The sequence below is a fragment of the Leucopleurus acutus genome, assembly GCF_964270905.1.
Source record: "Leucopleurus acutus genome assembly, chromosome: X".
Classification (NCBI taxonomy): Eukaryota; Metazoa; Chordata; class Mammalia; order Artiodactyla; family Delphinidae; genus Leucopleurus; species Leucopleurus acutus.
This window is the reverse complement of record NC_139148.1, coordinates 63,597,212-63,741,390: the sequence shown is the minus strand read 5'-3', so window position 1 is coordinate 63,741,390 and position 144,179 is coordinate 63,597,212. Positions and strand designations below refer to the sequence as shown.

The window sequence follows — 144,179 nt, the reverse complement described above, 5'->3', positions numbered from 1 at the left end:
CAGGGTACAGACACAGTTTTTCTAGAATAAGATGGGACCTGTCCATTATGAGACAGCAAGAAAAAAAAACCCAAAAAGCCCATGTAATAGGCACCTGCTTTACCAGGTAAACTAGGATTACACCTAATTGCCTGTGAAGCAACAAATCAATGGCTAAAGATTTGTTGCTATGGCAACTTTTTTTTTTTTTTTTTTTTTTGCTTATTCAGCATCTAGCCGCTATTTAGAGGCTACAGCAGGGCCTGGATAGGCTAGTAACTAGATCTACCAGGTGCAAAACAAATGAAAAAAAACCCCACATTCTAGAAAACAACCCTCCAGGGAATTCCCTGGTGGTCCAGTGGTTAAGACTCTGCACTTTCATTGCCATGGGCGTGGGTTCAATCCCTGATCAGGGAACCAAGATTCTGCAAGTCGTGGAGAGCAGCCAAAACAAAAACAAAAACAAAACAAGAAAACCCCCAAAATCTGCTGGTAAAATAGGATAAGTGGCAAAACTTGCATGCTTCTTTTAAAACTTGCATGTGGCTCAACAAAGATTCCACATATGCTGAGTGACGCTTAAAAAAGAAATCTTTGCTACAGTTGAAAAAGTTTGAAAAAGAAAAGAAATGTGGAAAGTGTGAATTGCTAAGGGCCCAGCAAAAGCTTTTGTCAGAAACCAGTGACTCCCAAAATCTTACCTAGAATTTCTTCTGTTTCCCCTCTCCTATAATTTAGGGGTCCTTTTCACTAGGAGCAGCAGCCCTCAGGTATATTTTAGCAACATTTTAGACACTGTATTTAGCAGCTTTATGTTTGTAATCAGCATGCCCAGGTCTGAGATGAACTGCGATTTTCCTTTGTTCTTCTAAAAGGAGTGAAGGTACTTCTAGGTCAGAGACAACCAGCAAAAAAACAAAAACAGGGCTTCCCTGGTGGCACAGTGGTTGAGAGTCCACCTGCCGATGCAGGGGACGCGGGTTCGTACCCCGGTCTGGGAGGATCCCGCATGCTGTGGAGCGGCTGGGCCCATGAGCCATGGCTGCTGGGCCTGTGCATCCGGAGCCTGTGCTCTGCAACCGGAGGGGCCACAGCAGTGAGAGACCCGTGTTCCGCAAAAAAAACCCAAAAAAACGAAAAAAACAAAAATACAAAAACAAACGAAACAAAACAAAAACAAAAAAATGCTGAAACAATTCATCCAGAGGGAACCCCTCCTCGCATTACCGCCCCATCACACAAAGGCCTGCTACTTTTCCTCAACGTGCTTGGGAACAGTTCAAGGCTTCAACCATCAGAGATCATAGTTCAAAGAAAAAAGCACTGTTAGACCCTTTGTTCTTCTCTAGTTAACACTGTTTGACTTTACTAACCCCCGTGGTATTTTTCCTTTATGTAAGAATTGTTTATCTTATTACAGAAGAAATTTCCCCATGGTTTTAACTATTCTCCATACCCTGATGACTCATCAACCTATATCTCTAAGGTCTGATCTCACCTTAGAAATTTAGACACTCTTTCCCCCTCCCCCCACCCCAGTTGTTTGTGGGGCATCTCAATCTGAATATTTTATAGGCACTTGTTTTACGTGGAATATCCTCCTTTATTTCTTTAGGTGGTACCATATAGTGATCAACAGTGGATTTGAACTACTAGGCCCAGTTAATGAGTGGGCCATTTCTCAACAGAGGAGATCGTAAAATAGGCAAGAAGCTTCTAAGAAATCTTGAACATGACTAAGCCGGATCCTAAGGCTTAGTGTGAAGAGTTAGGAGTAAGGGTTAAAAAATCCACCTTAGCAATAAATATTTAAGTATATGGCTGCTAAAAAAGGTTAAGCCATCTAGAGGGGGGAAAGCCAGTAAGGAGGAACACTCTTAAGGAAAATCTGACCTGCAAGAAAAACTAGAACTTTGATATAAGAGAATGCAATGGAACTGTGGGCGTTGGAAGTCAACGTTGGAAAGTACACTGGTGAAAGTTGAGTTTTGAGAGTCCCAAAGAAAGATAGATCTCAGGACAGTAATAAAGGTTGCAAGGTCTCAGTGCTGCACCAACTAATTGTGAAACATTGGGCAGTCACCCGCCCTTTTGGCATCTTAGTTTCCCTATTTGTAAAACAAGGGATTTGGATAAGTTTTTTCCAGCTAACTCAAGTTTTAAATTTTTTACTTTTGAAATAATTATAAATTCACAGGAAATTGGAAAGATAGTAGAGAGAGGTAATATATGCCCTTCACCCAGTTTCCCTCATTAACTGCATCTTAGGTAACTGTAGCACAAAACCAGGTATCAGAACCAGGAAATTGATACTGGTACAATGTACATGTGTAATTTTAAGCCATTTTATCACATATGTAGATTCATATAACCAACACAACTATCAAGATATAGAACTATTCTATCACCCCAAAGATCTCCCTTGTACTACCAATTTATATTCAGAATCACACCTGCTTCCCACCACCACCTTTAAACCCCTGGCAATCACTAATCTCTTTTCCATCTCTAATTTTGTCATTCCAAGAATGTTATATAAATGGAATCATACAGCATGTGACCTTTTAATTGGCTTTTTGTCATTCACCATAATACCCTTGAGATCCATCCAAGTTGTTGCATGTATCAGTAATTTGTTCCTTTTTATTACTGAGTAGTATTTCATTGTGTAGATGTACTACCCTTTAAATACTCATCTATTTTAGGACATTTTGGTTGTGTCCAGATTTTGGCTATTACAAATAATACTGTGAACAATTGTGTAGAGGTTTTATGTGGACCTTTATAAGTTGTATGTAGAAACTTTATAAGTTTTCATTTCTCAGGAGTGCAATTGCTGAGTCTCATGGTAAATGTATAATTAGCTTTTTAAGAAAGTGCCAACTTATTTTCTAGAGTGGCTGTAACATTTTACATTCCCACAGCAATATGAGAGATTCAGTTTCTCCACATCCCAGCCAGCATTTGGTATTGTCACCATTTATTATTTTAGCTGTTCTAATAAATATATAATGGTATCTCATCATAATCTTAGTTTGTATTTCCCTAATGCAAGAAATGTTAAACATCTTTTCATGTGACTATTTACCAAACATATATCCACTTTGGTAAAATGTCTCTTCATATCTTTTGCCTATTTCCTAACAGAATTGTTTGTGGGGTTTTTTTTCTGTTGAGTTTTATTTATATATTCTGGATATGAGTCTTTGTTAGCTACACAGTTTGTAAATATTTTCTCCCAGTGTGTAGCTTGTCTTTTCATCCTCTTAACAGAATCTTCTGCAGAGCAAGATTTTACTTTTCATGAAGTCCAATTTATCAATTTTTTTTCCTATGGATTGTACTCTCCTTTTTTTCTTTGTACCTGATATTTGTTTTTTTGGTTTTTTAAAAACATTTTTATTGGAGTATAATTGCTGTACAATGGTGTGTTACTTTCTGCTTTATAACAAAGTGAATCAGTTATACATATACATATATCCCCATATCTCTTCCCTCTTGCGTCTCCTTCCCTCCCACCCTCCCTATCCCACCCTTTTAGCTGGTCACAAAGCACCGAGATGATCTCCCTGTGCTATGCGGCTGCTTCCCACTAGCTATCTATTTTACATTTGGTAGTGTATATATGTACAGATATACACTACGACTCTCACTTTGTCCCAGCTTACACTTCCCCCTCCCCATGTCCTCAAGTCCATTCTCTAGTAGGTCTGCATCTTTATTCCCGTCTTGCCCCTAGGTTCTTCTGACCTTTTTTTTTCTTTTTTTCTTTTAGATTCCATATATATGTGTTAGCATACGGTATTTGTTTTTCTCTTTCTGACTTACTTCACGATGTATGACAGACTCTAGGTCCATCCACCTCATTACAAATAACTCAGTTTCATTCATTTTTATGGCTAAGTAATATTCCATTGTATATATGTGCCACATCTTCTTTATCCATTCATCTGTTGATAGAAACTTAGGTTGCTTCCATGTCCTGGCTATTGTAAATAGAGCTGCAATTAACATTTTGGTACATGACTCTTTTTGAATTACGGTTTTCTCAGGGTATATGCTCAGTAGGGGGATTGCTGAGTTGTATGGTAATGCTTTTGCACAGCAAAGGAAACCATAAACAAGATGAAAAGACAACCCTCGGAATGGATTGTACTTTTGATGTCATGTCTAAAACACTCCTCTCCAAGCCCTAGGTCCTGAAGATTTTCTCCTATGTTTTCTTCTAAAAGTGTTATAGTTTTGCATTTTACATTTAAATCTATGATCCATTTTGAGTTTATGTTTGTATAAGGCATGATATTTAGTAGGTTGAGATTCTTTTTGCCTATGGATATCCAATTGCTCTGGCATCATTTGTTAAAAAGGTTATAAATTTCTTTTGTACCTTTGTCAAAAATCAGTTGATCATACTTGTGTGGGGCTATGTCAAGGTTTTCTATTCTGTTGCATTGCTTTATTGGGTTGGCCAAAAATTTCATTCTTTTATTCCCATAAGATCTTATCTGAACAAACTTTTTGGCCAACCCAATATATATCTAGCCCTCTACCAATACCACACAGTCATGATTACTATAGCTATATAATGTCTTGAAATCAGATGGAGTGATTCTTCTCACTTTATTATTGCTTTTCAAAGAAGTTATTCTATTCCTTTATCTTTCCATATAAATTTTAGAATAATCTTGTCCATTTTTACAAAAAAAATCTTGCTAGGATTTTGAAAGGAATTGAGTTAAAACCATCAGTTTGGGGAAAATTGACATCTTTACTATGTTGAGTCTTCCAATCCATGAGCAGAGTATGCCTTTTGATTTATTTAGCTCTTCTTTGACTTCTTTCATTAGCATTTTGAAATTTTTAGCATACAGATTCAACACATGTTTTGTTAAGTGTATACCTAAGTATTTCATTTTCTCTCTAATGATTGTAAATATTACTGTGCTTTCAACTTCAGTGTCTGCATGTTCATTGATAGTATATAGAAATGTGATTGATTTTTGTATGTTGATGTTGTCTACTGTGATGTTGCTAAACTTATTAGTTCTGTAAGGTTTTTGTAGATTCCTTGGGATTTTCTATATAGACAATCCTGTTATCTGCAAATACAGTTTTATTTCTTCCTTTCCAATCTGTATACATTTTAGGTATTTTTCCTTGTCTTATTGCAGTGGCTAGAATTTCCAGTACTATGTTAAATAACAGTGGTGAGAACGGGCATCTTTGTCTTGTTCCTGGTATTAGCAGGAAAGGATAGAATATTTCCTAATAAGTATGATGTTGGCTGTAGATGCTCTTCATCAAATTGAAGTAGTTTCCTTCCATTCTCAACTTTCTGAGAGCTCGTAATCATAAATTAGTGTTGTATTTTGTCAAATGCTTTTTCTGCACCAATTGATAGTATCATATGATTTTTCATCTTTAATTTATTGATATGGTACATTATATTGATTGAATTTCAAATATGGAAACAGCATTATATACATGGAATAAATCCCATTTAGGCATGGTGCACAATTCTTTATATTATTGGATTTGGCTTGATAATATTTTGTGGAGGAATTTTGCATCTATATTCATAAGGGATATTGGTGTATAGTTTTCATTTTTTTGTATTGTCTGGTTTTAATATCAGGGTAATGCTGTCCTCATAAAATCAGTTGGGAAGTTTTTTTTAAAATTTTAATTTATTTATTTATTTATTTTGGCTGCATTGGGTCTTCATTGCTGCATGCGGGATTTCTAGTTGCAGCGAGCAGGGGCTACTCTTCATTGTGGTGCACAGGCTTCTCATTAGGTGGCTTCTCTTTTGGCAGAGCATGGGCCCTAGTTGCGTGGGCTTCAGTAGTTGTGGCTCGTGGGCTCTAGAGTGCAGGCTCAGTAGTTGTGGTGCACGGGCTTAGTTGCTCCACGGCATGCGGCACCTTCCTGGCCCAGGGCTCGAACCCTTGTCCCCTGCATTGGCAGGCGGATTCTTAACCACTGTGCCACCAGGGAAGCCCGGGAAGTGTTTTTTTGTCTTAAGTTTTCTAGAATAGAATGTGTAAAATTGCTGTTAATTCTTCTTCGGATGTTTGGTAAAATTTTCCAATGAATCCATATAGGCTTTTCTTTTAGAGGAGATTTTAAATTACAAATTCTATTTCTTTAATGGTTATAGGATTATTCAGGTAATCTATTTCCTTTTGGTTGAGTTCTTGTGGGGTTTGAGGAGTTTGTCCAATTTTCTAGTTATTGAAGTTTTAAGTGAAAAGTTGTTCATAGTATTCTCTTATTATCTTTTTAATAGCTACAGGATCTGTAATATAATCCTGTTTCATTTCAGATATTGGTGATTTGGATCTTCTCTCTGTATTCACTCTTACTAGAGGTTTATAAATATTATTGATTTTTTTCAAAGAGCTAAATTTTGTTTTATTGATTTCCTCTATTGCTTTCCTATTTTCAATTTTATTGATTTCTGCCTTTTATTTCCTTCCTTCTTCTTGCTTTGAGTTTATTTTGCACTTCCTTTTCTAGTTTCTTGAGGTAGGAACTTAGATTATTGATTTGAAACCATTCCTAATTTGTACAATAAGCAATCAGTGCTATAAACTTCCCTCTCAGTACTGCTTTAGCTCTGTCCCATGTATTGTGATATGTTGTATTTTAATTTTCATTCAGTTGTCTATATTTTTAAAAATTTCCTTTGAGAGTTCCTCTTTGATCTATGCATTGTTAAGAAGTATATTGCTTAATATCTACTTGTTTAGAGATTTTCCTGTTGTCTTTCTGATTTTGATTTCTACTTTGATTCCGTTATTCTGAGAAAACAGATTATGTATGATTTCAATTATTTTAAATTTGTTGAAGTTGGTTTTAGGCTCGGGATATGGTCTATTTTGGTATATATATGTTGCATGGGTGCTTGAAAAGAATGTGTATTCTGCTGTTGTGAGGCAGAGTGCTTCTTTTTTAAAATTAAATACATTGTTTATTTAGTTATCTATTTTTTACATATTAGTGTATATATGTCAATCCCAGTCTCCCAATTCATCCCACCACCCCCTCCCCTGCTTCCCCACTTGGTGTCCATATGTTTGTTCTCTACATCTGTGTCTCTATTTCAGGCAGAATGCTTCTTAAATTTGGTTAGATCTCCCTGGTTGATAGTGTTTTTAGTTCTTCTATGTCCTTACTGATTTTTCTGTCTAGTTTTTCTATCAGTTTTTGAGACACAGTGTAGGAGTTACCAACTATATTATCTATTTCCCTTTTATTTTCTCAGTTTTTGCTTCAACTGTTTTGTAACACTGTTTAGGATTGCTATATCTTTTGGTAGTCTAACCCTTTTATCACTATGTTTTGTCTTTTTCTCTCTTGGTAATTTTATTTGCTCTGACATCTACTGGCATACCTTTTCCCATCCTTTTACTTTCAACCTACCTATCATTATATAATTGAGGTGAATTTCCTGCATACAACATATAGTTGTGTCATTTAAAAAATCCCCTCTGGGGTTTTCAAGATGGTGGAGGAGTAGGAGGACATGGAGTTCATCTCTCTACACAAATGCATCTACAGATGGAACAATTCTCACAGAACACCAGCTGAACAATAGCAGAAGACCTTGGACACCGGAAAGGACAATAAAGGACCTTGCATAACCAGGTAGGACAAAAGAAAGAAGGGAGAAAGAAGAGGAGAGGAAGTGGGATGGGACGTGCACCCCTGGGGGGGGAACTGAAGCAGAGGAGAGGGTCCCGCATCTGGGGAAACCCCTCACTGATGGGGAAATTGGTTGGGACAGAAAGGAAGCATCTGATGCTGTCAGAGGAGGGTGAAACAGCTGGTCTGTGGCAGACAGGATAGAGTGAGAGCTACACAGATGGTCCGTGCCACGGCCCTGCATGCCCCGGACTGGGACATGTGTCCACTGGTGCACATGGGGGCTGGGAGCTGGAATGTGGGGATTGGAGAGCAAAACCCAGGGGGAGGACTGCTGTTGGCTGTGAGGAGACAACTTGAGGGGACAGGAGGGAGGAAATCCACAACTGGGAATGCCTGTGGAGGAAACCCAGACTGCCATGGAAGAAAGGCGCCACTGTTGAGTGATGCACAGAGGGTGGAGCCACCATTGCAGCCTCTCTCTCCCCATGTGCTGGCCCCTGCCCCACCCCCAGCACTAGGAAAGGGCCCTGCTAGTGCTGGCCCTCATGAGCCTGCCTCCAGGCACTAGAAAATACTCCCACTAGGGCCGAATCTCTCTCACCCATGGCTGCTGTGCACCTGTTGCCACTGGGGCTTCTATGACCCAGACAGCTGTGTCACATCCGTGGCCTGTTCTCACCAAGGCGGACCCAAGTGCTCTAGGACAGCCTTGGGAGCAGACTCCTGTGGGTAGCCCACACCCAGAGGTAGGGCTAAAACCACGGCTGAGCCCCAGGGGAGGGACAACTAAGGAAGAGGAAGAAAAATCTTTCTGTCACCCACACAAGCTGCAGATTAAATCCCCGTAATTGGCTTAGTAGACCCTGAGTCTGTGGAATATCTGAATGGATGAGTGTTCCCACAAATGAAACCAGTCTAACTCTGACAGCTCTGGACTCTGGGGGCAAGAACACGTGGGAGTTGGGCCAGATCACAATCTGAGCTGTCCCCAAAGAGCCCACAGCAGGTCCAGAGACCAACCTAGAGACATTGGAGGGCCTCCTGGGGAGGTGGAGGTGGGCTGTGGCTCACAGCAGGGGCAAGGACACTGACAGCTGAGACCCCATGAAAATGTTATTATTACTATTATTTTTCTTATGTTTTGATTAGTTCTGTTGTTTGGTTTTTTAAATTATTATTTGTATTCATTTTTATATATTTTGGGGGGGTTGTTTGTTTTTTAATTTTTAAAATTCTTTTTAATATATTTTTTATTTTTATATTTCTATTTTTACTTTGCTTCTTCATTGTTCTGTGTTTTTTCCTTTTTTAAAATCGTTTTTGTCTATTTGTTTACTTTTCTTTGCTTTATTCTTCAGTTTGCATTCTGCTTTGTTTTGGTTTGTGTTTTTGTTAGTTTTGTTTTTAATTGTTTGATTTCATTTTTGGTTCTTTTGTTTGGTTGTTCTCCTGTTTTCTTTGTTTTTGATTTTGTGTGTGTGTGTTTGTTTTTCTTTGGTTTTGCTTTTACTGTTAGTCTGGTTTTTTTTATTATTGCTGTTGTTGCTGTTTGTTTTTTGGTCTTTGCTATTTTCTTGGATTTTGTTTCTCTTTTTATTTTTGTTTGTTTTCTTCCCCCACTTCTTTTCCCTTTATTGCCATGACATGCGGCTTGCAGGGGTCGAGCCTGAGCCTCCAGGGTGGGCACGCTAAGTACAGGATGCTGGACCACCAGAGAATTCCCGACCTCAGGGAATATTAATCAGCGAGAGCTCTCCCAGAGCTCTCCATCTCAAATCCAAGACCAGCTACACCCAACTGCCTGCAGGCTCCAGTGCTGGATGCCTCATGCCAGACAACAAGCAAGACAGGAACACAAACCCACCCATTAACAGACAGGCTGCCTAAAGTTGTACTAAGCTCACAGACATCCCCAAACACACCACCTGAAATGGCCCTGCCCATCAGAGGGACAAGGTCCAGCTCCACCCACCAGAACGCAGGCACCAGTCCCTCCCACCAGGAAGCCTACACAAGCCACTGGACCAACCTCACTCACCAGGGGCAGACAAAACCAAGAGGAACTATGACCCTGCAGCCTGTGGAAAGGAGACCTCAAACACAGTAAGTTAGACAACATGAGAAGATGGAGAAATATGTTGCAAATGAAGGAGCAAGGTAAAAACTCACAAGATCAAATAAATGGAGAGGAAATAGGCAGTCTACCTAAAAAAGAATTCAGAGTAATTATAGGAAAGATAATCCAAGATCTCGGAAGTAGAATGGAGGCACTGATCGAGAAAATAGAAGAAATGTTTAACAAGGACTTGGAAGAACTAAAGAACAAACAAACAGTGATGAACAACACAATAACTGAAATTAAAAATACTCTAGAAGGAATCAATAGCAGAATAACTGAGCCAGAAGAACGGATAAGTGACCTGGAAGATAGAATGGTGGAATTCACTGCTGTGGAGCAGAATAAAGAAAAAAGAATGAAAAGAAATGAAAATAGTCTCAGAGACCTCTGAGACAACATTAAATGCATCAACATATGAATTATAGTGGTCCCAGAAGAAGGAAAGAAAGAGAAAGGGTCTGAGAATATATCTGAAGAAATTATAGTTGAAAATTTCCCTAACATGGGAAAGGAAATAGTCAAACAAGTCCAGGAAGCACAGAGAGTCCCATACAGGATAAACCCAAGGAGAAACACAGTGAGACACATATTAATCAGACAAACAACAATTAAATACAAAGAAAAAATATTAAAAGCAGAAAGGGAAAAGCAACAAATAACATACAAGGGAATCCTCATAACATTATCAGCTGACTTTTCAGCAGAAATTCTGCAGGCCAGAAGGGAGTGGCAAAATATATTTAAAATGATGAAAGGGAAAAACCTACAACCAAGATTACTCTACCAAGCAAGGATCTCATTCAGATTCAACAGAGAAATGAAAAGCCTTAGAGACAAGCAAAAGCTAAGAGAATTCAGCACCACCAAACCAGCTTTGCCGCAAATGCTAAAGGAAATTCTCTAGGCAGGAAACACAAGAAAAGAAAGAGACCTACAAGAACAAACCCAAAACAATTAAGAAAATGGTAATAGGAACCTTAAATGTAAATAGATTAAATGTTCCAACAAAAAGACTCAGACTGGCTGAATGAATACAAAAGCAAGACCCATATATACACTGTCGACAAGAGACCTACTTCAGACCTAGGGACACATACAGACTGAAAGTGAGGGGATGGAAAAAGAGATTCCATGCAAATGGAAATCAAGAGAAAACTGGAGTAGCAATACTCATATCAGACAAAATAGACTTTAAAATAAAGACAGTTACAAGAGACAAGGAAGGCCACTACCTAATGATCAAAGGATCAATACAAGAAGAAGAAATAACAATAGTAAATATTTATGCACCCAGTATAGGAGCACTTCAGTACTTAAGGCAAATGCCAACAGACATAAAAGGGGAAATTGACAGTAACACAATAACAGTGGGGGACTTAAATATTCCACTTACACCAATGGATAGATCATCCAGACAGAAAATTAATAAGAAAACAAAAGTCTTAAATGACACATTAGATGAGATAGACTTAATTGATATTTATAGGACATTCCATCCCAAAGCAGAAGAATACACTTTCTTCTCAGGTGCACACGGAACATTCTCCAGGATAGATCACATCTTGGGTCACAAATCAAGCCTCAGTAAATTTAAGAAAGTCGAAATTGTATTGAGCATCTTTTCCAACTACAACACTATGCGATTAGAAATCAATTACAGGGGAAAAAAACCTGTAAAAACAAAAACACATGGAAGCTAAACAGTATGCTACTAAATAACCAAGAGATCACTGAAAAAAATCAAAGAGGAAATCGAAAAATACCTAGAAACAAATGACAACGAAAACACAACCCGAAACCTATGGGATGCAGCAAACAGTTCTAAAAGGGAAGTTTATAGCAATACAATCTTACATCAAGAAACAAGAAAAATCTCAAATAAACAGCTTAACCTTACACCTAAAGCAACTAGAGAAAGAACAAACAAAACCCAAAGTTATTAGAAGGAAAGAAATCATAAAGACCAGAGCAGAAATAAATGAAATAGAGATGAAGAAAACAATTCAAAAGATCAATGACACTAAAAGTTGGTTCTCTGAGAAGATAAATAAAATTGATAAACCTTTAGCCAGACTCACCAAGAAAAAAAGGGAGAGGACTCAAATCAATAAAATTAGAAACAAAAAAGAAGAAGTTTCAACTGACACCACAGAAATACAAAGGATCATAAGAGACTCTTACAGGCAACTATATGCCAATAAAATGGACAACCTGGGAGAAATGGAGAAATTCTTAGAAAAGTACAACCTTCCAACACTGAACCAGGAATAAATAGAAAATATGAACAGACCAATCACAAGTACTGAAGTTGAAACTGTGATTAAAACTCTTCCAGCAAACAAAAGTCCAGGACCAGATGGCTTCACCAGCAGATTTTATCAAACGTTTAGAGAAGAGCTAACACCTATCCTTCTCAAACTCTTCCAAAAAATTGCAGAGAGAGAAACACTCCCAAACTCATTCTACAAGGCCACCATCACCCTGATAACAAAAACAGACAAAGATATTGCAAAAAAAGAAAATTACAGGCCAATTTCACTGATGAATGTAGACGCAAAAATCCTCAACATAACACTACCCAAGAGAATCCAACAACACATTAAAAGGATCATACACCATGGTCAAGTAGTATTTATCCCAGGGATGCAAGATATTTTCAATATTTTCAAATCAATCAGTGTGATACACCACATCAACAAATTGAAGAACAAAAACCATATGATCATCTCAATAGATGCAGAAAAGGCTTTCGACAAAATTCAACACCCATTCATGATAAAAAAAAAAAAAAAAAAAACCTCTCCAGAAAGTGGGCATAGAGGGAACCTACCTCAACATAATAAAGGCCATATATGACAAACCAACAGCCAACATCATCCTCAATGGTGAAAAACTGAAAGCATTTCCTCTAAGATCTGGAAAAAGACAAGGGTGCCCACTCTCACCACTCTTATTCAACATAGTTTTGGAAGTCCTAGCCATGGCAATCAGAGAAAGAAAAGAAATAAAAGGAATCCAAATTGGAAAAGAAGTAAAACTGTCACTGTTTGCAGATGACATGACACTCTACATAGAAAATGCTAAAGATGCCACCAGAAAACAGCTAGAACTTATCAATGAATTTAGTCGAGTCGCAGGATACAAAATTAATGCACAGAAATCTCTTGCATTCCTATACACTAACAATGAAAGACCAGAAAGAGAAATTAAGGAAACAATCCCATTCACCATTGCAACAAAAAGAATAAGATACCTAGGAATAAATCTGCCTAAGGAGAAAAAGTCCTGTATGCAGAAAACTGTAAGACACTGATGAAGAATATCAAAAATGGCACAAACAGATGGAGAGATATACCATTTTCCTGGATTGGAAAAATCAATATTTTGAAAATGACTATACTACCCAAAGCAAGCTACAGATTCAATGCAATACCTATTAAATTACCAGTAGCATTTTTCACAGAACTAGAACAAAAAATTTTACAATTTGTATAGAAACTCAAAAGACCATGAATAGCCAAAGTGATCTTGAGAAAGAAAAATGGAGCTGGAGGAATCGGGCTCCCTGACTTCAGACTATACTACAAAGCTACAGTCATCAAACCAGTATGGTACTGGTACAAAAATAGAAATACAGATCAATGGAACAGAATAGAAAGCCCAGTGATAAACCCACTCACCTCTGGTCACCTAATCTATGACACAGGAGGCAAGAATATGCAATGGAGAAAAGACAGCCTATTTAATAAGTAGTGCTGGGAAAAGTGGACAACTACATGTAAAAGAATGAAATTAGAACACTCCCTAACACCATACACAAAAATAAACTCAAAATGGATTAAAGACCTAAATGTAAAGCCAGATACAATAAAACTCTTAGAAGAAAACATAGGCAGAACACTCTTTGACATAAATTGCAGCAAGATCTTTTTTGACCTACCTCCTAGAATAATGAGATTAAAAACAAAAGTAAACAAATGGCACCTAATTAAACTTAAAAGCTTTTGCACAGCAAATGAAACCATAAACAAGATGAAAAGACAACCCTCAGAATGGGAGAAAATATTTGTAAACAAAGCAACTGACAAAGGATTAATCTCCAAAATATACAAGCAGCTCATGCAGCTCAATTGCAAAAAAAACAAACAACCCAATCCAAAAATGGGCTGAAGACCTAAATAGACATTTTTCCAAAGAGACATACAGATGGCCAAGAGGCTCATGAAAAGATGTTCAACATCACTAATTATTAGAGAAATGAAAATCAAAACTACAATGAGGTATCACCTCACACCAATCAGAATGGTCATCATCAAAAAATCTACAAACAATAAATGCTAGAGAGGGTATGGAGAAAAGGGAGCCTTCTTGCACTGTTGGCGGGAATGTAAGTTGATACAACCACTATGGAGAACAGTATGGAGGTTCCTTAAAATACTAAAATTAGAACTGCCATATGACCTGGCAATCCCACTACTGGGCATATACCCAACAAAAACCGTAATTCAAAAAGGTACATGCACCCCAATGTTCATTGCAGCGCTATTTACAATAGCCAGGATATGGAAGCAACCTAAATGTCCAACAACAGAGCAATGGATAAAGAAGATATGGTACATATATACAATGGAATATTACTCAGCCATAAAATGGAAAATAATTGAGTCATTTGTAGAGACGTGTATCGACCTATAAAGTGTCATACAGAGTGAAGTAAGTCAGAAAGAGAAAAACAAATATCATATATTAACGCATATATATGGAATCTAAAAAAATGGTATAGTTGATCTTATTTGCAAAACAGAAGTAGAGACACATATGTAGAAAACCAATGTATGGATTCCAAGGGGGAAGCAGGGTTGGGATGAATTGGGAGATGGGGATTGACATATATACACTATTGATACTATGTATAAAATAGATAACTAATGAGAACTTACTGTATAACACAGGGAACTCTACTCAGTGCTCTACGGTGATCTAGATGGGAAGGAAGTCCAAAAAAGTGGGGGTATATGTGTACGTATAGCTGAATCACGTTGCTGTACAGTAGAAACTAACACAACATTGCAAAGCAACTATACTCCAATAAAAATAAATTTTAAAAGGAATGTAGCTGATGAAAGAAATTAAAGATGATACAAATAGATGGAGAGATATACCATGTTCTTGGATTGGAAGAATCAACATTGTGAAAATGACTCTACTACCGAAAGCAATCTATAGATTCAATGCAATCCCTATCAAACTACCACTGGCATTTTTCACAGAACTAGAACAAAAAATTTTGCAATTTGTATGGAAACACAAAAGACCCAGAATAGCCAAAGCAATCTTGAGAACGAAAGAAGGAACTGGAGGAATCAGGCTCCCAGACTTCAGACTATACTACAAAGCTACAGTTATCAAGACGGTATGGTACTGGCACAAAAACAGAAAGATAGATCAATGGAACAGGATAGAAAGCCCAGAGATAAACCCACGCACATATGGTCACCTTATCTTTGACAAAGGAGGCAGAAATGTACAGTGGAGAAAGGACAGCCTATTCAATAAGTGGTGCTGGGAAAACTGGACAGCTACATGTAAAAGTATGAAATTAGATCACTCCTTAACACCGTACACAAAAATAAGCTCAAAATGGATTAAAGACCTAAATGTAAGGCCAGAAACTATCAAACTCTTAGAGGAAAACATAGGCAGAACACTCTATGACATAAATCACAGCAAGGTCCTTTTTGACCCACCTCCTAGAGAAATGGAAATAAAAAGAAGAGTAAACAAATGGGACCTAATGAAACTTAAAAGCTTTTGCGCAGCAAAGGAAACCATAAAGAAGACCAAAAGACAACCCTCAGAATGGGAGAAAATATTTGCAAATGAAGCAACTGACAAAGGATTGATCTCCAAAATTTATAAGCAGCTCATGCAGCTTAATAACAAAAAAACAAACAACCCAATCCAAAAATGGGCAGAAGACCTAAATAGACATTTCTCCAAAGAAGATATACAGAGTGCCAACAAACACATGAAAGAATGCTCAACATCACTAATCATGAGAGAAATGCAAATCAAAACTACAATGAGATATCATCTCACACCAGTCAGAATGGCCATCATCAAAAAATCTAGAAACAATAAATGCTGGAGAGGGTGTGGAGAAAAGGGAACCCTCTTACACTGTTGGTGGGAATGTAAATTGATACAGCCACTGTGGAGAACAGTATGGAGGTTCCTTAAAAAGCTACAAATAGAACTACCATATGACCCAGCAATCCCACTACTGGGCATATACCCTGAGAAAACCATAATTCAAAAAGAGTCATGTACCAAAATGTTCATTGCAGCTCTATTTACAATAGCCCAGAGATGGAAACAACCTAAGTGTCCATCATCGGATGAATGGATACAGAAGATGTGGCACATATATACAATGGAATATTACTCAGCCATAAAAAGAGACGAAATTGAGCTATTTGTAATGAGGTGGATAGACCTAGAGTCTGTCATACAGAGTGAAGTAAGTCAGAAAGAGAGAGACAAATACCGTATGCTAACACATATATATGGAATTAAAAAAAAAATGTCATGAAGAACCTAGGGGTGAAACAGGAATAAAGACACAGACTTACTAGAGAATGGACTTGAGGCTATGGGGAGGGGGAAGGGTAAACGGTGACAAAGCGATAAAGAGGCATGGACATATATACACTACCAAACGTAAGGTAGATAGCTAGTGGGAAGCAGCCGCATAGCACAGGGAGATCAGCTCGGTGCTTTGTGACCGCCTGGAGGGGTGGGATGGGGAGGGTGGGAGGGAGGGAGACGCAGGCGGGGGGAGATATGGGAATATATGTATATATATGACTGATTCATTTTGTTGTGAAGCTGAAACTAACATACCACTGTAAAGCAATTATACTCCAATAAAAAGGTTAAAAAAAAAAAAAGGAATGTAGGATTAAGTAGATGACCAGGAAAGTTTAAGTATTTAGGGTTAATTATTAGGTTTATTAAATAACCATATTTCTTTCAAAAAAAGTCCACTCTGCAAATCTCTATAGTTGATGTATTTACACCATTTATACTTAATGTAATTATTGATATATTATGGTCTAGTTCTGACATTTATTGTTTGTTTTCTGTTTGTTCCCTCTGTCTTTCATTTATGAATTTTATTCCTGCCTTCCTGTGGGTTAGAATTCTATTTGATTTTCGAGGGTATCTATTTGCATGGCTTCTTTAGTGGTTGATCTAAGTATTACATTATATGTACATAACTTATCACAGTCTATCAGAGTCGGTATTTTACCAGTTTTAGTGAAGTGTAGAAACCTTACCTCCTTTTTTGTCTTTTCACCGTCCCCCATTTATAGTATTGTCTTAGTTTCTCTACATACATTGAGAGCTACATCAGATATTGTTATAGTTTTTGCTTCAATTGTTAAACATAATTTAGAAAGCTCAAGATGATAAGAAAAACCTGTTGTATTTTTGCTCTTTTCATTGTACTTTCTTCCTTCCTGATATTTCAAGATTTCTTCTTTTGTCACTTCTTTTCTGTTGGAAGAGCTTCCTTTAGCCATTCTTTTAGGGTAATTCTGCTGGTAACAAATTTTCTTAGTTCTCTGTCATCTGAGAATTTCTTGATTTCCTCTTAATTCCTCAAGGATTTTTTGCTGGATATACAATTCTGGGTTGATAGTTCTTTTCTTTTAGTACTTGAAAAACTTACGACTTCTTCTAGCTCCCGTCCATGGTTTCTGATGAGAAATCTACTGTCATTCTAATTGTTTTTTCTCCTATAAATAAGGTGTCATTTTTCTCTCACTGCTTTCAAGATCTTTGTTTGTTTGTGTTTAGTTTTCACATTTGACATGATGAGTTTTTGCATAGATTTCTTTGAGTTCCTCCTGTTTGGGTTTTGCTCAGTTTTTTGAACATACAAGAATATGTCTTTTACCCAGTTTGAGGAGTTTTCTGCCATTAAATAATGACTTTGAATACTTTTTCAGCCCAACTTACTTTCTCCTCTCTTTCTGGGACTCTGATGACATGAATATTAGATCTTTGTTGTAGTTTCAGCAGGCCTCCTCTAACAGTGTGCCACTGAGAGAAAGTGTGCACTACCTCATTACTGTCAAGTTGAGGTAGAAGTCTGGGATTCCCACTGGGCCTTCATTGACACCCAGGTGTTGAGGGGCTCCTCATTACTGCTTTGCAGGGGTTGGAGTTCAGGTACCCACTAGGCTTCCTCTGATACCCACAAGGATGCAAGGGACTGGGATGCCTCATTACTATTTCCTACATTTTTCTGCATGGCTGGGATGAAACTCTGGGCTCCATATTTGGCTTTCTGTGACACCACCATGGTGATGGCGGGGAAAGGTGCTTTGTTATAGCATGATGAAGGTGGAATCTAGGCTCTCCACTTTGCCTTTGCTGCTTGGGGTGGGGGTGGGGCCACAATTTGTCCATGGTGTTTGGAGTAGAACTGTAATTGTGTAAAAGTTTTCTGTTTTTCTAGACTGTCCCTTTCCTGATTCTTTGACTAGAGAGAAAAAAATTTCCTTGGGCTTTTTATGTCAGTGCCCATTGCCATTTCTGGGTTTCTGGCTTCTCCATCACCAAGTCTGGGATATGTAAGGCAAAAAGGAAACCTACAGCACTCACCTCAAGTGAATCACTCCTCAGGTTCTGCCTCAGGTCTTCACTCCTACCTGGTCTGCCTTCTTCTCTCCAACTTTCAGAGTCATCTTAGGTTTGTTTTATATATAATATCCAGCATTAAACTGTTCTTCATTGGAGGAATAAGGAAAACCAGTCCCAGAAATTTTAGCCGTCTTTGAGGTACCTCTGTGAATCCCCCAAAGAGTCACAGAGTACAGTATGAAAATTACTGGATCTGAAGCTCTCCACCATTTCACCTCTGACCTCCTTTGGGTCTTTGATTTCCTCCTGGTAGAGAACAGCCCTTAACTGTGTTGACCAAGGATTGTGAAGAAAGTACTTAGTTAACCAGAAAAACTGAATTAAGGTAAGTTTCTTTGTAGCCCCTGTGTTCTATCATTATAATGTTTAAAGTGCTCCTGAAGTTCACTAGTCACAACTATGTACACAGCTACTGAACTGGAACTAGCTTTGCCTAGAACTTGACTTTTCTTGAAACTTGCCTCTTCCTGCTTTCCGGGCCCAGCCATTGTGGTTGACAGGTGAGTCCTAACCTTGGAGGGACCTGGCTTGGATGCTTGAAGCTATTTACCCTGAAGGAGAGGCTTAGGCTAGGATTTACTGGGATCTGGGAATTTAGAGCCCACCAAAAAAATGTGGTACTGAAGGGTGGGGGCTGCTAGATGACAACAAGCTCCCCTGCAGATATAGGGAATCTCTCAGCTGGGGGCAGGGTAGATGAGGAGGAGGGTAATGGCCACAGTTGCTGAGAGGCATATACAGGACAAGTCCACCTCAGTGAGGTGTGTGGTCAGGGGTTTAGGCATGTTCTCCACTTTTCCTTTCCCCAGGTGCTATCTTGGGAACTCCCCTACCCTTAATTGCATGATATTTGCTACTCCCCCCTCCCCACTGAATCCCCTCTCCGTAGCTTGGCAAAGTGCTAGAAGTCTAGATGAGAGGGAGCCTCTGAGCTAGCTGTGTTGACCACTTAGACACACGAATCCTTTCCCAAGAAAGCAAGGCCTCCCAGGAACTGTTCCTCATGTCCTCTCCCCTCATAAATAGACCAGACAAAGTGTCCTTTGGGGGATCTATGGGCAGTTAGCAAGGCCCTGGAAATTAGCCCTCAGTGCTGATAGTTTTATTGAATAATAAGAGAAGGACTGAGGGAGTAAGGAATAGGAGAGCTCAGTTTGGAGTTTTATACCCATTTTGAGGCAGAGAGGAACCCAGAAAACAGTGTTGTATACCCCCAGGGAAAGGCAGATCAGAGACTCCTAATTCCTCTTCCACATTCCCCTCCCTGTCCCATTCCCTCCAAGAGAGAGGCTGGGGTGGGTGGGTAGGGGGTGCACAAGGACTCTGGCTCAGCTTTTTCTCCTTTCCATGCCTCCATCTTGGGGCTGTGGTGCCACTCACTACCCAGAGCCTTCCTTGGCTGGGCCTGGGGAACCGCAGGTACTATCTCCAGGAGGAGCAAGCAGGCTTTCTGAGAAGTCAAGGGAAAAGAGAGATTTGCTTACTTCCCTACTTTCTGTGAGGTGGGGTGGAAACAGCCTTGGAGAAGGAGTTTGAAAACTAGCATTCAGTTCCCCTCTGGGGCTTACTTTCCCTATCTGTAAAATAGGCACAGGAACAGCTGCCTTCCAGGGTTGGGGAGAGGGTCAAGCATGATGAGAGATATGTGAGCACCTATGAACTGTAAATTGAGCGCCCTCCTCCCCCACAGATGAAGGTGTCCTGTTATCATTGAAGGGGGTCTCTGTGTCCAAATATGCTGGGGGAAGGCCCTTGTGTTCTTGGAGCTGAAGGATGATGGGAGCGTGTCTGTGCACGTGTATGGGGGAGGGGAGGCAAATGAGGAGGCAAGGTAGCTGGAAGGTCTTGGACTGACAGGAGGAAACTCTGGCCTTTGCAGGCTTTAAGGCAGAAGGATCTGCAAGGCTGGGATCCTCAGAAGACTCCATCTTGTGGGAGGAAGGATGTATGTGGATGAGTGTGGGAGGGCAGTGGAGGTGGTTACCCTGGCTCCCTCCTACACCACCACTTAGGCAAGTGGCTGAAGGAAGCAGGTTGATGGAGAGTAAGGTGGAAGAGTGTTCAGTGGGGAGCAAATTGAGGAGGGCAGGTCTTAGAGTTAATCTGGTCCATTCCTGGGGCTCTGTCCAGGTTTGGAGGAGGGTTCTCAAGCCTAGGAAATCCCACTAGTTCACCTCTGTGAACATAGGGCAGCTGGTGGGGGCTCACCTTCACCTTGGGTAGGATCTGGGGACCTTGTAGTGGGAGAGCAGGCCTGAGCTGAGAGCTCCCACCAGCAAGCATGGTTGCCCCCGGGAGTTCTGGGACAGATTTTATGGGGACAGCCGGCCCGGGGTTGGAGGATGGAGAGGAGGGTGAGGAGGATGGCTGCTCAGGACCAGAGCGGAGCGTTTCCTGGAGGCGGTTCTCACTCCTAGCCCCCTCATCCTGGCAGGCCTCCTGCCTGGAATCACTTAGGTCCTTGGTAGTTGCAGGTCGACCCCGCCCTCGGGACCTCGGGGACAGATCTGGTAGGGGGCCGCTGGTGGGAGGGGGTTGTTGGACTGCGCAGCCCGAATCACCTCCAGGGCTCTGGACCCAACGCTCGATGGGGGCGGCGATGCTGCAATCCCTGGTGGCGGTGGCCTGGGCAGGGTAGTGGGGGTGGGGGAATTGAGGAGGAGCTGAGCTCAGGACACGCGCAGCTGCTGTCTATCCATCTGGCTCCCCAGACAGTTGGCAGGGCCCGAAGCTGCGCCCTCCCGCCTTCCTTCCCATTCACTTCCCCTGGGAGGGAAGGTTTGCTTGTTCTGGGTGGGCTTGATTCCCGTTCGAGTAGCAGGGGCAGATGAGTCTCGGCGCGTCTCCAGGGTTCTTACCCCTCCCAGGCGGGGAAATGGATGGAGAGCCACGGAGGGGCAGGAACCGCCCACCACTCTGCTTAAAGTGACCGGAAGCCAGCGGCAGGACCAGGAGAGCAGCCAGGGCCACTGGGGCCCCCCAGGCCCATCTCCATCCCTAGGCATTCCCCAAGTGTGGGGTGGACATGGGGATACAGTGGGAAACGGTACCGGTTAGCAACCACAACCCCGGATCCCAGGGCCCAGTAGTTGCGAGGGCTGTGTAGGGTGGGTGTGTGGTGGGAAAGGAGGGTAGCTGTAGCCCCGCCCCTTTCTAGTTTCCCATCCCTGGAGCGGGTAGAGCAGGGTGAACGAGTATGCCCTGGGCCGGGGGCGCTGTACCGGTGCTGTTAGTCCCCATGTTGACTGGCCCAGCAGGAGAGCCCATGGGTTACCTTCCCTCCCCCTAACTGGACACGGGTTGACACTTGTTAGTCGTGAGCAATGGGCTAATTTTATCTCGCTCCAGCTCAGCAGGAAACCAACGCTGAAGAGCGCGTAGTTCTTCCGGGAGGCTGTGGCCGGGGTAGGCCAGTCGCAGGGCGATGGGGAGGGGGGAAATGCTGAGGCCTCCATCCCGGAAGGGGCGTGGTGGCCCCTGTCCTGCCCCAAAGGCTTTAAGGTCCGTAAGCTCCGGGCCGCTGGGGTCCAGAAGAAGAAAAGGTATCTTGGAAAGAAGACAGTTCAGATTCCTTCTTGTGTTTCTTCTCTTTGTCTTCTCCACCTCTGTTTCTTTCATTTCTGAAATCCCTGGGTTCTAGCAAAGTGCCTGACACAGAGCAGGTCCCTAGAAAATATTGCTGAAATGACTTGAAAACCAGGCATGGAACTTTGTTTCTGGTGACCACTAGAGAGAGCTGAAAGGCAGGATTTGAAAGACCTTCTAAAGTAAAGCCTCCTCAACCCCTGCAGGAGTTGCATATCTAATCCCTTTCCTTGTGCCTCTGGAGTCTCCTCTACATTTCAGCTTATTAGAATTCAGAACTTGCTTCAAAGGCTCTGGTTCAAACCAGCACCCACCCTATCTACGCACCAGCTGTCAGATACCAGGGATTTACTGGGGGCACCTGTAATTCCCGTCAGCTGGCCTGCTCTGCTGCTGTGAAGTGGCAGGGAACTGCTGGCTGCCTCTTCAGACATGAAAAGGCCCTGGGGGAGAGCATATGCTCATAAAAATTATGGGATTCCACAGCTTTAAAATCTAATGATCCTGAGTAACCAAACACAGACTAGGGCCTTGGGGCTACTGGGGGAGTGACTGAGGGGGCAGCAGACCTTGGGTGGGAGAGCCTGGGGCCAGGCAGCAGGACAGAGTAAGTAGTCTCAGTGGAAAGTGATGAGGAGGCTGGCAGCTTGAGGATGTCTGCACTGAGTCAGGGGAGAAACAATAGCCAAGAGCTGGGTGGTAAACCACCCTCTTGCAAAGGAAACCAGTCTCCTCCACCCCTCTCCTGTTCAGTGTATGGCCATAGGGAGATGGACTTTATTTGTACCTTTCGGGTTGCTGAGGGTGGAAGGGCAGTAGGTGGGACCAGCTGTCCATGGCCAAGGCCACGTGGTCTGGAGTGCTTGGGAAGAGAGAACCCCAGAAGTATGTGTTGGTTGGGAGTGAGAGTAATTGTGAAAAGATGGGCTATGCTAAAATTCAGACATGGCTCAGATTTCTTTTTGCTTGGAGCTGGTTCTGCCAACACCCTTTTGGAAATGGGTTCACTATATAGTTGTTGAATGAAGTGTGCAAGTCATGTTCCCCTGCTTGTGTTGGTTTCTTCATCTGCAAAATAAGGAGTTTGGACTGGACTGGAAGTCGACCTGAGTTCAAGGTTTCAGCCTGCTCTGTCACTGACAAACTGTGTGAGCCTGCTGCAGTGCCTTATATACAGGCCTCAGTGTCCTCACTTAAATTCAATGCAGAGTATGGACAAGGGAGACTCTAAGGTTACTCCCAGCTTTGTCATTGTTATAGGTCTCTCTTCTGTATCACCCTCAATTCCAGGCTGCTGCCTGGCTGTATAACCCAGCTATACTAGCCCATTCAAGTTCCCCCATCAATTACAAGGGAGAAGAAAAGGAGTACAGACCCTGGCATAAATTTGATTTGAAATGAGATTTCAGTTCTGAAACTAAACTTCCTGCCGTTAACCAGGTTAAGACTATTTCACCCATGTAGGCAACATAACACACCAAAGCTGGATTTTTAGATCTGTTTATTTTGTTCCAAACCTTCTGAGGATTTAAATGTCCCAGATCTCAAGCTCCCAAATTTTGTTCGTTCTCCTTGATTTAACTGTGGTGCATAAGAGGCTGCATCTTACCCTAAATATTAATACTGTGCTGCTTTCGCCAACCAACGTTCTCTCCAAAAGTGCACAAGCACGCACATGCACGTGTACATGTGTGGAAGAAGTAAACTGACACCCTGCCACGTTATGTGACACCTGATAGGGCAGATTTGGGACCTGTGAATGTCTTTCCTTCATCTGGAGAGAAGTGGGTAGCACCCTGATTGTTAAGAGCTATCCATACCATGAGCAACAAAGGAGGCCCCTGCAGAACTGCCCTCAGGTGACTTGGTGGGAGTGGGCAGGGAGCAATGGAAGCAGGGGCTTTGTTGCTCCAACATTTTCAATGGCCTCTTCTGGGACTTAAAGAGCTCCTGGGGCCCAGCTCCTCCTGTTCCACTGCTGTTTGGGATAACAGGATCATAATTAGGCAGGCCCCTTCCTATTCACAGAGCCAAGAACCAGTGGGTTTTCCTTTGGGGACTTGATAAGAGCTGGACTGGGACCAAGGGAGGGGGCTTCAGACTTTGGCCTTGAATGAAGCCATCAGAGGCCAACCATGCCCCAGCTGCCTGTTCGTAACGGAAAAACTCATGGGTGGGGACCACTGTCTTCTTTGGAGCTCCTCAGGGGCAATCTCATCCTCCTGGCCCTGGCTCGGGGTGGCAAGTCACTGTTAGCTCTGGGTGACAGCCAGGGATGCCTGGTAAGAAGATGACGAAAGGTTAGGGTAATAGGAACACAGCAGAAAAAGACACAGAATAGGGAGAAATACAAAGAGGCTGAGTGAGGGAGGCTGAGCTCCTAATATGGTGAGTTGTGATGGCCGGACACGGCGTGGCTGGAAATGATCTTCAGCAAGGGTGCTTCCCAGAGCTTAGGCATAGGGAAACATCTGGTACCTACTTCAGAGGGATGAAGATGGTCCAGAGTCTACCTTTCCTGGCACCTTTAATGCCCACTAAGTAGAGTGGTCCAGGATGCCCAGCATGAGGGACACATTAGGTAATAAAGGTTAGGATGGTTTCCTCTTCCTAGAAGTTTTCCAACCCTATGTGCAGCTGCTGCCTCTACCTTTGGGGGATCCAGGTTGGGAATGGGATTTTCCCTCAAACAGTTCCTTTTCTGGCCTGGCCCAGGTGGAAATGTTGACCCGTCATGAATAATGAGAGATGGAGTTGGTCCTTCCCCAGGTCCATAACTATTGCTCCTCCCCCCACCATGCCATTCCCCCTGTCATCAGTCTTCCTCTGCCTGCTGAGAATGAAAGGAATTTCTTCACATTTTGACAGGTGGATATAAGGATTGGGAGCTGGGACAGCCTGCAGGTTAATGCATTGTCCTGGAAAATCTGTAAAAAATCAGTGAGTGGAATTTTACGGTGTTTAAGGTCCCTTTCCTATGTGATATTCTATTATTCCACTATAGGATTATAGCAGCTTGGGCCAAAAAATGAGATGTGGCTCAGCCTGAGATGAGTGGAATTGATGCTAGTGTTAGGGGTGGGCTGGGCCAAGGTGAGGCTGATTGGCCCAAGCTCTGGGTCCCTCCTTTCTTCAAGCACCCACGAGTCTATATGACAGTCATAAAAAGAAATAGAGGGGGATGAGAAGGGAGAAGAGGCAGTAGAGGAAAAAAAGGAGGAAGGAAAGAAGAAAGCAGACTGTTAACCAACCATATGATGGGGAGACTCTCTGTACACTTGTAAAATGATGTCACCCATACCTCTTGGGAAGCCATAGCCCTCAGAGACTCTGAGGCTAAACAAGGCTCCTCATCTCATTTTACCTCTATGCCCTTTCCCTTGCACCCCCCGATGGTTCCTAAGGACAGATGGCAAGGAACTCCTCAGCACACAGGCTTGGATCTTCCCACCAGGCTCCTGGGGACACAGTAGCACCTTTGGCAGTTGCTTTTAGTGGGTGACTAACAAGCTGGACCAGGAGTTCCCATCCTCCTCCTCCCCCAAGAGTTAGAAAGTATATGGAGAGGGTCCAAAGGCGAGGGGGTGATCCCAAGCTTTCCTAGATCCTGGGAGGAGAGGACCCTGGCAAGTTTAAAGGCATTCACAGGGAGAATTTGGTTAATGAGTTTGGAACACCTGGAGCTTTGGCTCCAGGGGGATGGTCAGGTGGCTGAAATGCTGCATGTGCAGGTTTGGGAACAAGTGTGCTGGTGGCAAAAATGTAAATGCTGAGCAGGGCAGGGTGAAGGGAAAGGTTTGGGGAGGAGCACACGATGGCAAATATGAGGCATTAGATTGGTTCCTCAGGGGTGGGGGAGCCTGGCAGCAGCTCTCCATTGGGGTCTGGGTCAGGGGTCAACATCTTATCCTTGCTGGAATCCCTTTGCTCTTTCTTGAACATCCTTTGATGCATCAGAGGGACAAACAAGAGGATTACAGCTCCGACGATCGGGGGCACACCGGCAAAGTAGAAGGCCACATGATAGTCCCCAAAACAGTTGCGGAGGAGGCCTGAAAAGTCAACAGAGACAAGTCAAGCCCAGCTTTGCCCTCTTGTACAAAGGTGCTCTCTGCCTCTTCTAGGGGCCATCACAATGCCTATCCAGAGACTCTTGGCCTGTACTGCCTTGACCCGAGAGCCCCCTCAGTTTAAACACTCCTAGATGGAAGAAACAAAACCTCTATTACAAAGACAGGCTGCTCCTCTCTGAGGCACTGGGGTTGCAGGCTCTTGAGGTTATGAAAGAAGCAAATGAAGCTTCTCAATTTCTCTATTTCTGACTTTCATGAAGCTACAGCTAACTTCTAGTCACTCCAAGGTATGGAGTTAGGAGGGAAGCTACTCTAAAAGAACTCCACAGAAGATGACCAAGACTTGTTTTGGTTCACAGTGATATACCCTTCCACCCCCAGCTTGGGCTAGAGTGTTCTTGTGGAACAATTCAGCCAAGTTCCTATTTTCCCTTTCTTTGAAGTGCCCATTTGCCCTAAGAGGAGGCTGTATGTGTATCCTTCCTTCTAGTTACAGATATGGTTGGCCCCTCTGGGTTCCTCTAGGTTGCCAATACGGTAAATGTGTTTGGCATGGGATACAGGGCCTTCCCTGCTCACCTCCAGAAGCTAATGTGGGACACCTCATGGGAGGATGAGCCCAGAAGCACTACCGAAGAAAGGCAAGTAGGCCCTGAGGCTGCTTAGGAGGTAAGCAAAATGGAAAGAGATATGGATTCTGGGATCCACCTTTGGGATCAGGAGTTGGGTAGAGGCTCCCCTCCCCCAGTGGACAGTGTGGCTGTTGAACAAGGGCCTGAGTAGAAGGTTTTGTCACTGTAACACAGCATGACCAGTGCCCTCACAACACCTTGCACAGAATTGGTATTCAAGGAATACTTGTTGAGCTAGCCCAGTTGGCCAGCCTAGGAGACTCTAGCCTATGAATCAATATTTGCAATAAATCCTAAAGAAAGGAAATGATGTTCTCTTCTTATTAGTTTTCCTTGTTTCCTAAGTTCTCTGGGGTACCAACAATGTCCTTCTTGGAAGTGGACAGAGAATTTGGGAGTGCTGAAAGATGGCAAGCCAACACTTTGCCTGTTGCCTGCAGGAAGTGAGCCTCATTGGTCCAGTCCTGGGTTGTGTTCTTAATCAAATCTTTTCTACAGGCTCAGTTGAGAAGCTGGTAGAGGAGGAGGGGGTATCTCTAAGTCTTAATAAAACCAGGGCCCACTTTCTCTTCTCTTCCTGCTCAACTACCTTCCAAATAATTACTTGCCTGTAAAGAGAGAGAGAGAAGATTCTGGATCAATAGAATGGTCAGGAAGGCCAAACCCATTTCTCTCTCTACCGTCCCAGAATCAGCCATGCTGTCTACAATAAAACCCCACAGCAACAGATATACAGCCATGAAAAGCCCATCCCCCCCAAATGAATCCATGCACATATACTGTCCTTAGTCTCTTTCACCAGTGGTGGTAAGGGGTTTCATGCACTCTGACGAGGCTGCTTAAATAGAAAAGAAGGAGAAAAGGGACTTTAAGCAGAGGTGCGTAGGAGATCTAGGTCCCAAGGAAGACAGGACTCCCCCACTCATGCCCTCCCTGCAATATTAACCTCACCTGCAATGGGGGGTCCGGCAATCATCGGCAGGGCCATCATGCCCAGGAGGTAGCCAATGGCCTGTGAGGCCTGCATTGGGCCCACCAGCTCAAATGCGATGGGGGCCATGATGGTGATGAAGAAGCCATCACACAGGCCCAAGAAGAGGCAGACAACGATGAGGCCCCCGAAGCCCCGGCAGAGGGGAATCATCATGGACATCAGGCCCAGGAGCAGGAAGGAGATGACCTAAAGGAGCAACAGCCTGAGGTCATGTTGTGCTTGCCTGCCAAGACCACAGAGTAAATCACATCTCCTTTCTCAGGGCCTCGTTTCTACGTCTGTAAAATGGGGCAAGGGGATATCAACAGAGAGCCCAGTAGACTAGTTACTTAGGCCCCTTCTAAGTCCTGCTTAGAAGGACTTAGGATTTAAAGATTTTTAAGAGAGCCCCTATTTAACTTTGATTCTGTCTAGACTTTTAAAAGAGGAGGCATTGCTCCTGTCCTCAAAAAGTTGTCTTTTAATTGGATTCTGAGATAAAGGGAATTGCTGTTGCTGCTTTCTGATCCTGTGTTTGTCTGCCCCAGGCAACAGGGTCTGGGATCAGACCATGCTGGTATTTTCAGATCCATGTTAGATATGGGAAGAGGAAGGGGAGGAAGTGAGGATGACTTGAATAATTGAATAATGATTAGATGGGGGCATGAATGAAAGGCACAGCTTCCTGAAATGAGGAGGGAGCCAGTCCCCATTTTTGTGGGAGACTGATTTTAGAAAACACCTTGGTATGAAGGAGGCCATTGGGAGGTTCACCCAGGTTCCTTAGGCTTTAGGACATGGGACACACCACCCATCTCAGACACTCAGACGTTATGGCTCTGGGGGCTTCTGGGCTTGTCTGGGCACCCTGCGAAGGCAACAAAGGGGGCTCTAAGGAGAATCAAGACACTAGGAAGAGGTCTAGGGTGCCTGAAGCCAGTCCAGGGGGCACTGACTAGCCACTGGGCTTTCTTTGGGCTGAGCAAAATGACTCTGAAGTAAAGAAGCTGCCTTTCCAGAGGCTGGTTTTTCCCTCTCAATAGAGATAAGGGCCACTGGACACACAGCTGGCCTTTTGATGAAAGTCATCTGCAACCTGTGTCCGTGAGCCAGACTGAAGACCTGGGCTCCACCCACTGTAGCCAGCAGAGCCAGGTTGTCCCAGGGTCAGGGCTAAGGCCTGATCTGTTAACCAAGGCCTTGACAGGATCCAGGATTTTCTAATAGTTCACACAAGCAGGTTGACTTACCCAGGAAGCGTAAGTCACCACATGGTAAGGGTATGTCACCACATCACCACATGGAAGGCAGGTAGGAGGGTCAAGGCTGTTTCAAGCACTAAAGATTTTCTGTGTTGTTGCTGCCAATGGGTTTGTTAGGCTAATTGGTTGGATTTTGCAGAGGATAAGAAATGTCCTGGTCATGCCATCTGAGGAAATCTCTTTGTTGAGGGACTTTTGAAATTTGCCCAAGATGTTTTGGGATAGCTAGGCAGAATCTAGGAATAAGAACCCAGATATCCCAGTTTCTCCTCTAGGAGATTCATGTACAACTGTAAGATAAAACCAGACCCACTTATCAACCAAGTCATAATGGTATGGCAATTAAGGAGTTAATACCATTATATAATACAAAGGACCCCATTAACTGATTTCAATTGGCTGTAATTACTACCTACTGTATCTAACTGCCTCTTAACACCCTCCACAAGGCCTTGCCAAGGTTCAGAAATTAAAAATCCCTCTTGGAACTGAGAATCAGGCCTCAAGAACTGGCCCAAAGTGAGGTTGTCCTGCAGGTTGTCACCACTTCCTTACCAACAGACTGTCCAGGGCCTTGATACCAGACACGTGCCTGTCTTTGTCAGTAGTAGGAACCACAAAGTCTAGTGGATGGCTCTTCAGAACCTGAAGCTGTGTACACTCCTTTTCTCTCCCAGACCAGTACTCCTGCATCTGACCCAGGGAGAAAGGGAGGCAAATTCTTGTGATGGAGTATCTTGAGTAGCTCAAGAGAGAGAAGTTCATTCATTGTTTTGTGCTTTCAGCCTGAGACACTTACCAGCACAATGAGTTTGAACAAATCACTTTCCCTCTCTGGGCCTCAGTTCTTCAGTTTGTAAAATGGAGAATTTGGACTACAAGTTGATGAAGATACGTTTCAGCTAAAAAGTTCCAAGATTATTTTATATTATTCTAAGTGGTAAAACTGGGTCAAGTAAGAGTGGAAAAGGGGAGAGATTGTTGGGTGGGTAGGGGAAATGTTCAGCAGAAGCACTGGGCCATAAGCCTAGTTCTTCTTCTGACTAGCTAATGCTAGCCTCTCTTGGAACTCCCTCTGCACAATACAAAGCAAAAACTGCTTGGGCCCTACCTTTCTCCTAGGGACTACAGTGAGAAATGAGCTATATGGCTAGGCAAGGGCTTCTGCCTTTCCTTAAGATAAAGCCCTGGCCCAATACTAGCTTACCCTGATCTCCAGCACTCTTTGGCATCTTGGAGTTGCTGATATTGACAGGGAAGACCCACAGGGGTGCCATGTGGAAGAGGCTGGGAAAGCCACACACAGTCCTATGCAAAAAGCCACCCAGGTAAGGTCTTGCTGATATTGGCACAGGAATTTAAAATTTTATAATTGGTTTATCTCAATCACAGCCTTTTGGTTTGACCTTGGTCTAGTCACTTATGTCTGGGACTTGGTTCTGCCATCCATCGCTTAGTGTAAAGTGGAATATGAGAAGAGTGCTACATAGGAGTTCAGTTCTGCCATGACTGTCTGAGTCTTTCCCTCAGTTTCTCCATCAGTGTAATGAGAGGTTGGACTGGATGGACCATAATGGCACCCTGAGCTCTGACAAAGCAGATTCACTAGCTCTTGCAAATCTAACACAAAGTTAAACACAACAGGAAACCTTAATCATATCCTCATCCAAGACATACGAGGGTATTTAGGAAAACACTTGGGGCTATCAGAAGACAGAGAAATCCCTGCTGTGTGTATAGTCAGGGCCCCTTGGAAGTTCTTTTAGGACTTCTCCAGGATAGTCAGAACTCAACCACATTCCTGATGGACTGTGACCCACATGTTTTCTGGGGCTGCTGTTATCCCTTCACAGGGTTCCACACTTGGGCACCTTCTGGTAAACCCAACTGCTGTTGGCTCAAGCAAAAAGCATGAGCCAGGTCAGAAAGACAATATTGTTGCCCAGTAGACAAAGACAGACAGCTTGAGCAGTAGTCTGTATTAAAGCCAAACCAGAGCCCAGATCACACAAAAAGTGGCCTCTTGAGCATCCACATGGCTACTGCCCACAATATGAGGCTACCTGTGTCACTGTGAGAAGGATTAAAACTTCGCATGGCTATAACACTTTTTACTTCTCAAAGCCTGGTCACACCTGTATTCCTTTTGATCCTCACCTGCAAGGTGAGATAGGAAAGGCAAGGATTATTCTCATTGCACGAAAGAGGAAAGTGAGGTGTAGAGAGGGCAAGTGAGGTCTGGCCTTTTCTGGCAATTATTTTGTGTCTGTCAAGAGGATGGCATTTGAGAGCCAGTGTTTGGTGCCAAGTAGCTCTGGAGGTATAAGAAGTGATGGGTCTGGGCCTAGAGGAGAGAGACACTGGGCCACAGAGTACTGCAGATGCTCAAGACCCTCCAAGAGAGTATAAGGTAGCAATGAGTTCAGTCTTCAATGGGGGCAGCATCTAACTCCTGGCTTCAGTTTCCCTCTTTCAGATGGGAGAGCCTTTATTAATAAACATTTTCTTTGAAAGTGTTCTTAGAGGTTCTATTTACATTGACAGCTTTCACTACATCCTCACTCCATTTTGATGAAGGAGGCAGAACAAGGATGATGATCTTCACTTGAAAGCAAGGGAAACGGAGGCTTAGAGAATTTGATTGACTTTCCCATGTCACATAGCAAGCTGGTGTCAGAGCTGGGGCCCAGGCCACAGCAGTTATACATCCTACCATTGTATCCCAAAGGCTGGATAACCTAGCATCTGTGGCAGGCTGTTTTCCCCACAGTAGACAGGGTGGTCACACTCACCTGCAAGTAGATCTTCTTAAGTCCAGGAATGGAGTCACTGACACGGCCTGACACAAGGCGCCCAAGGCCTGAGGTAGCTCCAATACACACCAAGAGCACCCAGGTCTGCTTGATTTCCAAGAATTCCTCTTCCACATACTTCATCTGAAAAGCATAGCATCAGGCCCACGGGATAAGAGGAAGAAGAAGAGCTGGCTGGTTAATTGTTGGCATACCCAGAACCCTCTACTGCTTACTTCCCTGGACCATGGCAAGAGTTCCTTCTCTTGCAGCTCCCTCCTTTATAGCCTTAGCTCCAGAACAAGCTCTCTGGCTGTTTCTAACAGTTTAAAAGGCTGCATATCCCTTGGCTCTCTGGATTCTGGGTTTCTGAGCAACAGCTGAGGGCAGTGGGTGTCTCTAAGCCCCTTCCAAGCCTTGGCAGGACAGAATACAGCCTTAACAACTGAAAAAAGTCCAAGGGTTCCCCTATTATCTCCTCATTCCCTGACCCAGAACTGACAGCCTAGGGTAACAGCAGGTCACCAAGGGAGAATGATCCACTAACTTCCGGATAATATTCCAAAAGTGTGCTTTAAGAAACACAAGGTCTGTGGAAGATAACAGTTGGACCACAACCAACAAATCTTTGGTCATGTAAGTTGGGTGTATGGTGGTTAAACAAAGCTTAATTGATTTCTTTACAGCAGGATTTTTGGTACCTTTAAAAGATTGCTACACATTATGAAGCTAGAGAAATCTAGTATATGTTATTTCTTAAACAAAATTACTTGACCCCAAAGACTAGCATTCCATAAGACACACTCTTAGAAAACTCTATCATTGAGGGACTTCCCTGGTGGTCAGTGGTTAAGACTCCATGCTCCCAATGCAGGGGCCTGGTGATCCCTGGCTGGGGAACTAAGATCCTACATACCACAACTAAGCCAGCGTGCTGCAACTACTGAGCCCATATGCTCTAGAGCCTGCATGCTGCAACTAGAGAGCCCAAGCACTGCAACCACTGAGCCAACATGCTGCGACTACTGAGCCCATGTGCTGCAACTAGAGAAGCCCACACGCCACAACGAAGAGACAAGGCACTGCAACGAAGACCCAGCACTGCCAAATAAATATAAAAAAAAAAGAAAGAAAAGAAAACCCTATCATTGGGTCATCTGAGGCAGCCTCCTGTATCCCGGTGATGCTTATCTTCTCCTGAAAATCCATCTAGATTTTTCAGTGGGGGAAACCATAGGCATGGGCCTCCCCGTGAGGAACTTCCCCCATTTCCCATTGAGGTCATCCCTCAGCCTGTGCTCTTTCCTACTCTGGGTCTCTCCAACCACTGTTTTGTCTTTCTCCAAAGGTTCCAGGTCTGCCCTTTCAATGTCTTCTGCTCCTACCCTCTGGACTTCAGGCAGGTTAAGGGCAACTTCTTGGGGTCAGGTAGGGTGGACCCACCCTGGTATTCCTCACCAAGTGTACATAGGGAACGAAGTAGCCAAGGGCAGCAGCAGCGATCCCGAAGGCCCAGATGCGGTAGGTACGTTGGCGGAACACTCGCATGTTGAAGTACTTCCTGAGCTGAGCCAGAAAGCGTTGGCACAGGGTGTGGACACCTCTCTTGCTTGGGGTGTCCTGCGAGCTGGGCAGGAGGGGTCGGTAGGTGAGTGAAAGCAGCGTAAGAATAAACATAAAGGTACTCAGCACCTGGAAGGTTTGGGCGAGCTTGATCTTAGCCCCCAGCGTTTTGATGAGGAGGGGGAAGGATATGGAGAAGATGCTACTCCCAGCAGACACCACACCATTGGCCAGACCCAGACGGCGTTGGAAGTAATGGCCCAGGATGACGAGAGATGGCTGAAAGGCGAAGGAACAGCCACAACCAAAGAGAATCCCGTAGGTGAAGTAACGCAGGCTTAGTGAGCTGTGGGAGAGACACCAAGAGCTATCCTCAGAAGCCTGACCAACAATTCACCTGCCCTTCCCCCCTCACCCTCCTGAGATCTGCATACCCCCACCCTTAACCCATGGCCCCAGTTACTACTGACCCTCAGAATAGACAAGGAATAGGACCTTCTGATCCCCATTTTGTAGATGGGGAGACAGAGGCTCAGAGAAGTAAAGTAATTTACCCAAGGTAGCATAACTGGGAATCAGCAAAGCTTGGACTTGAATCTAAGTCTGTGTGACTCTAGTTTGAATCATAGTACCCCATCAGAGAGTACTGTTCAAAAGAAAGCCAAAACTAGCCTATGCAAAGTCTGGATGAGGGGCTACAAAGAGTAAGTCAGTGCCTTAGAGAGAATAGTTACACCTACTGCTCACCTAGACACCATGGTTGGGCGGGTAACCAAAGCTTTATCCCAAGTAACAGGAAAGTTCTGCAAGGAGCCAAGATTCTAGAAGGTTGAGACCCTCCATAGGACTCTTCAGTGTCTTTCTTCATGCTCAGGGCCCTTAATATTTCACAGAATGGTTGATGGTATTCTGAGAGATGCCCCCTCTCCAACCATGCCCATGGTCTGGATGTCCCAAGACCCTTTACTCCAGGCCCTAGATAATTTCCATGGGGATCCTAAAGTAAGGAGTTTCTATAACTTCCAAAGCCTGGCTCCTGTTGCTGGACATGATATGGACTAGCTTCCCAGAGTAGCTTGGCTGCTTGATGGGAACTGGAAACTCAAAGAAGTTGTGGGCCTGGCCAAGTAAGAGAGGCTCTGGCTTAAAACCCTTAGGCCCTGCTTTGACTATAAACTTCTATAACAGAAGGCAAAGTATCAGAAGGGAAAAGGCCATGGGAAGGTCAGCTTGGCTGGCCATTTGCCCTCAGATGATATTGGCACAAACTAGTGAAAAACTTTGTTTTCTTTTTGATGCCTCCACATATTTTGCAATACTTCTTATCTGACCATGTAATAACCTAATACTTTCCATGGTTGGGCAGTTCCTCTCCATAGATAGATCCAGTCCTCATACTAAAGGACTGGACCTATGCTGCAGAGACGAAGTGGTGCTAGTACTCATGATTCCAAGACAGCTATCATCATCATTTCTTTCTATCTGCTTGCATTCATTGGATATGAGCAAGGGCTTTGGTTTCAAAAGGGTTGCCTCTACTTAGAACACATAGCTAAGCCAAGTGTTCCTCTTCTGTCAGATTCCTTGGGGCTTCCTCCCATTAGAATCTAAGTACATTTGGGATTGACCTGGGCTGGGGGCCTTGTCTAAGGGAGAGGAGTTATGAAGGTCTGAGGGAGACCCTCAGGGAGGGGGCCAGTGGGAGCAAAGCATGGGATTCAGTTCAGGGAGCTGTGTGGTGGATCTATTTCTAGCTGGGCCCAAAGGCAGGAGGCCCCTGAGCAGGCTTGCCAAGGCCTCCCCACCCCTGCCTGAACTTTGCCCCACCTCACACCATCCAAAGGAACTCAGAGCCCTGATTCAAGCAACAGGAAAGATGACTTGGAGTTCTAGCCACAAGCAGAACCATTTTTCCACTGGATGTGAAGCCATCCAGAAAGTTTCTTGGCTTTGAAGATGTTCTTGCAGAAAGGGCAAAGGGGGTGGGGGAGGAGCTTAGGGGCTGGAGAACAGAACGCCTACTCCAATGTGCCTAAAGAAGAATGCCAGGAGAAAGCACATCTGAGCTCCTTCCCCTCCTGTAACTGAGCTCATGTGGATTGGAAGGAAAATGGGATCCGTATGTTGCTAATTTGTTTACACTTTGCTCTGCTTGGCCTTAAAAAACAGGCCTCTGATGTGTAGCTCTGAGACTGGAGCCGCTTCTGAGGCCTAGCTCCTTCCCACAAGGAGCCAGACACGAGCTTGCTGAGGGCAAATGAGGCCGACCACCAGAGGGGTCCTGAAAGGGTTTGGAGCTGCTGCCCTGGGAAGACTGAGCAGATTACAGACAGGATATGGTTTTCCCTGCCTCTGTCCCAGTTGGATGGGACCAAGCCAAGAAACCATTGCAGGCCAGATCCAAGCTCTGTTGGAGGGTGGGCTGGGCAGCCGGAAATGCTCAAGTCATAAAGAAAGCTGGCTCAACCTCACAAGGCCCAGTTGTAGCAGAACACAATTATCATCCTCTGCTGTGAGTGGAACCTTAGGCCTGGAGAGCATAACCATGGTCCTTCTCTGGGGAGCCAAGCTCAGAAAGCAAGTCTCTGATAAGCTAGCCATGTCTCCAGGCTGGCATTCTCCTACACCAGCCCAGGCAGATTGGAAGTAGGAGGTACCATAACTCCCAAAGTGTCTTTGGCAGAAAGTCATTGGAGTTCTTTAGGAATCCCATATTCCTCAGGCTGTGGTGGAGGGTTTTTACTTCTCTCCTCCCCTACAGACATGCTTCTGGAGAGCTGGCAGAAAGAAAGCAGAAAATGAACTTGTAGCCTGCTCCTTGCCTGACACTACCAGTTTCTGCCAGTGGGACCTATGGGACCAGAGTTTGAGTTTACCTAGCTTAGGCCTAGTTGGGTAGCTGGGTGCTGGGTCTGTATCTCAGTGAGGGAGGCTGCTAAACATCCCTTCTCACACCCAAGACATGAATCTTTATCTGTTCCAAATCATCCATGCATTGCTATCCAGAAATGGAAAAGGACCAGAAATGCTAAACAGCCTTGGGCTCAGCTGACCTCTTTTTCAGCATAAGATTACCTTAGGAATCCTGTAATGGTAGGTGTTCACATGGGCTTACTCCAGAAGTTCATTTCCAGGAGGGCAGTTGAGGTCATGAGATGTGTGGCATATTGAAGGGAAATAGAATGGCAGAGCTGGAAGACACCTGAAAAGACCTGATCTAATCTCCTCATGTTACAGTATAAAAATTGAGGCCCAAAGAGGGGAATGGTACTCATGAATTGTTCCATTGCCATTCAGTGGCCAAAACCTGACTTGGGCCCAGCAGTATGAATGCCCAAGCTTTGGCTCCTCCCACCACTTTGGAACTCTTGGATCCTCTTTGGGTATATTCCCTACCAATGTGTCCTGGGGACCCTACCAAGATGAGTCCCATTGGACAATAATTCCTGGGAGCAGGGTCTTGAGGACCCTACATGTAAAGGGCCACAGGGGATTCTACAATGAGAAGAGTGTCTAGTTGAGGCCCAGAAAGAAGCCAACCCTCAGCCTTGGGCAAATGGTCGGCAACTCCTAGCCTTACCTGGTGAAGGAGCTGGTATGGAGGCCAATGAAAGCGACGGCAGCCCCTGCAGTTGCTGTGATTCGGCAGCCCAATCGATCAGTGAATATACTCACAATGGGAGAACAGAAGAAGATCATGCCCATTGAGAGGGCTCCTACCCATGCTGCAGAGAAAAGAAGCACAAAGACACCTTAGTTTAATGTGTTACCTGGTGGTGCGGCTGGTATCTCAGATCTTCTCTGGCCTTTCACTGGGGGCATTGCCTTGGTCTGCACTGCCAGCCTGCTAGTCCCTGATGGTCAGTGAGGTTAGGCAATTTTCAAAGTGCCTGTAACAAAGCAATGTGAGAACCAGGAGTCTAGTTCATAAGTATACCCAGAACTTCAAAGCTGGGGCAGGGAGCCTTTAGAGATCAAGTCTGTGATGGAGACTTCTAGCTAGCTACCACACAGCTACACTACATTTCTTAGCCTGTTCAGCTGTTTGGCTTGACCATGTGACTGAATTCTGACCAATAGCATGTGGGTAAAAACGACTAATACCACTTCCAGGCCTGGACCATAAAAAGACTACCATGATGTTTTTGCTTACTTGGGAGCTATAACGGCAGAGTGACCTTGGAAGCCATGTATTAAGACTGGCAGAACTGCCATCAGTTCTGTCTGGGTCTGTGAATGGAGTGAAGTTTCCCCTCTCTCTCCAATCTGGAACCCCTGCCCTGAATGTTACATAAGAAGTAAAGAAATGTCTTGTCCTTTAAGCTACTGAATTTTCTAGGGCTATTTGTTATAGCAGTTAAACAAACAAACTAAAACAAAGAGATTCCTCTACAACCATTTTACTGATAAAGAAACAGCTCCAGAAATGTGAAGGGACTTGCCAAAGATCACACAGCAAGTTAAGTGGAAGAGCTGGGACTCAAACCTAACTCTCCTTATTTCTAGTCCAATGTTCATTGTATTATATCTCTTACTGGGATGAATGAAGCTTCCCATCATTGGAGGTGTATAAGCAGAGGTAGATATAAAACCGGAGATTCAAGCACTGTGGTCAGATTTGGACCAGCCAACAATTCAAGCTTCCTTCCAGGGATGCTAAGCCAGATTTATAGCCTTCGGCATTGGGCTACTTGGCTTCAGTGCCAAGGAACATGAGAATTAATTAAGCCTTCAGGAGCTTAGGTAAGACTTCTCTTGGTCATTGGAACAGTCCTGTGAAGATGCTAAGACTAAGGAGTAGGGAAGGCCACAGACAAAGGGCTCCTGGAATTGTACAGGGACACAGGGCAGGTTCAGGAGATACTCAAAGATTTATAAGGACACTATGCAAGAGGGTCATGTAACTCTCATGCTGAAATCCTTCATCAGAGCCAATGTTTGGCAAATCTCTGACTCCAAACTCAAATAAGAAGAGTTTATTCTGTTTATAAAGGCTCTTAAGTGTCTGTAACAATCCTCAACAGGGAGGAAGAAATTTTCCCTTTTCCTTGGATTCTTCCAGCCCATTTCCCCTTGCTCAGCCCTCAGAAAGAAAGCCCAAGCTTTTTTTGTTTGAAGGCTGTATCAAGTTTCATCATGGGCCTCTGTTTTCTAGGCTAAACAATTCTTAGTTTCATTAATATTTCTTCTTAGCTTTAATTTCTAAATCTGTATTACTTTGAGAGCTCTCCTGTTAACACGTTCCTAGCCTTCATCATCATCATCAAAAAGTATTCATTGAGTGTCACCTGAACAGGATGCCAGGCCAGCTTCTGGCTCTCTTCAATTGTGGAGCCCCAAATGGGCCAGAGGAGTGCAGTCTGAGGTTAGACTAGTCCACTGTCTGAGTCTCTTTCCTCAGTGCCTAATAGGTTGCTCAGATCTCCACTGGTAATCTTTTCTTTGCTGTGGGTGCCATCTTGAGTCTTAGCTGGCTGGCTCCAACAGTACTGGCCTGAGACCGCAGGAGACCCTAACTCTCATCACAATTTTACCTTATACCTTTCAATTTCACCTCTTATCAGCTATGGGACCTTGAGCAAATTACACAGCACTTCTCTAATCCTCCGACTTCTCATCTGTAAAATGGGGATTAAAATTCTCCATGTGCCTTCCCCAAAGTTTTTTTTAATCTAAAGATTATCAGATGTGATCATATGTATGAGAGCTTTATAAATACCAATAGTCACACCGTACATAAAAATTAATACAAATGGATCATAGACTCAAATGTAAAACTTAAAACTTCTAGAAGAAAGTATAGGAGAAAATCTTTTTGAACTTTAGTTAGGCAAAGATTTCATAGATAATTACCAAAAGTGTGATCCATTAAAAAATTGATACATTAGACTTCATCAAAGTGTAAAACTTCTGTTCTTTGAAAAATACTGTTATGAAAATGAAAGGGCAAACCACAGATTGGGAAAAGTGTTTACAATACACACATTGATAAAAGACTGGTATCCAGAGTACAAGTGTGAGTTGACTCTCATAACTCAATAAGACAGCAAACAATCCAATTTAAAATACGGGCAAAAGATTTGAACAGACATTTTACAAACACAGGACGTGAATGGCAATTGAACACATGAAAAGATGCTCAATATCATTAATCATTCAAGAAATCCTTATTAAAACCACAATGAGATACCCCTATACAACCACTAAAAAGGCTTTTTTTTAAAAAAAATGACAATACCTAGTACTGGTGAGGATATAGAGGAACTGGAAATCTCATACACTGTTGATGGGAATGTAAAATGGTATACCTGCTTTGGAAAACAGTTTGGCAGCTTCTTAAAAGTTAAACATACAGGGGGACTTCCCTGGTGGTCCAGTGGTAAAGAATCCATCTTACAATGCAGGAGACGCAGGTTCTATCCCTGGTTAGGGAACTAAGATCCCACATGCTGAGGAGCAACTAAGCCTGCACGCCACAACTACTGAGCTCACACGCCTCAACTAGAGCCTGTGTGCCGCAAACTACAGAGCCCACATGCTCTGGAACCCGTGCGCCACAACTACAGAGCCCATGCACCCTGGAGTCTGAGCGCCACAACTAGAGAAGAGAAAACCCGCACGCCACAACTAGAGAGAAGCCCACACGCCACAATGAAGAGCCCGTCTGCCTCAACGAAGATCCCACGTGCCAGAACTAAGACCCAATGCAGCCAAAAATAAATTAAAAAAAAAGTTAAACATACAATTACCATATGACCCTAAAATCATTCTCCTGGGTATTTACCCAAGATAAATGAAAAATTATATTCATACAAAAACCTGTACCTAGATGTTTTTACAGATTTTTCATAACTGCCAAAACGTGGCAATAACTCAAATTGTACTTCAACTGGTGAATGAATAAATACGTGGATATACATTAAGACAATGGGATACAACTCTGCAATAAACAGGAATGAACTATTGATACAGGCAACAACTTGGACAATTCTCAAAGGCATTATGCTAAGTGAAAAGAAGCCAGACACAAATGATTACATTTATATGTAATTCTGGAAAGGCAAAACTGTGGGGTCAAACAGATCAGTGCATGCCAAGAGGAAGGGTGAGGGGAAATGACTCATTGTAGATGATCATGAGGGAACTTTTTGGAGTAATGAAATGTTATATATTTTGACTGTAAGTGGTGATATTCTTTTGTCAAAATTCATAGAACTGAGCATATAAAAAGGGTGAATATTACCATATGTAAATTATGCCTCAATAAATCTGTTATAAAAAAAGAAGAGGGGGCAGGGAAGAAGGAAGTGCCAGTGTGAGATCTCATTTATGATGTATGTATTTTTATTCTGGCTGGATTTTCAAAAAAACTAGTTCAAGAGTATTATCAAAAATGAAAAAATACTTAAATTCAGTAAATTATCTTACTGTCATGTTATCAACTACAACTCACCATTATTTGGCCCTTCTGAATTTCTAAAATACAATGAAAGCTGATGATTGGGCTTGAAAGTATCTTTTGCACAGTCAAAGAAAAATTAAATTATATTGGATATAGCTTTTTATGTTAATTACATGTATTCATCATTATGGTATTATACAGAACATTTTCACTGCCTTAAAAATACCATGCTCCACCTATTCATTCCTCCTCCCCTCCCAACCTCTGGCAACCACTGATCTTTTTACTGTCTCCATAGTTTTGCCTTTTCCACAATGTTATATAGTTGGAATCATACAGTATGTAGTCTTTTCAGATTAGCTTCTTTCACTTAGTAATATGCATTTAAGCTTCCCCCATGTATTTTCATGACTTGAAAGCTCTTATTTTTCAGCACTGAAAAATATTCCATTGTCTGGATGTACAACAGTTTATTTACTAACTCACCTACTGATGGACATCTTGTTTGCTTCCACATTTTGGCAATTATGAATAAAGCTGCTATAAATATCTGTGTGCAAATTTTTGTGTGGACGTAAGTTCTTGATTCATTTGGTTAAACACTAAGGAGCATGATTGCTAAATTGTATGTTTAGTTTTGTAAGAAATTGCCAAACTTTCTTCCAATGTGGCTGTACCATTTTGCATTCCCAACAGTAGTGAGTGAGAGTTCTTGTTGCTCTACGTCCTTGCCAGCATTTGGTGGTGTTGGTGTTCCAGATTTTGGTCATTCTAATAAGTATGTAGTGGTATCTCACTGTTGTTTTCATTTGTATTTCCCTGATGGCATATGGTGTTGTGTATCTTTTCATATGCTTATTTGTCATCTGTATATTTTCTTTGATGAGGTCTCTGTTAAGGTCTTTGGCCCATTTTTCAACTGGGTTGTTCATTTTCTCATTGTTGAGTTTAAGGAATTCTTTGTACATTTTGGATAACAGTCCTTTATCAGATATGTCTTTTGTGAATATTTTCTCCCAGTCTGTGGCTTATCTTCTCATTCTCTTGATATTGTCTTCTGCAGAGCAGAAGTTTTTAATTTTAATGAAATCCAACTTATCAATTAGTTCTTTCTTGGATCGTGACTTTGGTCTTGTACCTAAAATGTCATAATCATACCCAAGTTTTCCTAAGTTATTTTCTAGGAGTTTTAGAGTTTCATGTTTTATATTTAGGTCTGTGATCCATTCTGAGTTAATTTTTGATAAGGATGTAAGGTCTGTGTCTAGATTAATTTTTTTGCATGTGGATGTCCAGTCGTTCCAGCACCATTTGTTGAAAAGACTATCTTTGTTCCATTGTATGGTCTTTGCTTCTTGTCAAAGATCAGTTGGCTATATTTATGTGGATCTATTTCTGGGCTTTCTATTCTGTTCCCTTGATCTATTTGTCTATTCTTTCACCAATACCACACTGTCTTGAATATTGTAGCTTCATGGTAAGTCTTGAGGTCAAGTAGTGACAGTTCTCCAACTTTGTTCATCTCTTCCAATACTGTGTTGGCTATTTGGGGTCTTTTGCTTCTCCATGTAAACTTTAGAATCAGTTTATCGATATCCACAAAATAAATTGCTGAGATTTTGATTGGGATTGCATTGAATCTATACATCAAGTTGGGAAGAACTGACATCCTGACAATATTGAGTCTTCCTGTGCATGAACATAGAATATCTCCATTTATTTAGTTCTTTGAATTTTAGTTCATCAAAATTTTGTAGTTTTCCTCATATAAATTTGTACATATTTTGTTAGGTTTATACATAAGTATTTCATTTTTGGGTGTGCTAATGTAAATGGCATTCATTTTTAAAGTTTCAAATTCCTCTTGTTCATTGCTGGTTTATAGGAAAGCGATTCACTTTTGTATATTAACCTTGTATCCTGCAACTTTGCTGTAATTGCTTTTAAGTTCCAGAGTTTTTTGTCATTTTTTTCAGATTGCCTACATAGATGATCATGTCATCTGTGAACACAGACAGTTTTATGTCTTCCTTCCCAGCCTGTATACTTATTTCTTTTTCTTGTATTATTATATTAGCTAGAACTTCCACTACAGTGTTGAAAAGGAGTGGTGAGAAGGGACAGCCTTGTCTTGAACCTGATCTTAGTGGGAAAGCTGCAATTTTCTCACCATTTAGTATGATATTATTAGTAGTTTTTAAAATATGTTTTTAAAATATTAATCTGAGTTTTTTTCAACTTTTGAAACAATTATAGATTTATAGGAAATAGCTAAGATAATCCAGAGAAGTCCCATGAACACTTCACCCAATTTCCCCCAATGGTTACATCATATATAACTATACTATAATATCAAAACCAGAAAATTGACATTGGTACAATATGTGTGTATAGTTCTATATCATTTTATCACATGTATAGATTTGTGTAACCACCACTGCAATCAAGATACAGGATTATTCCATCACCATAAAGATCTCCTTCGTGCTACTCTTTCATAATCACACCCAGTCCACTCCCCCACTGTCCCTAACTCTTGGCAACCACTAATTTTTTTTCCATCTCTATAATATTATTTTAAGAAAGTTATAGAAATTGAGTCATATAGTGTGTGACTTGTTGAAATTGGCTTTTTTTCACCCAGCATAATTCCCTGAAGATATATATTTGAAGTAAGTTTCTTGTAGACAGCTTATAGTTGGGGTATTTTTTTTTTCCTGCCAATCTCTGTCTTTTAATTGATGTATTTAGATCATTTGCAAGGAAGTAATCATTGACATGTTAGGGTCATTTTATTTTTGTTTTCTGTTTGTTCCCTCTGTTTTTCCTTTCTCTACTTTCTTTTTCTCTGCTTGCCTGTAGGCTCCCTTAACAATTTTTAGAATTCCAATTTGATTTATTTATAGCGCTTTGAGTGTATCCCTTTGTATACCTTTTTAAGTAGTTGCTCTAGCTATTACATCATAGTTTACTGATGTTGACATTTCACTAGTTTGAGTGGAGTGTAAAAACCTAAACTCCCTCATGTCCTTTCACTATCCTCCATTTATAATATAATTTTCTTAAATATTTCCTCTATATACATTGAAACCACATCAGGAATCATTATAATTTTTGCTTCAACTGTTAAACATAATTTAGAAAATCCAAGAGAAGAAGGAAACTCTATTCTATTTACCCATAATTTTACTCTTTTAATTGTTCTTCCTTCTTGATGATCCAATATTCCTTTTTCTATTGTTTCCTTTTTGTTTAGAGAATTCCTTTGGCCACTCCTTTAGGGTAGGTCTGCTGGTGACAGATTCTCCTATTTTTCCTTCATTTGAAAATGCCTTGATTTCCCCCTTTGTTCCTGAAGGATATTTTCACCAGATATGCAATTCTGGATTGACAGTTTATTCTTTCAGCACTTGAAGAATGTTTTGTGACTTCTTCCTCTACCCTCCATGGTTTTTGATGAGAAATCCACTATCATTTGAATGTTTTTCCCCTTAATTAAGGCGTCATTTCTCTCAATTTTTTCAAGATGTGTGTGTGTGTGTGTTTATATTTCAGAAGTCTGTGATGTGTTTTGGCATAGATTTCTTTGAGTTCACCCTCTTTGGGATTCACTCAGCTTCTTAATACTGTAGATTTTTCTTTTGCCAAATTTGGGAATTTTTCAACCGTTATTTCTCTGAGTAATTTTTCAGCCCCACCTTCTTTCTCCTCTCCATTCAGGACTCCTCTGATGACAGGAATATTACCTCTTCTGTTATAGCACCACAGTTCTCTGAGGCTCTGTTCAGTTTTTAAAAATTTATTTTCCCCCTGTTGTTCAGATTGTATAATTTCTATTGTTGTCTTCAAGCTTACTACTTCTTTCCTCTGCCCTCTCCATTATTTAATGGAACCCATCCAGTGAGGTTTTAAAAATTATTATTATATCAGTTTTTGTATTTTTCAGTTCTAAAATTTCCATTGTTTCTTCTTTGTATTTTCTATTTATTTGTTGAGACTCTATTTTTTCATTTGTCTCAAGTATGATTGTAATTGCTCATTGAAGCATTTTTATAGTGGCTGCTTTAAAATCCTTGTCAAATAATTTCAATATCTGTGTCATCTTGGTGTTTTCTCATTGAAAACAACATGTAGTCTTTTCTCGTTGAAGTTGAGATTTTCCTAGTCTTTGGTGTGAAAAGTGGTTTTTCTATTTTACCTGGGAAATGTTGGATATTATGTTATGAGACTCGGTATCGTATTTAAATCTTGTGTTTTAGTAGGCCTACTATGACACTGTGCCAGCAAGGTACCACCACATTATTTCTAGATGGGGTGGAAGAGATGGGGATGGAAGTCCAGGTTCCCTGCTTAGCCTCCATGGACACCCTGGGGAGGATCGGTGCCTTGTTATGCTGAGCAGGGGTTGGTGTTCAAGATCCCCACTGGTCTTCCTCTGATCCTTAACTGGTTGGGAGAGGTCTTCCTCTGATACTTAACTGGTTGGGAGAGGTAAGAGTCTCTCGTTACTATTCTCCACGTTGCTTCAACTGATACTGTACTGAATGATGCTAAAAGTCCTAGTTTCCTACTTGGCCTTCACTGACACCACCTTGGCACCTCTTCAGGAATGGGAGGAGAGCCAGAAGTTACAGACTGGCAAGGGTGAACGTCCAGGTTCCCTGCATGGTCTCCACTGAAACAATGGACGGAGAATAGGCCTTGCTACAACTGAGAGGATGACATTCCTGGCTCCCTACTCAGTTCTCTCTACTACTACCTTGGAATGGTAGGCGGACAGATTGGGGCACCTTGTTATAACTGGGTGAGTATATAAGTCAAGGTTCCTTATTAGGCCTTTGTTGGTAAAGGTCAGAAGGTATGCATTTTTCCCCATGGTGTTTGGCTGGAGTAGAGTGGTTATTGTCTAAAAGTTTTCTGTCTTGATAGGCTCCTCCTTTCTTGGTCTTTTGGTTAGAGAAATCAGGCTTTTCTCAATGCTCATTTTATTTGTTTCTGTTGGCATTTCTGGGTTGCAAGCTTCTTCAGCTCCAGGTGTAAGATATATGAGGCAAAAAGAAAACCCAGGTAATTCACCACTGTGTTGTTCCTTGAGTCCTGAGATACCTAGTCCATCAACTTTCTTCTCTCTACCTTTTAGTCTTCTTATATTTGCTTTACATAATGGCCAGTGTTTTTAGCCATACTTCATGGGAGGAATAGGGAAAAGTACCTTGATATAGTTTTTGACGCTAAATGTACATTTAAAAAAAATGAAGCCATCTATATATGATATTCATTTATTTAAAAGTTATTTAACATCCTTTCTGGCCCAAATACACAGCTATCCCACAGATACTGAGGATGCTAAATGAGTGACATATGGTCTTTGCCTTCAAGGATCTCACAGTAGAATAAGGAACACTTTTTTGAACAGGACAGTAAAATGTATAAACCCCATGGTTCAAGACCACAGTAAAATTTTCTATTTAAAGGTTTTCAGAGAGGTCAGACATTCCAAGGGAAAGAAAATTTGCTACGTTAAGGAAAAGAAAGGTAATTTAATAGCTAGATCAATGACTGAAGAAGAATAGAACAATTGTTAGCAGGAAAGGTTATCAGAGGAAATTTTGTAAGAGAAAAATAATCAGCTATAACTATATTTAAAAAAAGAAGAACCAATAGTGATAATAATAATGATAATTATAACCATGTTGATGGTAGAATGAGTGTTGTTGGTTATTCTTTATCTTTCTTGCACTCAATTTCCTTTTTTGGAAAATACAAGGCATGGGTAGAGGTTTTCTAGAACTCTTGACAGTCCTTGGACTCAAAGCTGGGGAATTTTTGTTGTTCCCCATATTACCCTTGCTCTCATATGAGGAAGACAAAGTGATTTTTTTTTAATTCCCTACTGCTGATGACAAAGTGATTTTGATGAAACAGCTGAATGTGGGAGAGTTCAAAGGGTGAAAAGTAGACTTTAACAGGAGGTATAGAAGGCTACCTTTATAAACAGTCTTGGCAAAATCAGAGATGGCACCCCACAACTTTCCATCAGGCAGAGAGCATTATTTTCAATGCACAACTGTGCTAAGTGCCAAGCGTCTAATTTCTGACTAATAAACTTTCTGTCCAGCAGAGTCCTAGGACTTTAAGGATTAACTATGTATAAACCCACCATCCACAACTTTCATCCAATGATATCCAGAATTCTCTTCAGCCTCAACCACTACCCTCAGGTGAGTTAAGTACTCCCAAAGAGTTGGCCCCCAAATACCTGTGCCTGAAGTGAACACAATGTCTATATTCACTGGACACCACTTCCTTTCCTCCTCTAAGCACCCATAGCCAGCTGGGCTTCTGTTGAGCCTGAGCAGTGCAAAAGCAGAACCCCAGCCTTTCCAGCTCCATCCTGGACCTATTGGCCCTCAAATTTCCTTATATTCAAAGTCTTTTTCACTCAAGTGCCCAATTAGTGCCCTGGCTCCTTACCCAGGCTCACAGTCTAATGTCTTTGAAGTACAGGGAGTCTGCTCAGAAAAGAACTCAAATGCGAGACCAGATTCCCCATTCCTTGGTTTCCAAAAGCCAACTTCTCTGAGCTCTCCCCCTGAGTTGGAAAGTGGGGAGAGAGTACTCTAAGAGCCAAACTCTCTAAATAAATTATAGGCTTTCACAAATTCCTGTTGTTGTGGGGAACTAACAAAAGCTCAAATGAGGGAATGATGGAGCAAAGCCAAAGAAAGGGCAAAGCTGGGGAAGGGTAAAGGAGAGAGAGAGGTGAAAGGGGGTGACACGAGGGCAGAGATATCTCTATTCAGGAGCCCCTGCTTCATGACAAGGTGAACAGTATGATGAAAGACTAGCAAATAGGATTAGGAGCCATGTTCTGAAGCTTGCTATGCAACGCTAAGTGGAGGAAATGTCACTATTAACCAGAGTCCCTGTTGCCAGAAATATTCCCATTTCTGCCCCATCTCCACCCTTCTTCAGAGTCCCCAGAACACAGTAAAGAGACTAAACCTAGATGGGATAAGTGAGCATGGTCAGAATGGCATAGGTAGGGCATGGGGACCATGTGGGGTTGGTGGCAGGTAGCTCAGGACTGTGCTGATGGTATGCTGGCACATCTAGCCAGTTGATCAGCACACATTAGTAAGATGACTGAAAGCATTGGTGGAATACATTTAAAAGGAGGCAAGTAAAAGCACTTCAGGGGTCAGCTGGGGCGCTCCAGAGGAGAAAAATGCAACACTCTGGTCTTCCTTGGGGACTGAGATGGCAGGAGCCCTGCCTTTCATTCTCTCTGTGGCTGACTGGAGAGTGACCTCCAGCTGAGCTTCATTTATTAACTATTTCTCTAGCCTTGTGCTAGGAGTTAAGTGCTAGGTAGTTATTTTTCTGGTGAATAAATGTAACAATCTTGTTCAGGGAAGCTGATTCCAAAACTTTTTCTATGGTTTGATAAACATTATGTTGAGAAACTCTTTCTTCCAGCTCTCAGCCTATCGAAGTCCATTTACTTTGGTAGCTACTCACAACCACCGTGTCTAGAACACTACTCCAGATCTGTAGCAAGCCTTTATTTTAAAATTCCAAAAATGTTTTCATATTTGTCCTGGCAGTGTTTTATTTTTTCTCTTCATTAGAATGTGGTGGCGTTTTTCTGGGTTGGCACAGAAATACTGGAAAACATTCTTTTCCAAGCATTCAACATCTAAACAAACCCCATTTTTAACCTTCTACACTTTGTCTCAAAACATGCCAACTTTAATGGGCTACCTACTTTTGAGTGTCAAAACTTGTAAAGTCAAATAATCACTGAAAACATAAGTTGTCTTATTACCCCCCTTATTATTTTATTTGACCTCATTCTCTGTGCTGCTATTGTTTATTTACTTCCATTTTTTGGAGTTGGAAGATCTAGACATCCAGTTCCTAATTTTACAGATAGTCAGACCGAGGCCCAGAGAGACTCACTTAGAAGTACCCATGTCAAGTCTGAAAATGCAGTCCTTCTAACTCCTGCCTCAGTCCTTCAGGGATGATGGGCTTTACTTAATGTCTTATGGCCACTGATTTGGCAACCACTGGTTTAGGACAATGGTCAGTTATCTATTCTAATGGCTAAGGTATATTAGAGGTGGTTCTTGAACCCAAACCATCAGTGCTTTGGAAGAACTACGATTTGAAACAGTTTCCTCAGTTTTCTCTGAGGGGGCTGGCTAGCACCTAGAGACTCTGATTGTCAGACACTCACCTGATAAAGAGTATGGAAAAGAGGCAGGAGACAGAGACAGAAAAGAAATAAGGAGACAGAGAGAGAGATGCATATATCTAAAATAGAAAGATTGATGATGAGCATATTATTAGAACTGCAAAGTGTTAAAAATGAAAGGGTCCTCAAGAATCATAGAGGGGGTAACCAAGATGGCTTCACTGGTGAATTACAACCATTTAAGGAAGAAATAATAACAAGGTTACACAAACTGTTGCAAAAAATAAAATAGGAGGCAATACTTTCCAACTCATTCTACGAGTCCAGTGTTACCTTAATACCATAACCACCATAAAGACAGCACGAGAAAAGAAAATTACAAATGAATGTCCCTCATAAACACAGTTGCAAAACGCTTAACAACATTTTAGCAAATTGAATCAAACAATATGTAAAAAGGATAAAACATCATGACCGAGTAATATTTATCCCAGAAATACAAGGTTAGTTCAACATCTAAAAATCAACCAATGCAGTATGTGATTATTAACGACTACAAAATTTTAAAATCCCATATAATTACCTCAGTAGATACAGAAAAACACTTGACAAAATTCAATACCCATTCAAGATAAAAACTCTCAGAAAACCAGTAATAGGTGGGGACTTTCTCAACCTGATAAAGGGCAACTAGTGAAAACCTATAGCTAACATCATACTTAATAATGAAAGACTAAAATCTTTCATCCTAAGACTAAGAACAAGGCAAGGATGTCTGTACTTGCTATTTCTATTTAATATTGCATTGGAGGTTCTCACCAGTGCAATAAGACAAGAAGAAGAAATAGAAGACATACAGATTATAAATAAGAGTTACTTATAGTTTTACAACTATCTCTGTTTACAGACAACATGATTGTCTATCTAGAAAACATTAAAGACTACAAAAAAGCAACTAGAAGTAATAAGTGAGTTAAATAAGCTCACAAGGTACAAATCAACATACAAAAACCAAATGTATTTCTATATATTAGCAATGAATAATTAAAAACTGAGATAAAAATACCATTTACAATACCATCCGAAATCTGAAATATTTATGGATAAATTTGATGAAAATATGTACAAGATCTCTACATTGAAAATTACAAAATGTTGATGAGATAAATTAAAAAAGACCTAAATAGGGCTTCCCTGGTGGCACAGTGGTTGAGAGTCCGCCTGCCGATGCAGGGGACACAGGTTCGTGCCCCGGTCTGGGAAGATCCCACATGCCGTGGAAAGACTAGGCCCGTGACCCATGGCCGCTGAGCCTGCGCGTCCGGAGCCTGTGCTCCGCAACGGGAGAGGAGAGGCCACAACAGTGAGAAGCCCACCTACCACAAAAAAAAAAAAAAGAAGACCTAAATAAATGAAGGATATATCTTGTTCACAGGTCAGAAGACTCAATATTGTTAACATATCAATTCTCCCCCAAGTTGTTTTACACATACAATGCAATCCCAATCAAAACCCCAGCAAGGTTTTTTTTTTTGATAAAATTTGGCAAACCAATTCTCAAATTTATGTGTAAATGTACAGGATATAGAATACAAAAATAATTTTTACATTGAAGAACAAAGTTGGAAGGCTTATAATGACTTGATTTTAAGACTTACTATAAAATTACACCAATCAAGACATTATGGTATTGGGGCTTCTCTGGTGGTACAGAGGTTAAGAATCCGCCTGCCAATACAGGGGACACAGGTTTGATCCCTGATCCAGGAAGATCCCACATGACGTGGAACAACTAAGCCTGTGTGCCACAACTACTGAGCCTGCGCTCTAGAGCCTGCGAGCCACAACTACTGAGCCCACGTGCCACAACTACTGAAGCTCGCGTGTCTAGAGCCCGTGCTCAGCAACAAGAGAAGACACCGCAATGAGAAGCCCGCACACCACAATGAAGAGTAGCCCCCACTCGCCACAACTAGAGAACGCCTGCACTCAGCAACGAAGACCCAATGCAACCAAAAATAAAATAAATAAAATAAACAACAACGAAAAAAGGTATTATGGCATTGGCATAAAGATAGACATATAGATCAATGGAACATAACATAGTCCAGAAATGGGCCCACACATATATGGCTAGTTGATTTTCAATTTAAAAAATGTTAAAAAAATTCAATAGGGAAGGATAATATTTTTCAACAAATGGTGCCGGGTCAACTGGATATCCACATAAAAAAGAATGAAGTTGAACTAATATCTCACACTATACTCAAAAATTAACTCAAAATGGATGGTAGACCTAAATGTAAGAGCTAAAACTATAAAACTTCTAGAAAACATAGGATAAAATAATAGTGAACCTGGGTTAGGCAAAGATTTCTTAAATAGAGCACAAAGAGCACAAAGTATAAAAATACATAAAATTAACTTCATCAAAATTTTAAAATTTATTCTTCAAATATACTTTTAAGAGAATTAAAAGACAAGCTACAGACTGGGAGAAAATATTTGCCAATTATATATCTGATAAAGGAGGACTCATATCCAGAGTGTTTAAGAATAATTTCTTATTTACAAAAACAAGAAAATAAAGAACCCAACTGAAAACAGGCAAAAGATTTGAACTGATACTTTACCAAAGATATATGAGTGGTAACCAAATACATGAAAGAATACTCAACATCATTAGCCATTAGGGAAATGAAAGTTAAAACCTAATGAGATGCCAATACACACCCATTAAAACATCTAGTATTTTTAAAACTGACCATACCAAGTGTTAGTGAGGATTTGGAACAACTGAAACTCTGAATTGCAGTTGCATAGTTGCTGGGACTGTAAAATGGTGTAATCACTTTGGAAAACAGTTTGGAAGTTCAACTGGTTACATATAAAGTTACAATGACCCAGCAACCCCCCAAAATTAAAGCATATGTCCACATCAAGACCTGTACATGAATATTTATAGCAACTATATTTGTAGTAGTAAAAAACTAGAAACAACCCATGTCCATCAATATGTAAATGGACAAACACATTGTGGTATATCCATACCAAGAAATGGTACTCAGCAACAAAAAGGAATGAACTATTGATATATGCAACAACTTGGATGAATCTCAAAACAATTGCAGTAAGTAAAAGAAGTCAAATTTTTTAAATACCTACTTTTTATTCCATTTATATAAAAAGTCTAGAAAATACAAACTAATCTGTAGTGACAGAAAGAAGAGCAATGGTTGCCTGTGGATAGGAAGAGGACTTTGGAGGATGATAGATATGCTCATTATCCTGAATATGGTAATGGCTTCATGATGTATACATACGTATATCAAAACTTCTTGTACTGTGCAATTTAAATATGAGCGTGTTTATCGTATGTCAATTATAGCTCAATAAAGCTGTTTAAAAATAAAGCAACATTTTCCTACTTTTAAAAAGAGCTGTATATTTTCACAATTGAAAAATTAGAAAAACAAAGAAGCAAGGCAAAAAAAAAATCTCCACAATTCCAATCACTTGGAGACAAGTATTTTTACCTTGATATGTAACCCTCCAGATTTTTCTATACATTTATATCTATATAGTTTTTTCAAATACAGTATATATAGTATACATCACTTATAAGCTGCTTTTAAAATTTTCTCATGTTTTAGAGACCTTTCCATGTTAATAAAATTCAACACCATCTCCCCAAAAGAAATACTGGAAGAATGGAAAGAAGGTAGAAAGGGAGGGAACGAACAATTGATACATGTAACAACATGGATGAATCTCAAAATAATTATGTTGAGTGAAAGAAGCCAGAGCCTACCAAAAAATACATACCCTATGACTCCAGCTATATAAAACTCAAGAAAAATACAGATTAATCTATAGTGAGAGAAAGCATATTAGTGGTTGCCTGGGAGTGGGGAGGGGCCAGAAGTGGGCTGGGAGAGAAGAATTATAAAAAGACATAAGAAACCTTTTGGAGGTGATGGACATGTCCATTACTTTGATCACAGTGATGGTGTCATGAGTGTGCACATATGTCAAAACTTGTCAAATTGTATACTTGAAATATATGCAGTTTATTGTATGTTAATTATTCCTCAATAAAACTTTAAAAAACCATAGATGGGGAAATCGAGGCTCAGAGAGGACACAAACTACTCAGGGAGACACAGCAGGTCCATTGCTGAACCAGAACTAAAACCCCATCTTTGGACTCCTAATCTAGTGCTCCTTCCACTGTACCACAATGCCTGACAGGCCTCCAATGATCTGCCCAACCACCAGGGAAGAGCAGCAGGGTCAGATGGCTGATTTTCTAAGCTCTGCTTTCAGCAGAACAAGAACAGAAAACAAATGCTGAAATGAGCCCCTTCCTTCCCTGAGACTGAAACTAGATAGGGCTCTGCCCTCAGCTTTGAGAACACTCCTGAGCTAAGGAGGAAGCCAGTTTGGGTAGTTCCTTCAAGTAGGCAGGTGACAGCTCTGTCTCCAGAAATAGCTCTCTCCACACTTGCAGTCCAGCAATTAGGAAAGAAACCTTGGATGGTCAGCCTGAGACAGGTGACAAGGTAATCAATCCAGGGAAGACTGGCTGCCAGGATCAATAGGGCTTTGATTCTCAGAGCTGAGATAAACACTAATGTTAGCTACACAGTTAGGGACCTCCTGCTATGGCTTCAGGATGTATCAAAGCCAGAGGAAATCTCACTTCTGATATTAGGCCATGTTCCTGCCTCTGAGCAGGAATCTGCTGACAATCCCTAGCACCACTGGATTCCTTATTAGAGCGGAGGGATGGAGGTAGGGAAAAGATGGCAGAGGGAAGGACTGGGGAAACATGGGCAGAACCCATTTTTTCAATGTAAAGTGCTTTTTCTAGGGATACTGACCCTTTCTGTTGAGTGTTTTATGAGAGAGATGGGGAAAATGAGGAAAAGAACAGAGGAAGAAAATCAAATCCCTGCAGACCAGAGAATATTACAGTGGTTGGCAACCTGCTTCCCAACAGAGAAATTTCCTTGAGCCTCAGCTTGGCTATCTTGGAACCAGGCTGTTGGGACCCGTACCACTACAAGGAAGGTTCTGGGATGGATTAGTCTTTCTATAATGTATAGATTAAGAGCACAGTCTCTGAAGTCAGAGAGACATGGGTTTAAGAAAAGATCTACTTACCTGCTGTTTGACTTTGAGCAAATTACTTCATATCTCTAAGCCTCAGTTTCCTCATCTGAAAAATGGATATTATAAAAGTGCCACTAAGTGTTTGTTTTGTGAAGATTAAGTGAGGTAATATAAGAGACCTGGCATGTAGAAATTAAATAATGTCCTGGAGAGAGCAGATGAAGACAGTCACTTCTCTCAGCTGTTACTGAAGGGAATCCCATCACCCAGACACATACACCCCTCATTTAACTAGCCCAGATTTGTTGGATGGTCATTATGTAACTGTGTCTTTGTGTGCAGAAGTCAATGACTGTTCAGAGCAGTAAGTCTTCATGGCACCCCATGGGTTCCAGCACACCCCCAAACTTGAAAAGCAGCAACAGCAGCAACTAAGAGCCAGACCCTCAGCAGAGCAAATGCAAAGTGCAGTCTGGGCGGGCGGGGCACAGGCTACTTATCTGAGAGGTGACTCTGCAGTAACGGTGGGAGTGGAAGTTGGCAGAGGGATGGAGGTCAAGATTTCAAATCTCTTCTTCCAATTCAATCTGCCAGGAGGAGTAAATCATCATGATGGCAAGGATAGGTAGGTGGACAAGGAAGGAAATAGCCAGCACTGAGCAAGTCAGAGATCATAGACTCAAGATAAACCTCTTGGCAGCAAGGAGGAAGGTCCCAACACCTTTATGTTTTAATTTCAATACCATCTCACGTTTGAAAAGTGCTTTTATCTTCCAAATGCTTTTCCAGCACTTACCTCATTACATCCTCATGGCAACTGTATAATAACCTAACATAGATAGGCCAGCAAATGTCCTCCTGCATGTCTTCCTTTTCTTCATAGTGGTAGTAGTAATAGCTGAGACTTGTATAGTACTTACTATGTGGCAGGCACTATGTTAAATTCCTTATGCATATTAGCTATGTCATCTCATTTAATCCTCATAACAACCTGATAAAGTAAATACTGTAAGTGACCCCACTTACTTTCCGTCAACTAAGTAAACAGACTAAGAGGGATTTGGTGACTAGACTAGGGCACATGGCTAGTAAGCAGTAGAGCTGAGACACCAGCCCAGGTCTGTCTGATTTTAAAGCCCTTGCTCTTAGCTACTATGCTAAGGTATATAACCCTATTTTGCAAAGGAAGAAAATGGAGCCAGAGAGCTTGAATGGCTTGCCCAAGGACACAAAGCAAGCTAGTACCAGAAGGAGGCCTAACTTTGGGCCTTCTGACCCTCAGCCTAGTGTTTACTCCCTTATTCACTTCCCAGCCATTGGTACTACACTCCAGGCGCCCTGTGGTCAACATGCACTTGGAATGCCAGAGATCAGGTAAACATGCCATCTACCAACAAGGTCACAGTTTAATCTTTCATTATTTTATGATACCTGCTCTATAGATGAAGTAACCAAGGTGCAAAGGAGGCAAACAGCTTACCCCAGATTTTCCACTGTACCAGGAGCAGAGGAATTCCTCAAAGTTCTTAACTTTCAAGTCTGGGCTTGTTTCACTCGAATACCTCTGTGTGCCCACAAGGCAGCAAAGAAAGCAGTGTGGATCAAAAGACAATCAGACAAAAGAAACCCAGTATACTCCTTGTCTCCTTTTAATTGGATCTGTGGAGCCCTTAGGGCTGGGACAAAGAGAGCTGACACAGAAGTGAGGTAGCTGAAGAGAATGTCAGGGGTCTGCAGGGATAGGACAAGAGAGGTTTGAAAAAGCATATAATTTGGGTAGAGGTAGAGGGTAATGTTAGGGTCTTGAAGCCTTGGAGTACCTTTTTGTAGAGGCTCTGTGGTATCCCTTAAGAGGGTATGGAGAAGGCAGGAACACAAGCAGAGCTGTAAACCCATTTCTATCCTGGTCTTCAGCCATGAAAACAACACTGACTAAGAACCTGCCAGGATTTTGGCCTGGTACCAGAGACTGAGGTGGCTATGATGCATTGCAAGCCAAAGGTCTAGCCAGTCCAAGCAGGAAGCTAACATACATGTAAAGGGAACTTGTCCAGTGATCCCAAATGCCAGGCTTGGGACCATACTTACCTGGTTGCATCTGCACTACCTAGGTAATTCAAGGGCATTGTCAAGTTTGGGAAGCTCTGTATTGGCTCAACTAGTATTTTTCAGTGTCAGTGACCATTGTGGGGAGTGGTCAGAAGGACCATTTGGTTGGAGCTCTCATTCAGAAAAGGTCTCCAATGTAGACCTTATTAATCTTGTAATTATCTTGTGAATGACATATACATATATATATGTTAACATCTTTATTGGAGTATAATTGCTTTACAATGGTGTGTTAGTTTCTGCTTTATAACAAAGTGAATCAGCTATACATATACATATATTCCCATATCTCCTCCCTCTTGCATCTCCCTCCCACCCTCTTGTGAATGACATATATTAATTACCTTGTATTTATGTGATGTGTGTTAAAAGCATATTTTGGCAATTCCTTGTTTAAAAGTACCCAGAGAGCCTCACAAAATGGATGTGTCTTGAGCCTTTCCCCTGCTCTGCATGTGGAGAGCTATGAATGACAGGGTCAGGGAAAGGACCTGGATCTTTACATACTGGAGACCACACACACACACACACACACACACACACACACACACACACACACACGGTTCAAGTGGAATGTTAAAAAGATAACTGTGGTCATTGTGTCCGTAAAGGTGTGGAGGCAGGATTGGAAACCACCACTGAGGAGGCCAGTGTCAGAATTTTTTAGGGATGGTAGGAAGAAGCCTGGACTGGAGATCTGCCAATGAGAACAGGCTTAAGACTGAACCACATAAACAAGAGTTTGGAAGAACAACTTTTAGTGTTTATCTAAACCCACCTCCTCACTTTATGCATGGACAAACTGTGGCCCAGAGAGATTAAACATATCACCCAAAGTCACTAATTTGTTACAGCCTAAAGTAACATGTTACATATTTCTAGTACACAAATACTTAAGATATTAAAAAGGGACAGGACTCTTTCTGGAGAGGAGGGAGGAGAGAGCTGAGGAGGACTCCAAGGTTTCAAGTATGTACCTGCATCCCAGATAGTGCCAGAACCCAGGACCCTCCCACCCTGTGGAAGATGAACAGGATTTCAGGGAACACTTCAAAGAAAGTTACTGAGGGCCTACCTCCAGGGGCTCTTTCCATGCAGTGGGCCAGGGGTTGGTCGGGTCCCTGGGTAAGGCTCCCCACCTGATGGGTTTTGGTGGAGAATCAGGTATCAGTAAAAGCCAGGCTACCCAGCTCCCATTGCAGCCTGTTCTACTCTTCTATGTGGGTGGCATTCCCCAAGGGCCAGGGTGGGGGCAGGGTGAACAAGCTAGCAAACACCAAGGTGAAGAGGAGCAGGAGCTATTTGTTAAGACATGTGCTCTTTGGAGGGGGTGGCCTCCATGCCAAGACAAACTCTTTCAGAAATAAATATGGCACATAAAAGACTAATTATGGGTTTGGTCTTTGGGATTTAGTAGGAGAGAACTGGCTCTCTTCAGGATAAAGTTTTGCAGTCTGCAGTACCAGTCTGCAGCAGGGGAACATGAAAGGGCAGGGTGGGAAGGGGTGTCTCCAGTACCCCTCAGCAGGCTCCTCTGGCTAGGAAGTGATGTTTACCTAGGGGGAGACAGTTTTACAAAGTTGGTTTTACTAGGAACTGAAACAAAAGGGAGCCAGAGCAGAGATGCAGCCCACCATAAATGGCAGCAGCTGCATTGGATTTTTCCCTCTTGTGCTACTTGCCCAAGGGGCTTCAACTATACCCTCTCCAATCTTCCTCCTCAACTGGCTTATGCTGTTATCATCAGTTGCCACGAAAAAGCCTCTTCACCACCAGGCCTGGGGATAATAGCACTCTATCCCCTCCCACCCCGAGTTGCTTGCACTCTGTCTTGTCTGCCCAGCCAGGTAAATACTGTGTCCAACATGGCACAAGTGGAAGCCAGGCAGCTGTTCTGTATGCAGCCCAGGCCACGCTGGTGAGAGACACTAAAGAATACTTTGACAATTGAAGGCCCAGCTCTAGCTTCATTCTTTACCTTCTATATAACTTCAGACAATTAACACCTTCAAATTAATTTTCCTACTCTGTAACATGAGGGTAATAGTAGTCATCTTATAAGGTTAGTATAAGGACTATATAAAATAATGCATATGACTCTCAACCTGTCTCCTGTAATGAAGATAGAAGAAAATTTATTTAAGGGAAAGCAGAATTGCAACCTTTTTCTTTGGATGTAAAGTACCTTGAAAAGCTGTTGCCAGGCCTCTGGACCCAACAGGACCCTATAACTCTTACCTGAATTGGATTGAGCTGAAATAAAGAGGTAAAATCCTAAATCATCCATTGAAATCTTCTTGAAAGGGTTCCTGGACACAAGATGGCAGAGCAGAAGGACATGAACTCACCTTTTCTTATGGAAACCCCAAAATCACAACTAACACTGAACAACCACCAACAAAAAATGCTGGAACCTACCAAATAAGATACTCTATATTGAAAGACAAAGAAGAAGCCACAAAGAGATGGTAGGAGAGGCACAATTGTGATAAAATCAAATCCCATACACACTGGGTGGGCGAGTCACAAAAAGGAAAATAATTATACCACAGAAGTACTCCCACAGGAGTGAAAGTTCTGAACCCACGTCAGGCTCCCCAGTCTGAGGGTCTGGCAATGGGAGGAGGAGACCCCAGAGAATCTAGCTTTGAAATCCAGTGGGGTTTGATTGCGGGAATTCCAAAAGACTGGAGGAAACAGAAACTCCACTCTCAGAGGTCACACAGAGGGTCCCATGCACAGCAGGACACAGGGAAAAAAAGCAGTGACCTCATAAGAGACTGAGCCAGACTTACATGCTAGTATTGGAGGGTAACCTGTGGAGGCAAGGGGCAGCTGTGGCTCACTGTGGGGACAAGGACACTGGTGACTGTAGTTCTGGGGAGTACTCATTGGTATAAGCCCCCTTGAAGGTCGTCATTTTCTGACCAAGACATGGCCCCACACAACAGCCTATAGGCTCCAGTGCTGGGATGCCTCAGGTAAAAAAACCCAACAGGGCAGGAACACAGCTCCACACATCAGCAGAGGGGCTGCTTAACGACTTCCTGAGCACATATCTGCCAAATAAACACACCCCCTAACACGGCTCTGCCCACCAGAGAGACAAGACCCAGCTCCACCCACCAGAGGGCAGGCATCATTCCCTCCCACCAGGAAACCTACACAAGCCCCTGGTGCAACCTCACCCACCAGGGTGCAGGAACCAGAAGCAAGAGGAACTACAAGCCTGCAGCTTGTAGAAAGAGGACCACAAACATAGAAAGTTAGACAAACTGAGACAACAAAGAAATATGTTGCAGGTAAAGGAACAAGATAAAAACCCACAAGAAAACTAAATGAATAGGAGATAGGCAATCTACCTGAAAAACAATTCAGAGTAATGAATCCTATGCATCCTATGGGATGCAGTGAAAACAGTTCAAAGAGGGAAGTTTATAGCAATACAATCTCACCTCAAGAAATAAGAAAACCTGTAGGAACCAAGATGGCGGTGTAGAAGGACGTGCTCTGACTCCCTCTTGTGAAAACACCAGAATCACAACTAGCTGCTGGACAATCATCAACAGCAAGACACTGGAACTCACCAAAAAAAAAAAATACCCCACATCCAAAGACAAGGGAGAAGCCACAATGAGATAGTAGGAGGGGTGCAATCACAGGAAAATCAAATCCCATAACTTCTGGGTGGGTGACTCACAGACTGGAGAACACTTATACCACAGAAGTCTACCCACTGGAGTGAAGGTTCTGAGCCCCATGTCAGGCTTCCCATCCTGGGGTCCTGGCAACTGGAGGAGGAATTCCTAGAGAATCAGACTTTGAAGACTAGTGGGATTTGATTGCAGGACTTTGACAGGACTGGGGGAAACAGAGACTCCACTCTTGGAGGGCACACACAAAGTAGTGTGCGCATCAGGACCCAGAGGAAGGAGCAGTGACCCCAGGGGAGATTGAACCAGACCTACCTGCTAGTGTTGCAGGGTCTCCTGCAGAGGCGGGGAGTGGGGGGCTGTGGCTCACCGTGGGGATAAGGACACTGGCAGCAGAAGTTCTGGGAAGTACTCCCTGGCATGAGCCCTCCCAGAGTCTGCCATTAGCCCCACCACAGAGCCCAGATAGGCTCCACTGTTGGGTTGCTTCAGGCCAAACAACCAACAGGGAGGGAACCCAGCCCGACCCATCAGCAGTCAAGCAGATTAAAGTTTTACTGAGCTCTGCCCACCAGAGCAACAGTCAGCTCTACCCACCACCAGTCCCTCCCATCAGGAAATTTACACAAGCCTCTTAGATAGCCTCATCCACCAGAGGGCAGACAGTAGAAGCAACAAGAACTACAGTCCTGCAGCCTGTGGAACAGAAACCACATTCACAGAAAGATAGACAAGATGAAAAGGCAGAGGGTTATGTACAAGATGAAGGAACAAGATAAAACCTCAGAAAAACAACTAAATGAAGTGGAGAGAGGCAACCTTCCAGAAAAAGAATTCAGAATGATAGTGAAGATGATACAGGACCTAGGGAAAAAAACGGAGGCAAAGATTGAGAAGATGCAAGAAATGTTTAACAAAGACCTAGAAGAATTAAAGAACAAACAGAGATGAACAATACAATAACTGAAATGAAAACTACACTAGAAGGAATCAGTAGCAGAATAACTGAGGCAGAAGAACGGATAAGTGACCTGGAAGACAGAATGGTGGAATTCACTGCTGCGGAACAGAATAAAGAAAAAAGAATGAAAAGAAATGAAGACAGCCTGACAGACCTCTGGGACAACATTAAACGCAACAACATTTGCATTATAGGGGTCCCAGAAGAAGAAGAGAGAGAGAAAGGACCTGAGAAAATATTTGAAGAGATTATAGTTGAAAACTTCCCTAACATGGGAAAGGAAATAGCCACTCAAGTCCAGGAAGCGCAGCGAGTCCCATACAGGATAAACCCAAGGAGAAACACGCTGAGACACATAGTAATCAATTGGCAAAAATTAAAGACAAAGAAAAATTATTGAAAGCAGCAAGGGAAAAATGACAAATAACATACAAGGGAACTCCCATAAGGTTAACAGCTGATTTCTCAGCAGAAACTCTACAAGCCAGAAGGGAGTGTCATAATATACTTAAAGTGATGAAAGGGAAGAACCTACAACCAAGATTACTCTACCCGGCAAGAATCTCATAAAGATTCGAAGGAGAAATCAAACACTTTACAGACAAATAAAACCTAAGAGAATTCAGAACCACCAAAACAGCTCTACAACAAATGCTAAAGAAACTTCTCTAAGTGGGAAACACAAGAGAAGAAAAGGACCTACAAAAACATACCCAAAGCAATTAACAAAATGGTCACAGAAACATACATATTGATAATTACCTTAAACGTGAATGGATTAAATGCTCCAACCAAAAGACACAGGCTTGCTGAATGGATACAAAAACAAGACCCGTCTATATGCTGTCTACAAGAGACCCACTTCAGACCTAGGGACACATACAGACTGAAAGTGAGGGGATGGAAAAAGATATTCCATAAAACTGGAAATCAAAAGAAAGCTGGGGTAGCAATACTCATATCAGATAAAATAGACTTTAAAACACAGAATGCTGGGTTTCCCTGGGGGCGCAGTGGTTGAGAGTCTGCCTGCCAATGCAGGGGACATGGGTTCGTGCCCCGGTCCGGGAAAATCCCACATGCCACAAAGCGGCTAGGCCTGTGAGCCATAGCTGCTAAGCCTGCGCATCCGGAGCCTGTGCTCCACTACGGGAGAGGCCACAACAGTGAGAGGCCCGCGTACTGCAAAAAAAAAAAAAAAAAATACAGAATGTTACAAGAGACAAGAAAGGAAAATACATGATGATCAAGGTATCAATCCAATAAAAAGATATAACAATTAGAAATTTATATGCACCCAACATAGGAGCACCTCAATACATAAGGCAACTGCTAACAGCTATAAAAGAGGAAATTGACAGTAACACAATAACAGTAGAGGAATTTATCACCCCAATTACACCAATGGGCAGATCATCCAAACAGAAAATAAATAAGGAAAGAGAAGCTTTAAATGAAACAACAGATCAGACAGATTTAATTGATATTTATAGGACATTCCATCTAAAAACAGCAGAATACACGTTCTTCTCAAGTGTGCATGGAACATTCTCCAGGATAGATCACATCTTGGATCACAAATCAAGCCTCAGTAAATTTAAGAAAATTGAAATCATATCAAGCATCTTTTCTGACCACAATGCTATGAGATTAGAAATGAATTACAGGGAAAAAAACTTAAAAAACACAAACACATGGAGGCTAAACAATACGTTACAAAATAACCAAGGGATCACTGAAGAAATCAAAGAGGAAATCAAAAAATACCTAGAGACAAATGACAATGGAAACACGACGATCCAAAACCTATGGGATGCAGCAAAAGCAGTTCTAAGAGGGAAGTTTATAGCTATACAAGCCTACCTCAAGAAACAAGAAAATCTCAAATAAACAATCTAACCCTATACCTAAAGGACCTAGAGAAAGAAGAAGAAACAAAACCGAAAGTTAGCAGAAGGAAAGAAATCATAAAGGTCACAGCAGAAATAAATGAAATAGAAACAAAGAAAACAATACCAAAGATCAATAAAACTAAAAGCTGGTTCTTTGAGAAGATAAACAAAATTAATAAACCATTAGCCAGACTCATCAAGAAAAAGGGGGAGAGGACTCAAATCAATAAAATTAGAAATGAAAAAGGAGAAGTTACAACAGACACTGCAGAAATACAAAGCATCCTAAGAGACTACTACAAGAAACTCTATGCCAATAAAATGGACAACCTAGAAGAAATGTACAAATTCTTAGAAAAGTATAACCTTCCAAGACTGAACCAGGAAGCAATAGAAAATATGAACAGACCAATCACAAGCAATGAACTTCAAACTGTGATTAAAAATCTTCCAACAAACAGAAGTCCAGGACCAGATGGCTTCACAGGTAAATTCTATAAAACGCTTAGAGAAGAGCTAACACCTATCCTTCTCAAACTCTTCCAAAAAGTTGCACAGGAAGAAACACTCCCAAACGCATTCTATGAGGCCACCATCACCCTGATACCAAAACCAGACAAGGATACTACAAAAAAAAGAAAATTACAGACCAATATCACTGATGAATATAGATGCAAAAATCCTCAACAAAATACTAGCAAACAGAATCCAACAGCACATTAAAAGGATCATACACCATGATCAAGTGGGATTTATTCCAGGGATGCAAGAATTCTTCAATATATGCAAATCAATCAATGTGACACACCATATTAACAAATTGAAGAATAAAAACCATATGATCATCTCAATAGATGCAGAAAAAGCTTTTTACAAAATTCAACACCAATTTATGATAAAAACTCTCCAGAAAGTGGGCATAGAGGGAACCTACCTCAACATAATAAAGGCCATATATGACAAACCACAGCAAACATCATTCTCAATGGTGAAAAACTGAAAGCATTTCCTCTAAGATCAGGAACAAGACAAGGATGTCCACTCTCACCACTATTATTCAACATAGTTTTGGAAGTCCTACCCATGGCAATCAGAGAAGAAAAAGAAATAAAAGGAATCCAAACAGGAAAAGAAGAAGTAAAACTGTCACTGTTTGCAGATGCAATGATACTATACATAGAAAATCCTAAAAATGCCACCAGAAAACTGCTAGAGCTAATCAATGAATTTTGTAAAGTTGCAGGATACAAAATTAATGCACATAAATCTCTTGCATTCCTAATAATAATGATGAAAAATCTGAAAGAGAAATTAAGGAAACACTTCCATTTACCATTACAACAAAAAGAATAAAATACCTAGGAAGAAACCTACCTAGGGAGACAAAAGACCTGTATGCAGAAAACTATAAGACACTGATGAAAGAAATTAAAGATGATACCAACAGATGGAGAGATATACCATGCTCCTGGATTGGAAGAATCAATATTGTGAAAATGACTATACTACACAAAGCAATCTACAGATTCAGTGCAATCCCTATCAAGTTACCAATGGCATTTTTTATGGAACTAGAACAAAAATCTTAAAATTTGTATGGAGACACAAAAGATCCCGAATAGCCAAAGCACTCTTGAGGGAAAAAAACAGAGCTGGAGGAATCAGACTCCCTGACTTCAGACTATACTACAAAGGTGCAGTAATCCAAACAATATGGTACTGGCACAAAGACAGAAACATAGATCAATGGAACAAGATAGAAAACCCAAAGATAAACCCACACACCTATGTTCAACTAATCTATGACAAAGGAGGCAAGGATATACAATGGAGAAAAGACAGTCTCTTCAATAAGTGGTGCTGGGAAAACTGGACAGCTATATGTAAAAGAATGAAATTAGAACAATCCCTAATACCATACACAAAAATAAACTCAAAATGAATTAGAGACCTAAATGTAAGACCAGACACTATAAACTTCTTAGAGGAAAACATAGGAAGAACACTCTTTGACATAAATCACAGCAAGATCTTTTTTGACCCACCTCGTAGAGTGATGGAGATAAATACAAAAATAAACAAATGGGACCTAATGAAACTTAAAAGCTTTTGCAAAACAAAGGAAACCATAAACAAGACAAAAAGACAACCCTCAGAATGGGAGAAAATATTTGCAAACGAATCAACGGACAAAGGATTAATCTCCAAAATATATAAACAGCCCATACAGCTCAATATTAGAGAAACAAACAACCCACTCCAAAAATGGGTAGAAGACCTAAATAGACATTTCTCCAAAGAAGGCCTACAGATGGCCAAGAAGCACATGAAAAGCTGCTCAACATCACTAATTATCGGAGAAATGCAAATCAAAACTACAATGAGGTATCACCTCACACCAGTTAGAATGGGCATCATCATAAAATCTACAAACAACAAAGGCTGGAGAGGGTGTGGAGAAATGGGAACCCCCCTGAACTGTTGGTGGGAATGTAAACTGATACAGCCACTATGAAGAACAGTATGGAGGTTCCTTAAAAATCTAAAAGTAGAATTACCACATGATCCAGTAATCCAACTACTGGGTATATACCCAGAGAAAACCATAATTCAAAAAGACACATGCACCCCCATGTTCATTTCAGCACTATTTACAATAGCCCGGTCATGGAAGCAACCTAACTGCCCATCGACAGATGAATGGATAGAGTAGTTGTGATACATATATACAATGGAATATTACTCAGCCATGAAAAGGAACGAAATTGAGTCATTTATTGAGACGTGGATGGATCTAGAGGCTGTCATACAGAGTGAAGTATGTCAGAAAGAGGAAAACAAATATCGTATATTAACGCATGTATGTGGAACATAGAAAAATGGTACAGATGAACCGGTTTGCAGGGCAGAAGGTGAGACACAGATGTAGAGAACAAATGTATGGGCACAAAGGGGGAAAGCTGCGGGGCGGTGGGGATGATGGTGTGATGAATTCGGTGATTGGGATTGACATGTATACACTTGATGTGTATAAAATTGATGACTAATAAGAACCTGCTGTATAAAAAAATAAATTAAATTTAAAAATTAAAAAAGGAAAAACCTCAAATAAAGAACATAACCTTACATCTAAAGCAACTAGAGAAAGAATAACAAACAAAACCCCAAGTTACTAGAAGGAAAGAAACCATAAAGATCAGAGATGAAATAGAAATGAAGAAAACAATTCAAAAGATCAATGAAACTAAAAGCTGGTTCTTTGAGAGGATAAACAAAATTGATAAACCATTAGCCAGACTCATCCAGAAAAAAAGGGAGAGGATTCAAATCAATAAAATTAGAAATGAAAAAGGAAAAGTTACAACTGACACCGCAGAAATACAAAGGATCATAAGAGACTACTACAAGCAACTATATGCCAAAAAAATCGACAACCTGTAAGAAATGGACAAATTCTTAGAAAGGTACAACCTTCCAAGACTGAACAAGGGAGAAATAGAAAACATGAATAGACCAATCACAAGTAATGAAATTGAAACTGTGATTAAAAACCTTCCAACAGACAAAAATCCAGGAGCAGATGGCTTCACAGGCAAATTCTGTCAAACATTTAGAGAAGTGCTAACAGCTATCCTTCTCAAAATCGTCCAAAAAATTGCAGAGGGAGGAACACTCTCAAACTCATTCTACGAGGCCACCATCACCCTGATACCAAAACGAGACAAAGACATCACAAAAAAAGAAAACTACAGGCCAATTTCACTGATGAACATAGATGCAAAAATCCTCAACATAATGCTAGCAAACAGAACCCAACAACACATTAAAAGGATCATAGAGCATGATCAAGAGGGATTTATCCCAGGGATGCAAGGATTCTTCAATAATAGCAAATCAATCAATGTGATACACCATATTAACAAATTGAAGAATAAGACCATATGATCATACCAACAGGTGCAGAAAAACCTTTCGACAAAATTCGACACCCATTTATGATAAAAATAACTCTCCAGAAAGTGGTCTTAGTGGGAACCTACCTCAATATACTAAAGGCCACATATGACAAACTCACAGCAAATATCATTTTCAATGGTGAAAAACTGAAAGCATTTCCTCTAAGATGAGAAATGAGACAAAGATGTCCACACTTGCCACTTTTATTCAACACAATTTTGGAAGTCCTAGCCATGGCAATCAGAGAAGAAAAAGAAATAAAAGGAATCCAAACTGGAAAAAAAAAAGTAAAACTGTCACTGTTTGCAGATGACATGATACTATACATAGAAAATCCTAAAGATGCCACCAGGAAACTACTAAAGCTCTTCAATGAATTTAGTGAAGTTGCAGGATACAAAATTAATGCACAGAAATCTCTTGCATTCCTATACACTAACAATGAAAGATCAGAAACAGAAATTAAGAAAACAATCTCAGACTTCCCTGGTGGCACAGTTGTTAAGAATCTGCCTGCCAGTGCAGGGGACATGGGTTCAAGACCTGGTCCCGGAAGATCCCACATGCCATGGAGCAACTGAGCCTGTGTGCCACAACTACTGAGCCTGCACTCTAGAGTCCGTGAGCCACAACTGTTGAGCCTGCATGCTGCAACTACTGAAGCCCGTGCACCTAGAGTCTGTGCTCCACAACAAGAAAGCCACTGTAATGAGAAACACGTGCACCGCAACGAAGAGTAGCCCCCGTCGCCGCAACTAGAGAAAGCCAGCATGCAGCAATGGAGACACAATGCAGCCAAAAATAAATAAATAAATAATTTTTTTTAAAAAAAGAAAACAATCTCATTTACTATCACATCAAAAAGAATAAAATACCTAGGAATAAACCTACCTAAGGAGGCAAAAGACCTGTACTCTGAAAAATATAAGACGTTGATGAAAGAAATCGAAGATGACACAAACAGATAGAAAGATATACCATGTTCTTGGGTTGGAAGAATCAATACTGTCAAAACGACTATACTACCCATGGCAATCTACAGACTCAATGCAATCCCTATCAAATTACCAATGGCATTTTTCACAGAACCACAACAAAAAAATCTTAAAATTTGTATGGAGACACAAAAGGTCCCAAACAGCCAAAGCAATCTTGAGAAAGAAAAAGGGAGCTGGGAGAATCAGACTCCCTGACAGAAGACTATCCTACAAAGCTACAGTCATCAAAACAGTATGGTACTGGCACAAGAACAGAAATATAGCACAGTGGAACAGGATAGAAAGTCCAGAAATAAACCCATGCACCTATGGTCAGTTAATATATGACAAAGGAGGCAAGACTATACAATGGAGAAGAGACATCTCTTCAATAAATGGTGCTGTGAAAGCTGGACAACTACATGTAAAAAAATGAAATTAGAACATTCTTTAACATCATACACAAAAATAAGCTCAAAATGGATTAAAAACCTAAATGTAAGACTGAATACTATAAAACTCTTAGAGGAAAACATAGGCAGAACACTCTTTGACATAAACCACAGCAATATCTTCTTCAATCCATCTCCTAGAGTAATGGAAATACAAACAAAAATAAACAAATGGGACCTAATTAAACTTAAAAGCTTTAGCATAGCAAAGGAAACCATAAGCAAAACAAAAAGACAACCCACAGAATGGGAGAAAATATTTGCAAACAATGTGACTGAAAAGGGATTAGACTCCAAAATTTACAAACAGCTCATGTGGCTCAATATTGAAAAAACAAACAACCCAATCAAAAAATGGGCAGAAGACCTAAATACACATTTCTCCAAAGAAGACATACACATGGCCAAGAGGCCCATGAAAAGATGATCAACGTCACTAATTATTAGAGAACTGCAAATCAAAACTACAATGAGATCTCACCTCACACCAGTCAGGATGGCCATCATGAAAAAGTCTACAAACAGTAGATGCTGGAGAGGGTGTGGAGTAAAGGGGACCCTTCTACACTGTTGGTGGGAATGTAAATTGGTGCAGCCACTATGGAGAATGGTATGGAGGTTACTTAAAAAAACTAAAAATAGAGCAACCATATGATCCAGCAATCCCACTCCTGGGCATATATCTGGAGAAAACCATACTTTGAAAGAGACATACACCACAATGTTCACTGCAGCACTATTTACAATAGCAAAGACATGGAAGCAATCTAAATGTCCATCAACAGAGGAATGGATAAAGAAGATGTGTTTTTTACATATATACAATGGAATATTACTCAGCCATAAAAAAGAAGGAAATAGTGTCAGTTGCAGCAACATGGATGGACCTGGAGATTGTCATACTAAGTGAAGTAAGTCAGCCAGAGAAAGACAAATATCATATGATATCACATATATGCAGAATCTTAAAAAATGATACAAAAGATCTTACAAAACAGAAACAGACTCACAGAAATAGAGAATGCACTTATGGTTACCAGGGGGGAAGGTTGGGGTGGAGGGATAGATTGGGAATTTGGGATTGACATGTACACACGGCTAAAAAAAAAGAGATAAAAAATTTCAAATTTAAACAACAAAATAAAATACTGCATATGAATTAAAATGAATGGTATGTAAAGAAGGGGAGCACTTAATTTATCATGCAAATCATGCCAATTTTGAGAGGAAATTTTAATTTCAATAATTAGAATGTGACAATATACATAAACGGGGACATCCAGTTATTCTATTTATAGAGGTTGCCTATTATTAAGAAACCTGACTTTCATTTCTGCAAATGATCGCTGTGGAACATTGAGCAAATGACCTTCATTATCTGGAACTCAGACTGTCTATACGTGAAATAGAGTAAACAGGGTACAGTGGTAGTCTCAGAATTACACTGATGTTTATAATTGTTTCTTTGAGACCAGTCAGGATTGTGCATTTTACTTCAGAAATTTAAAGCACTGCTTTAAATTGCTAACAACTGAGTGAAATAGAGATTTTCAGCTTTCTGACCACTGTAATAAGTGTAAGAGCCCTGTGTTCCCTGGGTCTCAGTTCCCAGCTCTGAGAAAGAAGGGGCTGAACGCCACTACACCTATGCTTCCTCTCTCATCCAAAGTCTGACAGGGGTGGGTATGGCATGGGGGCGAGAAGGGAAGTGTGTCCCCCAAAGGACTGGAGGCCCACTGGGATCATTGTTTTTCATGGGCACAGGCCCCACCCCCCAGGGCCAGTGGCAAAGAGAGACCATATGGACAGAGTCTGTGGGTGGGGGCCCCAGGGACCAGAGGGCCCTTCACTTTCTGTTCCAAGGACACATACAGCTTCTCAATGCGTCAGTACTTATGAAACAGCCTGGAAACCAGAAGTCTCAGAAGCCAAACAACAGGAGTGACCAGGCGGGTAAAATAAGGCATTTCCTTATTTTTTCCCTGAAAGTTTCACTTAAACATCCCTGTGTGTCACTGAGCTCAGTAAGTAAAGGATCCACAGGACATTGTCCCATGCTTTCCCCCCTTCTTTCCTGTGTCACTCCTCCACCCCCACCCCCACATACATAGGAGAAGAGTAGCAGGGATGGAGAAAAGGGGCAGCCTTGCTCCCTGCCCTTTATGTTAATTGTCAAGGTCAATGGAAGCTAAATCACAAACACAGGTTTGAAGAAGGCAATATCTTGGCCCTCTGCATGAGTGGGGGAAAAAGAAAACGGTTTCTCAGAACAATTGAACTGTTGCCATTTTTGGAGGCCTTGCAACCCACACTTTGCATCACAAGAGCCAGCAAGAGAAAGGGCACCCAGTTCATATTCAACTTCTGCTCAGAACAGCCACTGAAGACTCAACAGTGAGCTTTGGGGTCCCTAACCACTACTTTGAGAACCCCTGGTGTGATGAAGGGGAGCCTCACCTCTTCTCCAGGCCCCAGAAGTTGCCCAGTTATCAGTGACGTGACAAAAAGTTCCGGAGGGTAATCCGCACCCTTGACCACGTCTGCCTGGCCTGAAGAGGGGAGACCGATGGCTCCCCAAGGATACCTTCCCAACCAGCTAGAACCGACTCCTCCAGAAATGGGCACGGACAGCCAGGAAAGTGCCTGCAGCACAGGATGGTTCCTGAGCCCCTGAGACGGGCTCCGCTGGGTTCCCACAGCCCCTGGCTTCCTTTAGCCTGGGGGTAGCTCCCTGGGTTGGACTCACCTCTCGAGCGCTTGCCTGCCTAGCTAGGCTGCAAGCTCTGAGAGGGCAGGGACCACGTCCCACTTGTTCACTGTTCGGTTCCCAGTCACTCGGTCACTAGTTGTTGAATAAAAGAAGTAGCTAGGATACTCAGTGGCTCGTGGTGGGTGGTCAAGTTAAGCGTCCCAGCTCAGGCACTTGGTAGTCAGACATGCTTGTGACCTTTCTCCCTGTGGCGTGCATGCATGTGCGCCTGTGTGCCTGTGTGTGTGTGCATGTGTGTGCGTGTGTCCTGTATTTGCCCAGGAGAACCCAGGAGCTCCCTGAGGGTGGGTTTCATAAACTGGTTTTAGTTCATGCCACAACTCTGCTCCTTAGGGGACTGGCTCTCCACTTCACCATCACCCGCCCTGCCCAGGCAAGATCCCTCCTGAGGAGGTCTCCAGCTCTTTCCTACCCCAAGCTCCTCCCTGTCCCAGCTCTGTGTAACCTTGGACAAGTCCCTGTTTCCTTGTCTGGAAAGTGAGGATGTTGGGCTACATGGAGGGCAAGGAGCCAATCGGTGCCACAGTTGCTCATCTGCATGATGTCTCAACACTGCTGCCTCCTGAACGCCTCGGGGATTGGGAGCAGGGACTTGAGGGCTCTAGAGCCCACTCTGCCACCATTGTGACTTGAGTTGTGGTGATGAAAATGGCTGTCACCCACCCAGGCACTTCTGGGTCAGCCAAGAAGCTTAGACAGACCCAGGCCTCGGCCAGAGGAAATGAGGCTCAGAGACAGTGGGACACAGGCAGGAAGACCCTCCTGACTGTAAAGGTAAATAAAACCAGCAATCATTTACCAAGGAATGTTGTGGGTCTCCCTTTCCTGGAGATCACAGAAACGTGGAAGCTAACGGGCCCCTGGAGATCGGCTGGTGCAGCCCCCTCATTGTATAGATGAGGAAACCGAGACCCACAGGGAGGAAGTAGCCCACCCAGGGTCACAGAGCAGCGTAATGAAAGAGCAGAGACCCAGACCTGCCACCAGGGCTCTCGGGCCAGAGCTGATTCCATTACTCCAAGCTGAGAGGCCTCCTTCAACCACAGGGCAGCCCAGGCGATTCTCTGGAGTGTCTTCGCTGCACGGATGAAGACTCCCTGAGGCTCTCAGAGGGTAAATGACCTATGGGAGGGAGGGCTGAGGCCAGAGGCCAGAGGCCCCTGTCCTCAGGATGCCCAAGCCCAGGCTGCTCCCTGGGCAATCCCTTGCCTTCTCTGGGGGCAAGAGAGACCCCTATCACTCTGGAGTGTCTGATGGCTGTTCCTGCCTGGGGTCCGGGATCTCTCCTCAAAGCCTTGCCCGTACATTGAGCCCACTCACCCTCCAGAAGGCCCCTCACTCGGGCAGTCAGTCAGTTAGTCAGCTGCCCTTTGGGGAGTACCTTCCAAGTGACTCTGGGTGAGGCTCAGCTGGGGCAGGTCACAGATATCCAGAAATAAGTTCCCCGCACTTGGGGTGCTTCTGGGTGAGGGAGAGACTGAGGTATATGCACCCAAGGGCAGACACTTGGGAATAGAGAGTAATGGGCCAGGGTGGTCAGAGGAGGTGGGAACGCATGGGTCTTTGACAAGACGCTAGGCAGGACCTGGACTAGGAGGCGGGGACAGGGTGGAGGCCTTCCCTGCCTCCTTCCTAAAGCCTTCCCCCGCCTTTCTGGAGGCAGGACAGGTGGAGGTGGCAGAGTGTGTTTATTAGGAGTTTAGGCTCCTGACATGAGTTCCCGGCCTGGCCCCCCGTGCCTCAGTAGCTGGGTACCTTGAGCTCTTCATTTCATTGCTCTGAATCTCAGTCTCCTCATCCCAAGATTTGGGAATTAATAATGCCTCACATAACTCAAGGCAGGGCTCACAGGAGGCCTCAGGAAGAGCCCGGGGGTTAGTAGTTTGCAGGGTAATTTCGGTTTCTTGGGATTTCAGTATATTGTAGGGACATACTCGGGACCCAGAGTTGGTATAAAGATTATTTTAGCTGAAGACATTTGAGCTTTGATAGACAACAGGGAAAAAAAGCCTTTTCTGTAGCTTCCCTTATCTGACTAAAAACAGCAACTTCTAGGAAATGAGGCTGCCAAAAATTCCTTCTCAGGGCGGATCTACTCCCGGAAGGTAGACTGTGAATAAAAAGTCTACGCCAAATCTTTTCCCCAAGTGAGTTTTGTGGCCCTGAAAAGATAGAAAGGCCACTCACACCTGTATAGACAAACATGACAGCCTCTCTTATCAAGTGTTGGTTCTCCTGAAAATCCGTGTATCTTTCCAAAAAGTCATTTATACTGCTGGCAAGTGCCTTTCTCCCCCACTTCATCTATTAAGATGGTATATAAGACCCAAATTCCAACCACTCCTTTGAGTTATCATCACTGAGTTCTTCTGTGTATATGGAAGTTGCACATGTAAATACACTCTGTTTCTTTCTCCTGTTAGTCTGTCTTTTATCAGTTTCATTCGCAGGCCCTAGGTACTGAACCTAAGAGAGTAGGAGAAGAGTTTTTTCTCCCCCAAAGTGTTCAGAAAGGGGAACCTCTAGATTACCGTGTGGCCTTTATTTAGACCTTGACTCAAATAAACTGTGAAATCAGAACAAAAAATGAAAAACAATCAGTACTTCATGATATTGATGAGGCATTTGAAGTTTGAACACTGCCTGGATATTTGATGAGATTATGGAATTACTGATAATTACTTTAGGTGCTCTAATGACACTGTAGTTCTGTTAGAAAGAGAGTTCTCATGTTTCAAAGCTAGATACTGAAATGCAGTTACAATGATGTGATATCTGGCCAGGGGTTGATAATTGTTGATGCTGGGTGATGTCCACGGAGCCTCATTATGCTATTCTCCTTGTATATAGGCTTGAAATTTTCCATAACAAAAAGTTTTTAATATGAAATAGAAAAGGGTGGATCAAGGAGATGTTTACCCAAATGTGGCTTAGCTGTCTGCCTTTGGAAGACTTTTCATTATAGAGAACAACAATCGCAAATTTAAGAAAAGCCTGGTATCTGTTTTGTGAGCAACAGCGACATATGACTAGAGACAGTGATTTCGCCCCCTCATTTCAGCCCCCTCATTAGGCAGCATCTGTGCTGCTCCTCTCAGCCTGTGGCAGCCCAGTTTGGTTGCCAGGCAATGGAAGCCAGAAGCCAGAAGCCCTTTACTTGGGAGGGAGAAAGGGGGAAAGGGAGGGAGAAAAGCAAGGAGTGGGGAAGGCAGAAAGAAGCTGCCCAGAGGAAGGCTTGTCCCTGCCTAGCGGCCTGGCCCAGGGGGGATAGATGGGGTGGTGGGGTCCCTTGTTGGACGCTGGTTTCCTACAGCCCCCACTTTCCATGGTTTATTCCTGGGGGCAGCCTCACTGTCAGAGCTTGAGGCCCCACAGAAGGAGTGGGGTGGGGGTGCACACATGTACACCTCCTGCGAAGACCAGTGAGGTCTGCGGTTAAGTAAGATACCAACTAGCACCCACTCAGAGTCAGAATTTCGGACAGGCCTCCCCTGGGGGATGCTCCTGAGCTCTTATTGAGTTAAAAACAATTCTGGGAAAGCAGCTCGTCAAATGGAAATTCTCCACTGGTGATCACCCCTTGCTGGGGCCATTCCAGAAGGCAGGAGGGCAGGAGGCTTCCCCCTCGGGTGGAGAATTCTGTCCTCGCTGTCTTTTGGGGAGGGAAGGCAGAAGCCTCTGGTGCTGTGCAGTGGCCTGGCAGTCTCATGGACGCTGACTGTGTTGGGGAGCCCTGTGTTCTGGCATTGGTTCAGACCCAGCTCTAACTGGAAGGCTGTGTGGGCCTGAGCCCATGTCTGACTCTCAATTTCCTGATCTCTAGAAGCCCAGGGAGTATGATACCTTGCCTCCCTTCAGTCTCAGATGGGCTGGGGTTACAGTGCACACCCCACCCCACCCCTGACCCTGGGCAGGAATTGCTCTCATCCAGGGTAAAAGGAGCCTGGCCCACGCTGAGGCAGGAGGTAGATGGGCCCCAGGCTGAGCAGCTGGAGTTGGTCCCCTGTGGACAGATACTCCAAGATGAAGAGGAGGAGGAGCTGAGCCCTGCCCAGGTAAGAGACAGAGACCACATACTTCTCATTCTCGAGGTCAAGGAGACCTTCCCGACTATACATGTGCAGAAAGGCTCCTTGGAGGTCAAAAAGGGATTGATGTCAACCTACCTCTTCACTAGAATCCATCTTGGCTAAGAGATGCGTGTGCACACATGGGAGGACCCAGAGATAAACCAAATACGGACTCAGAACCAGGCAAAGCAAGATGGTTGGCCAAATTAAACCCGGAAGAAATGCCCCATATAAGTGATTCAAACTACCACGAGGGCGTGACTCTCTCTGAGCCCACCCATGTGTGTGTGTGTGTGTGTGTGTGTGTGTGTGTGTGTGTGTGTGTGTGCCTATTCACATGTACTCTTTTTCCTCCTAATAGACACTTGTTTCACTACTTTCTGACTCTCTGTGGAAATTCATTTCTACACAGCTGATGGGCCAGGGCCTTGTTACTGGCCACTGGTCCCTGGTGGTCTAGTGGCAAGGATTCAGCGCTCTCACTGCTGCGGCCTGATTTCAGTCTCTGGCCGGGAACCGAAACCCTGCTTCAAGCCTCTGCAGGCCGAGGCCACCCGAGATCAACTCTACTTCCACCCACCAGGCCAGGCTGGAAGAACCAACATAGTCAGCGACCTCTGAGAGACAGAGTGAGGGCCCTTCCTAGAGCCACCCTGCTATGATCATGAACTACCTCCTGCTGTCCTGGGAGGTGGGATTCAAAGAAGCTCTAGGCAGGCAGGATAGGGGGTGAGGTCAGGCAGCTGCCCCAGAGATCAGCCTTTCAAGACCCAGCATCTGAGAGAGGAAGGCTGGCTGTACTCAGTGAGAAAAAAACATCAGGGAGGCAGTAGTCAGGAGCTGAGCAGGAGCAGGGCCCAGACAGCCCCCTTTCTCTGCAGCATCTTTGTGGCTCCTGGTTGTTAGGAGCAGGCTCTTCCGTTGCTAAGCAACTGGAGCCTGGTGGATTAAAACCAATTTCCTGAGCTCACTGAAAGGGGGAGGGAGAGGAGGTACAATGCAGATGTCCTGGGGAAGCTCATCCCTGCCTCCAACCTTTGTCGGTGCATGCGGGTGGAGGTGAAGGGAAGGTGAGGTGCAGCTGGGAGCTGATCTCTAGGGAGAAGGTTGGGGGTGGGGTGGCTGGGGGAGGGCTATGCACCAGATATCCATTATAAAGACCAAAAGACCAGAGCGAAACTGGCAATTAAGATGCCAATTAGAGCACTAATGAATGCTAATGCTGCTCCTTTTTGAAACCCCAGAAAAGGCCTGCAGTCCCTGGGGTGTTTCTGAGCCACCTGACCAGGCCAGAAAGGATTGGGCAAGGTTTGTCCTCCAAAGATGGGAGGATCAGAGCATTTTAGGGTCCATGGGCCCCCAACAGTCCTGGGGTCCTACCTCTTGTTGAATGACAGAGGCCCCTCGACACGCTGCCCTCCGCCTAGATAATAACCTCCAGATGACAGGGAGCTCACTTCCTCCTGCAACAGCCCTTTCTGTATCTTTCCCATAGAGAGTGCTTTGCCCCACATGGCCCAAGTCTGTCTTCCTGTGGCTCTTTCCCGCAGGAGCCAAGGGAGTCATCCCAATCTGCCCTGCTGTAGGAACATGTAGCCTCTTTCTTCTGTGAGGCCCACCTCCTACCTCTTGCCACTACTCAAGGGACAGAATGGGTGGGGCCTCACCATCACTTGGTGCCCTCTGATCCCCCACCCCCAGCCTGGTCTTTAGCCTCCTTAAGGAAGAAGCCACTAGGACGGACAAATTTACAAAGAGGTCCTGGATCCAATTCCTGCCCCAGAGTCCAGGCTTCTCCCACTACCCTGCTCAGATGAGATCTTGGGTCAGAAAGAAGAGTCTGTGTCTGTGTTGGGGACTGTGGTGGGGTGTTTACAAACTTAACAGAGAGGGTTCCGGTTCTAGAATAGGGATGTAATAAGCCTTGTGGACCCATTTTCTAGTGAAAAAACCATAATTGGTATAATCTCTTAAACTTATTAAGAAGTTGTTCTAATATCATATAGCAAATGGAGCAGCATTTATTCAAAATACTCTAATAAATCTTGATAGGAACAAGAGTCCATGGCATTTGAGCCATGACTTGCTCCCATCTCTGCCCTCTCTTGCTCAATGTAATATAAGCTCTATTGTAGGTGAGTGTGGCCAATAATAGGGAGCTCTGTCTTCCTCCAGGTCCCAGTACTGGGCTACAGTTTTATTCCTGGAAGGATGGGATACAGGCATCTCTCATCCTTCCTTCAGCTCTGTGTTGCAAAAGCTTTGTTCCAGACAGGCAGGGTCAAGAGGATTGATAAGCCTTTCTACCACTCAGCTCCTATTGGTATGGTGAGAGCTCTACTCCAGACATGGCACCTAGAATATTGTCTCTGATAATCTCTTCCCTAATTCACTCATAGGGTAGAGGTTACATGTTAGGAAAGACAAGTCAAAAAAAGCAGTAGCTACCATCTTGCCTAGCACCCTGCTCATAGAGTTGGGGTGTCACTCTGGGAGATGTGAGATGCTCTCCCCACCTCCAGTTCAAGTACAGTGAAGCAGAAGTTTCCATCCAGAGGAAAGACAGACTTTTAAGATGTGAGAGCCCCTTTAGCTCTCCCTAATGGGACTAACTTTATGTGGAAAAGAGAGCGGAGAAGTTCTTGCCAAAGGGTATTGTCAGAAACAATGAAGTTCTTGATGTTGAGCAATTAAGAGGGGACTTGGAGCTTCAGAATTTTAGTAGCAACTGTAAAATGTTAGACCAGTTAGAAGTTTAACAGAGAGAACCAGGGAAAGAGCTAAGAAGAACTATTCTAGGGTCTGAGCAAGCCTCAAGGACTGATAACACCCTGCCCCTGCAATGGAGCAGAAACTTTAATTGGATCAGATTGTGGAATAATTTATGCCCACAGGCATGATTAAAAAAAATAGTGGAATTAAGAAGAAATTAGTAGAGGCTAATAGCTGGGTGTGATACCACTAGAGATAGATCAGTTAGAAACTAAATGGGAAGCTCAATGAAAGAAACAGAGATTCCATTTGAAAGCACAGTAATCACTTGTAGTAGTGATGCTGTGTACATATCCATGGCTGTGACTTTTGAGGAGGTCGTATACTGCAGGAAATAGACCTCACAAACCTAGTCCAGAAAAGCCAGTAACAGTAGCTCGAGTTTTACGGTATATTTTTCAACAAAAAAATTATGAAACATGCAAGAAACAGGAAAGTGTAACCCGTAAACAGGAAAAAAATCAGGCACTAGAAGCTGTCTTGAGGGGGCTAAATGGTGGACTTAAAAGACAAAGCTGCTATTATAAATATTTGCAAAGAACTGAATGAAATCATGTTTAAAGAATTAAAAGAATGCATGATGACAATTTCTAATCACAAAGAGAATATCAATAAAGAGACAGAAAATTTTTAAAAGAACCAAATGGAAATTCTGGAGTTGAAAAGTACTGTATGTGAAATGAAAAATTCAACAAGGAGCTCAACAGTAGATTTAAGGCGGCAGAAGAATAAAATCAGCAGACTTGAAGGTAGATCAAAACATATTATGCAAATTGAAAAACATTGAGAACATAGAATTAAGAAAAATGAACAGAGCCTCAGAGAAATGTAGGGCACCAATAAGCCCACCAATATACATGCAGTGAGATTTCAGAAAGAAAGAATACTCAAAAATAATGAAAACTCCTCAAATTTGAAGAAAACATTAATCTACACATATAAGAAGCTCTACAAATAACAAGAGGATAATAAACACGAGGAGAGACATCCCAGAGACCCCATAATCAAAATGTTGAAAGCCAAAAACAAAGGGAAATCTTGAAAGTAGCAAGAGAAAAATGACTCATCATGGACAAGAGAAACTCCATAAGATTAATGGCTGACTTCTACCAAATAGAATAGAGGTCAGAAGGCAGTGGGATGACATATTCAAAGTGATGAAAGGAAAAAACTCTCAATCAAAAATATTTGCTATGGAATGTCCAAAATAGGCAAATCCATAGAGACAGAAAGTAGACTATTGGTCACCAGGGGCTGGGGAATGGGGAGGTTGAGAAGAGATAGCTACTAGGAAGAATCTTCTTGGGATGATGAAAACGTTCAGAAATTAGAGAGTGGTATTGGTTGGAAAAAATTGGAAATATACTAAAAACACCAAATTATACACTTTAAAAGGGCAAATGTTATGGTATGTGAATTTTATCTCAACAAAAAATTTTAAAAAGTAAAGAGCTCAAATCATGAACCTAACTTTCCAGCTAAAGAAACTAGAAAAAGAAGAACCAACTAAACCCATAGCATGCAGAAGAAAGGCAAAAATTAAGACTAGAACAGAAATAACTAAAATAGAGAATAAAAAGTGGAGAAAATCAATAAAACCACAAGTTGGTTCTTTGCAAATATCTATAAAATTGGCAAACCTTTAACCAGATGGACCAAGACAATAAAAGAAAGAAGACTCAAATTAGTAAAATTAAGTACAAAGAGGGGATATCACTGCAACCTTACAGAAATAAAGGAGCATAAGTGAATACTGTGAACAGTTGTATGATATAGACAAATTCATACAAAACCTCTACTCATAGGGTAGAGGTTACATGTTAGGAAAGACAAGTCAAAAAAAGCAGATAACAGATGATATAGACAAATTCATACATTAGATAACAGATGATATAGACAAATTCATACAAAACCACAAACTACCAAAACTGATGCAAGAAGAAACAGAAAACCTGAATAGAGATATAACAAAAGATTGAATAAGTAATTGAAATACTTCTCCCATCCTCAAAAATAAAAAACCTAAGCCAAATACTTTTACTAGTGAATGGTACCAAACATTAGAGAATTAATACCAAACTTCACAAACTCTCCACAAATAGCGGGGAACATTTCTCAACTCATGAGGCCAGTATTACCCTGATACCAAAGCTAGCCAAAGACATCACAAGAGAAGAAAACTACAGACCAATATCTCTTATGAATATTGATGTAAAAGCCCTCAACAAAACACTAGCAAATTGATTACACTAATATATAAAAAAAGATTATACATCATGACCAAGTGAGGTTTATCTCAGGAATGCAAGATTGACTTAAAATCTGAAAATCAACCAATGTAATACACTGTATCAATAGAATGAAAGAAAAAAAACACATGATTATCTCAAGAGATGCAGAAAATGCATTTGAAAAATCACAACATTCCTTCAAGATAAAACATTCAACAAATGAGGAATAGAAGGGAACTTCCTTGACCTGATAAAGGTGATTTATGAAAAACCCAAGGGCAATATCATATATGTTGGTGAAAGACTGATTACTTTCCCTCTAAGATCAGAAACAAGACAAGGATGTCTGCTGTCATCATGTCTGTTCAACATTGAACTCAAGGTTTCAGCTAGGCCAATTAGGCTAGAAAAATAAATAAAAGGCATCCAGATTGAAAAGGAAAAAATAAAACTATCTCTGTTTGCAGATAACATGATCTTGTATATAGAAAATCCTGAGGAATCTACCGAAAAAAAGAAAAAACTTCAAATAACCTAGCTCAGCAAGGTTGCAGGATACAAGATCAATATACAAAGATCAGTAGTACTTCTGTACAATAACAAACAATTTGAAAATGAAATTAAGAAAAAATTCCATTAACAATAGCATCAAAACATAAATTACTTAGAAATAAATTTAACAAAAGAAGTATAAAACTTACACTCTGAAAACTATAAAATATTGTTGAAAGAAGTTAAAGAAAACCTAAATACATGAAAATACATCCCATCTTCATAGGTAAAAAGATGTAATATTGTTAAGATGGCAATCTCTCCAAGTTGATCTACGGGTTCCATATCAAAATCCCAGCTGCATTGTTTTTTGCAAAGATTGACAGGTTGACCCTAAAATTTGCATGGAAATACAAGAGACCCAGATAGCCAAAAAAAACTTGAAAAAGAAAAAGTTGAGGACCCACACTTTCTGATTTAAAATTTGCTACAAATCTATAATAATCAAGGCAGTGTAGTACTGGCATAAGGATAGATACATCTATTAATGGAATAAAATGGAAAGTCCACAAAAATTACATTTATTGTGAATTTACTGCTTGCAAGAGTGCCAAAATAATTCAGTGTAGAAAAAGTAGACTGTTCAATGAAAGGTGATGAGTCAATTAGATATTCACATGCAAAAGAATGAAGACCCCTACATCACACCATATACAAAAATTACCTCAAAATGAAGCATAGTCCTAAATGTAAGAACTAAAACTATAAAACTCTTAAAAGAAAGCATAGAAGTAAATCTTCACGACCTTAGATTAGGCAATGGTTTCTTAGATATAACAATAAAAGCACAAGCAACAAAAGAAAACTGTAGATAAACTGGACTTCATGAAAATTAAGAACAGTTTTGGGGTTATATACCCAAAATAATTGAAAACAGGGACTTAAACAGATATTTGTACACTCATGTTCATAGCAGCATTGTTCACAACAGCCAAAATGTGGAAACACCCAAATGTCCATCAATGGATGAATGGATAAACAAAATGTTGTATATACAAACAATGGAATATTATTCAACATTAAAAAGAAAAGAAATTCTGACACATGCTACAACATGGATGAACCTTGAAGACATTATGCTAAGTGAAACAAACCAGTTACAAAAGGACAAATATTGTATGATTTCACTTATAATGAAGTACATAGAGTAATCAAATGCATAGACACAGAAAGTAGAATGTTGGTTGCCAAGGGGTCAGAGGAGGAGAAAATGGGGAGTTATTATTTAAAGGGCATAGAGTTTCAGTTTGGGAAGATAAAAAATGTTCTGGATATGGGTGGTGGTGGTGCTTGTACAACAACGTGAATGTACTTAATACCACTGAAACATATGCTTAAAAATGGTAAATTTTGTTATGTATATTTTAGCACAATAAAATATTAAAAACTTTTGTGCTTCAAAGGACACCAGCAAGAAAGTGAAAAGACACCAACACAATAGGATAAAATATTTGCATATCATTTATCTGAAAAGTGCTTGTAAGGCCAACTGGCTCGAGGCAGGGGAACGCAATCAGACTCACAGGTTGCATCAGACCAAAACTTTCCAGACCACCCAGTTCCAGGAACTGACCTGGGGACTTTCCACCCGGCCCAGCCTTCCCACCTTTCGAGGGGCGGGACTAACGGTCCCAAGACTGATGCAACCGGCACCGGATATTGCCACGATACCCGAAGAGACCACGAAATAAGGAATAACCTGCGCCCTCCCGGATTCACCACACCCCTTTCCCTTCTTCCCCTATAAATTCTGCCCAAACCCTCGCCCGGGCACGACTTCTCTGGCCCCTTTCTCTCGGACCAGTGAACCTCGCCCAGGAGCGTTCCCAAATAAAGCTTGTTTAAGCTCTCCTCCGTTTCTTGGTGCCGTTCCTTACAGTGCTGAGTATCCAGAATATATAAAGAACACTTACAATTCAACAATAAAAAGACAACTCCATTTTTTTTTGCCACGCCATGCGTGGCCTGTGGGATCTTAGTTCCCCAACCAGGGATTGAACCCACGCTCCCTGCATTGGAAGCATGGAGTCTTAACCACTGGACCACCAGGGAAGTCCCAGCAACTCCATTTTAAATAGGCAAAGATTTTATGGTCTGGCATGTAAGGAGCTTGGAAGTCATCACTCCATCCTAACAACAAATAAAAAGCTGAACAAACTAAAAAATCAACAACTCTTCTTAGATTCATTAGAGAAGTGAGGTCACAGGGCAAATTACTATACTAAAAATTATAGAGACATACAGCTGAATACAGAGAATCACAGCTTACTAGAGCAGAAACCCATGAGCAGAAAGTTCCGTGAAACAAGCATCAGGGTAAGAAAACCTAAATTGTAACTGACAAATTGCTGGAGGCTCAGTGTGGACAAGTGTGAGTCTTAAAAACTCCACGGGAGCCTATCATGGTGGGGGTTGGGGGGCAACCCTTTGTGAATTTTACCTCAGGAGCTCTACCAGGTTCTCACAGTGAAGACTGGAGAAAAATTCTTTCATGTTTCTAGCAAGGGGAGGGGGAAATGTAGCTATTTTGAAATATATCAGAGCATTCTGTTCTTAACAAGGTCTGTCCACAAGAGAAACTATTTTACCAGAGCCTAAACTGTTGAGGTTTTATCAGAGTCTAACTGATCTGGGGGAAGAGAAATACCCAATCAACCCCTTTTAGCCATCCTGTCCCACCTAAAGGGGAAAAAGAACTGTGACATACTTTTGAAGTTCACAGCCCAGAAGCACAGGCTCACTAAGAGACTGAGACTTAATGATAGGACTATAAAATACTTTCTCTCCCTCCCCACCACACCATACGACCACATCACTAAAGGTCTATTTACCAGAGTTCATTTTACCTAGTACATCATGTCTGACTTTCAACGAAAAATTACAAGCATACTAAAAAGCTAAAAACAGAGTGTAAACAGACAGAGTGAGCATCAGAACCAGACAAGATATGGCTGGGTTGTTGGAATTATCAGACAAAAACTATGATTAAAAACTATGATTAATAATATGGTAAGGGGTTCTAAAAACTATGATTAAATAATATGGTAAGGGGTTCTAATGGACAAAGTAGACAACATACAAGAACAGATGGACAATGTAAGCAGAGAGAAGGAAATTCTAAGAAAGAATCAAAAAGAAATGCTAGAGGGACTTCCCTGGTGGTGCAGTGGTTAAGAATCCGCTTGCCAATGCAGGGGACACGGGTTCGAGCCCTGGTCCGGGAAGATCCCACATGCCACGGAGCAACTAAGCCCGTGCGCCACAACTACTGAGTCTGCGCTCTAGAGCCTGTGTGCCACAACTACTGAGCCTGAGTGCCACAACTACTGAAGCCCGCACACCCAGAGCCTTTGCTCCACAACAAGAGAAGCCACGGCAGTGAGAAACCTGCACACCGCAACAAAGAGTACGCCCCGCTCACCGCAACTAGAGAAAGCCCGCGTGCAGCAACGAAGACCCAACACAGCCAAATAAATAAATAATTTTTTTAAAAAAAGAAATGCTAGAGATATAAAAACAGTGTAACCGAAATGAAGAATGCCTTTAATAGGCTCATTAGTATTAGTAGATTGGACATGGTTGAGGAAAGTCAGTGAGACTGAGGATATGTCAATAGAAACTTCCAAAATGGAAAAGCAAAGAAAAAGAGACTGGAAAAAATGGAACAGAATATCCAAGAACTGAGGGACAAGTACAAAAGATGTAACATATGCACAATGGGAGTACCAGAAGGAGACAAAAGAGAGAAAGGAGCAGAAAAAATATTTGAAGCAATAAGGACTGAGAATTTCCCCAATTAATGTCAGACACAAAATCACAGATCCAGGAAATTCAGAGAACACCAAGCAGAATAAATGTCCCAAAACAACACCTAGGCATATTATATTCAAACTGCAGAGAATGGAAGATAAAGAAAAAAAAATCTTGAAAGAAATTATCTTACCTAAAGAAAAGATAAGAATTACATCTGACTTCTCCTCAGAAATCATGTAAGCAAGAAGAGAGTGGGGTGAAATATTTAAAATGTTGAGAGAAAAATAGCACCAACCTGGAATTCTGTACCATGGGAAATTAACCTCCAAAAGTAAAGGAGAAATACTTTCTCAGAAAAATAACAATTGAGGGAATTTGTTGCCAGTGAACCTGCCATGCAAAAAAATGTTAGAAGAAGTTCTTCAGTGAGAAGGAAAATAGTGGGTGGGCCAAAAGGTTCATTCGGTTTTTTCCTTAAGATGGCTCTAGTAGCACCTAGCTGTCTTTCGGCTCTGTGCTTTGTGACCAGCTAGAAGGGTGGGATAGGGAGGGTGGGTGGGACGGAGGCGCAAGAGGGAAGAGATATGGAGATATATGTATAACTGATTCACTTTGTTATAAAGCAGAAACTAACACACCATTGTAAAGCAATTATACTCCAATAAAGATGTTAAAAAAATAAATAAATTTAAAAAATATATTAAAAAAATAAAGTTGGTGAATTTTTGTGTAGCCATTTTAATATTGAAGGCAAAAGAAAAAAAAGCAACATTTTCAGCATATTATGCTTTATTATTTCAAGAAAGGTAAATATGCAACTGAAACACACAAAAAGATTTGTGCAGTGTATGGAGAAGGTGCTGTGACTGATCAAACATGTCAAAAGCGGTTTGCAAAGTTTCGTGCTGGAGATTTCTTGCTGGATGATGCTCCATGGTCAGGTAGACCAGCTGAAGTTGACAGCGATCAAACCGAAACAATAATTGAAAACAATGAACGTTATACCATGCAGGAGCTAGCCGACATACTCAAAATATCCAAATAAAGCACTGAAAATCATTTGCACCAGCTTGGGTATGTTCATTACTTTGATGTTTGGGTTCCACATAAGTTAAGTGAAAAAAACCTTCTTGACCATTATTTCTGCATGCAATTCTCTACTAAAACTTAATGAAAATGTTCCATTTTTAAAACCAATTGTGACGGGCGATGAGAAGTAGGTACTGTACAACAACGTGGAATGGAAGAGATCGTTGGGCAAGCGAAAGGAACCACTACCAACCACACCAAAGGCCAGTCTTCATCCAAAGAAGGTGATGTTGTGTATATGGTGGAATTGGAAGGGAGTCCTCTATTATGACCTCCTTCTGGAAAACCAAACGATTAATTCCAACAAGTACTGCTCCCAATTAGACCAGCTGAAAGCGGCACTCAACAAAAAGCATCCAGAATTAGTCAACAGAAAATGCATAATCTTCTATCAGGATAACACAAGACCACATGTTTCTTTGATGACCAGGCAAAAACTGTTACAGCTTGGCTGGGAGGTTCTGATTCATCCGCCATATTTACCAGACATTACACCTTCGGATTTCCATTTATTTCAGTCTTTACAAAATTCTCTTAATGGAAAAAATTTCAGTTCCCTGGAAGACTGTAAAAGGCACCTGGAACAGTTCTTTGCTCAAAAAGATAAAAAGTTTTGGGAAGATGGAATTATGAAGTTGCCTGAAAAATGGCAGAAGGTAGTGGAACAAAAGGGTGAATACACTGTTCAATAAAGTTCTTGGTGAAAATGAAAAATGTGTCTTCTATTTTTACTTAAAAAACCGAAGGCACTTTTTGGCCCACCCAACAATATAGGTCATAACTTTTGATCTACATAAAGAAAGGAAGAGCATTGGAGAACAGATGAGCGAAAGTAAAATAAAAACTTTATTTTTAATTGATCTAAGAGATCAATTTTTTGCTCAAAATAATAATAGCAACAGCATTCAATTACGTATACTTACATATAAGTGAAATAAATGACAGCAATGATAGAAGGGACAGCAAGGAAGAATTAGGATTATTTTGTTTTTATAAGATACTTGCACTACTCATGAGGCAGTATAGTGTTATATAAAAGTGGTCTTGGATTAGTTGGTTATGACTTTTTAGATATGATCCATAAAAGGAAGAATTGATAAGCTGTATTTCATTAAAATGTAAAACTTTTGCTCTGCAAAAGACACTGTCAAGAAATGAGAAAATAAGCCACAGACTGGGAGAAAATATCTGCAGAGGATATATTTGATAAAGGACTGTTTGTTATCCAAAATATACAAAGAACTCAAAATTCAACAATAAGAAAATAACAACCCGATTAAAAAATGCGCAAAACATCTGAACAGACACCTCACTAAAGAAGATATATAGAGGGCAAATAAGCATATGAAAAGACGTTCCACATCATGTGTCATTAGGGAATTGCAAATGAAAACATCGAGATCCACTACATACCTATAAGAATGGACAAAATCCAAAACACTGACAACACAAAATGCTGGCCAAAATGTGCAGCAACAGAAACTGTTATTCGTTGCTGGTGAGAATGCAAAATGGTACAGCCACTTTGGAAGATAGTTTGGCAGTTTCCTACAAAACTAAACATACTCTTACCATATGATCTAGTGATTGTGCTCCTTGGTATTTAAGGAAATGAATCAAAAAACCTATGTCCACACAAAAACTTGCACATGATTATTTATATCAGCTATATTCATAACTGCCTAAACTTGGAAACAATCAAGATGTCTTCAGCAGGTGAATGGATAAATAAACTGTGGTTCATCCAGAAAATGGAATATTATTCAGTGCTAAAAAGAAATGAAGTATCAAGACATGAAAAGACATGGAGGAAATTTAAATGCATGTTACTAAGTGAAAGAAGCCAACCTGAAAAGGCTACATACCATATAATTTCAACTATATGACAGCCTGAAAAAGGCAAAACTATGGAGACAGTAAAAGAATCAGTGGTTGCCAGGGGTTCAGGGGGAAGGAGAGAGGAATAGGTAGAGCGTAGAGGATTTTTATGGCTGTGAAACTATTCTGTATGATACTTAATGGTGGAGTTCGACGTTTGTCAGAGTTCATAGAATGTACTGATACAAAGAGTGAACGCAATGTAAACTATGGACTTTGGGCACTGATGATGTACCAATGTAGGTTCACTCATTGTAATAAATGTATCACTCTGGTTTGGGATGTTAATATTAGGGGAGGCTCTGTGTGTGTTGGGGCAGGGGGTATATGAGAAATCTCTGTACCTTCCACTCAATTTTGCTGTGAGCCTAAAACTGCTCTAAAAAATATAGTCTTTTAAAACATCAGGCAAAAATAACTATTTAGATAGACATTTCTCCAAAGAAGAAATATGAATGTCCAATAAGCATACGATAACATGCCCAACATCATTAGAGAACTGTAAATCAAAAGAAAAAAAGAGATACCACTTGATACTCACTAGGATGGTTACAATAATAATAATTAAAAAGGAAAATAAATATTGGTAAGGATGTGGAGAAATTGAAATCGTCATTCACTGCTGGTGGGGATGGAAAATGATTCAGTTGCTTTAGAAAATATTTTGGCAGTTCCTTAAAATGTTAAACATAGAGTTATCATATAATCTAATAATTCTACTCTTAGGTATATATCCAAGACAAATGAAAATATATGCCTACAAAAAAAAACTTGACACAAATGTTCATAGCAGCATTATTTATAATAGCCAAAAAATGGAAACAACCCAACTGTGCATGAATTGATGAATGGATAAACAAAATGTGATATATCCATACAATAGAATATTATTCAGCCATAAAAATGAATAAATTAATGATACATGCCACAACATAGGAGAACCCTGAAAACATTATGCTACGTGAAAGAAGCCAGTCAAAAAGACTGCATATTGTATAATTCCATTTACATGAAATGTCCAGAACATGCAAAGACATGTGGACAGAAAGTAGATTAGTGTTTGCTGAGATGATTGTATGGCATATGAATTTTGTCTCGATAAAGCTGTTATTTAAAAAAAAAAGCTTAATAGAACAGAAAGTGATCTTTGAGTTGAGTCCTGAAGGATAATCAAATAATTACAAATGGTTTGGAGGCTTGAAATATGAATGATACAGTGTGAATGGAAAAGGTATGTGTGGGTGGTTTAGGTAGGTGCTGGGCGGAAAAATATAAGCCTGGAAAAGCAGCCTGGGAACTTGAATGGCATGCTCAGGAGTCTGGATCAAATCTCACCAAGTCAATGGAGATTCATGAGTTGTTTCTGGGCTGGGAACTGACAAAGTCAGATTTTCATTTTTATGGAGCATGTCCTGACAACGGTCAGTCTGCAGAATATATGGGAGGAGGCAAGAATACCAGTTAGGCTTTTGTAAACTGTGTAGTCTGCAAAGGCTGTCACTGGGGGCTTTCTCTATTATCTTCTCTGAGCTGCCTCCCTCAGGGCCTGCCCTGATCCTCGTTCCCACAGGGTCTCGTCTATACTAAGATTTTATTTTTGGAAAATTAAATATGCACAATTTTCAAGCTCCAAAAGAATTACTCAGAGGTGGCATCTCTGTTTCTGAGAGATACTTTGGTGACAGTGCCAGGAGCCTACCAGGTCAAAAGCAAACCAACCCTAGAGGTGGCCACAAAGTCCAGAGTAAGGGTCTTAATCTGCTTTCTGCATGCCACCCACACACTTAACTTAGGATATTCTCTGTTTTAGAAGCTTCCCTTCAACCCATAGCCCTAGACTCCAGTTCTCAGCTCTACCACTAATCTGCTATGAGGCCTAAGTCAAGTCCCTTACTCTTCTAGATCTTTGTTTCTCTGCCTATATCATGAAGGATTCTGAAAATATTTGCTCTAAGGGTCCTTGTCACTTTCCAGCTGAGCTTTCTTTAAATAGAGCTAAGGCTGAGTGGGCAGAGGAGGAACAGAGACAGAGACAGGAAAATAGAGAAGAGGGGTAAGCCCTTAGACCTCTCTCTCTGGCTGAGAGCTACCTGGGTATATGGTAATCTGGTTCAGCCTGGGAAGGGTGGGGACTGTCCCTAAGCCAAACATGCTCCCCTCAACCTGGCATCTGCCCTTCGGGAGTGTTCCACTTTCAAATTCAAAATGTACTTCATATTTTCCAATGTTCTCTGGTTCTCCAAATCTCAGGAGAACATATTGTTTTGGGTAAGATCGGAACCTATAAGAAGCATACCCTTCATTAACAATCTGAACAGTCCACTGAACAATGGCAAGCAGACCAAAAGAAACTTGGAGATCAGGCTTGGCTTAACTGTGGTGAGGATCCTTGCCCTCATCCCTCTAGCCTGTCTGGGTTCCTGCCCATACTTCACAGAGGCCTTATAACTGAGGAGAGACAACCCAGAAAAGAAGGCCTACCACTCTACAAAGTAGCCACAGTTTGAAAGGCTAGTATGGCAGTGTCACAGAAACTGGGGAGCCAGGTTTGAAGGCAGCAAGTTGAGAGCAGGGACTCATTCTCTGGGGCACCTAAAGGGCTGATGGGAGCTTAGTGACCGTCTATTCCAGCAGCTTTTTTTTTTTTTTTTTTTTTTGCGATACACGGGCCTCTCACTGTTGTGGCCTCTCCCGTTGCAGAGCACAGGCTCCGGACGCACAGGCTCAGCGGCCATGGCTCACGGGCCCAGCCGCTCCGCGGCATGTGGGATCTTCCCGGACCGGGGCACGAACCCATGTCCTCTGCATCGGCAGGTGGACTCTCAACCACTGCGCCACCAGGGAAGCCCTCCAGCAGCTTTTAACTGAAAATGGTAGAAGGTAGTAAAGAGGGAATGGAGGGAAGGAGAGACGTCTTTGAATGAATCTGAAACCCTCAAAGAAATTCTAGGTTGACCCAGGATAAGGTGACATACAGCACATGCTCACTAAAGTGTGAAGTTTCTTTCTTTTTGGCTATAACAGTCATTATCTTTACTGGTCAGAAGTTCTGATTGGCAGTTATGACTTAGGCTAATAAGATGAGGAAATAAATTATAACATAATCAACATATTTATTAGTAAAAAAACCCCAAAATCTCACAAAATACATGGCCCAGGAGGGGAAATATTTTTAAGGGTGAAAAATTTAGGAACTGCTAATGGAATCCAAATATTTAATTTTACTCATGAGGACACTGGGACCCAAGGAAGAGAAGTAACTTCTCTGAAGTCACATAGTGAGTGGACCTGTCAGTTATGGAGCCCAGATCTCTTAACTACCAGCCAGAACCCTGTTTCTTCTACTCCACTCCAGGACTGCCTGTTCCTCCACAATAAAGCAGGTGCTCAGAAAAGGTTTGTTGAATTGAACAAAACCCATCCATTTTGCCAGGAAAAATGTCTGGCTAGATTGGTTCCATGGTCATAAAGTGATCTGGGTTGGCAGAATTGGGCTAAGAAACTAGAACCCAGGCTAAAATGTATAACACCTCTCTAAGGCCACATCACTAAGTATTGGGTACTGTTGCAAAGCCATGGACTTCTGAACCATGCTAGATCTATGGCAACCTTAACTTAGATCAGGACATCATAGTCTCAATCCAAACCACAAGTTCCAGAACTCCCAGACCCCTCCTACTAGGTGAGTGTTTTATTGTGTCCCCAGTGTCACTGAACTGGTGCTCAGAGTGGCTGTGACTGGGTTGGAGCTTGGTAAAATAACTCAGGGAAAGGCAACTTTGTTTTCACCAGGCACAATGGGTCAATTTCTTTGTGTGGAGGAGAGGCACAGAGAATGAGAGTCCTAGAAGAAGCATGGGTCTGCAGAAGATCCCAGATAAAATATATTCAGGTGAGAGGAATGGTGAGTAGGGAGTCAGAGAAGTGGATGGAAAAATGCTGTCGCCTGAGCAGCTGTTTGGCATTTGTAGCTTTTTAGGAGCCAGGTCTAGAAGAAGCTCATAAAGACAATGAAAGTAAAAAATTCACACCAGCCCCAAGCACCATGGCTTTGAAGCATTGGTGAGAGAGTACGCAGTCTGAATCCACCGCCCATCCGGACTCCTGGAACCCTGGGGCCTTGGATGGAGCCTGTATCCTTCTTCCTAGGCTTCCCCCAATGGCGTTGCCTGCTGGGTTTGCAGTTCTCCGGGTTCCCTTCTCATTTCTCCTTGGAGGTGGTATTGACCAGCCCTCTCCCACCAGATAAGGACATCGTGTTCTTCCTGATCTGGGAGAGCAAAGCAGTCCACATTCCCTGGGGTCTGGGAGGGCCGGAGAGGGAAGTTCTAATGTTTGTAAGCAGATCCGTCAGTCTCCTGGGCAGCCCCAGGGGCTCCTGGTCTAGATATCCTCCACCACCTCCCTTTTAGTCCCCTCCTCATCTTTTTCCCCTCGCACAGCTTCTGGACTGCTTTGTTCACTGCCCAGAAACTTGCAGCTAGCCAAGAACAATGCATCCCACCTCCCTGGAATTGTCTCTTCAGTATGGGGGTTGGCTGAGGAAGAAAACTGCCGTGTGCTCCTCACTAGGCCTCTCTCCAACTCTCTCCAGCCCTTTCCTGCCTGCCAGTGGGGACTGTTCTGGTGAACAAACACTGTCTCCAATCTACAGGATGGGCTTAGCACTACCTCCAGCCTCCCTGGCAGCCTAGCATAGCAAATAAAATACTATTTAAGCTGGTCCGAGTGGCCTCAAGGCCCAGGGGAAGTATCTGAAGAGTGAGCAAGGGCAGCAAGAACCTGGAGGGCTGCAGTAACTGATGAGTCAGTGCTTTGTAAAGGGTTCTGCTCCTGCCTTTCTCTGTAGTAATTCATTCTCAGGGACACATGCAGGGACTCCAGAGTCCAGGGCAAAGTTTTTGTGCTTGGATTCCCCATTCTAGGCTGCCCCTTCTCACACTGTGACAAAATCTTCTCAAGCCACACTCTCTCCTGGACTGACAGTCATCCTTGGTTTCCAAATAGTCCCATAAGGCCATTTTAAATTTTGTTAAGGAAATATCAACCAAAATAAAATAAGAATGAAATAAAAGTATGGCCATTTCCTTGGGGAGTCCTGGAAGGAAGACATGAGATAGATATCATATCCCGTGCACAGATGCATGGATGCACACCATGCAATCTCTCTCTGAACCCCTTTCCTGAAACAACAGCTGTTTGCTGGCCATGGGCCAGCCCAAACCTAAAGGCCAGATCCCTCCATGTTGCCATAGTCTCTGGCTCAATGGCAGAGCAATAGGTCTGAAACTGACTATCTTAGGATTGTGTTCCCTGTTCCACTCATGGACTTGTAGTCTCTCCTATCTGAAGACCCTAGCCTTTATCTAGGCCAGTGGCTTTAAAAAGAAACTAATTCTGTCCTTTTTTGGTATTATATTTATTGGTTTGTTTTAGTAAATATATAATATTTACAAGGGCTTTGGCTCTTATTTCCCCACCAAGACAACTTTTTATACAAAACGTCTTAAGTTTTTCAACTGAAATTCTTCCTACATGGGTTTTCAGAAACCCATTCTTCACACTTGGGGAAGTGCTACTGCAGGGTCAACAATGTGTAATAACATCAAAAGGATGTAAAATATCAACAACAACAAAAACTGCCAAAAATAGCATTGAGAACAAAAGGGAAATACAAATGCAACATTCGCCAAGTCAGTTTCTGCTAAACACATTTTGAAAATGGAAGTCATCCGTTGAATTAAAAAGCACTTGTAAATGACTTACACAGAAATGTTCATAACAGCTTTATTTTTAATAGTCCCAAACTGGAAACAACCAAAATATCTATCAACAAGTGAATGGATAACTGTGTTATATCCATACAGTGGAATACTACTTAGCAATAAAAAGGAACAAAATGGTGATACACACATTATTTTGAATCTCAAAATAATTATGCTGAGTGAAAGGATTTCTAAGACAGAGCACATACTGTATGAGTCCATTTATACAGAATTCTAGAAAATGCCAACTAATATATAGTGACAGAAGACAGACCAGTGGTTGCCTGGGGATGGTGGTGGAACAAAAGATATACTGTGCAAGGGCATGAAGAAACTTCTGGGGGTGATATGCTCATTATCTAGATTACTGCAATGATTTCATGGGTGCATACATTTGCCAAAATTTACCAAATTATAAAATTTAAATGTATGCAGTTTGTTGTATATCAATTATACTTTTATAACCTGTAAAAAAAAAGTAATTAGATATAGAGTAAAAAAGTTAATTGTAGCAGATGCTGTTGGGCTCACTCAATATCTATTTCAATTCTCTATTTCTGTCACCATTACAGAAGCTACAAAAGCTAAAAGCTTACCTTTCCAGACTCCCAGCTAAAAGTTAGAAAGTTTAAAAATCTTTCTAAATCCATGGAATCTCTTTTCCTTTCCAATTGCAATCTTACACTGAAGCACATTGTGTAAATTATATAAAAGCAGGGCTGCACTAGTGTGATGAGAGTTCTTGTCGGGATAGTGGAAACTCCACTCAATTTTTTCTCATTTGCTTTCTCCTCATCAATTCTCTCCCTCTGCTGTAGTCCCTGAGGGGTTCTGAATAATCTCTGGAGTCATACAGATCTCGTCTTTCCCAAGCTAGCTACTATCTCACTATCTGTCCTAAAAGAGATGGAGTCCAGTCTCCTCATTTGATAGGTGGAGAAACTGAGCCACAAAGAAGTGAAGGGACCTGCACATGGTCTCACAAGGCAGAAGCAGAAGTTGCTGGCCCAAATGTTTTCGGAGTCCCAGGCCAGATCCCCGTGTTGAGCCTGTGGGCTTTCATTTTGATGGGATTTTCTCTTTAGTTTCTTCACAGGTGTCTTGAACCCCTAATTAATTCCTGCTACACTAGTCCTAAGCACAACTATTTCTCTGCCCCCTGCTCAGTCTTATTTCTCTTTGGTCATGGTCTTCCAGACCTGTGAACCCTCCCCATCCTTTCTAGAGAAGCCCATTCTCCCTGGATCTGCAGCAGGCTTGACAGCAAAGTTGTGACATGCTGGGACAAGAACACTAAACTGGGACCAAAAGCTCTGGGTGAAACACTAGCAGTCAGAAGTCTCCCCAGGAAACAAGTACCTCAGTACAAGTACCACTTTAAATGAAGAGAACCTCAAGCCCCAAAGGAGCCTGGGAACCAGAAAACACAAACAACCTTGATTCCCAATCGTTCTCTGGATGCCTGCGAGGGGCTCCACCCAAACTCAGAGGGGCAGCTCCGGACCCTCTTCAAAGACACTGGGTCAACAGAGGTGGGGTTTCCGCCACTAGGGCGAAGAAGAGACAGGAAGAGGGAGTCCAGAGAGAGGGGCAGCTATGAAACGAGCTGGCCTGGCCTGGGCTGAAGGGCTCAGAAAGACACACTCCACTGAGGGTAGGAGAGTGAAGGCCACTGCAGGGCACAGGGTTAGATTTAGAGAAATCAGGAGCTTGGAGCCTTTGCTGCTGGCCTCTCCATATGGGGCTGGAGATGGGATTAAGGCTGAATCTCTCCTAGGAGGAGTTGGAAGTGATTAAGTTTCAAATCTCTGGGGTGGTTTCCGGCAACATAAAGCTAAGAGCTAGAATGTCTTTCAACTTTGTAATTTCTTTAATTTGGTAATGATACCAGAGCTGCAGACCCTCTGTTCCATATATCTGGATCTGTCTTTTAGTAGCAGATCCAACCCAGGCCAAGGAGCAAGGTAAAGAAGATTGTAACTCCGAAAAGAGCATTCATTCTTACAAAAGTAGGTCACCATGTGTGTTGCCTAGCACTGCGTGTGAGGGAACCGCCAAGCGAAGCTGGAAACAAGCTGCATAGAGGGGATGTCTCTGTCTTTGTCTCTGTCTCTCTCTTTCTGTCTCTCACACACACACACACACATACACACACACACTGCACACACTCCTTTTCCAACACATTGCTGTCCTTTAGAAGAACTTGAACACCACAATTTGGTTAAGAAAAGACTGAGAAAACAGAGAAAAAGTGGTAGTCACAAAAAATAAGAGCTGAGGCCCAGAAAGGGAAGGTCATAGAGAGTGTAAGGACTTGTTCAAGGTGACATGGTTTGTTAGTGGCAAACCTGGAGATAGATTTCCCTGACTCACAATCCAAAATGGAGATCAAGATGAAATGGATGCTTCTTAGGCAATACTATAACTAGACTAAAGAAAGAGCTTCTTTGAAATCTTGCCATTTGTGACAACATGGATGGACCTTGAGGGCATTCCACTAAGTGAAATAAGTCAGATGGAAAAACGTAAATACTGTATAATCTCATTTATATGTGGAATATAAAAACAAAACAAAAACAAAAACCCAACCAAACAAAAAACCCCAGAGCTCATGGATATAGAGAACAGATTGGTGGTTGGCTGAGGGTTGAGGTGGGTGAAGGGGGTCAAAAGGTACAAATTTCCAATTATAAAATGAATAAGTCATGGGGATGTAATGTACAGCATGGTAACAATAGTTAATAATACTGTATTGCATACTTGAAAGCAGCTAGGAGAGTGAATCTTGAAATTTCCCATCATAAAAAAAAATTGTAACGTTTGGTGATGGATGTTAACTGGACTTATTGTGGTGATCATTTTGCATATATACAAATATCAAATCATTACACTGTACACCTGAAACTAATTTAATGTTATGTCAATTATACCTCAATAAAAAAGAAACATCTTCCTCCATAAGAAGTCATATAAGACACTGAGTTAGAACACTGAAAAAAAAAAGAAAAGAAACTTATTCATACAAGATTCTGATTTGGAGTAAAGCAAGACAATAAATTTGGATCACTCACAAAGTCTCTCTAAACCCTAGGGATTTTCTCCCAATGTTTAGAAACTTGATGACTGTTTTCTAAGGGTGGCTCACGGCTTCTCATCACATATGACCCTGGATATAGATCCAGACTCCAGGCCAATCCATTTGATTTCACATTGCTCAGAACTTGTGTTAGTCTGGGGCTTCCTAGAATCGGACAGTAAAATGGAAATAAATATTCGAGGATTTACTAAGGGAAATGAGAGCATGGGGAGGGGGTCCTGGGAAGGCTAGGAGAGCCATGAGACTGCAGTGTAAGCCTGGCCCTGAACAAAAGAGAGAGGAAGAGAAGATTGGGTAGAGGTGTCCCAGTCTGCCCTATACTCTAAGGAAGGTTTGGCAAAGCCATCAGAGATTCATGTGACCAATTTCAGTCAGCAGTCAGAGGAGTTCTGTGCCTCCCGGGAATAGGCCTACTACCTTGGTATCTCTGCCATGTAGTAGGTGCCTCAGTGCAAATGCTGGGATGGATTTGAGATCACAGCAGCCAAGGCCCTTGGTGGCTTAAGCTCCTTGTAGTTAGAGGTCATCAAGGCACATTCTCTTGAGTACCACAGAACTCCACCTTTATCTTCTACTGTACCCCTTCTTTGCCCAAATGCATCTGCTTTCCCCAAACCCACAGGCCCAGCTGGAACCTTGAGTCTCTAGAGAGAAGGAACAGAAGAGAACAGGGACCAGAGAGCCTCTACCTGAAGCACTGAAGTCAGACCCACCTTGAGCCGTGGTTCTTTTCTTCCATAGCTCTGCCTTCTGTCATGGGCTAACATGTTCATACCACCCATGCTAGTTGTCCATCGAAGCCATTCAATTCCAGCAGCCTTTCCAAGTACCCTGAATGTACACACTCTTTCTTGCTCCAGGCATATTCTTATCCTTCCTTTCTCTAGCCTCCTAATCACCTGGGTCTGGAGAACACAAAGCAAAGAATGGCCAAGGAGGTGGGGTGAGAGTTGGAGAGAGTGTCACATACAACTGTTTTCTTCCAACAGTGGGTATGACTATTAGGACCAGGCCAACATTTTGTTGACCCCCCTCCAATATACCTAACCTGCATTACTCTATACATCTGTACTGATAGGTATTAGAATACTTGTTTAGTGGATGAGAAAACTGAGGATACACGTAAGCCACTTGCCTACAGTCACACAACTCTAAGTGGCAGAGGCACTAAAGTTACAATGAACCAAAACCTTGGGGGAAGGGGACCCAAACTTTGCCGTTCAGTGAGTTTTTCCTCTTTCAGAACCCCAGGGATTGACAGGGGTACAGCTGTCTCTGCAAGCTGCCTTCACTGGAGGCCATCACTAATCTACATTTCTTTCTGATAACTTCCATGTCTTCAACTCAGCTCCAGGCACTAGGGTGGCCACTGCCTCAGTGTCTGTTTCCCAGCATACCTCTCAGCTTATGGCCTTGATAGGAGGCAGGAAAAGCCCTGGATTAAGATCAGGGTCAGGGCTCAGTTACAGATAGAGGCCAGAGCAGATGTCTGGAACTGGCTTGAGGGGATCCAGGCAAGGTTCTGGTTAGACAGGGATTGGAGCTTATCTGGGCTTTCTAGGCACTCCAGTCCATGCACCACTTAATGAAGTGAACAGGATAAGCTATTCTCCCACAATACTGGCCCAGAGGGATTTCTTTATTGCTGTAGCTTTGATTTTACATTTAAAAGTCCACAGAACACCAGTCCAGGAGATTTAACAATCACATTCTTGGGCACTAAGCCATAGGTGGTAGGAGGTAGAAGAAGGAGCAGAAATCTGACTAAAGGAGGACATCAAAAGACAACAACATAGCAAAGTGCCTATGTTGCCAAAAATTTATTGATAATCCCTTCCAGCCTGATTATGTAAAGATAGGTGTATATAGTATGTTGAAGAGGATGTTCTGTTTATTCAGTATTACTAATGTTTTGTTTACTAGAATATTTCAATAAATCTTACTTTTCTAAAAACAAAGAAAGCCTATTTGGTGGTGTGGGAAAAGATACACATATCTACCCCCTCATCCCTGGGTAAGTCAAGCTTACACACAACTATGGGCCCAGAGCCAGCAAGACAGCAGGCAGAGATGAACAGGCATCCCAGGAGTCCCAGTGACCAGTGTCTCTCTTCTCCCTCCTCTGTGCTAACTCTTCCTAAGGCTCTGGTGCATAGGAAGCATGCTCTATGTGTGAGAACTGTAAGTATTGATAGATGGGGTGGAAGCTGAAGGATATTCTAGATAGCCTGAGTCCCTTGGAGGGAGCCAGAGAAGAAACATGCCTTGTGTGGGAGGCTTCCAAGAAAAGTCAGAAACTGGGTAAAATTGTTTGTGGGCTTCTCACTAGAGGCAGACAGTCTCTTCATAAGCCTTTGTGATAGGTAAAGAAAGAGTAAGAAGGCTGGAACTAAAATAGTTCTGATATAGCACAAGAGGAAAGTTGATGACTAAAGGGTCAGTGGGGCTCAGGACAGTATCACTGATCCTGAAACTCAGACTTTCAGACTTCTAGGCCCTCCACATACCCGGGTTCAGGGTCTTGTTGAGGTGCAGGGTGACCGAGAGTCAATTGAGCAGAGGCTGGGAAGCCTGATTTGTTGGGAGTCTGTCCTTCAAGTCTCACAGATGTAAGGTTCGTTTTCTGTAGAGCAAGTTCTTAAAAAAATCTTGACTGTACATTAGAATCATCTAGAGAGCTTTTAAAAATGCTGCCCCAGCCCCCAGAGATGCTGATTCAATTGGTCTGGGGTAGGGCCAGCCCATCAGCATTTTTTAAAGCTCCCCAAGGGATTTTGATGAGAACCACTGCTCTGGAAGAAGCCCATAGTCTCAGTCTGATGCCAGCTTAGGTAACAGGTCAAGTGACTGGGAGTTGGTGGAGGTAGAGAGAGAGGAAGTAGCAAGAGATGGATGCTGTGGAAAGCACACACTGGCCTATGTGAGCCAGGAGATCTAGGTCAAGGCCCTGTTTCTGCCACTGCTTTACTGTGTGCCCCTGGTCAAGTCCATGCCTTTCTCTGTGCTCCCATATCTCCACCAGTATAAAAAAAGAGTTGGATTTCTAAGTGTCCTTCCAACTTCTTCAACATTCTAGGAATTTACCAGGCAGGAGAAGGGAGTGGGGGATGCTTTGCTGCTGCTGTGTGGTCAAGGCTTGGCCCACAGGGGATGCAAAAAAGCACTGCTAACCCAGCCCACTGGGAAGGGCTGGTCTCAGGGACCTGCCTATCCAGAGCTCAAATTGGAAGGCATGCAAACTGTCCTCAGGTCCTCCTCAATTGTGAACCCACTAGGTAGAAGCAGTGCCTAAGTGCAGGCTCCCGTTGATAGCATCACATACAAGTTTATTAATATTATTTGCAGTAGTAGTAGTAGTGATAATGATCTTAATTTGACATCTAGATTTCCCATCTCATAATAATAACAGCTCAAATGTGTCTGCAGTAACATCCTAAGGAGCTTAAACCACTTCAACTGCATTCTCTTCTTTATTCTTATTATCTCCCCACTGGGAAGACAAAGGCCCAGGGAACCGAGGTAGAAGTGTACATGGTAATTCATATTTCAAGTCACTGTTTTCCAAGCTTGAGCCTGGCCAAGATTCTCAGCCCACACATTGGACTCTAAGAATGGCTTGCTGCCCAGTTGGGAAGGGAGCAAAGTGTCTTCTTCCACCTGCAATCTATACCTCCTTTCCCAGCCAGTGTCCTCATACCTCCTGGCAGTTTCTTCATCCATTTCCTGCCTCTCCCCATAGCCCTACTCATGAACCACAACTACAGAACACAATCCATTCAATAACAATTTCACCATGCAACAACCACAACTCACAAGTAAGTCAATTACATAGACTGAAAGCTTCTTGGGAAAGAGATCTTGCTTCCTCTTTCTCCTCAGTCCCCTACAGCTTAACACGGAACTGATCAGTTCAGTGCATATCTTTCACAAGAGGCCAGTTGGCTCATCTGATAAAGTTGCCAGGGCTAATCAATCAAGGATTGTAAGAGCCCAGTGCAGTAGCCAGATATTCATGGATTTTGTGAGCAGATATTTTGGAATACAGATCCAGAGCCTTGGCTTGCCACTGCAGGCTCTCCTTGTTCCTCTCCCACACAGTACACTCCAACCCATGCCATAGAACTACTGTCTGCTCCCCACATGGCTGCCATGACCTGATGTCTCCTCTTCAGGTTCATTCTCCTCCTGATCCAGGTCTCCTCTACCAGCAATATAATGTAGGAGGAGCAACACTCCACCTCCTCCACTACCCCCCACCCCACTTGGGACCCCTCTGCCTGGAATGGGCTGACAGACTCTTATCAAGGCCAATACTACCCTATCCCTTCCTCATTGCTTCCTCATCACCACCAGAAGCCTTCCCTACTCCCCCAGCCAGAAGAACTTTTAAATTCCCTGAGGCCTTTTGCTCCCCTCTCTCATGGCCCTTAGCATTTTCTATTCTACTTTTATAATTAATCCCCCAATAACCCTAAGACAGCTCATTTGCTGTATGACCTTCAACAAGTCACTTAACCTCTCAAGCTTTAGTTACTCATCTGTAAAATGGAGATGACAATTCTCGCTCTAACCTCCTCCCAGATCACAAGATAACCTATGTGAAAACATATAGTACATAATGATAGTTAATAAATATTTATTAACTAATATTTACTAACTAATATTTAGTAACTATCATTATATGTGCCAGACACTGTTCTAAGTACTTCATATAGACTAATTCACTTAAACCACCAAGCAACCCTATGCAAAGCATACATTTATTATCCTGATTTTGAGGAAACTGAGATACAGAGAGAGATTAAGTAATTTGCACAAGGATATACAACTAGTAAATTGTAAAACTAGATTTGAACCTAGGCATTCTAGTTTTTGAGTGCTCACTTGTATGACTTAGTAATACAACTCCAGTGCAGGCAACAAGATATTAATTTACATATACACACACAAATGCATACATACATATATATTCTTATATAATAAGTGTGATGCAATAGACAGGAAATGCAATAGAAATTTAGAAATCCAGAGTATAGATTGATGTGATTTAAAGCTGTTGAATAAAGTGTCATGGAAGATATAGTGACTTAAGCTAGGGCATGAAAGATGAATTGGAGCAAGGAGGGTATCAGAAGATGAGGGTTTAGTGTAGTCAAAAACCCAGAGTCAGAAGTATGTTTGAGGTACAGGGAGGAAAACAGTGAGGACACCGAGTTGGCTGGAGTTGGGGCATCATGGTAGCCAGAGAGAGAAAGGATAGATGAACAGTAAAAGGAATGGTCTGGAAAAAAATAAACATGATCTGCTGAGCAAGAGCTATGTGGGGTTTAAATGTAATTCTCTCCAGGCCAACGAAACCAAATTTATATGCATGAAGATGGTCACGGATGAGATATGTAAGTGGATTCAAAAAAAGTGAGTCAAGGTGAAAGGTATACTGTAACAGAGATAAATGACAGTTAATATACTTGGAGTAAGAAGAAACCTGCACAATTACAGAATGAAGGAGCTATGGCTTAGTAGAAACATATGTGAGAGATACCTAGGAGTTTTAGACAACAATAAGTTTAATAGGTATCAAAGTTGTGATGTGCTGCCTTATTGGAAATCTTGAACTGAGTTGTCCAAAATGTACTGATCAGAACGAAGGAGGAGATAGTTGTGCTTTCTTCTGCTCTGAGCAGACTATGCCTGGAGGGATGCTGTGATTCCAGGGCCCCACACTCAAAGACCAACTGGAATGTGTCTAGAGGAGAGTAGAGTGAGGACAATTGAAATTATACCATATGAGCATCAATGAAAGAAGACCTATATATATTTATATGTGCAAAATATATATGTATTACACATACCTATATATGTATATGTCACATTTGTGTCATGATGTAAAATGTATATGTATATATATATATATAATCTATATTTTAAAATATACATGATATTTACATATACCTTGAACAAATTTCATAAAACAGTAATTACTCCTACTCTGTGTGACAAACTGACATTTTCTAATGCACTGTATTTTTTTAAAATGCAGAATATGAACTTACTAAATTAATTTCATGACCCACTAATGGGGTATAATGCACACTTTGAAAAACACTGTGCTACATAAATCTAGAGGTCTCCACATGCTCTAGGCCTCTACCCTTCTGTATTGCTCATTGCTTGCTCCCTGGTCCAAAATGGTACCTGAATTATGGGCATGTCCCTGCTCTTCTTTCCTAGAGCAGGAGCTATAAGACTGCCCTCAGCGGGACAAAAGAGAAGGCCTGCCCCCTCCAGGCTAGTTCTCAAATCCACTCTGCTGAGAGTAGTGGTGGTAATGCTTCAGGGAAGAGAGCTGAAGTTGGAAAGGTGGTGGGAACTGGCTGGCCCAGCTTCAATGCATGTCCAGTGTGGGGGTTGCCTAGGGAGCTTGCCAATTCCATTCTGGTCATTTTACCATGATCCAAGGGGGTCAAGGACCAACCTGCTGCTAGTCATTTAGCTCAAATTGTGCTCTTAACAGTGGACAAAGACATTGACTTTTCCCTTCTTCAAATAGAGGGCCTCCTTTGGCCCTTTTCCCAACTATGGGCTCCTCCAAGCCCCTTACTAATGGTAATGCATCCCTCCTCTTTCTGACAGAGCATGACATACTTGAATTCAGGCTCATTCTCTCCTATTTATAACACCAGGGAGGCTCAAGTACACGAAAAGCATTTGATCAGTGTGGCACATTTAAGTGTCACATTCTCCATTTGTCCCATGACAGGTGTGCGGGACCCCCAGGGGGATGACATTTCAATGCAAATAGGCATATCACTATGAGAAACTCCCCCTCATACACATTCATACACTTCCTTTATAATCCCTTCTTGAGCTACTGGGCCCTGAGGATCCAGAGTTCTCCTTGCCTCATAGCTTATCCCCCCATCACTAACCATTTACTTTCCATGTCAATTTATAGCCAAGCCTACCAAAGTCTAGCCATGTGACATGGTCATTTGTTCCTTGCCTGGAATAAAACATTGAAAATAACAGGTGTCATTGGCAAAGTGCATTGCAAGTCTGAATAATCTCATAGAGTCATAGAATGAACAGCAGAACTGGAAGTTACCTCAGATATTATGCAGCCTAAATCTGATCTTTGATCATGGAGCCTAACTGTATATACGAGGGAAGGTGGGAGGTATGGGTGCTCAACTTTTCAATTTATTGATTACACTTTTTAGGCTGCATACATTCTTTGTCCAATGAACATGTTTTGCCTCTCCTCAGAAAACTGCCTCTACCTCCCCTCTGAAACTCACCATATACCCACATACCCACTGCCTAACCCCAACTCCAACCTGACTCATCACACTCAAAGCATATGCACAAAACAAACTGCCTTTCTACTGGTTACATATTTGGAATCAGAATCATAGATGTCAGGGATTGGAAGGTTTCTTAAAGGTTATCCTTAATAAACAGCATCTTTAAAGTGCATGTGCTTCATCCACAGAGCTCTATGGAAACCCAATCCAGAGGGACAAGAAAGGAAAGACTAACTAAGAGAGATTCTACCCTTTCCAGTTTTCTGCCTGGTTTCCTTTAACCCCAGGCAGGGATATATTTTATGGCTGTATATATTTTATGGCTGAATGAGACTTTCAAAACCAAGACAAGGATTTGTTCTGTCATGACCAAGACTCCCAGGTCTTCAGGAACCTGTCCACCCCAACCACCACTAGGCCCAGGGGATACCATTTGTGCAACTTACTTTTCGTGGGCCATCAAAGACAGTGTAGAAGGGGCAAAAAGTGGGGGACCTTGAATGTTGTGACTTTCACTCATAGAAGTGAGATCTAATCAGTAATCCCTATTGTCAGGGAGGGAGGCAGTGCCTTCTCTGAAATTGGCTTGGTCCAAAATCCAGAGTTTAGTTCTTTTTTCCCATCAGCATGAGCCAAATACTCTCTGATAACTAGATGGAGGTTTCTTTCACTTCTTGAAGCAGAGGTGGGGGGAGGGATTTGGTATTAGAATCCAGATCACAGAGCCTTAAACTGCCAGAAATGGAAGATTCCCTAAGGAACCATCGAGTTCAGCATCCAATTCTATAGAGGGAGAGACTTAAGACCCAGAGAGAGGAAGGAATATGCCCAAGGTTAAAAGATGGGTTAGCGGCTGATCCAGGTCTCCTAACTCAGCTAGCACTACTTCCTTTAGTTTTTCGGTCTGTTTAGTCTTCATTTGTTCAGTCATTATTCATTCAACAAATATTTATTTAGTATTTATTATATGCCAGGCAGGCCTTGTGTTAGACCCTGAGGCATGCAATGGGGTGTCCATAATTTCTCAATAGGAAGGGCATAAGGAAAGCAATTTGGCTGGAAGGAGGTGACTAAAGGACTTGTCTTGATGCTTGCTTGCATAGCAAGTGCATGAGTTTTACTTAGATTATCGATTTATTAATTATGGCTTTTGGAGATGCTAAAGCTTCCCAAGGTAGCCCTTGTTACTGTAACTGGTGGTAAAGGGAGTGTGGGCCTTCCTGGTAGACCATAGCGCCCTGTTCGGAGACAAAGACCATCCTATTATCCCTAGAGGATTAAGGCGGAAGGTGGGGAGGAGGAGGGAGGGAGGGTTATTGGGAGGAGAAGGGTTAGGCAGAGGAGAAATCCCCAGAGTAAAACTGCCAAAAAGAAGAGTTCCCCACAACAGGATGAATCAAGTCCTTTCCAGTCAGAGAAACCACAAGCTGCTGGCACTGAGCCAGTGCCAGCAGGTGACCTAGTGAGAGGGGTGTATGGCTAAGGGAGTCAATGTGCTAAGATTACGCAAAAGAGAGCCAGGGAGGGGATCCTGAAAAGCGAAGTTAGCTGTGTCCTCAGGCTCTCACATCCAGTGGGAAAAGCAGTTTTCTGTTGCACCTGGCTGCCTTCAAGAAGCTGAAACATCCAGAGTGCAGTGGAGCCAGGCTGCACTGAGATATCACCCAGCTGAGGCCCACTGAAGCCAGCACAGTAGGGCATGAACATGTTATGCAAATTGCTCTGGAGGTTAGATCTTGAACCTGGGGTAAAAACACATCTTCTCCAAGAATGAACTCAAGATGTGGGATGAATAGGGCACCACGGGGTCAGGGAATGGGCATCACCCATTAGGTGCCCTCTCCCTTGACCCTACAGCGTGGCTCTTAAGTTAGCAGCATTCAATAAAAAGTGAAAGGCTCTGAGTCCAACCTCCTCATTGTGTGGTTGGGAAAACTGAGGCTTAGAGGGGTGAGGGCCTACTCCCCAGTCATATCAAGTAAACATAGCAGTGGTGAGGCTAGAACCCGGGTCTAATGACAGTCAGTGCTCCTTCTACCATACTCCCCTACCTAGATTGACACTGAGCTCATCTCAGTGAACAAAAATGAGAACTACAAGTCAGCCCTGCCTTGCCCTCCACCAGCCATCTTTCCATTCTACTTCTTACCCTGGCCCTGAAGAACAGCAGGCCAAAGATGTGGGCAGCCCTGTAGACTTAGAAAGGGTGAAACAGTGCTGTGAGAGTGATAAGCATAGCTTAAGATGTGGACATGAAGGAACACCTCCCAGGGTTTGCCTCAATGCTGGGTAATTGACATTTGAGGCATTTTTCAAAGCATGTCATTACCCTTGCACTTAAGGCTGCCCCAGGCGATAGTGTGATGGGAATAAGGCCAAAATTCCCTGAGATAAACAAACAGACACTTAGCTCCAGCCCGAGCTTTAGGTAACCTGCTGCCACTAGACATTCCGGCTCCCTCAGCACAAGAAATGGGCTCCCAGCTCCCACACAGCTCTGGACAGATTTCTGGCAGCACACACACTTGAAACTTTGCAGCTGTCCCTGCTTTCTGAAGGAAGGGGTCACTGTGGCTCCTGCCCCAACCTTTTATTCCTGGAAAAATGAAGGTGCAGAGGCTAAGAATGTGCAGCAATTTGAGAGTCTGGCTTCAAGGATAAAACTCAAGGACTTGGAGCCTCAGAGATGGGTCTGACTTGGCCCCAGAGTCAAAGTATGCATAATTCCAGAGACACAGAAAGATAAGTAATGGCAGGATGCAGAAGAGTAATATGTGTGTTCTATGCAAAGAGGGGATGGTAAGAACCAAGGCAGAAGGGCTCTGCCCTTATTTTCCTGTCTGGCCACTTTGCCGTAAGCCACTGACCCTCTGAGCCTCAATTTCAGCATCTAAAAACAAAAATCAAAGGATTCAACCAAGCAATTCCCAAACCTGGCCTATTATCAGAATCACCTGATGAGATTATTTAAAATACAATACACACTTTGGGGCCCCACCTCAGAAACCCTGATTCAGTAGATTTATCATGGGCCCCAGAGAAGCTGTATTTTTAACACATTCCCTAGATAATTTTGATGGTCAGCCAGGGTTAGGAACCACTGGACTAGATGACTGCTGTGGATCTTCTAGCCCTGACCTTCTATGAATATAAGTCAAGTTTGGACCAAGTACTTTATCATGATTATCAGTGTCACCATCCAAAAAGCCTTTATCATGCAACTACCTTCACATGACTCAGGTCTGGGCATTTCACATGGGGAGTTTGTGGGCCTCTCTGAAAACTCACAAAGATTGAAATTGACCACATGTTCAGACCTAAAGGACATACCTATGGTCTCTTGAACATTGAAACTTTTATTTGAATAACTAAGTCAAAAACTTAATAAACTTATTTAGGATGAGAAGGACAAAAGCTTATTGAGGGGTGGCAAAGGGAGAGGTATTCAATTACATGTTGGGGCAGGACCGGGTGGGGAGGAATGCATTCTCTATTGCAGTTAGGTAACTCTGTCATTCTGTCATCCTCATCTTCATCCGGGCCTCAGGCCAAAATCTGAACTTCAGACACTAAGAAAATAGACAGAGACCTTCATCTCTCTGTCATGACTGGAGGCAGGAGGCTGAATCCAAGGCATTAGGGAGAACTGTATCTGTAACAATGTCTTAGAATGCTCAAAGTTGAGAGGTTCTTTCTTCTAGATTAATTTTTTCTGCTGCAGGTTTACCTCACCAGTAATCTGGTCTTTGTATGAGAGGTAGGCAAGCTTAAAATACCAATCCCTAGATAATTATATGTCAGAATCCACTTGAACCTGGGATGCAGTCTGCTTGCTCCATCCAAAGGTGTCACTGAGCTGACAAGAGAGAAGCCTGTCCCCCCTGTCAACTTTTCTCACAAAGGGGAAAGAAAGCAGAGAATTGACTTAGGTTGAGTCTGGAAACTGGGGGTGGGGAGGCCAGGCTGCCCAAGGAAAGACAGGGAAGATGCCTAGGAAATTTACCCTGTCCAGCTGCCCCTGGAGTGCAGACAAGGCAAACCATGTTTGGGAATTCCAGACTCGGCTGGCCAGAGGATGGGTGAGAGTGTACCTCTACTCTGGAATTGAGAAACCTGATTGGTCCCAGGGGAAGAAGGCAGGGGGTGTGTAGAATCTTGGCCTCCACAACTAAAATCAGAGTCCATAGATAGGGCAAGGAAATGGGAAAGACATTTGCCAGCTGTCCAAGAGCAAAGTGAAGCTCAGGGGTTTCCTGTGGGATTTCTTAGGCAGAGGGGCATGGTCAGCAGTCAAAGGAAAAGCCAAAAACTCCGATGACCGTGGCTGTTAAGAACAATGATTTGGAAAACAAATCCAAATACATCACACCTTTAAAGTAGCCTTGCAAATAAGACCCGAGAAGTCAGCGGTGGATACTGAAGTGACAGGCGTGAAACATGCCCACAATGCATTAACCTTTCCCCCAAATATGCCCATGGTCTCCTACCTTTGGCCCTCATTTCTTTCAATACACATTTATCACACACTTACTATATATAGTGCATTGTGTTAGGTGCCGGGATCATTACATCATTCTTTATAAATCACTGTACTCAATTGTATGTCTGTTCATACAGACATGAAACATGAGACTTCGTTCTCTAGCTCCCCTTGATCATAGCACCTAGCAAATGTGATATATATAGTGAAATAAAATAAGTCTTCTTGTAAGAACCCAAGCCAAATAGAGAAAGAGACAAAAAGGTAGTGCACAGTCAGTATCTTTTTGGTGCACTGCTTAACCTTTTTTAGGATTGCTGCCTGGTTTTATTTGATTCCTGGAGACTGATGGCTATCTTAATAGCTAATCCAGACTTCTCACCTCTCATATGCTTCCAGATGAACTTCCTACCCACCTCAACACACACACACACACACACACACACACACACACACACAACTTAGAACCTGCCAATTATCATCTACGTGCCCTTTACTTCATTCCTCTGAGCTTTGGTTTCCTCATCTGCAGTAACGGGCTAACAACATCCTGAGACAAGCCGCATCTTCCCAGATAGATTTCTCCTACTGGTTTGCATTGACTTGAGATTGCCACTGCTCTTATGGGTGAGATGAGAAAGCATTTTGGTGCAGAAAAGCCCAGCTAAGTTTGTCCCTGGGAGAAGAAAGAGGACCCTGTGGGAACATTGTGATTCTCCGCCAAAGACATAGAGATTCCAGGAACAGATGACTACCTAGTCTTCAGAGCAAACATCGGAGGGGGACAGGACATTAGCCAAGCTGGGCAACTTTGAATGTATGTGTATGGCAAGGCAGTCAGGGAATAGAGGGTATTAACGATAACAACTCTTCTTGTGCAAATAGCACTTTAGAGCTCTCCAAGTATTTCCAGTTTATTCTCTCATTCTATCCTCAAAATAAGCAACAGAAATGTCCTAGATGTTTTTGCATACATATTTTTTCATTTAAAACCTGAGTCAAACCTTGAAAAACAGTTTGTTTTTTTCCTATTCTACAAATGACAGAACTGAGGTTCAGGGCAATAAAGTACGTTGTTCAAAGTCAACAGGGAGATAGTGGTGAAATTTGCGGATAGTAGTAGAACCCATGTTTTCTGATTCCTTTCAGAGTGCTCCTTTCCCTGTAACAAATAACAAGGGTGAAGGAGTGAGGGGCAGGATATGGTGTCAGGAAAGCAAGGTTTGAAGAAGGAGGCAGTATAGAGAAGGAAGAGAGAGAGCATCAAGATGAAAGAAGGGGAATGGGAAGGTATCTGAACCACAGCCCCTCCACCCATAATAATTTCCCAAGTGCTGCTCAGGGCCCTCCTAGGGAAACTCCCCTCCCCAGATGTTGCCTCCACAGTCAACTTGGCTCATGCCAGACCCTGGCCACCAGGCACATCCAGGTAGTCTCTGATTGTGTAGATCAGTACCACCTCCACCAGACCTTGACTAATATCACTCTGTAAGCCAAACTGCCTTCTTCTGCTCAAGGTTGAGAAAAGGATGGAAAATTCATCATCACCTTCCAAGAGGAAAAGGTCTGATGGAGTAGTGGGGAAGGAAATATTCATCTCAGCCTACCAAGGGCTGTGGACAATGCAGAATCAAGGTTGATCTCTGTGTGGGTTAATATCCAAAATATAAAAACAGTTTATATAACTAAACATCAAAAAAACAAACAATCTGATTAAAAGATGGGCAGAAGACCTGAATGGACATTTTTCCAAAGAAGATATACAGATGGCCAACAGGCACATGAAAAGATGCTCAACATCATTAATCATGAGAGAAATGCAAATTAAAACCACAATGAGGGCTTCCCTGGTGGCGCAGTGGTTGAGAGTCCGCCTGCCGATGCAGGGGACACAGGTTCGTGCCCCGGTCCGGGAAGATTCCACATGCCACGAAGCAGCTAGGCCCATGAGCCATGGCCACTGAGCCTGTGCGTCCGGAGCCTGTGCTCCGCAATGGGAGAGACCACAACAGTGAGAGGCCCGCATACCGCCAAAAACAAACAAACAAAAACACAATGAGATATAACCTCACACCTGTCAGAATGGCTATCATCAAAAAGAACCCAAATAACAAATGTTGGTGAGGACGTGGAGAAAAATGAACCCTTGTACACTGTTGGTGGGAATGTAAATTGGTACAGCCACTGTGGAAAACAGTATGGAGGTTTCTCAAAAAACTAAAAATAGAACTACTAGGTGATCCATCATTCCACTCCTGGATATATATCTGAAGAAAATGAAAACACTAAATTGAAAAGATACATGCACCTCAATGTTCACTGCAGCATTATTTACGATAGCCAAGATATAGAAGCAAGCTAAGTGTCCATCAACAGATGAATGGAAAAAGATGTGGTATACACACACACACACACACGTGTGTGTGTGTGCGCACACACAATGGAATACTACTCAGCCATAAAAAAGAATGAAATTTTGCCATTTGCAACAATGTGGATGGAATTAGAGGGTATTATGTTTAGTGAAATAAGTCAGAGAAAGACAAGTACTGTATGATATCACTTATATGTGGAATCTAAAAAATACAACGAACTAGTGAATATAACAAAAAAGAAACTCACAGATGTAGAGAACGAACTAGTGTTTAGTGGATGGCAGGAAGGGGGAGGGGCAAGAGAGGGGTAAGGATTTAAGAGGTAAAAATGACTATGTATAAAAATAAGTAAATAAATAAAAATAAGCTACAGGGATGTATTGTACAACACAGGGAATATAGCCAATATTTTACAATAACTGTAAACGTAGTATAGCCTTTAAAAATTGAGTCACTATGTTGTACACCTGAAACTTATATAATATTATACATCAACTATGTGTCACTAAAAAAAGTTTTTTTAAAAGGTTGACCTCTGTCTGCAACTCTTAACTATACCATAAACCCAGAGAAATGCACACACAGACACGGACACAGTCACATAAGGCATGGAGGGAGCTTCTCTGGGCCCATTTTGCAGGATTTTCTCATTTGCCAATTTAAGGAGATATTTCCTGTTTTTCACAGAGGGAAAGAATTACAGGGCCCAGGCCTAGAGCCCAGAGCAGCTTCTAGAGGTTGATACAGAAAGCACCTCACTTGGTACTTGGGGTCAGCAGTGCGGTAGCTAAGTCAGAGCTCCAGGCCAACAGACTAAGCTGATTGGGGGCCACTTGCTCACTCTTCCCTAGAGGGAAGGGGAGCATGACAGGGGAACACAGCAAAGTGACTCAAGGCTGCTTGAGTTTGTGAGGAAGGGTTACCATAGAGTTGCTGACCTCTAGAATGTCAAAGCTGGAAGGAGCTTTAAGAATCATGTAGATGGGGAATCTGATATCCACAGTGGATCAGGGAAAACATCCTATGCTTGGGAGTCAATAGGCTATACTAGTGCTATACTAGCACTAGACCTTGGATGAGTTACCTAGCATTTCTATTCCTCAATACCCTTATCTGTAAAAAAAGGGAGGAGTATACTCCCCATAGGGCTATTTTGAGAATTAAGTGAGATAATGCACGGAAAAAATATTAGCATAGTGCCTGGTGTGTAGTGGGTTCTCAATAATTTATTTTAAATGTAAATGGATTTCATACCATTAGTCAAGCAGAGTTGTGTTTGAATTCTGTTTCCCCTTTTACTAGCTGTTTTACTTTAAGCAAGCTACTTTACCTCTTGGAGTTTCTTACTGAGATGAATCCTACTTCACAGGGCTCTTGTGAAGGTTCAAGGAGATAATTAATACATGTAAAAGTTTAGCATCGTACTAGGCGTATAGTAAATGCTCAATAAATATTGACTGAGTCTGAACTAGCATATCACAACATGAGACCTGGGTTGTTTTATCAGTTGTGCTGCAGCACCCCATACTCTTTTGCTTCATCCTTTGTTTGAATGGTCAGGCAAATGTATGCAGCCTGAACAGAGGTTCAAGAAAGCTGGATTTGTCCATGTGAGGACTGAATCACGGTTTGGGGTTTGGCTTCATCAGCACTGGGCTAATGCACAGCTTGCACTTGCTAACTTGCACAGCTAACTCCTCAGCCACAGATAGAACAGGCTAGAGCTCATGAGAGAGTCACCCACCCTTCTCCTGGGGGCACAAATCCCCATTTCAACAGCCAACCCTAACACTCCTGGGGCCTCTCCAGCCATTTCCTTTGCCCAGAGCCTAAAGTGATGAGGGCAGGAGCTGAAAGGTCAGAGATTAGAAGGGGAGAGGCTTTCCTGTCTTATTGCTCGGTCTGGGGATACTTTCAGCCTATGTCTGGCCCACATCCTGTGAAGGCCTCTAGTGGGTCTTTACTATCCAGGTTTGTCTCCAAGGTAAACCTCATCTGTAGGTTGTATGTTTGGAGCTGGGAGGCTTTGTGTGATGTTCAAAACACTGGAAAGTTTCTATTACTTGAAAAGTTCCTTCAGGGAGGCAGGCTTAGAGAACTGGCCATCTGTCAAATCTTCCCCTTGCACTCAAATCTAGGCTTACAGGCACCTCAAGCTTACTCTCAAGCAGCTTCTTCCCACACTTGCCAAGCTCCTGTTGTTTTCAGAAACCTTAAAGAAATAGCTAGGCTTTTACTCCAATGCATGGATTGGCAGTTGGCTCCCAATCAGGATTTTGTGACTGTCGCTAATCTACCCCTAACCACTGACAAGAAAATAGTAAGTCTCATTACACATGCCTCAGTTTCCTCACGTGTAAAATGAGATGGTGGTCTATGTGATTGCTCTCTGGAAGTTAAAAAGTTCACAACTTAATGAATCAGGGGGTCAGGCCTGGTGCTCATGTACACACACACACACACACATGCACACACACACTCATTTATCCTCACCACACCCATGTTCATACACTCACATGTCCATACACATGTACATGCCCATAGTTACACACAGTTACATATACTCATATTCCCACTCCCACTCGTACATACTTTAAAAACTTTGATACAAATACATACACACAGTACACAAAATTGCACACACACACACAAACATACAATTTCTCCTCTTCTGAAGCTGACCAGGAAATAACATACTTGGGAAAGAGTTCCATTATATATTTATGGACGACAACAAGAAAAGGAGTTCATGTTCAGAATAAATAATCCTTAGTCTCAAGGCTGAATCTCCCTGCCTTGCTCCCTACTACCCAACCGCCCCCCTCACACACATTTTTCAAGTCATACTTGTGAGGAGCCCTTACAGTTTGCCCTTTCCTGGAAAACTAGAGCAATATGGCCTAAACTTAGAATGAAAATACATTTTGGTCTGCCTGGGACAATCCTAGTTTATGCCTGTTGTCCCACCAGGCTATTGAAATGGGAACTATTATTATTAATAATAATTAATATTATAAATGGTGTCTGCTTTCATTCTTAAAAGTATCCCAGTTTGGAAAATAAATTATCTGATAGCCCTGCCTAAAGCTCTCCTCACCCTGGGCCATGGCTAGGCCACCTGGAATGAGGCCCATCACATCTGGCCTGGGCCTGTTCTCTTTCTGGGAAACCATCTTGCTCTTTAACCAAGCTTAACTTTTCAATTCTATCACTAGGGATACTTCTTGGTGTTCCCACCCTGCACACAACAAAACAGTTTACTAGATCACATCCAGGTGATTAAGGGGAGGCTGAGGTGCTTTGCCTTTCTAGTTGGCCTCAAAGTGGGCATTAATCCATCTCCTTTTGGTGTCATCCCATTTAATTCCGCAGCTATGTTCTTCCTGCTTATAATCCCCAAAACCCTAACTTTTTTTCTCCTTTCCTTTCTCTTCCTTCCTCCCAAAGAGGAACACCATCCTCTACCCCACTACTGAGACAGAGAGAGAGAGAGAGGGAGGGAGAGAGAGAGAAGGACCCAGGGAAGGGAGAGAGAGAGCGAAGAAGGAGGAGGAGGGGAAGGGGAAGAAGAGGAGGAGGAGGGGAAAGGAGAGGACAGGAGAGGGGCGATTGATTGATTCAACCTCATTTACGCTCTGTGACTAAGTTTCATTAGGCTTTTTGCCTAATTTCTTTTAGCTTCAAGGCATGTGAGCCAGTGACTATTTTCATGGCTAGATTAACTGTGTTTTGAAATAAATATGAAAAAACTGTCAAACATGGATATCAATATATTGTTCAGAATAGAGTGCTATTCACAGAGCATACTCTGGATACCACATACTACAGCTTGAATTGTGGCAGTAGCTGTGCTAATCTGCAAACAAAATGGAAGCAAGGAAGAGGCCCCAGCAAGGGCAAAAGGGACATTATCAGTATGAAATGGGGGGATTAACAAACAGGACCTTTCTCAGACCCTTAGAAAACTCAATGGTCTGGGGGGAAGCTGAAGGGTATGGTATGCTCACCTGTACAGCTATGGGGCTGTACATATATGTACATGTAAAACATACATGTAAAAACATACATAGATACATATACATCTGCCTGTGTGTGGATATATATGTGAGAGAAAGAGAAAGAGGCTATCAATATAGATAAATGTGTATCTGTGTGCCTATGGGTATGTGCTTTTAGTTGCCTATGTCATGATTATGTGTATAGTTTTGTACACACAAGTGGTTGCTTATACATATGTGCATCTTTGGTGATGCCTCAGTCCAGCTCTACATACATGAGTACATGTGCAAATCTACAGATAAACTTATGTACCTGGCAGCCATGATGATAATTCATATGTAAGGCTCAAATCAGTATTCAAAGGACTGTCACATCCATCCTCTCATTTGAACCTCATCGCAAGACTGAGAGATTATTACTCTCCCCCCCACCCGCCATTTTGCAGATAGGTAAAGTGAGGCTCAGAGAGGCCAAATGACTTGGCCATGGGTTGCAGATTAGGTAAATGGCAAAGTCAGGACTCTAATATTGGTCTATCTGATGTCAGATCCTGTTCCTTACCTATACCACACAGCACAAGGAGAAATGATGCAAAAGGGACTTGAACTTCAGGGTCTTCTTTATGACCTCCCATTGTAAAGCAATCTTTTCTGTTAGTGCTGAAACAAATTCCATGAAAAGGAAGAGGGCTCCAGGACCTGTGCTAGTCTCTGTTGAGCCATGGTCTGGAGACTGGCCTGCAAGTTGCTGGTCCTGCCTGGAGATGTGGCCAAATCCATTCATGGGACACAGATAAGCCATGGTCCTCTTGAGCAGGTATTCACTGGTGACACCCTGGAGCCCAAGGGGAGGCTTCCAGGGGTTAGGAGTCAGGACAATAGGTTTGTTCCTTCCCTATTCTCTCCTCTGGCTGTCTGTCTTTCTCTTCCTAAGAGCCACAGGCTCTCAACATCTGGTCTGACCAGTTCCACTGAGCCTTCCATGTTTGAGATATACTGTGAGGAGGGCAGGGAGCACAGGCTTGGCTAAGCCTGAATGTGAGTGGTGCCATCCCAGGGCAAAGCAGCAAATGAACCTGTTTGGGGTCCTGCTAACTTCCTGTACCCTGGCCACCAGGTCCCTCCAGCTGGTTGACCCGAAGATTTAAGGAAAACTTGCTTTTGGCTAGTCTTTCCATAGGCAAAATCTAGGTCAAAGCAAAAAACCACTGTGGCTCTTGGAACACACACAACTTTCTTGTTGTTCACCATTTGGATGATTAGAACCTGGTCAAGAGTAATAGAGATAATGATAGTAATTCCAAATCTTCAGGATCACTAATTTGAAATCCTTGGAGAAGTCAGGGCTCAGGGAAAGGGGGATGGTCTCCTAGTCATCTGCAGGCAGGAGATCCTCACCATTCCCCATCTCTACTATGACTGTACTCAGTCATCCCAGCTGGTCACCAGAATTTTAACTTACTAATATTTAGAGCCTCCCATAGGGGGCCCTTACTGGGACTTCCTGGCATTTGTCCTCCCCTCTCCCACCCGAGAAGATGAACCCTCCTTCCAGGTAACAGGATGGGAGGTCCCAATGGGCAAGGAGGTCAAGGGGCTTGGCAGGATAAGCTCTTAGGAGGCAAGACACAGAGCACCATGTTGTAGATAGAGCTGTTTGGGTTCAAAATTGTTGTATGTGTATGTGTAGACCACTCACAGTCATTGGTTCCCTCCAGAATTTAGGGAGGAGCTTATAGGCTGATGTGGCCAGTGCAGGATTACCCAACAGGGACTAAGTATGAATTTAAGGAATCAATGAAGCAAGGGCACCCCAAAATTAAAAAGTTATAAATTTAATGAATTGTTTCGGAATTCAGCAGTTGGAAAAACAGTGCTGCAAGCCTCTAAAGGTATTAATTCTGGCCCTGGGAATGACCAACATCAGAGAAGCCTAGATGGTATCTTGAGAAGGCACCTTTACCTCCAAAATTCCTGAATGAGTAATGCTAAACTCCCTTGGGCTCACTTGGGGTTACATTAGCTTACTAGACAGATAACAAGAACAGCAAATGCTTATATGTGCCAGTAAAAGCACTTACTATGTGCCAGACACTGTTCTGAGATATATATAACTCACTTAACAACCCTACTGGTAAGTACTCTTGTTATCCTCCCTTATGCATGACGAACTAGTGGAACAGAGAGGTTAAGTGCCTTGCCTAAGGACACACAGCTGGTAAATGGTGGAGCCAGGACTTACCCAGGCAGTTTGGCTCCAGGGTCAGTCAGTGCTCACTCAAGAGGGCTCCAAGAAAGGAGGACTCTCAGTGGTACTTTTCCCATAAGACACGAACTCCCTTTTAAAAAAATAAAGCTAAGATCTTAAAAAAGTGATATTAAAGTAGAGAATATTCAGGAAAGATGTCCAGGAATGTTGACTCAGCATATCATAATCTGTCCCACCAAATCTCAGTTTCACATTGAGGTACTTGCTCACTTGTGCACACATGCTCTCTCTTTGCCTCTCTTGGGTGGAATTCTTCAAGGAGATAGGATAGAGACCATGGGATAGCTATCATTTCCAAAACTCATCTTTCCTCAAATCAGGGAGGATCAGTTTTCAATTTTCATCAGAGAAGTTGTTCTCTTACACTCACTGTCTCACCATTCTTTATAACCTCTGACCCCTTGCCAGGAAGCACCCAAGACCTCTTTGGTTTATAGAAACCACTGGTTCTAAGCACCACTAAGTTTCTAGGAGGTCTAGCTTTTTCATTGCTCAAGTGGAGAAATCAAGGCCCAGAAATGGGAAGGGACTTGTCAAGGTCACAAAGACAGTAGCTGAGCCAGAAGCAGAAATTGGCTCTCCTGACTCCCAGTCCAGTGCTCTTTCTTGATCCCAGCCAGCAGGCCTTAGCTATGCCCAGATCCTTCCTTCCATGACACTTATTTCTGTCTCCCTTAGCTTTCTGACTCCCAATTTGTTTCAGGCTGCTATCAAGTTTAGGAAAAACTGTTCCAGGTTTCAGGGAGCTCCTACATCTCTGCCCCCATGGAACATGGAATTGGGAGACCTGGTTTCTAGTCTCAGCTCTGCTAAATATTAAGTATATGAGACGTTGGGCCACTCACTTGCCCTCAATCTGCTCTCCATTTTCTGCAACTGTAAAATGGGAATATGGTTCTCTACACAGCCCTTCCCTGCCATGAATTTTTCCTGAACTAACACAAACCACATTGACTTTTCATTTTCCAGAACCCCTCAACACACCACTTGCTGTGATCAAAGAAGTTGGCACATAATGAGATTCAACTGAGTATTTTATGTCATAACTGTCTCAGTTGCAAGGATAAACATCAATTAAGATGTGAACTACAAATGTACCACACACAGAAGGGATTATTATCGCTCAGTTGTCTCCCCCTCTTCTGGGGCTCATAGCATCAGACCCGTTTGGAACTCAGGGTGAGGGGCTGAGAGCTGCTGCCACTTCTGCTCTCAGGCCCTTTATCCCTCTTCTTGGACCTCTTAGAAAAAGTACCTGGCTGCTGACATGGAAGAGCAGGTGGTGTAGGCTGGGTGGGCTATGCCACAAGCAACTTGTAGGCACCTCATTCTGTGGCCCAATGTCCAGACATCCCCCTGTCCCATACCCTTTTCTCTAAATGTCCTCAGTATTTTCCTCTCCTCCTTCCCTTCCACTCCACTCCACCTGCTGGGTCAGGGACTTCCAGAGGGCAAAGACCCAGACATTGAGTAACAACCAAACTGTCCAATTCACAACCTTCAGCTGACCACTGCCCAATTCATAGGCTCCTCTCCACTTAGCTAAGTCCCTTTTCAAGTTACAATTCTACCAGCAAAACTTCATTGATTCCTCTGGCCCTCACATTCGTCTCTCCTTTTCCACATCACCACACCAAAATTGCATTCAATTTTATATATACATATTTTTGCTACCTAGCAGTGATCTGTGGTTGTTTGGTATGTTATGTCTTCTCAAAGAAATTATAAACTTCTTGAGGAACACCTGTCCTTCTCTTGTTCATCCAAGGTCCAGCCTCCTAACATATAATAAACACCTATTGACTTGAATTGAACCAACATCAATTGAATTGAAGATGGAGAGTATGGGGAAGGCTTGTGAGCAAGGAGTGAACTATTTACTGAACACTTAGTGTGTGTTAGGCTGTATGCTAGATGCTTTATATGCCTCCTCTCATTTACTCTCGACACCAATAATGACAGATGTTATTATTATCCCTATTTTACACATGAGAAAACTCAGACTTCAAGAAGTTAAAACCTTTGTCAAGGCCAGCCATATGGTGAGTATTTGAATCTAGTGCTGTTTGATTCCAAAGCCTATATTCAAAGATTGGTTACAGCTTGAATGCTTATTAGCAAAGTGCTGAATGAATAAATTATGACATACCCATATAATGGAATACTGTGCAGTTATAAAAAAAGAGTGAGGATTTTATGCACTTAATGTGTAATAATATCCAAGATACATTTTGAAGTATAAAAGGCAAGGTGGAGGATAATGTGAATTAAAGGCTACCATTGTGTTTTTAAAATAGGATGTATACACACATACACAAATGCTTGTACATATACAGAATATCTCTGGAAGGACACCCCAGATAACACTGGTGGCCTCTAGGGAGGGGAACAGGCAGGCACAAGATAGTGTAGGAGAGACACTTTTTACCATCATACCTCTTGAATTCTGTCACAGATTAAATAAATAAAATTACATTTATTACAACACAATACAATCTCTTTCCGCAAAGTAGTGCCTGGGGATTAACTTTAGAAAAGTTCAGGGAAAGATGAAGGGGGCAGGATGCCAGTTATTGAACTGGGGAACCCCCAAGGTGCCAGAAGTCCCACCCCTTACACCCATTCCCCAACTCCTCTTATAAACCAACCTTCACTACAATCATCTACCTATAATACTGATTGAGGTTACATCTTTCCAGATCTCAGTTCTCTCCCTGTAAAATGGGAACCAAATGGTTAGGAATAGGTAGTCTCTAAAACGCCTTCCAGTTCACACATTTAAATAACTGAAAGTCAAGATGGTATGTCCTAGTATATTTGAAATATTAGTCTCAAAGAAGGACTTGGGGATTTTGTTTTGTTGTTTACAACAAGAAAGAAAAACATTTTCATTGTGAAATGGTATAAACATTTGTCTACTAAATGGTATTAATGGAGGCTCCATAAGTGTTCACTGAAATGCTGCTCAAAATTGCTATTGCAAAGAAACCAAGATGGAGGAGGAGTAGGAGGACATGAAGGTCATCTTAACACAAATGCATCAAGAATACATCTACAGATGGAACAATTCTCACAGAACACCGGCTGAACACTAGCAGAAGACCTTGGACAATGGAAAGGACAATAAAGATTCTCGCATAACCAGGTAGGACAAAAGAAAGAAGGAAGAAAGAAGAAGAGAGGAAGCAGTAAGGGATCTGCACCCCTCAGGGGGAGCTGAAACAGAGGAGAGGTTCCCACATCTGGGGAAGCCCCTTCACCAATGGGGAAATCAGTCGGGACAGAAGGGGAGCATCTGAGGCTGTAAGAGGAGGATGAAATGGCCAGTCTGTGGCAGACAGGACAGAGTAAGACCTACACAGACAGTCCATGCCACAGCCCTGTGCACCCCAGACTGGAACGTGTGTCCACCAGTGCACACAGGGGCTGAGAGCTGGAACATGGGAATTGGAGAGCAAACCCGGGGGGAGGACTGCAGTTGGCTGTGAGGAGACAGCCTGAGTGGACCAGAGGGAGGAAATCCATAACTAGGAATGCTTGTGGAGGAAACCCAGACTGCCACAGAAGCAAGGCGCCACTGTTGAGTGATGTGCAGGGGGTGGAGCCGCCATTGCAACCTCTCTCTCCCCACGTGCCAGCCTCCAGCCCTGCCAGGTGCTAGGAAAAGCCCCCACCAGGGCTAACTTTCTCACGCCTGCCACCAGGCACTGAGAAAAGTCCCCACAAGGGCTGACCTTCTCACACCTGATGTCAGGCGCTAGGAAAGGCTCCCACTAAGGCCAGATCTCTCATGCCCATGGTCACCGGCTTCCCCACACACCTGTTGCTGCCAGGGCCCCCACGACCCAGGCATTTCATGCCACCTCTGTGCCCTGTCCTCACCAGGGCAGATCCGAGTGCTCCAGGACAGCCTCAGGAGCAGAGTCCAGTGGGTGGCCCACACGCAGAGGTGGAGCCATAGCTGAGCCCCAGGGTGGGGCGACTAGGAAGAGGAACAAAAAACTTTCCATGCAGTAGCACAAGCTGCAGATTAAATCCCCACAATCGGCTTGGTAATATCTTGCATCTATGGAATATCTGAATGGACAACGAGTGGTTGCAAAACTGAAACCAGTCTAGCTCTAGCAGCTATGGACTTTGGGGACTAGTACATGCAGGAGTTATGCCAGGTCAGAGTCTGAGCTGCCCCCACAGGGCCCACAAAGGGACCAGAGACCTACCTAGAGGTTTTGGAGGGCTTCCTGGGGAGGTGGAGGTTGACTGTGACTCACAGTGGGGGGCAAGGACATTGACAGCTGAAACCGCAGGAAAATATAATTATTACTATTTCGTCTTGTTCTGTTGTTGTTTTTTATTATTTTTTTAAGTTTCATTTAGTTTTTTAAATTTTTATATATTTTTTCTTTTTTTATATTTCTATGCCTATGTTGCTTCTTTGTTCTTCTGTGTTTTTTCCTTGATTTTTTAAATTTCCTTTGTTCTATTTTGTTTTTACCTTTTTCTCCTTTGTTCTATCTGTTCTTACCTTTTTTAAATATTTTTAAAATATTTTTTGTGTGTTTGTACTGTTTTCTTTGCTGTTTCCTTCAGTTGCCATTGTGCTTTTGTTTTGTTTTTTATTTTTTGTTTTTGTTAGTTTTGTTTTTAATTGTTTGATTTCATTTTGGGATTCTTTTGTTTGTCTGGTTATTCTCTTGTTTTTTGTTTTCTCTGTTTTTGTTTCTTATCTTGTGTGTGTGTGTTTGTTTTTTTGTTTGTCTGTTTCTGTTTGTTAGGTTTTGCTTTTACCTTTGTCTGGGGTTCTGTTTGTCTGTTCGTTTGATTGTCTATTTTTAATTGTTGTTGTCACTGTTTGCTTGATTTTGTCTTTGCTATTGTGTTGGGTTTCGTATGTCTGTTTGTTTTACATCGTGCCCTTTTTTCGCTTTTCTTTTTTTTGCCGTTTCTGCCAAGCTGTGTGGCTTGTGGGGTTTTGGTTCCCAGGCCAGAGGTTGGGCTTGAGCCTCTGGGGTAGGAGTGCTGAGTCCAGGATACTGGAACACCAGAGAATTCCTGACTCCAGGGAATGTTAATCAGTGAGAACTCTCCCAGAGGTCTCCATCTCAACCCCAAGACCCAGTTCCACTCAACTGCCTGCAGGCTTCAGTGCTGAATGACACACGCCAAATAACAAGCAAGACAAGAACACAAAACCAACAATCAGCAGACAGGCTGCCTAACATCATATTAAGCCCACAGACACCCCAAGACACACAACCTGATGCAGCTCTGCCCATAAGAGGCCAAAGGTCCAGCACCACACACCAAACTGTAGGCACCAGTCCCTCCAACCAGGAAGCCTACACAAGCCACTGGAACAACCTAATCCAAGGGGGGCAGACACCAGAAGCAAGAGGAATTATGACCTACAGCCTGCAGAGAGGAGACCTCAAACACAGAAAGTTAGACAAAATGAGAAGACAGAGAAATATGTTGCAGACGAAGGAGCAAGGTAAAAACCCATAAGACCAAATAAATAAAGAGGAAATACACAGTCGACCTAAAAAAGAATTCAGAGTAATAACAGTACAGATGATCCAAAATCGTGGAAATAGAATGGAGAAAACAGAAGAAACGTTTAATAAGGACCTAGAAGAACTAAACAACAAACTGTGATGAACAACACAATAAATAAAATTAAAAATACACCAAAGGGCTTCCCTGGTGGTACAGTGTTTAAGAATCCACCTGTCAATGCAGGGGACACGGGTTCGATCTCTGGCCCAGGAAGATCCCACATGCCGCGGAGCAACTAACCTCGTGTGCCACAACTACTGAGCCTGTGCTCTAGAGCTTGTGAGCCACAACTACTGAGCCCATGTGCCACAACTACTGAAGCGCACGCGCCTAGAGCTCGTGATCCACAGTGAGGGAAGCCACTGCAATGAGAAGCCCATGCACCGCAACGAAGAGTAGCCCCCGCTCGCTGCAACTAGAGAAAGCCCGCGTGCAGCAACGAACACCCAACACAGTCAAAAATAAATTAATTAATTAATTAAATTTAAAAAAAATTAGAGACTAAAAAAAAACACACCAAAAGCACTGTCTTAAGGTTTCCTTTGCTGTGCAAAAGCTTTGAAGTTTCATTAGGTCCCATTTGTTTATTTTTGTTTTTATTTCCATTTCTCTAGGAGGTGGGTCAAAAAGGATCTTGCAGTGGTTTATGTCATAGAGTGTTCTTCCTATGTTTTCCTCTAAGAGTTTGACAGTTTCTGTCCTTACATTTAGATCTTTAATCCATTTTGAGCTTATTTTTGTGTATGGTGTTAGGGAGTGCTCTAATTTCATTCTTTTACATGTAGCTGTCCAGTTTTCCCAACACCACTTGTTGAACAAACTATCTTTTCTCCATTGTATATTGTTGCCTCCTTTATAAAAGATAAGGTGACCATATGTGAATGGATTTATCTCTGGGTTTCTATCCTATTCCACTGATCTATATTTCAGTTTTTGTGTCAGTACCACACTGTCTTGATTACTGTAGCTTTGTAGTATAGTATGAACTCAGGGAGCCTGATTCCTCCAGCTCCATTTTTCTTTCTCAAGATTCCTTTGGCTATTTGGGGTCTTTTGTGTTTCCATACAAATTGTGAAATTTTTTGCTCTACTTCTGTGAAAAATGCCATTGATAGTTTGATTGGGATTGCACTGAGTGTGTAGATTTCTTTAAGTAGTATAGTCATTTTCACAATGTTGATTCTTCAAATCCAAAAACATGGTATGTCTCTCCAAATGTTTGTATCATCTTTAATTTCCTTCATCAGTATCTTATAGTTTTCTGCATACAGGTCTTTTGTCTCCTTAGGTAGGTTTATTCCTTGGTATTTTATTCTTTTTGTTGCAAAGGTAAATGGGAGTGTTTCCTTAATTTCTCTTTCAGAGTTTTCATCCTTAGTGTACAGGACTGCAAGAGATTTCTCTGCATTAATTTTGTATCCTGCTACTCTACCAAATTCATTGATTAGCTCTAGTAGTTTTCTGGTAGCATGTTTAGGATTCTCTATGTATAGAATCATGTCATCTGCAAACAGTGACAGTTTTATTTCTTCCTTTCTGATTTGGATTTCTTTTATTTCCTTCTCTTCTCTGATTGCTGAGGCTAAAACTTCCAAAACTAAGTTGAGTAAGAGTGGTGAGAGTGGGCAACCTTGTCTTGTTCCTGATCTTAGAGGAAATGGTTTCAGCTTTCCACCATTGAGAACGATGTTGGCTGTGGGTCTGTCATATATGGCCTTTATTATGATGAGGTAGGTTCCCTCTATGCCCACTTTCTGGAGAGTTTTTATCATAAATGGGTGTTGAATTTTGTCAGAAGCTTTTTCTGCATTTATTGAGATGATCATACGGTTTTCTCCTTCAATTTGTTAATATGGTGTATCACATTGATTGATTTGTGTAGATTGAAGAATCCTTGCATTCCTGGGATAAACCCCACTTGATCATGGTGTATGATCCTTTTAATGTGTTGTTGGATTCTGTTTGGTAATATTTTGCTGAGGATATTCACATCTATGTTCATCAGTGATATTGGCCTGTAGTTTTCTTTTTTGTGACATCTTTGTCTGGTTTTGGTATCAGGGTGATGGTGGCCTCATAGAATGAGTTTGGGAGTGTTCCTCCCTCTGCTATATTTTGGAAGAGTTTGAGAAGGACAGGTGTTAGCTCTTCTCTAAATGTTTGATAGAATTGACCTGTGAAGCCATCTGGTCCTGGGCTTTTGTTTGTTGGAAGATTTTTAATCACAGTTTCAATATCAGTACTTGTGATTGGTCTGTTAATATTTTCTATTTCTTTCTGGTTCAGTCTTGGAAGGTTGTGATTTTCTAAGAATTTGTCCATTTCTTCCAGGTTGTCCATTATATTGGCATATAGTTGCTTGCAGTAATCTCTCACGATCCTTTGTACTTCTGCAGTGTCAGCTGTTATTTCTCCTTTTTCATAACTAATTCTGTTGATTTGAGTCTTCTCCCTTTCTTTCTTGATGAGTCTGGCTAATGGTTTATGAATTTTGTTTATCTTCTCAAGGAAACAGTCTTTTAGTTTTATTAATCTTTGCTATTGTTTCATTTGTTTTTCATTTATTTCTGATCTGATCTATGATTTCTTTCCTTCTGCTAACTTTGGATTTTTTGTTTGGTTGCTTCTTTTTCTGTCTCTAATTGCTTTAGGTGTAAGGTTAGGTTGTTTATTTGAGATTTTTCTTATTTCTTGAGGTAGGATTGTATTGTTATAGACTTCCCTCTGAGAACTGCTTTTGTTGCATCCATAGGTTTTGGGTCGTCATGTTTTCCTTGTCATTTGTTTCTAGGCATTTTTTCATTTCCGTATTGATTTCTTCAGTGATCTCTTGGTTATTTAGTAGCATATTGTTTAGCCTCCATGTGTTTGTATTTTTTAGTTTTTTCCTGCAATTGATATCTATTCTCATAGTGTTGTGGTCGGAAAAGGTACTTGATACAATTTCAATTTCCTTAAATTTACCATGGCTTCATTTGTGACACAAGATATTTGCAAATGAAACAACTGAAAAAGGATTAATCTCCAAAATATACAAGCAGCTCATGCAGCCCAATATCAAAAAAACAAACAACCCAATCCAAATATGGGCAGAAGACCTAAATAGACATTTCTCCAAAGAAGATATACAGGTTGCCAACAAACACATGAAAGGATGCTCAACATCACTAATCATTACAGAAATGCAAGTCAAAACTATAATGAGGTATCACCTCACACTGGTCAGAATGGCCATCATCAAAAAATCTACAAACAATAAATGCTGGAGAGGGTGTGCAGAATGGGGAACTCTCTTGCAACGGTGGTGGGAATGAAAATTGATACAGCCACTATGCAGAACAGAATGGAGGTTCCTTAAAAAGCTAAAAATAGAACTACCATATGACCTGCAATCCCAGTCCTGGGCAAATACCCTGAGAAAACCATAATTCAAAAAGAGTCATGTACCACCACAATGTTCATTGCAGCTCTATTTACAATACCCAGGACATAGAAACAACCTAAGTGTCCACTGACATATGAATGGATAAAGAAGATGTGGCACATATATATAACGGAATATTACTCAGCCATAAAAAGAAACGAAATTGAGTTATTTGTAGTGAGTTGGATGGACCTAGATACTGTCATACAGAGTGAAGTAAGTCAGAAAGAGAAAAACGAATACCATATGCTAACACATATATATGGAATCTAAAGAAAAAAACAAGGTTATGAAGAACCTAGGGGCAGGACAGGAATAAAGACGCAGACCTACTAGAGCATGGACTTGAGGACACAGGGAGGGGGAAGGGTAAGCTGGGACGAAGTGAGAGAGTGGCATGTACATATATACACTACCAAATGTAAAATAGATAGCTAGTGGGAAGCAGCTGCATAGCACAGGGAGATCAGGTTGGTGCCTTATGACCACCTAGAGGGGTGGGATAGGGAGGATGGGAGGGAGACACAAGAGGGAGGTTATATGGGGATATATGTATACATGTAGCTGATTCACTTTTTTATACAGCAGAAACTAATGCAATATTGGAAAGCAATTAAAATCCAATTAAGATGTTTAAAAAATACACTAGAAGGAATCAATAGCAGAATAACTGAGTCAGAAGAACAGATAAGTGAGTTGGAAGATAGAATGGTGGAAATCACTGCCACAGAGCAGAATAAAAAATGCAGAATGAAAAGAATTGAGGACAGTCTTAGAGACCTCTGGGACAACATTAAACACACCAACATTGAAATTATAGGGGTTCCAGAAAAAAAAGAAAAATAGAAAGGGTCTGACAAAATACTTGAAGAGATTATACTTGAAAACTTCCCTAACATGGGAAAAGAAATAGTAAGTCAAGTCCAGGAAGTGCAGAGAGTCCTGTACAAGATAAACCCAAGGAGAAACATGCTGAGACGCAATTTTTTTTTTCTTTGCTGTATGTGGGCCTCTCACTGCCGCGGCCTCTCCCGTTGTGGAGCACAGGCTCCAGATGCGCAGGCCCAGCAGCCACGGCTCATGGGCCCAGCCGCTCCACGGCACGCGAGATCCTCCCGGACCGGGGCACGAACCCGCACCCCCCGCATCGGCAGGCAGGCTCCCAATCACTGCACCACCAGGTAAGCCCACTGAGACACATATTAATCAAACTATCAAAGATTAAATACAAAGAAAAAATATTAAAAGAAGCAAGGGAAACCAACATATAACATACAAGGGAACACCCAGAACGTTATCAGCTGATCTTTCAGCAGAAACTCTTCAGGCCAGAGGAATGGCAGGATATATTTAAAGTGATGGAAAGGAAAAATCTACAACCAAGATTACTCTACCAGCAAGGATCTCATTCAGATTCAATGGAGAAATCAAAAGTTTTACAGACAAGCAAAAGCTAAGAGAATACAGCACCACCAGACCAGCTTTGCAACAAATGCTTAAAGAACTTCTCTAGTCAGGAAACACAAGTGAAAAAAAGACCTACAAAAAGAAACCCAAAACAATTAAGAAAATGGTAATAGGAACAAACATATCGATAATTACCTTAAATGTAAATGGATTAAAGGCTCCAACCAAAAGGCACAGACTGGCTTAATGGATACAAAAACAAGACCTGTATATATGTTGTATATAAGAGACCCACTTCAGACCTGGGAACACACATAGACTGAAAGTGAGGGGATGGAAAAAGATATTCCATGCAAGTGGAAATCAAAAGAGAGCTGGAGTAGCAATACTCATATCAGACAAAATAGACTTCAAAATAAAGAGACAAGGAAGGACATTACATAATGAACAAGGGATCAATCCAAGAAGAAGATATAAAAATGGTAAATATTTATGCACCCAACATAGGTGCACCTCAATACATAAGGCAAATGCTAATAGCCATAAAAGGAGAATTTGACAGTATCACAATAATAGTGGGGGACTTTAACTCTCCAATTACACCAATGGATAGATCATGCAGACAGAAAATTAATAAGGAAACACAAGCCTTAAATGACACATTAGACAAGATAGACTTAATTGATATTTCTGGGACATTCTATCCCAAAGCAGCAGAATACAGTTTCTTCTCAAGTGCGCATGGAACATTCTACAGGGTAGATCACATCTTGGGTCTCAAAGCAAGCATCAGTAATTTAAGAAAATTGAAATCATATCAAGCATCTTTTCCAACCACAATGTTATGAGACTAGAAATCAATTACAGGAAAAAAACCTGTAGAAAACACAAAACATGGAGGCTAAACAATAAATTACTAAATAATGAAGAGCTCACTGAAGCTATCAAAGAGGAAATCAAAAAATACCTAGAAACAAATAACAATGAAAACATGACAACCTGAAACCTATAGGATGCAGTAAAAGCAGTCCTAAGAAGGAAGTTTAAACCAATACAATCCTACCTCAAGAAGCAAGAAAAATCTCAAAAAAATAACCTAACCTTAAACCTAAAGCAACTAGAGAAAGAAGACCAAACAAAACCCAAAGTTGTTAGAAAGAAAGAAATCATAAAGATCATAGCAGAAATAAATGAAATAGAAGCAAAGATCAATAAAACTAAAAGCTGGGTCTTTGAGAAGATACACAAAATTGATAAACCTTTAGCTAGACTCATCAAGACAAAAAGGGAGATTTTAATTTCAATAAAATTAGAAATTAAACTAAATGAAATTAGAAACGAAATTAGAAACGAAAAAGAGGTTACAACTGACTACAAAGGATTATAAGAGACTCTTACGGGTGACTATATGCCAATAAAATGGACAACCTGGGAGAAATGGACAAATTCTTAGAAATGTACAACCTTCAAATACTGAACCAGGAAGAAATAGAAAATATGAACAGACCAATCACAAGTAATGAAATTGAAACTGTGATTAGAAACCTTCCAACAAACAGAAGTCCAGGACCAGAGGGCTTCACCAGCGAATTTTATCAAATGTTTAGAGAAGAGCTAACACCTATCCTTCTCAATCTCTTCCAAAAAATTGCAGAGGGAGGAACATTCCCAAACTCATTCTACAAGGCCACCATCACCCTGATACTAGAACCAGACAAAGATATCCGCAAAAAAGAAAATTACAGGCCAATTGCACTGATGAACATAGATGCAAAAACTCTCAACATAACACTAGCAAAGAGAATCCAACAACACATTAAAAGGATCATACACCATGATCAAATGGTATTTATCTCAGGGATGCAAGGAATTTTTAATATTTGCAAATAAATCAGTGTGATACACCATACTAACAAATTGAAGAACAAAAACCATATGATCATCTCAATAGATGCAGAAAAAGCTTTTGACAACATTCAACACCAATTTATGATGAAAACTCTCCAGAAAGTGGGCATACAGGAAACCTACCTCAACGTAATAAAGGCTATATATGACAAACCCACAGCAAACATTATTCTCAATGGTGAAAAACTGAAAGCATTTCCTCTAAAATCGGGAACAAGACAAGGGTCCCTACTTTTGCCACTATTATTCAACATAGTTTAGGAAGTCCTAGACATGGTAATTAGAGAAGAAAAAGAAAGAAAAGGAATCCAAATTGGCAAAGAAGAAGTACAATTGTCACTGTTTGGAGATGACATGATACTATACATAGAAAATCCTAAAGATGCCACCAGAAAATTACTAAAGCTCATCAATGAATCTGGTAAAGTTGCAGGATACAAAATTAATACACAGAATCTCTTGCAATCCTATACACTAAAAACAAAAGATCAGAAACATAAAAAAGGAAACAATCCCATTTACCATTGCAATGAAAAGAATAAACTGCCTAGGAATAAACCTACCTAAGGAGGCAAAAGGTATATATGCAGAAAAATATAAGATACTGATGAAAGAAATCAAAGACGACACAAACAGATGGAAAGTTATACAATGTTCTTGGATTGGAAAAATCAATATTGTGAAAATGACTATATTAACCAAAGCAATCTACAGATTCAATGCAATCCCTATCAAATTGCCAATGGCATTTTTCACAGAAATAGAAAAAAATTTTACAATTTGTATGGAAACACAAAAGACCTCGTATAGCAAAAGCAATCTTGAGAATAAAAAGAAAAAGAGCTGGAGGAATCAGCCTCCCTGACTTCAGACTATACTACAGAACTAGAGTAATCAAGACACTATGGTACTGACACAAAAACAGAAATACAGATCAATGCAAGAGGATAGAAAGTCCAGAGATAAACCCAGGCATGTATGGTCACCTAATCTATGACACGGGAGGCAAGAATACATAATGGAGCAAAGACAGCCTCTTTAATAAGTGGTGCTATTCAATGCAATCCCTATCAAACTACCACTGGCATTTTTCACAGAACTAGAACAAAAAATTTTACAATTTGTATGGAAACACAAAAGACCCCGAATAGCCAAAGCAATCTTGAGAACAAAAAACGGAGCTGGAGGAATCAGACTCCTTAACTTCAGACTATACTACAAAGCTACAGTAATCAAGACAGTATGGTACTGGCACAAAAACAGAAACATAGATCAATGGAACAGGATAGAAAGCCCAGAGATAAACCCACGCACATATGGTCACCTTATCTTTGATAAAGGAGGCAGGAATGTACAGTGGAGAAAGGACAGCCTCTTCAATAGGTGGTGCTGGGAAAACTGGACAGGTATATGTAAAAGTATGAGATTAGATCACTCCCTAACACCATACACAAAAATAAGCTCAAAATGGATTAAAGACCTAAATGTAAGGCCAGAAACTATCAAACTCTTCGAGGAAACATAGGCAGAACACTCTATGACATGAATCACAGCAAGATCCTTTTTGACCCACCTCCTAGAGAAATGGAAATAAAAACAAAAATAAACAAATGGGACCTAATGAAACTTCAAAGCTTTTGCACAGCAAAGGAAACCATAAACAAAACCAAAAGACAACCCTCAGAATGGGAGAAAATATTTGCAAATGAAGCAACTGACAAAGGATTAATCTCCAAAATTTACAAGCAGCTCATGCAGCTCAATAACAAAAAAACAAACAACCCAATCAAGAAATGGGCAGAAGACCTAAATAGACATTTCTCCAAAGAAGATATACAGACTGCCAACAAACACATGAAAGAATGCTCAACATCATTAATCATTAGAGAAATGCAAATCAAAGCTACAATGAGGGGGCTTCCCTGGTGGCGCAGTGGTTGAGAGTCCGCCTGCCGATGCAGGGGACATGGGTTCATGCCCCAGTCTGGGAGGATCCCACATGCCGTGGAGCGGCTGGGCCCATGAGCCATGGCTGCTGAGCCTGCACGTCCAGAGCCTGAGCTCCGCAGCGGGAGAGGCCACAGCAGTGAGAGGCCTGTGTACCGAAAAAAAAAAAACTACAATGAGATATCATCTCACACCAGTCCAAATGGCCATCATCAAAAAATCTAGAAACAATAAATGCTGGAGAGGGTGTGGAGAAAAGGGAACACTCTTGCACTGCTGGTGGGAATGTGAATTGGTACAGCCACTATGGAGAACAGTATGGAGGTTTCTTAAAAAAACTACAAACAGAACTACCATATGTACCAGCAATCCCTCTACTGGGCATATACCCTGAGAAAACCATAATTCAAAAAGAGTCATGTACCAAAATGTTCATTGCAGCTCTATTTAATAGCCAGGAGATGGAAACAACCTAAGTGTTCATCATTGGATGAATGGATAAAGAAGATGTGGCACATATATACAATGGAATATTACTCAGCCTTAAAAAGAAATGAAATTGAGCTATTTGTAATGAGGTGGATGGACCTAGAGTCTGTCATACAAAGTGAAGTAAGTCAGAAAGAGAAAGACAAATACCATATGCTAACACATATATATGGAACTTAACCAAAAAAAATGTCATGAAGAGCCTAGGGGTAAGACAGGAATAAAGACACAGACCTACTAGAGAATGGACTTGAGGAAATGGGGAGGGGGAAGGGTAAGCTGTGACAAAGCAAGAGAGAGGCATGGACATATATACACTACCAAACGTAAAATAGATAGCTAGTGGGAAGCAGCCGCATAGCACAGGGAGATCAGCTCGGTGCTTTGTGACCACCTAGAGGGGTGGGATAGGGAGGATGGGAGGGAGGGAGATGCAAGAGGGAAGAGATATGGGAACATATGTATATGTATAACTGATTCACTTTGTTATAAAGCAGAAACTAACACACCATTGTAAACCAATTATACTCCAATAAAGATGTAAAAAAAAAAAAAAGTGGTGCTGGGAAAACTGGGCAGCTACATGTAAAAGAATGAAATTAGAACACTCCCTAATACTATACACAAAAATAAACTCAAAATGGATTAAAGGCCTAAATGTAAGTCCAGACACTATAAAACTCTTAGAGCAAAACATAGGCAGAACACTCTTTGATATAAATTGCAGCAAGATTTTTTTTGACCCACCTCCTAGAGTAATGAGAATAAAAACAAAAATAAAGAAATGGGACCTACTTAAACGTAAAGCTTTTTCACAGCAAAGGAAACCATGAAAAAGACAAAATGACAACCCTCAGGATGGGAGAAAATATTTGCAAACGAAGCAACTGAAAAAGGATTAATCTCCCAAATATACAAACAGCTCATGCAGCTCAATATCAAAAATACAAACAACCCAATCCAAGAATGGGTGGACGACCTAAATAGACATTTCTCTAAGGAAGACATACAGGTGGCCAACGAACAGATGAAGAAATGCTCAATATCACTAATTATTAGAGAAATGCAAATCAAAACCACAATGAGATATCACCTCATCCCAGTCAGAATGGCCATCATCACAAAATCTACAAACAACAAATGCTGGAGAGGGTGTGCAGAAAAGGGAACCCTCTTGCACTCTTGGTGGGAATGTAAATTGATAGAGCTACTATGGAAAGCAGTATGGAGGGTCCTTAAAAAGCTAAAAATATAACTACCATGTGACCCAGCAATCCCACTACTGGGCATATACCCTTAGAAAAACATAATTCAAGAAGATACATGCAGCCAGTGTTCATTGCAGCACTATTTACAATAACCAGGACATGGGAGAAAACTAAATGTCCATCAACAGAGAAATGGATAAAGAAGATGTGGTATACATATATACAATGGAATATTCCTCAGCCATAAAAAGGAATGAAATTGGGTCATTTGTAGAGACATGAATGGACCTAGAGGCTGTCATACAGAGTGAAGTAAGTCAGAAAGAGAAAAACAAATACCATATATTAACGCATATATGTGAAATCTGAAAAAATTGGTATAGACAATCTTATTTACAAAGCAGAAATAGATACAAAGTGGGGGGGTGAATTGGAAGATTGCGACCGACACATATATACTATTGATACTATGTATAAAATAGATAAATGATAACCTAGTGTATAGCACAGGGAACTCTACCTAGTGCTCTCTGCTGATCTAAATGGGAAGGAAATCCAAAAAAGAGGGGATGTATGTATACATATAGCTGATTCACTTTGCTGTACAGCAGAAACTAACAGTTTTAAAGCAACTATACTCCCATAAAAATTAAAAAAACAAAACCAAAAAACCTGCTGTTGCAGTCCTCCTCCAGGCCTCTGGCTTTCTGTGGCCTCTGTTCTCGGGGGCTATCCTGTTTAGAACATAAGGAAATTGGCCCACTCCGAAACTGAATACAAAGGAGCAAGGCCCCTTCTTTGCTTAATGTCCCCTGGCCCAGACCTTCTGACCCTAAATATCCCTTTCCTTCTTTTCACTACCTGCAGGAGAACAGAGGCCCTGTGAGAGACCCTCGGGAGGAAGTGACACCCTAACTCCACCCACCATCTGCCCCCAATGTGCAGCAATTCCTATTTAAAAACTCAGTCCTTGACTCAAAGGGAGGTTTGTGAGCTCCTGCCAAGAGCTGTAAATATTTCAACATGCCTTGTTTCCTTGAATGTATATGACCTGGGATCTGGCCCCTCCACTCCCTGGGCTCCTAGAGAATTGAGGAACAAAGAAAACATGGCCAGTCCTTAGCTACAGGATACCCGGGTAAAACTGCAGAAGAATACAGAGGAGAGATGGGGAAGAGATGGCGTGGGAGGTGGAAGGTGGGGAGGAGAGGTTGATTCCTCTTCCAGAAATATTTAGAGAAAGGTATAGCAACTCACTTTCTAGGAGCTGGAAAAGGTTACTGGATGATGATGAGGATGATGTTGATGATAATAATAATACCAACCCCTTCACAATTTACAAATGTCTTTCACATACAGAATCTCATGTGACCCTTCATAGTCCTATAAAAGTAAATACTGTCAATCTCACCATGAAGATGAGAACACTGAAGGCTTGAAAGGTTATATGACTTATTCAGGCTAACCAACTAAAAAGAGATGGTTTCTCTGGCCCTGTTTTGGACCCAAGGACCATGACTCTGGGTAGAGTAAGACGGGTGGTTAGAAGAGTATGTCATGTATCACAAGACTGTGAGACTTTTGTTTACTAAACCCTTTCTTGGTCCTCTCTTTTTATCCCTTAGTCATAAGGATGCCCTGAGGCTACAGGAATGGAAAACTCTGCAGCAGTCTTCCTTGGTAGCTGTGCTCCTCCCATCTTTAGTATGTATTAGGTGATATCTAAAGGCAGGAGTTCTGGTCTCATACTCTCTGGGTTCAAATCTTGGCTCTGCTATTATTTGCTATATGAGCTAAGCAAGCTTCTTAACTTCTGTGCATCTTTCTCTTTATCTGTGAAATGGAGGAAATAATAGTACCTACCTCATAGAGTTGTTCAGAATTTAAATGGGTTGGTACATGTAAAGTGCTTAACATAATGCCTAGCACAGAATTAATTGCTAAATGCTAAATAAATGTTAGCAATTTCTATTGTTATTATTACTATTATTATTACTATTAGGGTGCTTGATGGAAGTAAGAAGCTAAATGTCAAAGAAATAACACTGTGGAAGAGCAGCTATCACTAGGCTGTATGCTTTGTGTCTTTTCCCCATAATAGGGAAAGCTTATAGGGAGTCATCTCCCTACTTTTACCCAGTCCTCTTGGGATCAGTGGCAACCCCACATGAGGGGCATGGGTGATGAACAGAAGAAGAGTTCTTTTCTTTGTAAGAAGCTCAGTTACCTAAACAAGTGACTGAACTTGTGACCTGAGTCTCATAGGCACCATGTTTTAAGCAACTGTGCTAATTGGCCCAGACAGACATCACACACCCAGCTATACACACGTACACACAGGTCTGGACACATGGGTGTATGCACATACCCTTCCAGCCTGGGTAAGAAGGTGGGTGGACAGATCCACAGAATAAATTAGACAAGGAGACTGTGTGGGGACTGCTAGTTTAGTGACATTTCCTTTCCTTTTTTCCCTTTAGCTGCATGGAAGCAGGGAAGCAACTAACCTGGGAGTTTCACTTCCTCCCTCTCCATCCTCACTGAAAGCACTTTTGACTCTAGTTAGGACATGGGTGTCTGTCTCCTCCCCCCTTCGACTCCTCTACAATCAATTCTGCAGTATTTTTTGGCAAGAAGAGAGATGATAGGGGCTCAAAAAAGAATGAAGAGTTCTATTCTATCGAGAAATGTTGAAGCTACTGAAAACCCATCTGAAGTCTCTGGAAGTTCAGTTGGCTGAGGAATTGAGGGACAACAATAGTGAGGATTTGAAGAGGAAGGGTGCAACTGACCAGGACATTTGTTGAATACTATTGAGTAAGACCTGCTACAATGCTATCTCTTTGACTGGGGTCCTGGGGCTGTGAAAAAAGGAGGTGTGGAAATGATGAAAAGGTTTCACAGCAGCTATCTTACTGCAAAAATCCAGAGGTGATAGCTTCTACACTCTTGAGTGCTTCACAGGAAGTCACCCTTCCCCAAGAAAGTGGAGAATAAGAGAGGAGAAAGGGGAAAAGGGAAAAGATACTTCCACAGGATGTGTGGGAATGGGCCTGAGATCCAGTCTGGAGTGAGGCCTGTACAACATCCAAACCCCAGTTGTTCCTCTAATTGAATGAGGGAAAGAAGAGAGAACAATGCTGGGAGCAAAGGGATGGCATATGAGCAGAGGTATTACAAATGCACTGTGAAAATAGGAGGAGCCAAGAAAATGTGTGGTTGGGACAGCCAGTTTTAGCCCTTCTTCTACCAACCCCAGAAACAAGCAAACAAGAGAACAGAGAAAGACAAGACTTCCAGGGTGAAGAAGCATGTACTTCCTCAAGCCACCCAAGCAGGCCACATTCCCTACCCACAAAATAAGTGCCAAGTGATTTCACACTAGTAATCATTAGTACCTTGACTTCAAGGCAAATGATTAGACATCCCTAGGCTTAGTCCTCTGTCACCCTTAAACCAGGAGAGGGCTGGAGTATTCTAAACCCTCTTCCCAATAACCTTTGAATACCAAGAGGGATGCAGGAGAAGGAGAGGATGGAAGCAGAAAGAAACTTACAATAAATGTTTCCAAGCCCCACTGTTGGGGAGTTGCAAAGAGTCCATGCCAAAAGGTACAATCCAGGCTGGCCATATTCTCTCCATCACTCTTACCTAACAAGTTTCCCAATCTGGGCCTTTGCACTAGTCCGCCACAACCCCTACAGAAGCTTCTGTTACATTAAACCTAATTCTGTAAACAGATGAGAAAAGATGTTTTTCAGATAGAATACTCATAATCCATGGCTTGAGGTGTAGAGTGTGTATATGTGTGCGTGTGTGTGTGTGTGTGTGTGTGTGTGTGTGTGTGTTTTATGAATAAAGCTTTTTCTCTAAGGTTTACTCATTCAATTCTAGGTGAAATAATTCCTTTCAAAACAGGAAATCCCACTCCATCTTTCACACAATCTGAAAAGAATAAATGATTCTTTCAAAATGTAATAAAACAAAAAGATGTTGATGGGAAAGGCAGTATATCCTCCTGGGAAACTGGTCTGCTCAAAAGGTCCAGATGACATCCTTTATATATTTCTGTAAATGTTGATAGTCCATCTGTTTGTTTACTCTTCATGGCACTGCAGGAAATATTTCCAAAGCAAGTATAAATTCAGGGAAAAGGAGAGAGAGCTCTGTGCCTGCTACTTCAGTAGCCACACTCTCAGCTAAGCCCTGAGTGAAGCTGAAGTTGCCCAGAAATTGTGGATACTCAATATGGCCTTCTCTAGGATGGCAAGCAGCAGCCCTCTCATACCCACTACAAGGCAGCAGCCCTTAGCCAGCTATAAAGATGCCCTGTCTGAAGCCCCCTGAAGGAAAACACCGTATTGCACTTAGGAATCTTGGTTTACTCTTCTATCCTGAAGTAACAGAAAACCAAGATCATACTAATCATTTCTGAGAAATGAGAATGAGCTGTGGAAAATTAAGTTTCAGGAGAGGGGTCCAAACTGAGGCTTAAGGGAATGCTTGCAGTTTAATGCTTTTTAGAAGCAGGCTCAAATGCTGGGAAACAGCAGCATACAGAACTACTCTGCTAGCCTGCAGAAGGCCAAGTTGAGGGAATTCTCTTGGAGGCCCAATTCTATGCTAAGCAGGACATTCTGGGAGAAGCATTGTGGATCTGAAGTTGCCTTTACACACTGGGTTAAAAAAAAGTGGGTCTTTTCAACCACATCAGTACATATGAGTTAGCCCCATAGTCTTTTAATACACATGGAGAAATGATGTCTACATGGTTTTTCATTGCTTTCCCAATCTCCTCCCAACCCATCCACACCCTCATTCAGGCAGATTAACATGTTTCCATTTGTCTGAATGAGTCAAAATTTATGCCAAGTGAATAGTAAAGAATAAAATATCACATAATTTTAGAAGGATAGAACAGCAGAGCTAAGAAGTTTATCTAGTCAAACCCTTTCACTTTACAGATAGATAAACTGAGGTACAGAGAGGTAAAGTGCCTGCTCAAAGTCACAGAGTAAGTCAGGGGCACAAGTTGTCTAGCTCCTAGTCACTGCCTAGTTAGTATTACTGAGATCACCAGCCCATTGGGATCCATATTTAGACTTAGAATGAGCACTCGAGGCTACTGGACAGTGAGCTAGGGATCCAACTTCAATTGGCTACTCCAGCTCAAACAAGCATCCCCCTGGTTGGCTTCCAAGTACCCCAACCTCTCCTCCTCATCCCCTCCGGTATGAGTCAAGGTCTCAGTTTGGGACCCAGCTTGGTTGGAGAGGAGTCAGAGGAGTGACTTGAAAGATGCCTGGCCAATGGCCCTGTGACCCAAAGCGCCATAGCAGGCTCCGAGCCAACCTTCTCTGGACAGTAAGCAAAAGCCTTCAGCCAAAGGCAAGACATTGGCAGATTTGCTCAAAAGACGCCTGGCTCTCAAAGTCAGCAATTTAGTTGTCAGCCCAGTGAGACACTGAACTAAGCAATGAAAGCCCCTAAAATGGGGAAGAGAAAGATAGCTTAAACTGTCCCTGGCCCCATCTATCTTTGGGACTCTGCCCAAAGGCAGATTGTATCATTTATCCCATGCCTAGAAAATTATGTCTCCATCAGAGTGGCCCATGAGCCTGAACTATCTTGTGCCCAATAATGAACCTTCCTGACCATTATTACCCCTTTCCCCAGGTGGTGAGAGACACAGCTCCACCCTCCTCACCTGGGAGCCTACAAGGGTCATGCTTATAAACTGCCCAGGAAAAGATGCCTCCCATCATATATTATGGCTCAGTGCTAGACTGGCAGTCAAGGTGGAAAGTGCAGGGTACTGGGTTTACTCTGGAGCACGTTCAAAAAGACCTAAGCTTGGAGACAATGTTAAAAACTCTGACTTGTTCCGCCTTGTCTTCTGGACCCCCAACCCTAACCTTGCCCCAGCTCCAACTCATTTAGGGTTCCAATAATGACCTGAGGCCTGCAATCAATGCTACCTTGCTCTTTCTTTCCTCCAAAATGCTTCCCTCTCATGCCAGGAAGCCATGATATACTTTCCACCAAATTGTTGGGTTGCCCATGTCCTGTTTGCTGCTTGGCCTGGGTTGGGGGAATTCCCAAATTTCCCACAAGCTCTACAAAAGTATAGGCTCATTTCTCTCTTGACTTTTTCCATTTTTCGCTAAATCGGACCTTGGTCACTTGCCTCCATCTCAAGAACCTTTTGTCTGCCAGTCATCCCAGGCCTAAGGCCCAGGGAAAGTTGGTTTCCTTTTCAAAATGGGTGAAGAGAAAGGACAAGATACATTGCCACCATAGAATTGTATGCACCACAGATTTCACAAAGACTGAACATTGCATGCTCTAGAATGGCCTGCATTCCACTTCCCTTCTACTCTCCATGGCTTTTTCACAGGACCAGAGACCCCTCTGATGTGGAGTTAGCCCCCAGACATCAAAACAACCTTTCTCTGGGGCACACTCACAATAGTCCCAGTCATCTGCAGAGCTTTATACCCATTAAGCCAATCAGCACAGCTTTAGGACTGTGGAGATATTAGGCCTAGCCAAAGAGAATTTGGGTTGTGGGGTGCCTCCAAATATTAAATTCATAGCTTTCTAGAGATGTAAGCCATGTCAGACGTTAATAGAAATGGACAATGCACCAACCTCCTTGACTGTGGGAGTGTATATTCTATGTTCCTCAGAATGGCTATTGGGCAAACACTGGCTGACAAACATCTTAGCAAGCTTCTACTGGCTTATTCTATCCCTTTGAGACACCAGTGCTGTGGCATAGGTAGCTAAGAAATTTTGAGTAAACTGCAGAAAGTGTGTGGAGACAGAGGCACATTTGGAATCTCAGGACCTGAATGGTTGCTTGGCAAAGCTGAGGGGCTCAAGAAAGGTAGTGGTGAGGATGAGATTTTCTAGGAACTCAGGAGTGTAGTGGGGTGTTCTTGACATTTTTAAAATAAAAACTGAGGTGTTTCCCAGAGTCTCCAGTATCAAAAATAACTTTCATGAATTCAAGACACATACAGTAAGGACCCAAGCCAAAGTAGTCTGTGACCCTGGGGACATACCAAATTCCTCTCTGTCCTTTCCTGACCTATACTCACCATAACTTAAACTGGTAACCCCAGCCCCTCAATGGATCTAGTCTGTGTCAGAACACACACCAGCCACACCTCTGCACAGCTCACTGCTACCCCCGCTTCCCAGCTGCACTGTGAGGTCTTGACCGGAAAGTCTCAGCCAGCCCTCCCCCTGAGTCCCCTATGATCACCTACTTTGAAGTTTGTTCCCCAGCAGTGAACCTCTTCCTGGTAAAATAGTGGTTTTTCCAAGTTTTATTACACACTCCTAAAGCCCCAGCTCTAGGCCTGCTCACATCACATGAAAGCCAGGGCCTAGCTTCAGCCCATCCCCCATTACCTCCCATGAAGTTTTACCCAGACTTTGCCACTGACCCCGAAGGCCAACAGCCTGCCTTTAACCACAAGGCAATGCTCAGCAGGTGCCCTCCAAGGTAACCTAGGCAACAGCCAGAGGCCCTACACTGGCTTCCTTCCCAAGAGCCCCTGAACTGCATCAAAGCAGGGAAAATGTAGTCCCGGGGTGAGTGTGACAGTGACCTTCCGCCCAAATGTTGTTCCACACAGTCAGGGACCCCCTCCACTCAAGCGTCAACGCAGCCTGGGCAGTCCTGAGATTGCCTTGGACAGCCATTGCCGCACACTTGAACTTTCAAGTGGGGCCCGCACACTAGAACGCCGATGGATCACAAGGCCAGAGGCACCAAGAGTCCCAAAACCTCTTAAAGGGTAGCCTAGCAAACTAAAAAAAGAAAAAAGAGAGTCCTTGGTTGAGAGCCTAGGAGAGGCCCTCTAAGGGCTCAGGGAATCCACAGGTGGATGCCCCCAGAATTCAAGGTTTCTATTCACTAAATGATCCCCAGCCTCCCTCAAAGAGCAGGAGAAGTACGTGTTTGGGGGTGGAGAGAGGAGGGAACCCTTCAGTCCCAGGGCAACACTTATTCTGAGCTGCGTTTTAAAAAGCCACGTATTCTAAGCTGCAAACTTGCGGCGGGTCTCCAGTGGAGCTGTCCTGAGGAACCACAAGAGGGAGTGAGCCTTGAGGAAGACGGCATCCCAAGCCCCTCGGCTCGCTCCCGAGACTCCTCATGAGAACGGCTGAGGGGCTTCGCCGGCGGCTTGCTGAGAAAGCGGGATGGCTACTTTGACTTCTCCAAGTCCACAGGCAGGCTCAGGCTCAACGGGAGGAGCGCACAAGCCTGTGGTCCTGTGGCCGCGGAAGAGCGAGAGCTATGCCCCCAGCCCTGCTTGTCTTAGGGAAGAAGACCAAGTCAGCACCACACGAAGGCAGGAGGAGTGGAGGCCGGCATTCCGGCTAAAGACTAACGAGGCACCCAGCGGATAGCGGAGAGGCGCGGGGCGTCAGGCAGGGCAAGGCTGAGATTGGGGGCGGTGCGAAGTGAGCCTCAGGGCCCAGTCTGCCAGCCGCCTCACGCCTCTCTGGCAGGAGACCGCGGAGACTGCCTCCCTGCCTGCTTTGGGGTTCAGCTCAGAGGGCACAGAGATCCGCTCGCTCCCTCAGAGTGGCAGAGGACGGCCGGGCCCGGTTGGGCCGTAACCACGGCGGGCAAATAGACGCGCGCACACCCCCCACTCGCACTCCTTCCCTCCCTTCCTCTCTCTCCTGCAGATACACACGCCTGCCATGTGTTAGAGTCTTCGCTCAGTCACCAGGATTCCTAAAGTGTTTTTGAGAGAAAACACCTCCGCTCCCCGTACAGGAACAGGGGCTGCTGCGGAGATCTGCGGTACAGTGTTTCTCTCAAAGTCCTCCCAACCTCCAAACTCTCTCCTCTCCCCATGTCTTCGCACTCCCCCCCCAAAAAAAAACAAAAAACAAAAAAACCACAACATTCTGCAAATATTTTCCCCCAGTACACACGCTCAGAGTACTTTAAATAAACCCGAAAGGTGCGTCTGGATATGTCCCAGAGCAAAAAAATTCATTCCTTGCGTATGATCAACGAAGGTCCCAGGTCCCACCCCCGGGACTTCTTGCGCCTAGTCTCCACAGCCGAGGCTGCCCAGAGCCCGGCAACCGGCGCTCTAGCAGCGCCACGGGCAAGGGGCAAGGGGGAGGAGTCCAAGCGGCGCGCTAGAGGGGTGCCTCGGACCAGGAGGTATAGGATCGGCGGCAGCCGGAGCGGACACCCTTGCCTAGAATGCCAGGTGGGGCGCGCGGAGCCGCTCACCTGCTTGGAACTCCACTTGGCGATTTTTCTCTCTTTCCTCCTGCAGCAACATGGAGTAGAGAATCCCGAAGGAGTTCTGGATGCCAAAGATGGAGCCGTTGCACCAGGTGGCAGCGAAGACCACCATCCAGCCGAAGCCACCTTCGGGGGGCTGGAAGCCGCGCGCGGTGCCGCGGGTCTCCACGGTGGGCGTGGGCTCGGGTTCGCGCACCGGCTCAGGCTCAAACTCCAGCTCCGGCAGTGGTGCAGGGTCCGGTAAGGGCTGGGGCTCCGGCTGGGGCTCTGGCTGGGGCTCGGGTGGGGGTACTGGCACGGGCTCGGGCTCGGGCTCCGGCTCCGGCTCCGGCTCGGGGCTACCCACCCGCTCCTGCTGTTCCTGGTCTGCCTCCCGCCAGGGCCCCTTAGCTTCCTCGCTCGCCGGGCTTTGCAGCGCCATCGCGGCCGGGGGACTGTGGCTTCTCGGGCCGGAGGAGCCGCTGTGTGGCTGGTACTTGTTTCTGCTGCTGCTGCTCCAAGCGCTGCTACGGCTGCCTCCTCCTCCCGGCTCCGCGCCCCAGCTGGCCAGCCTGTCCCGAGACAGACAGTCCCTCGAGCCCTCTCCTCCTCCTCCCCCATCCCCCCTCCTCCTCTCCCCATGTCATCTCTCTCCTCCCCCTCCTCCTCCTCTCCCTTCCCCCCAACCTCTTCCTCCCTCAACAGGCAGCCGCTACAGCCTCTCTCTTCTCCCCAGCCCTTCCTCCTCCTCATACTCGCCTACCTACTCAATCCGCAGCTGTCTCCCTCAACTCCCTTTCCAAACTACTGAATTCTTTTCTCCTTGTCCAGAAGACCAGTAGAGGGATAGTTAAAATGGAAAAACGAGAGCATAAACTATCCTGTTCCTCTGCCCTCTCCTCCCTGCAGGCTCCAAACGAGCATTGATCAACCCAGAACCCCCAGGGAAGACCCCGCCTGTCCTTTGCTCCCACTCTCTCCTTTCTCACAAGTAGCCTGGAAGTGGGGTGGCCCCAGGGACCCCAGGACGAGAGGTGGCCCTTGAGAGACCCCCACCCCGCCCTCAGTAGTGCCTATGCCCCCCCTTGGGTTTGAGGGGGACTTGGAAGGGACACCCAAGCTCGGACAGAGGGTGGGCACAGTCTTCTCGAGCCCGGGGGCTCAGCCCCCCACAGTCCTGCGCAACAGCCCCCCCATCCCCGTCTCTCCCCCTCCACCCCCGCCCTTCCCAGCAAATCCCTGGCGGGGCACGGATGGGAGGAGACGGCCCGGCAGCGAGGCCCGCCTCTCCGGGCAGTCAATCAGGGCTTTGTTTGCGCCAACCTGGAGCCCAGAGGAGCCGTAGAGGGCCGGGTCTGGGCCGGGGGCCGGGCCAGGTAGGGAGGGAGGTGCAGTGGCACCGGAGGGAGCCGGGCCCGGGCGGGGCGGGAGCTAGAGCTCAGCTCAGGCTCCTCCCGGCTCTCTGTCCCGCATTGGGGAACTGGGAGTCAGGGCCATGTCGAGCCGCCAGTTCGGGCAAGGGCCGCTCAGCCCGCAACATCCCAGCTGGGTTGGTCCCCCGGACCTCCGCCGCGGCTTTTCGGGCGCTCGGGAACTCGGCCGAGGCGCTAGCGGAGGGATGTCTTCCCAGCACCCACCGCGCCCTTCCGCCCACCTCGGGCATAGAGACACAAGAATCCCGGTGAATGTCCCAGACTAAGGCCCTAACCCCGCGAGGGTAAGGGAGAGTTTGCTCCCTACGGAGTGCGCGGCTCTCGGGAGACGGGAGGGGTGATCTGCCCTGCGGGCGGCTGGGCTCCCTGACGCAGTGCACGGCTGTTTCCAGCCTCAGCCCTCGGGGCCGGCCCCAGCGATCCCGGGAAGCTCTGCCTCCCCTAAGGGCCCGCGCGTCTAATGCACTAATCATGAGTTCGTGGTGTGGTTACCAAGCTACTTCGCTCCCCACCAGCGGGCGGGCAAGCGCCAAGCCCTTTCTACCCAGCATCTCATTAACCTTCTTGCTGGGTGAAAAGACTGCATGGCAGGTGAAAATGCAGCTCAGGGCTGTGACATGCCCAGGAACACAGTCATTAAGCACCTGAACGCGGGCTGAGCTGAGCGGGAGGGTAGAGGTGTCCCAAGTAGCTTGCCAGGCCGTGAAAGGAATCGGCCATAATTCACAAATCACGGGGGCCATGCCAGTCAGCAAAGCAGGCATTGCTAGAGGAATAGAGCATTCCCTTATTGCCCGGAGGTGAGTATTTTTATCACCTGCTTTTTCCAAGCAGGAAGGCAGAGGCTCAACGAAATCAAGGCGTTTATTAGCCGAAGGTCCTGGGAAAAGTCAAGTACAAGGTGGAATTCAAGGCAAAGCCTCGTGCTCCCTGAGCTTCACCACAGGCGGCTGGGGCTTGGTGCTCCCCGGAAGAGGGACAGAGGAAGGAAAGGCAGGATGTGGCTGAGTTATCACAGTAGGCTTCCGGAGCACATAGTGGCCTAGATGGGCCTTGAATCTTGAGAAGGATTTTAACA

General features: G+C 42.7%; 1 protein-coding gene across 1 annotated transcript; it reads right to left on the bottom strand.

The window, feature by feature from the left end:
- Nucleotides 1-25,879: 25,879 nt before the first annotated feature.
- Nucleotides 25,880-142,310, bottom strand: SLC16A2 (solute carrier family 16 member 2; the record flags this gene model as incomplete). The annotated part of the gene is made up of 6 exons (XM_082864929.1): nucleotides 141,675-142,310; nucleotides 36,924-37,068; nucleotides 33,239-33,689; nucleotides 31,781-31,924; nucleotides 27,705-27,933; nucleotides 25,880-26,100 (listed from the first exon to the last, which is right to left on the bottom strand). Exons 1-6 carry the CDS (start codon nucleotides 142,108-142,110, stop codon nucleotides 25,880-25,882), a joined length of 1,626 nt encoding a protein of 541 aa, XP_082721055.1. The 5' UTR covers nucleotides 142,111-142,310.
- Between the last annotated feature and the right edge of the window lie 1,869 nt (nucleotides 142,311-144,179).